Source organism: Periplaneta americana, unplaced genomic scaffold, assembly GCF_040183065.1.
Source record: "Periplaneta americana isolate PAMFEO1 unplaced genomic scaffold, P.americana_PAMFEO1_priV1 scaffold_28, whole genome shotgun sequence".
Classification (NCBI taxonomy): domain Eukaryota; kingdom Metazoa; phylum Arthropoda; class Insecta; order Blattodea; family Blattidae; genus Periplaneta; species Periplaneta americana.
Window position 1 is genome coordinate 348990 of NW_027185509.1, and position 128593 is coordinate 477582.

General features: G+C 35.4%; 1 protein-coding gene across 1 annotated transcript; it reads right to left on the reverse strand.

Moving 5' to 3' along the window:
- Positions 1-40031: 40031 nt before the first annotated feature.
- On the reverse strand, positions 40032-121172 carry LOC138693964 (CD2 antigen cytoplasmic tail-binding protein 2 homolog). Its single transcript, XM_069817705.1, has 5 exons — positions 120393-121172; positions 66886-67032; positions 58775-58985; positions 55343-55552; positions 40032-45654 (listed from the first exon to the last, which is right to left on the reverse strand). Exons 2-5 carry the CDS (start codon positions 66916-66918, stop codon positions 45635-45637), a joined length of 474 nt encoding a protein of 157 aa, XP_069673806.1. The 5' UTR covers positions 66919-67032; positions 120393-121172; the 3' UTR covers positions 40032-45634.
- Positions 121173-128593: the final 7421 nt, after the last annotated feature.

Sequence of the window (128593 nt, forward strand, 5' to 3'; positions counted from 1 at the left end):
GCTCTCGTCTTCTCCTGAGTCACTGACAGTAGGTACACATGAGTGAATTGGTGTTAAATTTCTTGAATATCACCAATGGTTAAAAGGTAATATGAGGCAAAAAATGTTGTTACGAAACAAGTTCAGAATACAGTGACATGAATATGATTGTAAGGTCCAATTAACCTGAAGTATTTTTAAACGGATAAGTTAACCTATTTAATTCAGACTAGCTGCAACATAAAAAATTGTCAACAATGACTTAAGACAAGTATCCATACTATTATATTGTATACTTGCATAATTATTATAACCTAGTTATTGTAAACAGTGTAGTATTTGTTACTTTAAAATAAATAAAACTGGACCTTATTGCTCACTGACATTATATAAACACAAGTAAGCTAATAATGAATGTTTAGATAAAATGTTGATTCATGTCAACTTTAATAAATATCTCGTTTTTTTATTTTGGAAATCTGGTCACCCTACTCTAGACCAAAAATACACAATGGCATTCATAAGAAGTGGCAGTGATGTACTGAAACAACAATATAATAATAATAATAATAATAATAATAATAATAATAATAATAATAATAATAATAATAATAATAATAATACTTTACTGCTACGAGGGCTATTCATAAAGTAACTTCCATTTTCACATAGCGTGCGTAACAACACAGACAATGGCGCCGCTCTTGCAGTGGAGTGTACTTTGAAGCAGTACGCGTCGAGCAGCGGTAGAGTCAAGGTCTTGTCTTTGTTCCTCCCTGAGCCACGTGCTGTCAAAATGTGTGCTGCATCACAAGTCCCGCCAGGTGTGAGGTACTTTTTGTAATAAGATTTCTTGTGGCCAAAAACTGTAAAGCCAGTGAAATTCATCGCCAATTTTGTGAAGTTTATAGGCCAGACGTAATGAGTGAAGGTGGTGTAAGACAATGGTGTCGTATGTTCAAAAATGGGCGAATCAATGTCCATGATGAAGAAAGAAGTGGTCGACCGAGTATCGTGAATGCAGATCTGATTCGTTTGGTTGACGAAAAGGTTAGAGCAGGTTCACCATGTCAGAGCTTAGTGAGGATTTTCCACAGATTAGTTGTACTCTTCTGTACAAAGTGATTACCGAAGATTTGGGCTACTTGACACTTTCTGGCAGATGGGTGCCTAAACTCCTTTCTGAGGAACAAAAGGCTCAGCGGATGAGGGCAGCACTGTCCTTTCTTGAGCATTACGAAAGAGAAGGTGATGCTTTTCTAGATCAGATTGTGACAGGAGATGAGACTTGGGTGCGGTATGTGAATGCAGAAACAAAGCTTCAATCAATGCAGTGGAGCCATACTCACTCCCCGAAAAAATCCACAAAGTGTCGTCAAAACTTTCCACGAGGATACTCATGGCAACTGTCTTCTGGGACAGAAAAGGAATTTTGCTAGTGGAGTTCTTGGAGAGGAATGCCACAATTAACACTGAGCGTTACTGTAACACACTAACAAACTTGAAAAGGGCCATTCAAAACAAACGTCGTGGCATGTTGAGCTCTGGGGTGATTTTCCTGCATGACAACGCCCGGCCGCATACAGCGCGTTGTACTGCGACCAAACTGCAAGAGTTCAACTGGGAAGTATTGGATCATCCTCCCTATAGCCCAGATTTGGTGCCTAGCGATTACCATCTCTTCATGCACATGAAGATGTGGCTTGGCTCGAAGTGCTTTGACGATGACGAAGAGTTGAAAACCAGCATCGTAGGTTGGCTTCAGTCACAGGTGGCCAAATTCTTCGACTGCGGAATTTCAAAGCTCGTCAAATGCTAAAAGTGTTTCAATGTGACTGGAAACTATGTGGAAAAATAAAATAAAGTGCACATTTTCAAACATATTGTAACCCAATTCTGTAACGTCATTCACAGGTTTGTAAAAAATAAACAGAAGTAACTGTATGAATAGCCCTTGTAGAACAAAGATACATATTGCTTTTTTACATAAAAATATTCTAGCATCCCCAGAAAGAGTAAGTTACATACTCGTGCTCAGAGGGTATTCCACATAATGTTAAGACATTTTATTAAATAACAGAGTAAAAAGTAAAAAAAGAAAAAGAAGAAAGAAGAAGAAAAAACACATATCACAATAATTGAACTTTAAATTTTCTCTCTAAACAGGAATTTTTAATTGATTTTTTTAAATAAGGAGCATTAATAAATTGTATATTTAGGAATTTAGCTATTAAGTTATCATGTTATAAAGCCTTGGACCGAAGTTGCTACTGTGATTATATGCTACAGCTATGATACATTTAGGTTCTGTTAAGCATAATATATGTTTTCTGATCTTTTGGTTTTATATTTATGTGAATATAAATTAAATGTATTTCGGTTTTTGTGTACGAAATTCAATAATACATTATTATAAATTTGATGGAAGTCAAATACTTTAAATCCTGAATATAACAGTTCTGAAGGATAATCAAGGGTTTATTAAGGCATAATTGTATTATTCTTTTCTGTAGCAGAGTTATTGGCATGAGGGAGGTACTATTAGCACTGTATTAACTTCGCACTTCCTTAAACATCAACCATAGCACACCAACTATTTACTTTTCTTACACATACTGCTACCACCACCACTAAAAAGTTTTGATCAACACTTCAACCATTAATGCTTCATTATACCACTCTGATTGCTCTCTGCAATTTTTTTAGTTGGTTATTTAACGACCCTGTATTAACTACTAGGATATTTGGAATCGATTGTATTGGTAATAGCGTGATGGTATTTGGCAAGATGAGGCCGAGTGTTCGCCATAGATTACCTGACATTCGCATTCACCTTATGGTTGGAGAAAACCTCGGAAAAAACTACCAGTAATGAGCACAAGCTGGTATCGAACCCATGCCCGAGTGCAACTTTGGATCAACAGGATCCTTGTCCTTGTAAGCTTTTTATTTGTTATACACATTAATGGTAACATTTTCACAATTCACTTTTTTGCTTTAAAAAGCTAACAATTGTGTCTACTTACTGATGTCCACGTTTTTCTTCAGTGATATCGTACACCGCAGCATAGAATAATGAATCCACAGAGAACTTGATTCTTCTTTTCACTTTTCATTGAAAAATATTCTAGCATACACTTTTCAGAATTATTCTCTACTTTTTTTTTTTTTTTTACACCACTCTTCAAACTTCTTATATTCCTCTTCATACCTCTGTCGCGATTTTGTTGGAATTAATAAATCAGTACAGCTGTTAATGCAATACCATTGACACTTATATTTATAAATAGTCATGGTGACAATACCGACAATGATAACATTCTTCAAATGTTTCTTGTACATGGCCCTCTATATGAATAGATCACCTACAAAGCAAATGTATATAGCTTCAAATGTTTCTCGTACAAGGCCCTCTATATGAATCGAAAGCAAATGGATATAGCTGGCCTTAAAGATTTTATATCTAGACAATATTCAATTTTACATTATTTTTTTTATCAAAGTGGATAAAACTTTGTATGATACACATGTCGTAACTTCATATTACAATAGTAGACTGGTTATCAAACTCGGCCTGCAGCCTTGTTTGACAAAATCTCGTATTGTAAAATAAAACGTTACGACATTAGTATCTAAATAACTATTAAATTATATTTTGTGCAATATTAAAATGCTTGATAATATCGTATTGTCAGTGCTCTTCCATCCTGTAAATGTTTTTTTTTTAATTTAAAACATTTAACAACCAGTTCTACATTGTGGACAAATTAAACAAGCAGTGATCTGACTGAATGACACGACATGTAAAAATGTGATAACTTTCAATTGCATTATATTAATTTCTACTGACTCATTTCATTGCTATATAGCCTACTATATACCTATTGGAAATTTCCTAGTACCAGGTATTCGCTGCATAAGCTGTTAAGTCAGCCATTATTGTATAATCATAACAGATGTATATTTGCCCTGGACCAAAAGTATATTACAAACTGACTAGAATCGCATCTAGTAACAAACTATTAAAATTCTTTCCAGAAAGAAGCCACTGTGTAAACAACGAAGGACATATGTAACGAGTACCGGGTACTAGGAAACTACCACCATATCTAAATACTGGTAAACTTAGGCCTATATACATTTTTTTACATATTATTTATTTCAAAAGTTTCATTTATTGGAACTGACGATATAATATATCAGAATACACTATTTGTATTCAAGACTTTGCCGTTTCTATGGAAGGACAAGCCTCGAGGAGGATTAAACACTGTAAGTTCAATTTTATTTAAATACCTACTTGTATAATGCATGATGCTGTCACATTTTAAACATATTTTAGTGTGAGCACAGAATTTTCATTTCCTATGACAAATTCATAAAGATATTCACGCGAAATTATTTTGCTAAGCAATCCATCCTTCATTATGGAAAGAAAAACTGTGTTAACTCACTTTTAATTGAGTATCTACTTAACCTTACAAAAGGGCTAAAGAGCCAAATTAAAAATAAATAAGTGCAATTCATATTTTATTGCAGAATGAAGTTATTTCATATTCTGCATTTCCCTACAAGAGTGCTAAGTTAAATTCGTAACTTAGTAAGTAGTTCCTATGAGCATCAAATGGCTTCAATGACGCCACAACCCAGTCAGCCACGCCAGTTTGCTTACAAAAGTGTCAAGTAGCAATGATTTTCGTGTGCATTGCCCTCCTTCAACATATTGTAACAGCTGGTCTGCTGTATTTGGTGTTATAGCTTAGCGAGTGTAACTAGGTAGTTGCGTATATTATGTTTCAAATTCCTGAACCAGTCATTAAGAAGGGAAATTGAAAGAGTCTGGCAATGAACAGAATGAAAGCAAAAAGTTAAAGGCAGCAGGAAATGAATATATGATTCTAAATAACGTTCATTCATCTACCTGCAAAGAAACCATATTTATTAGAGGCAAATCTAAGCTGTGTAGGCTATATGTGTATGTTAACATGAAAATGTGTATGTTACCAGTACTGTTAACCCTTTGCAGCACAAATTAATTTTTTATGTTTTTCATTTAATGGATCATAACAAAGCTTCGATCAATTTTTTTAAACATTTTAACTCTGCACACAATTTCAAAACATAGTTGGCACCTCTATGTATACTTAAGAGCTGGTTCCTTGACGGAATATCTGTGCCATAAAATTTAGAAGGAAAGAAAACGGTGGTTCTTCTGAGCAACCACTATGCAGCAAAGGGTTAAAACCCGAAATCCATTAAAATCAGTTTCAACTGGTAAAAACTATATATTATTTTAATGTACCGAAGTACATATGATATTTCCATGCAGATATTCTGCGTCATCATACGATGAAAGAGTAATGGAACGGAGAGAATTTTTCTGTTCCATTACTCTTTCATCGTATGGTAAAAACTAGCTTAAATGTGTGCGTGTATCTAATGCCTACCCACTTCACTTGCGTGATTCGGATTCCGCATATTTCGGATAGATGGCAGGACTATGATCCATTTTCAATTGTACACCACTTCGGCAGGCCATGCTGTACATGATGTGTATCATGTGAAGAGTTATGTTGTGTACTAGTGTGAGCGTATGTGTAAGTGTTCGTGTAAGTGTAGTGTAGGGAATGAGTAAGGATGATAGTGAAGGTGAGGAAGGGAGAAGGGGAAACCTGGTGCCAGCACATAGCCTACTCCTGTCGAATAGCAACAAGGGGGCCATCAGGCTTAACGTCCTCATCAAATGGTCTAATCACTATCAACAGTGACATATGCCTTCTCTTCATATGCACTGTAGAGAGATTTGGGATTTAACCCAGGCATATTGGTGCACAATTTAGTGATTAGAAGTTCTGCACTGCCACAAATTTTACATGAAAATCTCTGATCCCATCGGGAATCAAACCCGCTGGCTAGTCTGGAGGCAGATGTGCTGACACAGAGCTAACTTGGCAGACCTGCTTAAACAAATGAACATAGATAAAAAGCGAGTTTTCGTAAGTCTAGAATCAGTGACAGGCTCGGTTTGGTTTGTTTAGGCTAGACCAGGCCTGGCACTAGTAACTCAATCGAGTCACTGCAGATTTCACCTTAACTCCCCACTCCACCTTCCCGGGTTGAGACGAGTAGACAGGAAGATAAGCATTGCTGAGTGATAGATTGTATAAGGCAGGCATCATAGTTTTTACAAACTTTCAGCTCTCGCTGGTTACCTGCAATCCATCACAATGCATAGTGCCTAGTGTGTGTTTGTTTATAAGGCAGTGTAAGCGAAAAAGGCATGGGTGGGGGTTTCAGAGTTCCGTTTCACTTCCCTGTTGTGCCCAGAGCTGGGCTGGACCTTACAAAAACTCACTTTGCATATACGCTTTTTGTTTATGCCCTTGTTTGCTTAAACTAGTCTTTACTAGGCCTATTTGAAACTGGTTTTGATGGATTTCGGGTTTTGAGATAACATAATGTAAATTAAAGTAACATGCGTACATTCACTGGGATAATGACAAAAGTAAGAACATATAGGCTGGTTGCAAAATTATTCATCTGCTAATGTAAAATATAATGTGAAAAAGTTACAAAGTATTTTCTCAATGAGGATAAAATCAAAATCTTTTACAGCACCCGAACAGCTTTAATATATGAATGTTTGTAGCTACAAAAAATATAGAATTTTGCCTTCCATTTTTGCAGTATAAAGGAAGATTTGAAATATATAATTATTAAATTATGACATAGGAACATAATTTAACAAAACTATATTATACTTAAAACAAAATACACTGATTTTTTTTTTGCTACTAATATTTTATTTGAGAAATCACACATGCACTGGAAATTTCGGGCACCAATGCGCCTTCATATTACACAGTAAGTTTCTTAAGAATAGTCAAGAATATTGCAAATCAGCTTTTTACACTTTTCTCAAAACTGGCAGAAGGAAACATGTGTAGTTTCTCAAATAACTGATTGAATAATTTGAAACATCACAGAAAAAAATAAATCACTGAACTGGAGAATTAGGTACCACAGCTTTCAACGTGCCATTGCAATGATAATCAAGTACATAATGTTGCCAACATAAGGGCATGACTTTTACTGTGATGTCGTTACCAGGAGAAATTTATTTTTTTCTTGTTCGCTCCTCCGTTCTCAACATTATTGAGAGGTAGCTTCACTATTATAGTCCATTTTATTTCATGGAATGCAGTTTCATAGAAAGGACTTTGCCGACAGACCTTCTTCTGCCCCCTACTAATTGGTTGTCATAAATGTCTTCCTTACTGTGACGGAAATCTTGTCTTCACCTGTTAGTAACCAATCACAACTCTCATTCAGAAGAATTGACAGGATCCTGTCAAATCCACGTGGAGGCAGAGTTGCCAAAGATTTTCTGAATTCAAAGAATTCCGTCAGTTAGCATGAAAGTATAATTGAGAGTGTATTCTGTAGTATTCATTAAGTGGTCGGCTCGTGATATTACATTGTCTTTTTCAAAACACGTGGCGTCCAAATGGGGATGACGGGGACGAATCCTCTCATTTCGAGGATCGCCAAGATTGTGGCAACTGTGCAATGTTGGGACGATGGACTGGTCAGAGGTGTTTGTGTAGAAAGTCATAAATAGAGCGGTGCAGACGGAGCACATGACAGACAGAATGGCATCACAGCAAGGATTCCGACGTTACTCGGCGTGTTCCCTGTGTACAAGCGACAGTCATGTACACGATGTGTTGACGTTTCTGCAAATAATTTTATGCAGATAGTTTAATAAGATTTCAAAATTACAAAACTAATTAACCATTTCATCCCAAACAAATAATATATACTTTACATGTATGATTTCATATAGAACACAAACAAAATCACTGTTTATTTGTAACGGGTTCATGATATTCTATTCGCAAAAGCACTTGAACAATTGTTTTTTGTCATTCCTTTTCTTTGCAATGAGTGTGATTTATTAATGCACATGTGATACGTTATCAGATTTCTTCCAAATATTGTTACAATGCACAACAAATGACATTTGTAAGTTATGAAGAGAAACGAATGTCGTCTATCTGATAGCATGGCCTTATATGTGGAGAAGCTTCTTTCTACATCTGTTGAAACAACTGGGGCATACGTAAAATCCTGTACAACATTTTTTTCAACTTCTGTTAGTTCTTCAAGGGAATCCTTATCTCCAGAAATGCTGTCACTAATCTTGCAGAGTTTATAATATCCACCAATTTTTTTCAACATATTTGTTATTTTCACAGATATTATTTTACCAATTTTATCGTCTACTTGAGTCACTTTCTTCCAGATATTTCGCAATAGGGAAATCTGATCAACCAGTTTTGTACCAGATTTTTCTAAAGCTGTTATACAATCAGAAATAAACCCATAATTCGATTCAATGTATTCCAATTGTTGTTTTATGCTTGAATCAATCAACAGACGTTGGGCTATTGGTATTGCAGATGCATCTTTCACATCAAATGATTGAATAACATTCTGGACCTGGTCGAAATATTTACAGTAATAACTGCAGACCTTCAACCAGGAACCCCAACGAGTAAGTATAGGAGAAGGAGGAAGAGATACACCAGGACATATCTTCTTGAGTGTTTTTACGCGGGCAGGTGCTTTAACAAATATCTTTTTCACAACCCTAATAAGTTCAACACGAGGAAACTGACGTTTAATTATTTCTGCAGTACGATGATAGGCATGGGCGAGACACGTTACGTGAATCATATGGGGGAAATTGAGCTTCAAATATATACTAGCTTTTATCCTGTACGGCGCTGCATCTGTCACAAATAAGAAAACGTTCTCACTCTTAACACCTGAAGGCCACAGCAACTTCATAGCATTTTCAAATACAGTACATATTGAACTATAATTCACTATATATACTATTTCACACGTAAGAAGATATGGTCCATTAGGTCCTCTTGCATCCATTGCACCGACAACAACACTAACCACATGACGACCAACTGTATCTGTTGTCTCATCAACTGACACCCAAATCTTACTATCTTTCAATGTATTTCTTATGTCGTATATACACTTGTCGTAACTTTTCCGTATATATGTCCTGCGCAATGTTGATGGATGTGGAATTGATCTACCGGTATATTTCTCCAAAAAGTTGCACAAGGTTTTGTTGTTAAGTTTGTGAAGAGGAATATCTGCTGCTAAAAACGCATCACACATTTCTTCATGGAACACGGATGAAGAACTATGACCCTCCTCACATTTTCCACCTTCTTCTTTGAACTTCATGAGAGCATGTTTGTGTACATCCCTATTTCATGTCTTCGAACATTATATACTCTATTTACTGAAACTGATATTTTACACAATTTGCAGAATAGTTTATCTTCGTTGCGACAAAAAATATCACCATATTCAGAAATAAGTCTCTTAAACTTCGCTGAACGAATTTGCTCCGCCTTAGGCATCGTAACACTAGAACCGAACTGTTCTTATGTTTCTTCAGTACTGACGTTAGCTTTACTACGCTGTACCTACTGCTTGCAGCTATCCTGTGTACCGCAGAGTCAGACCTCTGCAGGTACACAAGGTGAATTAACAACCCTTGCCCTGTTGCCCTTTGCAGTGCTCTAGTCATAAATCTGTAAGTGGATGTTCAAAGGAGCCACCAAACTGCACTCCATGATATAAAATAGACTTTAGCAACAAGGTTAGATAAGGAGATAAGTACATTAGTTTAATTACACACTTTGCCAGTGATAAGGTTGGTTGGGGTTTGACGAGGAGATAATGTATTAATGTCAATTACACACACTGTTGATTTGAACGATATTCCCTGGACCACATCATATTTCTCATTAATTTCACCGTGTTAAAGTGTTATGATATCTTCTTTTAGTGTTATGAAAAAAGTCGTCATTATACTCCATAGATCTTGCATTTAAAAGTGCAGGGAATTAGTATTAAAGAATATCATCACCAATTTTACTAGCAACATTTCGATTCTATTTTGTTTCACATGGCTTAGTATGGCCTGGTCACTAATGACACATGCAGCTTACGACAGAAAGAACTTACTGTGAGATCAAACTACGCATGCGCGGACTTGGTTAATAAAAACCTAAATTAACTAAACCTAACCTTCGTATATGCAAGATATATAACTGTAGTACAAAGATAACTTCATTTGATTTGGAATGTACACGCGAAAATAAATCCAGATAAGGATCACGCTGACACTACAAGAGAATCCGTGCATGCACAGTTTGATCTCACAGCCAAGTTCTTCCTGTCGTGAGCCCCAATGGCGAGCATAGTTGGCACTGCTGTATGGTATGCATTATCCAGTTGTTCCACATGAATAAAAGTTTTTTTCTAAGTTGACTCTTCAAATGCCACAGATAGAATAATACAGAGTGGACCCCTCAACTTTCCTGATTTCCATTGTTTCTAAAAAAGAAACCAAAAACACGAGGATGCCTACTTAGCACAGCGTAATACACAAACACACTATGGCGTTATCCCCACAAATGAAATAAACACAACAGAAGCAGGAAATATACCCTTTTTAGAACCACATGACAAGCAGACGTGTTCTTTACTCAGAGAGAAAAAGTTTTCTGGAAATGTAGCAGTGTAAGTTAGGCGGTGTTCTATGCATGCGCAGAGTCTTTCTCTCTATCTTTTAACATCATTTTCTCCATTAACTTATGGTCAGAAAACGCACAGAAAAAGTATCAGAAGTGTAAATGTAAGTTTGAATATTCTATTAAAATTATTATACTTGTATATTTTAAGTTCTTCATTAACCCTCCTGCTACCCAGAGGGGTAATAGAATTACCCCATTGTTGATTTGTCAATATTATTTTAATTTTTCTTCATGTTTCTTTTTGAAATTCCATGTATTTGTCCGTTATATGCTTACTAACAATTTGAATTAAGAATAACCTAAATAATTAACTCCTTCATTCACTGCGCCCTCTAGGAGGACAGCAACTCCAATTCCGCTTCATGGACAGCTGTTGACAGGTCCTTTTAACTACCTTGTCCTCTCAAGTGGGAAGTTCATATCTGGAAATCTAGGCATCATGCTGTAAAAATGGAACTGGGCAATTCACAAAAACTTAAAAAGAGTCAAGAACAAAATTAGACTTTTATAAACGAAAATCATAATTTTTAGATTTTTTTTTTTTTTAGATTTTAGATTTATTTATTTAACCTGGTAGAGATAAGGCCGTCAGGCCTTCTCTGCCCCTCTACCAGGGGATTACAACTATAACATGAACAATAAGATTACAATTAATATTAAATTTACAATTACAATTACAATAAAAATTAAAGTACGACAAGAATACCTGATTAATGAAAGCTAGACATTTTATCATAGAAGTTAAGAACAAAGAATATTTTTGTATTTACAAAATTACAAATTAAACCTACAATAACAAAATTCTATAGTGATGAAATTACCGGATATTGAGATATTTTGTGGTAGATTAAAAGAACTATTTACAAGAAACCATGTCTGAACGAGTCTCAATTACTGACCAAGTGCCTAGTAAGTTTGCGTTTGAATTGAATTTTATTTCGACAGTCCCTGATGCTAGCAGGTAACGAATTCCAGAGTCTTGGCAGGGCTATTGTGAAAGAGGATGAGTATGAGGAGGTGCGATGGGATGGTATTGTTAGTATTGTTTCATGGCGAGAGCGTGTGTTCAGATTGTGGTGGGAAGAAAGGTAAGTGAAGCGAGACGACAGGTACGAAGGAATAGAAGAGTTCAAGATTTCGAAGAGAAAGAGAAGTGAATGTAAATTTCTTTTCTTATCTAGTTTAAGCCAACCTATTGCTTCCAGGGATGGGGTAATATGATCATATTTACGAACATTGCTTACAAAACGTACACACAAATTATGAGCACGTTGAAGTTTCATTTTGTTGTCGCTGGAAAGGTCAGTCAGTAAAATGTCAGCATAGTCAAAATGGGGAAATACAAGGGTCTGCACAAGGGACTTTTTTAAGCAAGAGGGAAGATGAACATTTATCCTTTTTAGCACATGAATAATAGAATATACTTTTCTGCAGGTTTCTGTGATTTGCATGTCCCAGTTGAGATTATTATCCATGTGAATGCCAAGATTTTTTACCGAAGAACTGAAAGGGATATGCATTGTACTTACTTTAACGGGGGAAATGTCGAGGTGCTTTACAGCGTCGGTTTGCCGTTTGTGTCCTAATATGATTGCTTGTGTCTTTCCAGGATTGATATTAAGATGGAATTTCTTTGTCCATGTCACAATCGAGTCAATGTCTTTGTTCAATTTATCTATAGCGTCATTTATTCGATCTAAGCGGGAAGAGATGTAGCATTGAAGGTCGTCAGCATACAAGTGATAGTTACAATGCCTTACATGAGATGTAATATCACTGACATATATCGTGAACAACAATGGTCCGAGTACCGAACCCTGTGGTATACCTGATGTTATGTTAAACCAGGAAGAGCTTCGATTCCCGGATACAACACATTGTTGTCTTTCCCGTAAGTAGGATTCGAACCAACTCACAGCAGTCTCTGACAAATGCAGATTTCTCAATTTATGGGTGAGCAGGTCGAAATTTACAGAGTTGAAAGCTTTGCTAAGGTCAAGAAGTGTTAGTATTGTTACTTTATTAGAGTCGATTGCTTCACGAATGTCTTCTGTCACTTTAAGTAGAGCAGTGCTTGTGTTGTGTCCAGCTCTGAAACCTGACTGATACTTGTCGAATAGTTTGTGTTCGTTCATGTAGTTAGTAATTTGTCTGTGTACGATTCTTTCCAGTGCTTTTGATATGGCTGGCAGGATACTGATTGGTCTATAGTCGTTCGGGTCGGTGGGAACTTTGACTTTTGGAAGAGGAAGAACGAAAGCTTGCTTCCATATTTTAGGGAAAGTTGAAGTGATTAAGGAACTATTGAATATGTGTGCAATTGTAGGTATTACTATGTCTTGTATTTTCTGTATGAGTAATATGCTAATGTTGTCTGGCCCTTGAGCTTTCGTCTTGATGCGTCGGATGGCTTTCATTACGTCAATAGGAGTGACGTCAGTAAAATAGAATTTGTCTCGAGTTGGGGGAGCTGAGTCAGGCAAAACTGTGTCTTGTTTCGTTGTGTTGTTTAAGGTCGGGTCCTTTACAAAGTGTTCGTTCAATCGGTCAAGTGGGATGGGTATGTCTGCTTGTTCACTAGCCCTTCCAAGTCCAATGACCTTCAGATTTTTCCATAACTCGGAAGGGGTTGTGTTGGGCTCTATAAGTTTGTAGGAGTATTTGAGTTTAGCGTTTCTTATTAGTTGAGTCGTTCTGTTTTTTAGGTGTTTATATAAGTTAAAATATTCGTCGTTTTTATTGCGGGTGTATTTCCTATAGCTAAGTCGCGTTCGGACATCAGGCTACGTATTTCAGTCGTCATCCAAGGGGCTGGGGTCTTTCTGGTACGTTTGGTCTTTAATGGTGCGTGTTTGTTATAAAGTTGAAGTATTAACGTATTGAATAAGTCTACTTTCTCGTCTACAGTTCGTAATGTCCAGATCATGTGCCATGGAAGTTGCGCAGCGTCTTCTTTCAGTGCAATATCATCTATTCTTTTGATATCCCTGTAAGTAATTACTCTAGGAGTCGATTTAGGACACTGCAGATTAAACGATAGATAAATGATATCATGCCCTGATAGTCCTGGTGCAGGCAACTGTCCATGCGTCAGTATTTTGTCAGCATTGTTAGTAATTATCAAGTCCAGTAATGTGTCTGTACCTTCCGTATGATGTGTGGGAGCTAGGGGTAGGATTACCATATCAAGGCACTGAAAGAATGATTTAAGTCTTTTAGTCGTACTAGAATGTAAGTCAAGTAAGTTTGAATTGAAGTCACCCATGATTATAACGTTCTCATATTGCGGCGTTACGTCTAGTAAGGAGGTTTCGAAATCATCTACGTCATATATATGTGGGGGTTTATATACGACACACACTAGACATTTTGTAAATAAGGTGCAAATTTCAATGAACATGAACTCGGGTTTGGCAGAGTACTGGCTTGGAGAGTGATGAATAATTTTAGGTCGCAAATTGGATCTAATATAACCAGCCACCCCTCCGCCTCTCTTGCCCTCTCTGTCATTACGGCAAAGCGTATAGCCAGGAAGGTTTACGAGAGTGGAAGGAAGATTAGGATGTAACCAAGATTCGGAGATAAGAATAACGTGAATGTCTAAAGGTGAGAAGATAGAAGAAAATTCGTCAAAATGACACAACAGACTTTGAGCATTCACGTGAACAACATTAAGTGACAAAGGAGAGAAAGAAAGCGCAGCCTTGAGTATGTCTGCGGTACAGGGCAGTGGGCAGGTAGGATTGCTATTGTTCGTGTTAATAGAGGGGACCGGTCTCTGTACACTGACCTCAGGGACTGTCGGGTGAACATGCTGCTTTTTGTTCTCAATTGTACCAACTTATATGCAATTCAAGTTTTTAAATTATTTTCTAGCAATAATAACTTAAAATTACAGTACTAAATGATAAAGAATGTGAAGAAAAATAATTAATTAATAAATAACGTTATTATATGGTAAAAGTTAAAGTGACTTACAGTACTAAATGATAAAAATAAGAATGAAAAAGAATTAATTATTACGTAAAGTTACTGATAGAGTAAAATTTAATATAGATTGAATATTGCAGTATATTAAAATTAGTTGCCTTACTAGTTTTACGCAGCCGACTCGTTCAGATCATGTCTTCTGGGCATTTAATTCTATGTTTGTGCTCGCCTACTTTGACAATAATGTCTCCGTCTTGTGTCCACACGTTTTTCAAGCTGTATTTAGTTATGCATTCTTTTAACAGATTATGCCTGGCTTTAGTTAGATCTTCACGGACGGTAACAAGACTACCCTTTAACAGTTTTTTGTTTCTGAATACCTCAGCTCTCTTTCTATAGCTGACGAATTTGACAATGATAGGCCGAGGCCTATCACTGTTTCTTCGCCCCACTCGGTGACTTCTGTCGATATCACTTTCAGCTAATTGTACTCCTATTTTAGAAGCCACGTCAATGGCGATAGTGTCCGTGTTCTCAGACTCACTTTCACTCACACCGAAAATCCGTAAACACTGTCGCCTCTGATATTGCTCCAGATCGTCCACCTTCATCTGGAGCTGCCTAATGTGCCTGTCCTTCTCCTCTAGAGCTGTTTTCAGGCTTTCTATCACAGCACTGTTTTCAGCAATAGTTTGTTTCAAGTCCTCCACAATGGCGGTCCTGATGGCCTGCGTCAGTACCTGCAGCATGCCGGGATCTTTCAACGCTTCCACCATGACGCGTCGGACAGCTTCTTCGGAGAACTCGCTGGGAGATGACTTCTTATTATTGCTATTTCCACCCATTCTGTCGTAGAAATCGAATGCGAAATAACACAAAATTATATACCACGACACTTTTAAACACTTTCAAATAGTAATGCACTCTAAAACCGCTGCTAATAATCACCTAAGTCGGAGCGTAATAACACGTGTCTAGCAGCTATCCGCCATGACAGTAGACTGACTGAAAGGGTTAATCTACTTTAAGATATAATTCACATTATTCATGTGGGGTGATCTGGTTACCCCTCTTCGTAGTATATGTCATGAGAATTCCCGGATGTGAAATTCAATCTATAGCTTAATTCTCTTCATTTCTAAGTTAGTCTGCTTCTAAATTATTTTATTTATACACCAATTTTTATATTGTTATTTATATTACCATTAGCTTTTGTTCTCAATTTTTGACTTATTATTTCTGTGTGTTATGGTTTATCTAAATGTGATTTTGTTTGAAATAATTATTAGTGGAGCTTTTTTCGAGATGCACACTGTAGTATAGGTGGTGTTAGAATATTTGAATTTTAACAAAGAACTACAATTTGATTTATTAGTTTTATATTTTTATTTATTTATTTCTATAACTTCAAAACATTTTCTTTTTAGATTTTATTTTATTATAAACAAATGTTTTTGAGATCCTCATTGTCAGTGCTGCAGTTGGAAGCAATTTTAGAGGCTACTGTTGAAATCTCCTTGGTCAGACTAGATTTTGTATGGACTCGTACTGCACTTCTTTTCCAAGGTTGCTTCTTTGTCATGCAGTCGTCTCTGCAGACCTTCTTCCAGATCACAGCCACAATTGCATATAAGGCAAGAAATTAAGGGGAGAGTATGGTATTTTTTTTAACTTTTTTCCTATTTGGTGTAAAATATTAATTTTTTGTATGTAGAGAGCTCATACCCCTGTGGCAACTCAACAAAATAAATATATTTTGAAAAAAAGAAAATTATTTGGGGGCCCAAATTTGAAAAAAAATATACCCAATGCAGGATTGTACTAAAACCGATATATCTAAACCGTTTTTAAAGATAGATTCAAACAGTTTTTTGCAATGTATTTGCAAAAGCATGTTCTACAAACTGTCTGTAACAGAATTTTGATATCAGTCCCTACGTTTGTAAAATAAACAATTAAAATTTAATAACAATTTTCTGATTTCCTTTCTTGCAAACAAATGGACGTATTTTTAAAATGAAATCAATTAACAAAATTCTGTTACAGAGAAGTTTCCTAATAGTCTAAAGAATGTGTGTTCTAAATTTCATTCATGTATCTTTAATAGTTCAGAAATTATATCCATTTTTGTCTGGCAATGTAGCAAAAAAATGAAGTCACTGGAAACTGTTAAAAGCGGGCGTGTGATTTAAAAATCCATAGCGCAGGAAGTTTAAAAATGACGTCTCAACATCCGATAAGGGCACAAATACACACAAAATGTTATGCAATGCATTCCACACATATCAAAGGGTATTTTAAAGAAAAAAAAATTTTTTGAAAATTAAATTTACCGGAAACAACAATAAAAGTGGGCGAGTGATTTAAAAATCCATAATGCAGAAAGTTTAAAAATGGCGACTCAACACCCGATAAGGGCACAAATACCCACAAAATATTATGCTATGCATTCCACACATATCACAGAGTATTTTAAAGAATTTGTTTTATTTATTTATTCATTTTTCCCCAAAAAATACCATCCTTTCCCCATAAACGCTGACACTGGTGACCCAACACTTTTAGGAACAAAAACCTAGAAACTCTTTTACTGGAAGAGTATTACTTTTCTTAGTGCAGATATCGTTCATTACAGTAATGCTCATTCACATTCTTTAGTTTTAATTGGAATAGAATCTATAATATGCAACTGGAGTCAAGATTCATGAACACACAAAAGTAACAATATTTCCCTCCTCTAGCAAACTGCTAGCATTATGAGCGAGTTTTAAAATTAGTGAACCAGTGCAGCAGAATTATTGAGGCACCACATCATAAAATTAGTGTTATGCGAAGGCATCTACACAAGTTTTGAAATTAGCGAATCAGTGTAGCAGATTTCTTGAGGCGCCATGCCATGAAGTTAGTGTTAATTAGGATATAAATACGATGGTGGTATGCAAACTTGAAATTAGCAAATCACAACTACCCCTTGAGTATCAGACCATGTTGCTCAATAAAACAACGACTGGACAAGCATTTAAGCAAAGGATATAAGATGCCAGCTGCTACTTTTATGCCAGATATCAAAATGTTTTTCAAATACAGTGGAGTCTGAATTATAGGCAGTGTTATTTTAGGCAGTTCGGTTCTAGGATGGAGGACATTGACTCAGAGTTCAGCCACATTACAGGGTCCGCAAGAACAATGTTCACTATTTCAGGTTCTCATTGTATAATTTATCGTAATTTTACCAACAGAGAATCGAGGATATTTCGTAAATTAGATCGCAATAGTGTAACAAATAGGTATACTTTAAAAGAAATGAATTTATTGCGGTTGAATTTAAACACCTGATAAATAAATGGACGATTATTAAAACAAGACAAAATTTTAAACTTTTGTGACATCTTTTTCATGGAAGAACTCTGCACTCTAGAGAATTAAAAGATACACATAAATAAAATAAAGTTAATTATTGCTTGTGCCACCGCATAAAATATACTTCCTTAATCCATTTTGAATCTTGCATACACCACTTTTAACACTTGAATATAATTAATTGATGAACTAGTGGACTTACAACACGAGTAAGTCCACTAGTTCATCAATTAATTACTTCCTTAATATATCACAGTACATACTCAGCCTTTTGAGAGAGCAAAGAAAGAGCATAGACTGTCCATTGTTTATAGTTGGTTTCTTTACTGGTTTTTTCAAGAATTGAACTGGAAGTAGTATCAAAATCACTGTTGCCAGTAATACTGCTCTTCCATTTCGCTAATGTACTCTCTGGTATAGACAGTTCTACAGCTAAACTTGCTACACTTTCACCTTTCTTTAGTCTATCTGTCATAGCAAACTTAGTTTTCGAGTACGAATTTATTTTTTCTTTTAAACGTGGTTGAGCTCAATATGAAACACCCGACTACTACCAAGAGACAACTGTACACCAATACCTCATCTTCGTTCACTCACTTCCCCCCCCCCCCCCAACTTACTGCCTTATAAGGAAAGGATAAACAAGACATTTTCCCTGCCTAAAATTGAGGCTTCAGTGCACCTTACATCCTGCATTTAAAAGTCTATTAAAGATTATTTAAACATAATTAATAAATTTTTCGAGTCGATATTTTTTTTCAGGTACGATAATAGCAAATTTTTATTTTAGACAGTATGGCGTACCGGCCCAACTACAGCACTGCTCATGGTTGCGTATATATATATATATATATATATATATATATATATTGTTCTAATACAGTGAGGTTAGTTGGGGACGCTTAGGTTTTCGTCCAAAGCCAGCCCAGCTATCAATGTGTTGGTTACCGCGGGAAACACATTTTAGGCCTGCAATCCTACTGTTACAATGCTTAGAAGTTACAATACTTACCAAGCTCACATTCGTTGTTCAAAAGTCCTCCATTTACTGTAACATACATTTCACATCTTTTTAAGAAATTTGCAGTCACTCTCGCAAGTTCTTCAGCACTGACCGAATTTATTGCATCTCTTACATTCTGTTTAAGTTCGTTTAAGTTCGTGTGACATTCTTGCATTCTGTAGGGCCTTAATTTCAGTAATTTTGTCTTTACACAAGCAGAACTTCTACTTATTTCAGTTTCCTGCACTAAACTCTGAGGGATTTTTGAGATTTGTGTTCCAGTCCTTCATCAATCTCGTCTAATTTCTCTTTCGACAGAACAGGACATTCTTTTCGGTTTTTCATCGTTTACCGAACCAGTCCAAATGAATTTCTTATAAAGTCTTCTTATTTTACTGACAGCTAGAACAGGTCTATCTGGAAACTTTTCCCGAAATTTGCATCTTGTTGCCACACAAGATTTTCGTTTCCATATGCATGTATTGTATAGACTGCAGATAAGTACATTCGCCTAATGAATACGTTATACAACAGTAGCCTACATGGAGCACTTTAAACTTAACTTAAACTTTTAAGATTATGCTTTCACAGCCAACTTACTTCCCACAACACAACACAACACAACTAAAGCGAAACTGCAGTGTCACTCATTGCTTGCGTGCCGAGAATGTGGATGTACTATTCTCGGTGATCATGCCTTCTCTTGGCGGGGAATGGCTCCTGCAAAACCCGAGCATCCCCAATTAACCCCACTGTATTTAAATTTAAAGAATTAACTGAAGTGATTTTCAATTTATATTATAGTACTGTGACTTTCATTGGTTGTAAATGTGTTTTCTACCATGTCAGAACTATATAGCATTGAGCAGTTTGTCTTGAAATGGAAGGGAGGTAAATTTAAATTTACTGTATATGTTGCCTCATAGTGTCACCGGTAACATATCTAAAGTTCATTAGTTTTGGTATGCTATGCTTTCAACAAAATGGAGCAGAACTTTTGAATCACTCTGTATTTTTAAAAATAGGATGATTATTTTATATTTTTATATTTTTTGTAAGTCTATAGTCAATAATACATCAACTGTTTATATTCCAAATGCTTAACAAAGATCGGTATATGATTTTGATGACGGTAATTTTATCACCCCTCCTTTGTAATAGTAAGTTGTGAAAAATTTTGATAGCAGGAGGGTTAAGAACTTGATATGCTTCAGGAACAATAACACTTATAAACTGTTAGGAAATTGTGACGAGATATTGCGGATAGTGTATGAATCACCAAATCACAATAAAATGCACCGTCATTGTCAGATTTTCTTGCACATAAATAACTTTTCTATTCTATGTGGTATCCTTTCTTGCTACCTTAGTAGGGTCCCCAGATGTCCCAGTTTAGCCAGGATAAATTCGAATTTCTAATATCTGTACCCCTCTCACGAAAGAGTGTGTCCAGGATGTCAAATGTCCCAGTTTTCTCTAAAGCATAAGATTAGGCTAACCTGATTTTTTATGGTCCAGCATGGGACATCGACAATTTTTAAAGAAAACACAAGCACTTACCTAGTCACTATCCGTTGAAATGTTGCAGAAGATACATGTAACAGTAGATACAATGACAGAATTTTGCACACTAAATTTGTAGAGTATCTTAACTTTTTGAACTAAATGCATAAACACAAGTAACTCCTATAAATAATTATGGCCACTAAGAATTCAATTTCAGTACTGACGCATGCATGGAAGTCTTTCACAAAATATTGTAAACACTGAATTCTAACACACACATTTTACAAGTACTTGTCTGAAGAATGTATCTTTTTAAGGATCTGTTTATTCCCATACAGCTTCACACTAGGTTCTTCACATGAGAAATTAAAGTTTGTTTTCACTTGTAACAAAGATGTTTCAGTTTTCTTTCCTGATTTTCCATCAGTCCAGATTGAGTTCAATGTGGAGAAAAGTCTATATTGAGAAGATTTTCAAATGTAATGTTTTTTTTTTTTTTTTTTTTTTTTTGAAATGTTGAAAAACATCATACCACTTTTCACCTGTTGGTTTGGCATAAAACTCCTCATTGTTTACTTACTTAGAAATGGATGCTGCGGCAGTTCTAATGCTTCCACGCAATGCGAATGAAGACGAAGATGCTGTTCTTCTTAAAGAGTGCAGACTATCTCATACTGTGCTCGCTGGTTCTTCTGTCTCATACTGAGAACCGTTCAGAAATGTGCATGAATCATAGGAGTTTCAACACGATACTTAAATATTCACGTGCAAAATGTTACTGAAACAAAATCAAAACTTCTGGGGACAAAATTAATTTCTAGGGACAAAAAATTGGGCCATTTGCACCCAGGGGACAGCAATGCAAAACCGGGGACGTCTGGTCAGCCTACATAAGATAATATTATTTATGTGATAAGTAAAGTAAAGTAAATATTGGTACCTATTTAAAATTTTCCGATTTCATTAGCAAATATTCAACTGGTAGCAATTCTATTCCCTCTGACACTCAATGAGAATATCTTAGTATGAGCATGACGAGCATGAGTCTACATTCTTACTATTTCTGGTACTGGTCGTTCTGATTGCTTTTCTAACTGGCATTTGCAGTTGCTGTTCGGATACAATTTGCACATGGGAGTCTTGCTTTAGTTTTATTGAATCTGAATGTTAATCATTATTGGATGAACATTAAAAGTGTAGACCACGTGTAGGATGTGTAGTCTCTTCTTTCAATATAGTTATAGGTCATTCGTTGTCTCGTGAAACCTATCTGAGTGTAAGGGCAAGAAGAAAGTGAACTGACAAGGAAAGCTCACTAAATGATAATGGATTTTCACAACGATTTTTCCCCCATATGTTCCATTTGAAATAAGAAATCTGCCTATAAATTTCTACAGCCAGAGAAGACCTAGTCTTTAAGATATGATTTTTCAAAATAATCGCCTGACACTCATAAGTCTATCTCCATTGCCGTCGTGAAGAAGAAAAAGTTTAAGGCCCCAAATGTTTATGCACTGCCCTCAAAATCGAGGAAGCTTATGAAAACTCGCCCCTTCAAGTTATTTGAAGAACTATGCTTTCCATCTGTCAGTGATCAATTGAGTGAGAAATTTACTTGTTCACAGATTAAATGTTGTTGTTGTTGTTTTCTAATGCCAGGCATTTGACAATAAAGTCATTTGACCTCTTGCACTCCAATATTTTTCAAAGATATTATCATGGTCACACACTGAAGCACAGATTTTGAGGTGTTCCGAATCCATTTCTTGGTTTGAGTTGCACAATGGACAGTTAGGGGACTGATATATTCCAATTCTATGCAGGTGTTTGACGAAACAATCATGGCCTGTTGCCAATATAAATGCAGCTACAGACGATTTTCGTGGTAAATCGGGAATTAACTGTGGATTATGATGCAGAGAGTTCCATTTTTTCCTTTGAGATTGTGTTATCAAATTTTGTTTGTTGAAGTCTAAGTATGTAGATTTAATAAATCTTTTCACAGAGTAATATGTAGATTTAGTAACAGGTCTGTAAGTAGCAGTGCTGCCCTTCTTTGCTAAAGCATCCCCATTCTCACAGATTAAATGTAAATACATAGGTAGCTGTAAATGTCTTGATACCATATGCTCAAAAGGAGATGATTGAAGATTTAAAAGGTTCGCCCTTTAATGTAGTATAAATTGATACATCAAACCACATTGACAAGAAAATGTCGCCAGTTATTGTTAGGTACTGCAAAACTCCAAATTTTGATATCAAAAATGAAATATTAGAATTCACCAATATAACTTACACAGAGAGACTTCAGATATTCTGGTTTAGCACATTATGGAAATTGTTGAAATGAGTAACATTTCAGACAAAATATCAGGAATATCAGGAGACAATAGAAACATCAATTTTGGTGATTTAAAAAGAAAAACAATTTATTTTAGAAATGAAAAAGAACTGGATGGGCAAATATAAATGGAGTAGTTGTGTAGCCCATATAATACACAATGCTGTACAGAACTGGTGTACATATTCGTATTTTGGCAGTTGGCATTCAGACTGTTATAGGAAACATTTTCCAATTCTTTCGTCCGTTTACTGTCAAAGTGGAAAATTTAAAATCAGTCTGTGAAATTTTTACAAGAGAATATAAAATTATGTTAGGCCAGGGTTTAAGTCACAGTCGCATTTTGTTACTCGACTTCTAAAAACGCAACAAACTTTGAATGTCTATGTGCAAAAAATGCAACAATCACATTGCACTTCAGAAACGAAGATGGTAATGGAGAAAATGAAATCAGAAATGTGTTTGAACTTATCTGAATTTAAATGAATTGCTAATGGCATGGATAATATTCAAAAAGGGATTGAGCAATAGATGTTCAGGAATTGATTTCAAAGAGTTGGTGCAATTAATGTAAGTTAAGTGAAGAATTTGTTCTAATTGATTTATACAATTCCATGGCATACCGAAAATTGTGAGCAAGGATTTAGTTGCATGAATCTTGTAAAAACTGGAATTAGAAAGAGTTGTTCAGTAGAAAGAGTTAGCACTCTGCTAACAATAAATCTTGAAGGACCTACCAGTAAAGAATTTCAATGTTTAGAGTGCCCATAAAATAACGTATTTTAATGTGACATAAATTCAGCAGTAATTGATTCTAAACATATGTATGTCTAATGATTTACTTACATAAGTGTATCTAGACTGTGACAAGATGGATTGAAAGTAATAAAACTCCAATAAAAAATTACGTAACTTTTTGTTTCTGCATACTTCATTAATTTTATCTTTCTGGACAATTATTCATAATATTGCACAAGCATTTCGCAATTTGCACAAATATAATTTTTCATTTGTGCATTTTTGCAAAAATTATTTATTTTCTAGCTTAAACTCTGTGTTAGGCCACAGCAAAACCAGATGACTTTCTTTGAAGACTACTTTAAATCGTTTGAATGATATGTATAAACGCCTCAGGTCTTGCTTCTTAAGCTTGGATACATGACATTGTCCATGCATGCTTTGTGATTTCCTTCAACAAAAGAGAGAACTTTTCCTATCTCATTTTCTTAAAAAGTAAAAAAAGAATATTTTCTAAAGCTGTATACTGATGATTGAGCATAAGGATGCCTCAGCTATTGAAACGAAAAAAATAAACACACAATCTTTTCAAGCTTAGGACAAGACAAGATGAGGTCTTTATAAATAGTGAAGTACTTGCCAAAGTAGTCTACAAGAAGGTCTGATATCAGAAAGCCCTTTCAGAAAAATTTTACATTTTTACTCAATAACAGTAGACTACATTGATGAATGGGTGCAACAGACAACAAGCTCAACAAGCACGTGATTCACTGCTTGGTGCCATCCTATCAATTCAGCCACAGCATTCAGGTCTGATGGAGTCCATGTGAACAGGACTCCCCCTCCACCTCCCTGTGATGTTCCTCTGCAGCCTCTTCAGATCAATAGCATCTGTTTACAATTCACGTGCATGAATCTGCTGCATTCTTAACCAGAAGGACACATTCATTCCGCGATTCACCACAGTGCTATCTATCCAAGGGAGCTATACTCCCTCTGTCTACTGCAGTCTGCTGATTGAAACCCATGTGGCATCTCTGGGATATGTGCAGGTCCTGCAGACAGATGCCATCTGTAAGTGAATTCTGGAACCATGTCTTCCTGGTCAACCTGTAGCTATTAGGGGAGAGTCGGGTAGTAGCGGACGTTGGCTAATATCGGACAGTGATGTTTCTTCCATAAGCCATCAGATGGTAACACCAGATTGGCATAGTTACCTTTCTCTATGCGACCTCTGAACACTGCTTTCAGTTGGAAGCATTCGCTCGACGAGTACACGTCGCAGATGCCATTTTGTGTTTGTGTGGTTTAGTTTCTGTGCATCGACTTAAGTTTGGTGGTCTATCTTTCTTGCACTGTAAGTATTGATACAATATGTCTTAAATGCAGTATAGAGTTTCTCGTAAATAATACATTTGTGTATTACTTACAATGAAAAATTATTATATAGTTTAACTTTGAGTGTCAATATAATGACGGTATAAATCGGGTAGTATCGGACAGAACGTGTCGTCTAGTATCGGACAATGTTTAAAACACAAATCTCTAGTACAGGACAATTTTTAAAACACATACTGTTGTCAATTGAATAATTGGGCATATGAATTAAAACAAACAAATTAAATTGAAGCAAAATTAACAACCATTATTAAAACTAAAATTATAAATTAAATTCAAATAAATCACGTACCTTTAAGACCCTTTATCTTTTACAGATTATCAGATTACCAATCTATAATTAGTGTTCACGACAATGGAAAAGAAACGCGGAAAATGGGGAGAAGAAAACATGAAGGGGGCTTTACAGAATGTGCTGAGTGGAAAAATGACAATCAGGCAAGCCGCAGTATCGTTTTCTGTCCCTAAAAGTTCTCTAGGCGACAGAGTTCTGAAGGTGAGATCAGGAAGTGACGTAAAAGTTTGTGCAGATATGGGGAGGTTTAAACCTACCTTTTCCGAAAATTATGAAGAGGAATTTGTGAAGCACATAATAGATTTAGATAATCGCATGATGCCACTGACTAAGAAAGAGTTTCTCAAACTGGCTTTCGACTTGGCTGAGACTCTAAGAATCTCGCATCGATTCAATAAGGAAAAGAAGCGTGCTGGGAAAGATTTCTACTATAATTTTCTAATAAGACATCCTAATTTATCACTGCAAACAGCTGAATCTGCCAGCTCACAAAGAGCGGTTGGATTCAACAGGCCTCAAGTTTCAATACTTTTCGACAAGTTGGGAGATCTGCAAAATCAATTCCACTTTCCGGCAAGCAGAATTTTTAATGCGGACGAGACTGGAATATCCTGCGTTCACATAAACGATACAAAAGTATTGTCTGTGAAAGGTAAGAAACAAGTAGGCAAATTAACGTCTGGAGAGAGGGGACGTACAATAACTGTGCTTCTCTGCGTCAATGCATCCGGGGACCAGTTCCTGCCCCCACTTTTTGTGTTTCCTAGGCAACGTATGAACAACCGCCTGATGATAAATGCACCATCTGGTAGTCTTTCTGTAGCTCATGAGACGGGATGGATAACTGCAGACAGTTTCATGAAGTGGTTTGTGGAATTTGTGAAACGTGTCCATCCTACCAGTGAAGACCCTGTGCTCTTAATTTTAGATGGTCATAGCAGCCATAAGGAGCTCAATGTCATCCTGTATGCTCCAAACAGCAATGTGCACATGTTGAGTCTTCCTCCGCATACGACGCACAGGTTTCAACCATTAGATAGAACAGTTATGAAGCCTTTCAAGAACGCCTACAATGAAGCTTGCGCTGAATGGATGCGCAGAAATCCTTTCTCCAAAATTACGGTCTATGAAGTCTCAGAACTGGTCAATGTTGCATTTTCACGGATATGCCGCATGGACTTAGTAAAGAAGGGGTTTCAATGTACTGGCATCCATCCATTCAACCCGAACATTTTTACCGATTTAGACTACTTGCCATCTCAAGGCCTTGATATCCCTGACATGCTTTTTGAAGAGTCTAGGAATTGTGGGCCTGAAGATTCGGAGACAACTGTAGAGGACATACGTCAGCTTCCAGAAGTACAAGAAGCTTCAGCATCTAAGCCAGTAACAACATTGTGTACTGCCAAGCCGTCCACTTCTTCCCAGCTGTCCCCAATCTCAAGCTCAAAACAATCATCTTCTGGATTCATAACTCCACCTTCATGCTCGAAACCACCCAATCTACATCTTGATTCAGCATCAACTTCAACGTCAAAATCTCACTCAACCACATCACATCTGACTCCCTCTTTTAGTCGCATCGTTAAACAGATTTCACCAATTCCGGAAGCTGCTCAACGAAGGTTTAATGTGAGAAGGAGATGAGCTGCCAGAAGCGAGATACTCACATCAAGCCCTTACAAGGCTCAGCTGGAGGAGAAGCAGGCTCTGAAGAAGAGTGAGAAAGTGAAGAAAAGGCTGATGCAAGACAGCATAAATAAAAGAGCTACCAGGTCGAAACAAGAACTAAATACCAAGGGCAGAAAAAATTTTGAAGGTGAAATAGAGTGTATCATTTGCTGTGAAACATTCCAGGAAGACTGGATCAAGTGTGACTTCTGCCAGGGTTGGGCACATGAAAATTGTGGTAACACCGAATACTACAGAATTTTACAAATGTGATTCGTGTGAAATAAAAGAAAAAACACAAAAATGATTTTTTTTTACTTTTCTAACCATAGACAATAAAAAGTAACAATGTTCAGGGCGTGTCCGGTACTAGCCGACACTTTTCTCAACTTCACTATTTCAGAACATTACTCTGAATTTAAATTTCTCATGTTAAAGTTACCATTGTATAGTTTTGATATTCATATTTAGTAAAATCAGTACGTTATTTTCTTATAGCATATTAATTATTTAATTCAAAATTAATTGTAGGTCCTAAATTCAATTAGTCCTTAACTGTCTGATACTACCCGACTCTCCCCTAAATGTGATTAATGAAATTTTGCTGATGAAGGCGAAATGAGTCCGAGGTCCAACACCGAAAATTACCCAGCAATTCTGCTTCAAGTGGTTGAGGGAAAACATGGAAAAAAACCCCAACCAGGTAACTTGTCCCAACAAATTTGAACTCAGGCCTGCTCGTTTCATGGTCAGGCAGGCTAATTGTTACTCCATAGCGGTGGACATAATTACTGATTACTCTACACTGAACAAAATGTAATCATGTCATTTAAACATTATTACCGCAAGAATCTTGTGAGAAAAACAACATGTGCAACTGACAAGTTGATTCATGATGCAACTCTGATTAAGGTAAACGTTCTGGATGTTCTGCATTTCATTGCAGAGGCTTGGAAAGCAATCACAGATTCAATAATGTCTAGCTGTTCTCATAAGTAGAGTGGTTATCTGTGGATGGAAGTGGATCTCTCAGGATTGAAAGTGTAACAGAATTAACACGACAGAAGACAAATGTTATCAATTAGAAGCTAGTGTGTCATATGAAAAATATGTAACATGTGAAGTTTAAATCATGGAACAATTAATGTTAGAAAGAAATCTAGCATTTGATGCATCTGAAAAGGAAGAAAAGGACGAGGGAAATAAAGAAAACAATGAGTCCCCAACAATTTTCCTGTTAGCGCTGGAAGACATCAGCAATACTACTAAATACCTAATGAGATTTGATTGTAATGATAATGTAATGACTGCCCCCAGCAATGCTGAAAATATAGTATATAAGGTTTACTTACTTACTGGCTTTTAAGGAACCCGGAGGTTCATTGCCACCCTCACATAAGCCCGCCATTGGTCCCTATCCTAACCTCCCAACTAATACTCTATATGCATTTCTGGATTCGCCCATACGTGCTACATGCCCTGCCCATCTCAAACGTTTGGATTTAATGTTCCTAATTATGTCATGTGAAGAATACATTGCGTGCAGTGTTGTGTAACTTTCTCCATTCTCCTGTAACTTCATCCCTCTTAGCCCCAAATATCTTCCTAAGCACCTTATTCTCAAAGACCCTTAACCTATGTTCCTCTCTCAAAGTGAGAGTCCAAGTTTCACAACCATACAGAACAACCGGTAATATAACTGTGTTATAAATTCTGACTTTCAGATTTTTCGACAGCGGACTGGATGATAAAAGTTTCTCAACCGAATAATAACAGGCATTTCCCATATTTATTCTGTGCTTAATTTCCTCCCAAGTGTCATTTATATTTGTTACTGTTGCTCCCAGATATTTGAACTTCTCCACTCCTTCAAAAGATAAATTTCCAATTTTTATATTTCCATTTCGTACAATATTCTCGTCACGAGACATAATCATATACTTTGTCTTTTCGGGATTTACTTTCAAACCTATCTCTTTACTTGCTTCCAGTAAAATTCCCGTGTTTTCCCTAATCGTTTGTGGATTTTCTCCTAACATATTCACGTCATCTGCATAGACAAGCAGCTGATGTAACCCGTATATAAGATTTATTAGAAAGCAAAAACTAGCAACCTGCCTTAATGGATATGTGGAAGAATAAATCAGATTATAGGTAATATTATTTACCGTAATGATTTTATAATTATTCTTTGTAACTTTAAGTAAATATACTTTTTGCCTCCCTTTTACCTACCTACAGCTATTAGTAAACCTGTATTCTGTTACGTTAAAATGTTTACATTTCTCTATTGTGTTAATATTAATATAATAGTTGAATGTGTGTAGAGCAACACTTATGCATAATATGCTGCTGTAACTACGTTCCTCCATGTTTGCACCACAACCTAAACTGATAGAATGCTGGTTACATACTCTTATGCAGGTTTAAAAAGTTCATGCAGTAAACACAGTGCATAACTTTGTCCTCTTTTAACCTTGGTATGCAATGTAGTTACAGAATGGGATTTGGCTCACATGTTCACACACAACTTTACAGAAACGTCAGAAAAAAAAGGTTAAAAGTGTGTATTTTACAATAGTAATATTCCGAAGCTTATTGTATGGTTTCGTAACAAGCTGTTTTTTATGGTAATGGGTTGTAGCCCTTCGCCCAACTCCAAGCTGGAGGACCACTCCTTATCGACTGTCCACGACTGCTTATTCAATATATTGGCAGCTACACTCCACATCTGGAGGCCACATAATAACTCGAGTGGGCTGACAAGACGCCAGAAACTCACACAAACTCTGTGTGACTTGAAATTGTGGTTTTCTCTTAATGTACCTACAGTAATGTATTAGATTTGCAGAGGTTAAAGGTGTTTGAGAATAAGGTACTTAGGAAAACATTTGGGCTAAGAGGGATGAAGTTACAGGAGAATGGAGAAACTTATACAACGCATCTGACATAATTAGGAACATTAAATCCAGACGGGTCAGATGGGCAGGGCATGTAACATGTATGGGCGAATTCAGAAATACATGTAGAGTGTTAGTTGGAAGGTCGGAGGGAAAAAGACCTTTGGGGAGGCCGAGATATAGATGGGAGGGTAATATTAAAATGAATTTGAGGGAGGTGGGATATGATGGTAGAGACTGAATTAATCTTGCTCAGGATAGGGACTGATGGCGGGCTTATGTGAGGGTGGCAATGAACCTCCAGGTTCCTTAAAAGCCATAAATAAGTAAGTAATAATTCATATTAGCATTAACAATGAAATCTTCATTGAGTTTTCTAAGTGAAATAACATACCACTTCCTAATGAATACTGAAGTCCTTCAAATTCAATTCAACAAGTGGAACCAGTGTCATCAGTTTAAATTTATATGCTATGTGATGTGTTCTAATGCCACTTTGTTTCTATTCCGCTCGTATTTCATTTTCATATATTTCTGTTCGTTTTCTTTCTTTTACATAGATGGCAGTCCTACTGGCTTATCATCTTTGCTTTTGATTATATCAATTGGCGCCTCAAATGAGGGTAGTAATTTGCGGGTGCTTGTGTAAAGGGGATTAAGTATGAATTTGCTAAAGCGGGATAAGTAAAGATTTGAACCCTCCATGATTACGTCTGTTAAATCATGCTTCCATCCAAGATGCAGTTACAGTGCTCCGTATTTTGTGACAAAGGAGTTTGTTCAGTACCAAAGGAGAGAAGTTTACATATCTTACAATTTGACTTAACCCCCTTTACACAAGTACCCGCGAATTTTGCATGTTGATTGGCCAGTGTCTTGGGTGATTTTTCTACTATGGGTGCTTTTTAAAATTTGTCAGTTAAAATCCCTACTCCTGTTTTTCGGACATCATCGATTGGAAATGACTGTCGGGCAGGGAGTTAGCAAGCAGCGTTCAACTGGAGTGGTGGTGCATCATGGAAGAGTGATCTGCGATGTGCAGCCGATCCCGCATCAGGTTTTAATGTCCGCCAAGTGAGGGGTCAATCAATGAGACGAGTAGCTGTACAGCAGCAAGTGATTAGTAACTACACTATGGTTTGGCCTGCGTTATGATACATGGGTTTTTGGTCTGCTGGAGCTGACTTGGTGACTCTTCCTTGGACTCGGGGATATTAATTCAGCGGCTGGAGTGGTCTGCAAGTAATGCTTGACAGTGCAAGTTATAAGTACGACTGTGTTTGATTATATGTTGACTTAATTCGTACTAGTTGTCTGAAATTTCTTTACCGCTGTCCAGTGAGCGCGCTGTTGTTTGTTGACAACTGTATGCAGGCACTGCAGGGACTGTGCAGAGCAAGAGGGAGAGCATGTACATTCCACTTCAAAGCGTTATTAGCACGAATGTTGTATCAGCACATATAAGTTAATCACATGTTGTCCTGCACTTGGTATTAATGTAACAAAATTATTACATTGATACCAGCATCTCTTTTAATGTCAATTATTACTTATAATTAGTCCTCGGATTTTTAAGCAGTTAAAAACTAACTTTTAGGCACCTAAAAATAGATCCTGAATTTATCACAATAGGCACTAAAAACATAGATTTAAGCACCAAAAAAATATAATTTCAAGCAGCTAAAATGTAATTTCTATCTACACAAACTACAGTAACTGTAAAAATGCAGTTAATTAGTGAGTATTAAGCAATACGATGTACAGTAACAAAAACAGACACAAATTGCAATTAGAAACTTTACTTTTGTTAAGTTTTAAATTATGAATATTGGTACGTAATTTTAATAAATTCATAGGCCTCATTGCTCTAAGGCTGCTAATACGTAAGTGCTCATATTACAATTTAATTAAGTAATTTATAATTAACACATTATTCATAATTGGCAATGCAAAACATAACGTTTTCTCTAATTTTGTATTGTGAAACTTAGTCTTTTCTTAGACAGAACTATTTTATAAGCGAAAGAAATTCTTCTCAATGATACCGAAGCAATGGATGCATATTTAAATCTAGCAATATTTGCCACGCTGATTTCTTTAGGGAGAACTACGTCCTCCCTATTCATGACATTATATAAAATATGAAAATGTTTAACTAGTTTTAATTTATCCCTACAAAAAAAATTGGCATTTAACCTAAAATCCGAGGTCTACTTATAATATTTCAGTTTATTTCATTTTACAGTTTATATATTCTTACTGTGAAATCATTAATGTAATGTATTCCAGTAGCTAATTGTAATTAGCTCTTATCTATTGCTATATAGTCCTGCATTCAAAGTGAAAAAAATCATATGTTTACAATATTCAAAATGTGTACTCTTGAGTGATTACGCCAATTAAGGTGAATGTTGATGAATGCTGATAATGAGAAATTGCATCACAGCCTCTGTCTAAGGAACTGATATTTTAGTATGAATCACGATTGCAGTGTGTAGTGGTAAGTAGGTGTAATGTTAACAGGCAGATTATTTCTCGTTTTCGAGAATAGCAGTGCCACTAATACAATTCTAGTAAATAGTGCTATCTGTCCACTATTCTCGCCAACTATAATGATCGGTACTGAGAGGGTGCATATTCACTGTACTTGAGCAATAGCTGAACTCAGCGGCGGATTTTCAGGGGAGGCAAGGGAGGCTGTGCCTCCCCTAATATTTTACCAGAACACAATATGGCAATAATAATTCCAGCTGAATTAAGATCACAGACAAGTTACAGCAAATGACAAACAATTCTTCCTTTTATATTAATTTTACTATTCACTACGACTAAGATGTAAGTTACGTAAAGTCGACCACATTCAGTTGGTGATGTCCGCTCGCTTTACTGTAGATACTGTAGGTAGTACAAATAATTCGTACTGAAAAATAACAGATAGCGCTGTGACCTGTATAGTCGACATCTAGCAGCCTGCTGTGTCTATGCGAGAGCAGGAGAGAGGAGTCGGCTACATGACGCTACTCCCCGGTAACCATGACAACAGCAGTTCAACCAATAAGATAGCTGATTAGAAAAGTGTTTAAACTTGATAGAACGCGCGAGGGGAGCCGATTTGGAGACGTCCTACCCACCGCTGACAACTGTACTGCTTATAGTCACGGCTGGTTTCGGCTGTATTGGAAGCTCTCTCTCTTTCTCTCTTCCTGGGTTTAGAAAATTGAGTCACGTGTTGTTAGTTTTCTCACCCTGCGTAAAAGTTTTCATTTATGTTGTTAGATTTTCTCTGTTTGCGGGTATTCTTGTTATTTTATTCTTTTGTGTTACGAGATGTATTTACTTATACAGTATTTTAAATCTATCGAGAGTTTAGAAACAAATGCAGATTTGTCTCTAGCTTCTTCTAATAGCAGTTATTCATTATGTTGTGACCTATTTGATCGGTTTGCGAAGAAAGAGGACCGTCGAGTTAATTTGCTATAAAATTAGGCTATGTACAGGTAATAGTAATGAGCAAGCCCCGGATTCTTAGGTTCGAATCAATTTTGTTGCTATCTCGTTACTCTCGAAATATTGCTTTTCTTATTCATTTAATGTAGCAAGGCGTAACATTCTTAAATTCAATATGACCTAAAAAGACATAATTCGTAGGTTAGGATTTGCAGTGTCCTAAAGAGAGGCAATCTTTACCAAGCCGTTGTAATATATTAATAGTATGTTGTTTACTTTTATTTATTTTTTTTTCCGTAAAATCATATAAATTCCTAAACATAAGATTTAAAATCATAAAACATAAATTGGAAAACCTAATTTTAATTTCTTAAAACCTATAACTTCTGTGCTTGGTAATGAGGTACGTCACAGTCCTTACATTTTTATATTCTCATCATTCACGTCTTGGCCTCCCCAACTTTCAAACCCACCGTCCGCTACTGGCTGAACTTAATACTGTCACAATGATACACTGCATTGATGTCGTGAAAATTAGACTGCATTGTACTGCTACGCCTGAGATAAGAGATTGCGTCATATGATTCATTCCGAGCAGTTGTCTTTGCTGCCACAGGTAATCATTCGTGAGACAAGTTTAGTAATATAAGGAGCATTTCAGGATATTATTTATCTCACTATTATGTATCTTTATTTCTAGGCCACGTTAGTTATTGTGCAGTCACCCTTGTTCTTTTTTTGGTTTTACCTCAAGGTACATCTATCCTCCACACTACAAGAGGAGGATAGATGTACCTTGCCTAATTGTTACACAAATTAAGGACTACTTTCTATATTCTTAAGATTGACTTTTATGTTATTAAAGTAGCCATTATTAGTACAAGTTCGTTAGCGTTTTATTTGCTATTGTTAAATCCCGAGACAGTTCAGAGCTTACTTATTATGTCATCATGTTCTGTATCCTGTCATGTCCTCGGCAGGGAGAAGGACACTATGCCACAGTTACAAAGACATATGTGTGCTTTAAAAGCATAAAAAGTCAAATAATATGCTAAACTCTTCCGAAGTGTTACTTTTATATGGAAGCTAAGATGCGTATTCCTCTCTCATGTATCTTTTACCCTTCTATAAAGAAATTCATGTAAAGTTTGTGATCATGGAGCTGATTGAAAAATATTTTAAATGCTACCATACCATAAAATATATTTTATAACAGTACAGGTAATGAGCATCATTATATTTCGAAAACAGTAGTGGAGCACCACAAGTGATTACAAATATTCACTTCAATTCTTAATTTTTTTTCAATGTTAATGTTTGAACTAATACAAAACATATATTACAAATACTCTAACTGTTACATAGGAAATTACATGTGAATTTTATGTTAAGCTGCAAGATAAAAGGTGCAGTCAACATATTTCCAAACTGCGCTCGTATTTATTATACCGTTATATATGTGTGTGTGTGTCACTGAAGATTGCTGCTTTCATGCCTGTAGAGTCAATCTATCAAACAGTGTCAGATTGTCTTCAAGCCTTCAGTACTCGTGTGGGGAACACCTGTCAACCAGCTTGTTTCTTTTCATTGTTGTATTTCCTAGAAAGGGTTTACAATGGTGAGACTTTAGGTACCTTCAAAACCAAGTTCACGTTCTTTAGTTTCAGTCTTGAAGTTCCTCGTATAACTTGCATAGCTAAGGTTTTATTCTTCTGGGTGGCAATTGTCAACCACGCGACTTTTTACATTACAGTTTCTGTAAGTTTTGGTAAATATTCATTATCACTTTTGTGAATTATATACTGTATCTTTAGGGATAATTTGTTCTATTGAACTTCGAAGGATTGTGGATCTACGTTTATCAGATTTCTTCAGAGATTAGAAGACGTTCTCATGTATTACTGGGAAATGAAGAAACCGATATGCCAGTCCCAGAACAAAGGAATGGATCCGGGGGCCGTTGTTACCTGGCGATTATACTAAGAATGATGCACCATATGTTTTAAAATCTGGTGCCATTGAACTAATCTGTAACAAATATGAACATTTTCTTCATATCTATACTGATGGCTCAAGGAATCCTGATGATGGACTTTCAGACGCAGGGTATTATATTCCAAAATATAACATGAGGGGGTCCCGGCAAGAAAGTGCCAAGCCACATTTTTGGCCAAATTGAACTAATCATGCCATCTCATGGGAAATAATACATTTAAAATTAACAGATGGTCTATTATCCGTTGTATGTTCTTACCCTAATACTTCATGCACCTTCTGTAACGGCAAGACAATGTCAAGCAACAAAGGTATTTTGGAGAGAATGGTGCACAGGAGGAAGCTGAAGTTTTCTAATGAATCGAATGATGAAGGAAGTAATTCCACCTCTGATTCTGAATGTTTGCCACTTTCTGAAGAAGAATTAACATCAAAAACTGAAATTTAGTTAAGTGTTGCTTGGCATTATATTGCCCTCAGAATGTTAAATGTAGATGTGTTGCTTGGACAAAGTACGCATTTCATTTCATAAAAGATGTTTCTAATTGCTTTTTCATTATTTATTTAAAGTAATAATACTGTATATTAATGTCTAACGTTTTGTTCCTTTTATCACCTTATGTGAGTCAAGATATTCTTAAATTTAAAATTGTTGCTTGGCATTTTCTTGCCCTAAATTTTTGCAATATCTTGCTTGGCATTCTCTTGTCCTAAATATTTAATATTTATATGAGTGCATTACCATATTATTGAATTGCCATCAAGTAGATTTCTGAGTAGTATAAACATATGAACTAATTTGACTTTTATAAAACGGTATTTTATTTCTGGAAGAAAAAATTAATTATTAAAATATTGTTTCTACTATATCAGTAATACATTTCCTTCAAGATGACAATAGAACTATCTTGCCACGAGAAAAAGAAAAAGACTTAGCTCATTGCAGTTCTTCATTCAATAGTCCTGAAAAACAACCTACATTGCGGAAGCGGGTATCTTTTTGGCAATATTGAGGCTGGTCATATAAAGCGAAGGTACAAGAAGAATTCCCCAGAAAATTGCTACAAACAATATACTTTTATTTTCAGAGTTAAAATTTATGGAAGGTCAGTGAGACTTTGGAAAAAAATCATTTATGAGCATTTCCGAACACATGTTGTAATGAACTATTTTGATTGTCTACATGTGGGAAATACATACCTGAAATTATGCCCCGTATTTTTTAAACACCCTGTATATTGAATACACCTCATCTTTGGAATGTGGCTGCTGAAATATACAACTGGCATCGTGCTTTTTACCCATCATTTGTAAGAAGAGGAAATTCATAGTGAAACATAGTGCAACACATGTTGTCAGCAAATAGCTGGATACACTACGAAGATAGATAGAGACAAAAGACTAGACATGATGTGTGAAATGTTCAAAACAGACATGTGTCGACCATTTGAGGAATATCTGTGTAAATAACTAGGTACTGCAATGACATGTCTGCAGAAAGCATTCAGGAATAAAGACATTAGAAGGATATTCCAAGAAAAATAGGACAATAGGACACAAGCTATTAAGGTATTATTGTAAAGAAAGATTTTCACAACAAAGCAACGTGTTTCCAGTGTTGACTTTGTAGGTAAATGTACAGCTGTCAAAAGAAAAAGTGGCCGCTCTCCTGGAACAAAGTTCCCTTCGGGTATCTTCGCTACAATTCGGAGACAGGCGATGTTACATGGTGTTGGACCACGTTGCCTGATATCTACAGTTATAATTGAAGTATTCTGTGTGGTATTCGATAGTGCAATGCTAGAGTTCAGGCTTCTTATTCACGAGGTCCTGCGTTCGATTACAACCTTGTGCTTTTTATGTTCTTTTTTTGTTCTGTTTTCGAGAGAGACAAACTATGCATAATGGCTCCTTTCTCTTTTACGATTATTTTAGTAATTAACATCAGGTTCATTAATATATTATGCCATGATATTATGATATTGTGGCTGCAAATGGAAAGAAAAAAGATTTTATCCTCAATAAAAATATCTTTCGTGGCATAAACAAAACAAATTTACTGGCGTCGGCCTTAAAACATTCAAACAATTAAGCGTTCAAGAAACAAAACGAAAAGCCACAATTCAATATTTGGTCTACCTTCCTCTTCTCTCGATCATCTTGCAGTCGAGTGGGCATGGAATTGACTAGTCTTTGCAAATAGCGACTGTTCTTAGACACGATAGTCTAGGCATGCTGAACATACATACATAAGTGTTCTGTCCATGGGCAGGTCTTTCATTGCAAACCCAGCAATCTCCAATCTTTCCTATTTTCTGCCTTCCTCTTAGTCTCCGCATATGATCCACATATCCTAATGTCGTCTATTATTCTAAAAAACAATTCATAATTAAAAGCATTTAAATAAATATATAATATTAAAAATAAAATTAAGACAATAAATTCTAAACTTAATAAGGTAACAAGTAAATGTTTACTATTAGAAGAAAAAACCCAAATACCACAAAAAAATCCAGAGATCCAACCAATTCCTTTTTCTCTTTCTAATCAGTTTCAGCATCATTCTTTCTTCACTCACTTTTTCAAACACAATTTTATTTCTTATTCTGTCTGTCCACTTCACACGCACCGTTCTTCACCACATCCACATTTCAAATGCTTCAATTCGTTTCTCTTCATTTCGTCGTAATGTCCATGTTCCTTCCCCATACAATGCCACATTCCACACAAAGCACTTCACTAGTCTCTTCCTTAGTTATTTTCCCAGAGGTCCGCAGAAGATCCTTTTTCTTCTATTAAAAGCTTCCTTTGTTCATGTTTGCGGTTTTTCTTGGGAAGGATAGGCCTAAATGCGGTAACATCCTGTTGCTTTCCGCACACCACTATCTCTTTCGCATCTTATTAAATTCCAGGGGGCCCAAGCGTGGAGATGAGGAGAGTGGATTTGACTAATTGGGCCCTCCGGACTTCACCAAAAGTCACGGCAAGGGTTAAAAGTTAATTCTATCCGGATGTTCGACCCTATCAGAGACCGGGAAATCTCAATTAGCCTTTGCCCCCCGCATCCTCGACTAGCTTCTACGAATCATCAGAAAATCTTAGAGTGTGATTGGGCCAATTTTTCCGAAAATGTTTCCACACTTTTGCCCTCGTAGCTCAGCGGACGAAAGTCGGAATTTAGATGTCAACGTCTCAGGTTCAATTCCTGGTTACTCCTTTTCATTTTATTGTGGTTCAAGATAGTATAATGTAATAATACAAAAAAGAAAAACTAACACCAGTATTATGCAACTGGATTTTTCCAAACCTAATATTAAATTTATGTTATTTATATTGCTAAAGAATGATTACAATATAAATAACTTGAATATTATTTATACAGTATCACTAAAGAACGATAACAGAATATAAATGATAAATATCGGTTTGTTTAATTAATATAAGATATTATATAATACGTATTTAATTATCTAAATAAAATAACCTATTTTACAAAGAAAGATTGTTATTTGTGTTATAATAATTACTTACATAAAATACAGATTATATATATTGCGAAAGAACAATAACAATATAAATAACTTGAATATTATTTTATAATGCTAATGAAGGAAAACAGAATATAAATGATAACTTGAATATTATTTATATCGCTAAAGAACGATAACAGTATAAAAAACGTGAATATTATTCATATCGGAATTTCACAGATTTATTACAGATGTATTTAAGAAATTGTAGAAGAATAGTAATTAGTAACAGTGTCCTATTTATTCTTCTTGTAGCCAAATTTGTAACTTTTAAAAGTGTGGTTACTATGTTGAAGTGCATGTGTTGCAACGGATGCTTGATTTGTTATGTATGTGAGTCAGTTATGGGATGCTTGATGTCGTCGCAATGTCGTAATTATAGTTTGATTGTGTTTGTGTGACTATTGTGTATTAATTTATGATGTATGGTACGGAACGCTGCAAATTTGTGTTATAGAAGTGTTACGTATATGTGTTGTTAATGTTTTTGTATGTTTCAAATTGATAACTGATATTTGTTTTGCAATCGCAATGCCTAATTTATGGATTGTTTATGTTTTGTTTACTTCGCGTAAGTAATTTAATTTTCTTGTCCATTTCTCTTTATGTTTATCTTTTTTGTGTATAAAACTATAGCCCTAACATACATATGTAAAATAGGGCTAACCCCCATTGGAGATACAATAATAATAATTATTATTCATATCGTTATAAAACGATAACAGAATACAAATGATGACTTGAATTTTATTCATATCTCTAAAGAACGAAAACAAAATATAAATAACGTGATATCCATAAAGAACGATTACTGGATATAAATGATAATTTGAATATCATTTACATCGCTAAAGAACGATTAAAAAATAAAATGAAAACTTGAACAAGGCCCGAACCCACAACCTTTGAATCATTAAACAAGCACTCTACCGCTGGTCTGCGAGAAGCAGATATTGAACACTTTCATAGTTCCGGAACTGCTTGTACAAGCACATGCATCGTGTAACATCGCCGCGACCCGAAGTGACTTTGAAAATATTCGCTGTTCAGGAGTGCGGCCACTTTTTTTTTTTGACAGCTGTACAAAGCATTTACACCTGAACGGGTGAGTGGAATAAGGATAACATTCCAACTTCCCTAGTTTGTGGGAAAACAAAAAAAACAAGTTTACAGAAAAAGCTAAGGGGTCTATTGGAAAACTTACTATTAGACAATTGTAGAACTAGTCATTATGTATTCACTCGAACAATGTCAAAGTCAAATACTTATTTTTTTAATATTTATTAATAATTAAATATGTTGGAATATTATCCTTTTTCCACTCAATGTTTTCACAACAGATAAACTTATTAACTATAATATTTTTTTGTGACATGAAATGTTTAATAGTACAAAAGACACTTTAAAATGGTTTTACTCTATACAATGATGACCATAATAGGAGTCTTTATTCATCCTTATCACTGTCTGCTGTATTTGACACTTAAGGATGTCTTCATAGAGTGACTTGTACTCATCAGGTATGTAGTGCGTGACTTTTGAGATGTTCTCTAGCTTTTTGATATTGATTTCAAGTTTCGCATTATATGCTGCAGTAGTGGGAGCTCCACATGATCTTGTTCCTTCAACCTGAATGTTCCATGGTGCAAACCATCAATGTACTCTGGAGCCTCGACACAGCCTTTCATCTTTCCGAGTGAATATAAGTTTCCTGTACTTACTGATTTTAAATGTCAGGTTTTTATTCTCAATATCTTTACATGTTTTCTTGAAGTACAGTGTTTGAAGTTGAGTCCCTGGTTGTTTTGAAGCCCCTTTACTTGATATGGGGGGGGGGTTGAGTTTCCTGGCATTTCGAATGATGTCATCATACTGATTTGGAGAGTAAAACCGATCTAATCTTCGAACTTGTCGTTTAATAACTGAAAATGTTCTGTCAAATGGCAGAATGTTATCCTTATTTCACTCAACTAAAGCTTCAATGCTGGTTTTAATAATATGAGAGTGGAATATTTCCCTTTTTACACTCATTGAATAGCTTAAGCATTTCATTTCTCAATTTTTTGGAATGTTATTCTTTATTCACTCACCCATTCAATTACTGTATCCATTAATTACAAATAAATAATAATTTAGAAATCTTCTCACCATTCGTGAGCTGCCACAAGGGACAAAGAGTACTTCACCATATAAATGTTTGCAAGTTCAGTGAACCATTGATTTTGTTTTGACAATGAAACTCCTACAAGTGTACATAGCTGCAAATACATTTTAAGATTAGTGGAAATATACCTAGTTTTAAAGAGGTGTTACAAAAAAATAAAGAATGCTAATGAACTTAGTTTCATTTCGAATATAGGTGATGCTTCAGGAGAGCAATTGATCCTTTCAATGCAGCTAAGGTTACAACCAGAATAATAGATGTAGGTATTCCAAGCCTCTTAAACACATCTTTCATGAAGAGAGTAGCGGTACCTCTTCTGTTTCAAAACTATTTTTACATTTATTTATAAATGAATTCTGTATACTTCGTAGTAATACATTTATGTAACCATTCACAATGAAAATATGTTCAAATTCATTCTCTAAAGCAAGAATATAACTTCGGTGACAGCTGTCCCACACACGACTGAACACATTATGAAAAAGTACGTGAGTACTGAAGGGTTAAGAACTGAGTTTCTACACGTGATTTTGTGCAAACACTGAGATGCGATTTTTCCTGGAATCTCTCCATATATGCCTCATGGCTAGTCTTCTTATCAAGTGATGCATTAGTATAGATTCCAGGCGTTTCCCTGGTTCTAGAGAACTTCTTCGTTTCATATGTCCTATGTGTTGCCTACATTGCAGGACAGTCCGGAAATTTATTGATTGCCCCTTGTATTTAAAAGCCTAATTTTAATTAAAAATTAACAGTAAGAACTCCTGAACAAAATGTACAAACATGTGCATATTATACAATCATAATAATCATCCCCTGTACAATGAAACAATACAGATATTCTCGAATGTTCTTAGACTAGCAACTAGGGCCCGGATTCTTATGTAATTACATACTGCATTCCTTTACTTGTGGACTACTGAAAATTACAAATGTTGGGATTTGTGGTTCTGATATGGTTATAGTTGAGTTTCATTCTACATATTCTTAGTAATATTACATATTATGCAAAGAATGTATCATTTTTGTACATATCTAAACAATTATCGAGTTTTTAATATTTTTATTAAATTCGTTTTATTTTTCAGAGTAAAGTATTGAATTTTCTTTCATAAATACTTGGGAATAAATCTTAACATCCCTGTCCCATAACACCGCCTGGAGGGCCACCTTTTGTACTCACCAGAGGTCTGCATCGGACGTTTTAGCTCGATTGCCAAGTAGTTCATAGCATAATCCGATAGGTAGCGCACATGCATGATGGGTAAAATTGTCACGAGTGATAAATCCTCGAACGGTATAAGCCAAGCGTTAGACATTCGTTCTTGTTACAGTGATGAACTGTGTAGTAACATCATAGATGTTTATCATTTCAAAACTTTGCAGTGTTTAACTAACCTCTCTATAGTACAACTACAAAACTTGCTTTAAAATGTAATATAAATGTTGTAGGTAAATGTTTTTTTTTCCCCCACACAGGAGTGATTTTGTTTTTGCCACATCTGATAGATGTTATTGGATGTAAATGTAATTATTATAAATGGATAACACAATCACGATAATGCAAGAACTGTATCAAGTTTTCTAGTAATAATAATAATAATAATAATAATAATAATAATAATAATAATAATAATAATAATACAATCTTTGTGTGTGTAACAGTTGTGCAGCATGATTATTAGTTTTATTATATTTTCTGTGACATTATCTGTACTAATATTGTTATTAATCTACTGCTATATCAATAATATTTTGTAAAACATTTCTACATTGTCGCAGTATATAGGCGGAACACTATGTATGGATCTATGATATTATATATGTGGTAAATCAAATATTGAATAATTATTAATTAGCAATAATAACTGTATATTGAAGTTTTTCACACTATTTTATTTAAAACTTCATGTTCCTGTTTTGGTACGTTCCATTAAACGTTTGTCATAAACGCAGAAAATAAAGCCTTATTTTTACCGTGTGAGCAAAACATGTGTGTATCTTATCTTTCGCCTTCCATACAAGATAAGACATGTCGGTGAGATGACCTTGTACCGTGCTTCTATTTATTATGAGCGTATCACGACCGATCTTATCTCACTTGAGGGTGCGACACTCGACCGAGTTCAAGCGAGCGATTTAACTCCAATGCAGCACTCTGGTTCTCACTATAGTACACGATGCTAGTAAAGAGGGAGGGCCTGCAACTGACGTCGTTATATTCTGTTCACAGTTATAGAAAATATTTTACATAAATTTCTAAAGCTGACTTAAGAGAGTAATTCTTTTAAAAATAAAAGTAAACATAAAACTGGGGATTCCAACTAAAACACAGTAGTTTAGAGTTTGGGTCGGGTGTCAGGTAAGTCAAAATACCATTCTGTGTGCGACACAAAAATATTTTTCTACGAAATCTTATGATAAAAGAAAAAGCATAGATTGTAGCAGAGATAATTTGTATTTGCAAGCTATACTATGAGGTGGAAATGGCAAATCGACTTGCCAGGCTGCATAACTTATTCACACTTCAACTGACCAGTTAAATTGTGACGACACTTTTGTGAATTTAATGCATTAAAAATAGTGATTTTAAATTACATATTTTATTAATATTACATATTTAATTACATATTTCCCCGATATTTACTACATTTTTGTGTACATATTTCGCACTTTGATATTACATAAAAATCTGGGACCTACTAATAACGACAATATAACATTGGAGAACAATGAAAAAATACAGTATAAAATAAAATTGAATTAACATAGAAAAGAAAATAAAGTGAGTGTACTTGATATCCATTAAATGGAGTTACTACACATCCCAAACTTGTATTTTTATTACCAGAAATATATATTAGATATAGAATGTATTCTAAATGCAATAATAATTACGAATATACCGGTATGACGTATCTATCAACATCAACTCCTGATATTATAAACAAAGAATCTGTACAACAGACTGCAGTACCGATGCTGGACAATGATCTCCAAATATAAAGCAAGGCATGCAGATAAGGAAGGAAAAATTTAGAAGTAAAGTATAAGAACATTTTTATTAGGTTAAAATAGATGTAAATATTCTCAAACGTTCAAAATAGGAATCAGACTTCTATCATACAAAATTCATAATTAGAAAGCATATATAAGACGTTTTTGTGAAATGGAAAGAGATTTAAGCAAAAAGAAGAGATGTACAACCATCCAGAAAACACTAAGCACAATTACATACATTCCACCTAATGTCTTCATGACTACAAATTAAATACATTATATTTGCTTGAAATAATAATCTCCATACCGAATTTTGACCGTGTAATTGTATACTCGTACATTACAAATCATTTTTCATTCTTCATTTGAATTACTTGAAATGAAATCAATTAATCCACCTACGTAATGTGTTGTCTGTATGTACATCTTGATTACATAACTTTTAACACTATATCACTTTGGAAAATGTATTACATGTCTTTCACGTGTTAATAAGGTAACATAAAATTTAACACGTGAAAGACATGTAATATGCTTTCCAAAGTTGCCTGTATTTTAAAGTAAGCGAAATAAGAACAGGAATTCATTCCAACAAAAAAAAATAAACATCAATTAAAAGCTAAATAATTATTTCAAATAATTCGTTGCAATTCATGTTAAGGCCTGAGGGAAAACCATCAATAATAATGCATCTTATGATGAAATGGAAAGTTCTATAGAAATTACACAATGTGTTGAGATTTTATGCTTCTGACAGTATTTAAGGTAGAATAAAACAAATTTTAACACAAACATGCTAAGAACAACCATTAAGAAAAACGACACGTGTGATAAATCCAAATAAATATCTCAATAAATAACTAAAGAAATAAGTTTCAGAAAAACTGACTTTATGTATGACTTTTACAAAGGTGCAAAATTATCTTATGTATGAATTTTCACATTGATTTTTAAGAAAAGGACATACAATTATTTTATACTTTTAACATACCCAGCTCTTAAATGAAACAAGGATATACAGAGTGAACTGTAAGGAATGTTATTAACTTCAGAGGGTTATTCTTTGAGATATTTCAAACAAAAAAGTTTAATACAATTTTGCTCGTTTTTAATTTTCAATATGCTAGTTAGTTTAAGAGAGCAGTGTATTGTGATGATAAAGAATTGAAGGAATTTTACATTTGTCCTTTAAATGTGCAGAACTTTTATTTGAACAAATGTAACATTTCGTTCTAAAAAGGAATTTTAAAATATTACATTTGTTCAGATCAAATTTCTGCACATTTAAAGGACGAAACTAAAATTCTTGTAATAATTTGTTATCATAATCAGTCAGCGGAATTTAGGTCCCTACACAACGACATGGCGCCACGTCCCTTCCTTACAGGGGGAGCATAAAAATGAGTTCAGTTACCTCCTTGCAACTGATGTACATCTAGTGTTGAGTATCAGGACCCAAAATCCTCTGTCTAATCATAATTAAAAGTAGGAAGCTCGTACCAAAACACAGATTTCAGGTTGAGTGCAGCCACACATATAGATCATGCAGGCTCTACTGCACTAGTTGTCTTCTGTGTATACTATAATCTGTTCACATAACCAACTCACAGTATATCCTCAAGTGTGGATGATGACCATCATAACTACATTACAGCAATATGCACAGTACAGTTGTACAGTTCAGTGAGCGGTTTTTAACATTAAATCTTCCAATCACACGAAGTTGAATGAATACTCGAAGATTCACTGGTAATCATACAAGCCTATCAACAAATGGAGAAACACATTAGCTGAAAATTATGTAATTTGTATGTAATTATGTAATTTGTATACGTAATATAGACAACGAATATTATTTCAGGGACACTATGCTACGAAATATGTTGTTATTGTTTCTTGTTGTTATTTTCTAATGTCAGGCGTTTGACAATAAAGTCATTTGACCTCTTGCAATCCAATATTTTTCAAAGATATTATCATGGTCAGCCACTGAAGCACAGATTTTGAGGTGTTCCGAATCCCATTTCTTGGTTTGAGTTGCACAATGGACAGTTAGGGGACTGAGATATTCCAATTCTATGCAGATGCTTGGCCAAACAGTCATGGCCTGTTGCCAATCTAAATGCAGCTATAGACGATTTGCGTGGTAAATCGGGAATCAACTGTGGATTATGATGCAGAGAGTTCCATTTTTTCCCTTGGGATTGTGTTATCAAATTTTGTTTGTTGAAGTTTATGTATGTAGATTTAATAAATCTTTTCACAGAGTAATACGTAGATTTAGTAACAGGTCTGTAAGTAGCAGTGCTGCCCTTCTTTGCTAAAGCATCTGCATTCTCGTTTCCCAGGATTCCACAATGGGATGGTATCCATTGGAATACAATTCTTTTATTGAGTGATATTAATTGAGAGAGCATTTTAGTTATTTCTGCTGTTTGAGATGAAGGTGTGTGTTTAGAGAATATTGATAGAAAAGCTGTTTTGGAATCTGACAATATAACTGCATTCTTAAATTTATTGATGTGGGCATAGAAGATTCCTGAGACTTTCACTTATTGCAATGATTTCTCCATCAAAACTTGTTGTTCCATATCCAAGAGATCTATAAAGTGAGAAGAGACAACACGTAACACCTGCACCGGCACCTTGTTCTCTGGAGATCAAGGATCCGTCGGTGTATAAATGAAGCCAGTTTTGTGGAGAGCACCTAATATTAATTGTCTCTAAAGACAATTGTTTCAGTATTTCAGTGTTTACTTCTGATTTCAGTATTTCTTCTGTTAAATTTAGATCATATTCTGTTGAAAATGGCAGTTGTAGCCGATTTAAGTGAACACCATATTTTAATGTTTTGGTGGCTACTTCATTCACACACAACCCCCAGAATGTCTGGAGGACCACACCTGCTGTTGGTCGACGGGTCCATTGGACCTAGCTGGGAGATCTTGTTGATCACCAGCTTTCCCTCCTTAAGCCACTGGAGGACAATTTTAGTGCTGTAGCAGGTCAGCACTAGGAACAGAAAATTAGAATGAGGAGGAAGGAAAGTGAAATGAACCCCTAGGCCTCGAATGCTCTAATGCCGTCGGGGTCGAAGAAAGTAAGAGTTCAGTCAGAGGACTGGATAGGAAAGGGTAAAGAGGGAATTAGGTATTGGTTAGAGGAAAATTATATCAAATTCAGTCATTAACTCATCAAGCTGACCAATGCTAATTGATGAGTAGCCCCTCCCTTTAGTTCAGCTCGTAAAGTCATGCTTACTAACAGCTGCACCACGGGAAGGTAGGGATGGGACATTGGGTATTTGTCCAGGTTGGTTCCTTAAAGCTTTCAATGGGACAGATTAATGGCTCTCCCCCCTGTATCCGACAGAAATATTTACTAGGGCATTCGAAAAGTAATGGCAAGATAGTTACTGTTTCACACTAAATTTATTCAGGTTACTTTTGACATGATATAATTCAAATAGAGTCCCCTGCCATGTCAACAATACGTTGCCAAATCCTTGGAAGATGGTTGACTCCATCTGCAGCATCATTTCTGGATATCTCTGTCACTGATCCAGCTAAAGCTCTTTGGATACCAACTCTTGATTGATTGCCTTGCTTCCACCCAATCTTGCAATAGTTTGGTCACTCTAGCATTTTTGTAATGCCTAAAGCACTGAGTTGCATTTTTTCCTCTTGCAACTTGGATTTTATGAAGCACCTTTGTTTGTACTTACTGAACAATTTTTAGGACTGTATTACTTACTACTAATCAGAAATAGTGACAGTATTGATAAAATATGGTTACTTCGAGGCTTTCAATATTCCTAGGGTGACCAAATATCCTCTCTTATCCTTTTTAGGCCTTTGTCTGGAGTCCGGGCAGATTTTTAAAAAATCCTCCTTTTGGTAACTTGAATGCCTGATATTTTGAAATTATCTGATTTAACGCCTTTTTCAAGTAATTTGTCTGTAGGTGGCAGCAGCATCAATGGAATATACTTTTTGCCAACGATCATGTCATAACTCTCTTTGCTAACTCTAAATAGAAATTTTCTGTCCTCTTTAATAATTATAGTTCCCTTGACTTTCATATGTAGCTAACCATAAAATCATTATTATTAAGTTTTATCATAATTATTTTGTAATAAAAGAAATATTAACATACCTTCGGAATGTGTATTATATGTGTTTCTCGTGTTAAATTCTATCGTACCTGGTTAACATGTTTTGGCCTTGTATGGGCCTTATTCAGAACTGGTTGTTGCTGGCCTTAGCACCTTTTGTTTTGTTTCCTGTGGGGGTGTGCTTATGTGGTGTAATGTGGAGTCAAAGAGTGTGTGTGTTCTGAAATTGAGTTGTGTGTTGAGAATTTCATTTGGATGTGTTTTTGTGTGTTTGTATATTTCGTATTGTTCTAGTGTGTTTAGTTTCTGGCTTTTTGGTTGGATGTGTAGAATTTCCATGTCTGTGTTGATGTCTTTGTAGATGTGGTTAGCATTTGTGACGTGTTCTGCATATGTGGATGTGTTTTGTAATTTTGTTATGGCTGTGATGTGTTCTTTGTCACGTGTTTGAAATGATCTGTCTGTCCTATGTAGAAGTTGTTGCAGGTGTTACATCTGAGTTTGTATAAGCCTGTGTGGTTAACCAGGTACGATAGAATTTAACACGAGAAAGACATATAATACACATTCCGAAATCATATAGTGTCAAAAGTTGTGTAATCAAGATGTATATATATATATATATATATATATATATATATATATCTATATATATATATATATATATATATATATATTAACATACTTTTAAGTATGATATAAGCCTAAATCTGTACTGTAAATATTTTGTAATAAAATAGATATTGATGTAATTTAAAGTTTAAATTATAGGCCTAAGCCTAAATCTAACTACATATTTTCTGTCCTCTTTTTCGAACAATGTCCTCCTTTTTTAAACTTTGTGTCCTCTTTTTTTAATCAGTGTGAATCTGGTCACCCTAAATATTGCAGGTTTATGAAAGAATTGCTGCTGTTACATGCTACAAGATTCCAGTGGTCACTGCTAGGAGCACTGATTTACAGCATTGTTCCCATTGCTTATCAAATGCCCTGGTAATACTTTTCTTTGCATGGGGGATACAGCGATTAAGAGAAACATTCTAGTTCAAAATTTGACTCAAAATAGTCATAATTTTATGCTTTCTCGACCTATGTATAATGTTGGTATGTTTCAGTGTCCATTCAAATAATTGTCTGCAGCAGTCACTCTCCTGCAGTTCAAAAATATGGAAATGACACATGTCGCGAGATGTGGAAGAATAATTATTGTTCAAATATACCAATCCGCAGAAGTCCCAATAGTCATTAAAGCAAAAATGAAAAGTGTTCTTGAAACGAATTATGGGTTTAATGTGATGTGCCATATACGAAATGCACTATTAGATTCACAAAGCTGTTGTTCACTTGGTGATATAGCAAGAAATACTGTGTCATATTTCAGATTTGCTCTAGTTACGTCTTGTGATGGAGAACGAACATTTTCAGGGTACAAAAATACTATTTTTCTGAACATATTTGATATATTTTTGATACTGTATTGTATTGTATTTATTAACATTCTATGATATTCATACATTGCTTCACAGCTAGAATATGGAACAAGTCAAAAAACTTAATACTATTATAAAGTCTTAATTTATAGTCAGAGTCTAGATGAAATATATATACAGACGAGGTTTACAATATGTTGTTGTTTTCTAATGCCAGGCGTTTGACAATAAAGTCATTTGACCTCTTGCACTCCAATATTTTTCAAAGATATTATCATAACTAGCCACTGAAGCACAGATTTTGAGGTGTTCCGAATCCATTTCTTGGTTTGAGTTGCACAATGGGCAGTTAGGGGACTGATATATTCCAATTCTATGCAGGTGTTTGGTCAAACAATCATGGCCTGTTGCCAATCTAAATGCAGCTACAGACGATTTTCGTGGTAAATCGGGAATTAACTGTGGATTTTGATGCAGAGAGTTCCATTTTTTCCCTTGTGATTGAGTTATCAAATTTTGTTTGTTGAAGTCTAAGTATGTAGATTTAATAAATCTTTTCACAGAGTAATACGTAGATTTAGTAACAGGTCTGTAAGTAGCAGTGCTGCCCTTCTTTGCTAAAGCATCTGCATTCTCGTTTCCCAGGATTCCACAATGGGATGGTATCCATTGGAATACAATTCTTTTATTGAGTGATATTAATTGAGAGAGCATTTTAGTTATTTCTGCTGTTTGAGATGAAGGTGTGTGTTTAGAGACGATTGATAGGATAGCTGCTTTGGAGTCTGACAATATAACTGCATTCCTAAATTTATTGATGTGGCATAGAAGATTCCTGAGACTTTCACTTATTGCAATGATTTCACCATCAAAACTTGTTGTTCCATATCCAAGAGATCTATAAAGTGAAAAGAGACAGCACGTAACACCTGCACCGGCACCTTGTTCTCTGGAGATCAAGGATCCGTCGGTATATAAATGAAGCCAGTTTTGCGGAGGGTACCTAATATTAATTGTCTCTAAAGACAATTGTTTCAGTATTTCAGTGTTTACTTCTGATTTCAGTATTTCTTCTGTCAAATTTAGATTAAATTCTATATTTAACAGAGTTAAAGGGTTTGGTTTAATTTGTAAGTTTTCTTTTAAATTTGGGATATTAATTTTCTGTTTTAATTCTTGAACAATGGATATGAAACTTTTTTGAGTTTTCAATCTACAGAGAGGACTGTATGAATGCCAATTGTTTCCTTGTAATCTGATAAGTTTTTCATATTGAATCAGTGCTTTTTCTTCTATTGTCATTTTGATGCTGTTAATATTAGTGAGGAATCTCATAGAATCTATTGGAGTTGTTTTGATGCCACCAGTAATGAGTCTGAGAGCTTGGTTTTGAACATATTCTATGTCGTTTATGAAAGGTGAAGTAATTAAAATTTCTCCGCAGTATGTCAGCACTGGCTGTATAAACATTTTGTATGTAGTGTTCAAAGTATTCCTAGAGCATCCCCATTTCTTTCCTGCTAGTCTTTTTAGAAGGGAGAATCTGTTACGAGCTTTTTCAGAAATGTATTTCAAATGGTTGCTCCATGTTAACTTACTATCGAAAATAACTCCAAGATATTTGGATTCATAAGTCCTAGGAAGGTGTTGGCCATTGTATTGGATATTGAATTCTCTTTCTTTTTTACCGAGTGAAAATATTTGGTAGTTACTTTTGCTTAAATTGAGTGTCATCAAATTTGATGTACTCCATTCATGTAGTTGATTTAGAGCTTTAAGAGCAGAATTTTGAATTTTGTCTGTATGTCTGTAAGATCCGGAAGTCCACAAAACTATATCATCTGCAAATAGTGCTGTTTTCATGTTTGATTCCTCTAATAGGGAGGGTAAGTCATTTATATAAATATTGAATAAAGTTGTGCTGAGGACAGCGCCCTGAGGTAGACCTCGATATGTTTGTCTGTAACTAGAAAGCGAGTTATTGAATTTAGTAGCAATGAATCTTTGACTAAGGAATTCTGATATCCATCTGAACATATTGCTGGAAATACCTAATTTCTGGAGTTTTAGTAATAATTTATTTCTCCAAACAGAGTCATATGCTAACTGAAAGTCAATAAATATTGCCAAGATATCTTCTTTCTTGTTAAAACTGTCTTTTATTTCTTGGCCGAGGTATATGACTTGTTCATTGGTAGAGTGTAGTTGTCGAAAACCGTCTTGTCTTGGTGATAAAAGATTTTGGGATTCCAAATACAAAGTTAATCTGTTGGAGATCATGGACTCCATGGTTTTTGCTATCATGCTTAATAGTGCTATTGGTCGATAACTATTAACATCATGAGCAGTTTCCCTTTTTTGTGAATTGGTACAATGATTGCTTTTTTCCAAGCTGCAGGAATTGAGGTGTTCCATGATAAATTGAAAATGGATAAAAGTACAGACTTGGCTTTTTCCCCCAGATGTTTCAAAAATTCGGAATGAATGTTGTCGGGGCCAGGAGATTTCTTGGTTTTTAAATTTTGTATAGCTAGAGTTAATTCTTTGGAAGTAAAATTATTTTGATGAAATATTTCAGGTTTTGTACTAGTAATATTGTTTTTATTATTTTTATGTAATTCTCTTTTGATAAATTATCAGTTTTTTTGATATTGGGATGTAATCTGTGAGAGTTTGAGAAGTGTTTATTAAATGCGTTTGCTATATGTCTACTATCTGTTAGTGTTTTGTTATTATGAATAATAGGTTGGCTAGTATTTTCCTGTGTATTGGAAATATTCTTCAGAAATTTATATGTTTTAGCGGTATCGGTTCTGTAATTAATATTTTCAATAAAGTTATTGAAACTGTTCTTTTTTGCTGTTATGATTGCTTTTTTAAGAATGGCAGTCTTCTTCCTCCAATCTTGAGTATCTTCTGGTGTTCTGCTATGTTCTGCTTTGGTTCTTGCTTTATCTCTATCTTGTTTCAATAAATTCAGGTTTTCTGTCCAGAATGGGGTGTATTTTTTTGGTTTTCTTCGTGGAATATGCTTTTTTGCAATTTTAAGAAGAGATTCAAAGAAATATTTGTTCAATCTATCTGAGTTTGTATTTTCCATTAGTGGTGTGTTGACCTTGAGGAGTTAGTCGAGTTCTGTTGTAAATAGTTTCCAATTCGCTTTCTTACAAGTTCCATGTTGTTTTGTTATTGTAGGGTTCTTTTCTTTGGTTTTGGTGGAGATGGATAGAAGCGATGATGACTCTATGGCCAGATCCAGGGTCTTCAATTATTTTTTTCTTGGCTTCGTGATGGATATCTGATGTTACTAGTAATAAGTCTGGATTTGTACCAGAACCAGAATAATGAATGAAAGTAGGGGGATCTTCTTTTCTGTAGACAAGTTCTGCGGTTGTAGTATTTAGGAGGTCCATGATCATTTTTCCAGGTTGGTTTACATTATCGTGGCCCCAAAGTTGGGAGTGGGCATTAAAGTCACCAATTATGATAGTTTTAGGTTGTATATCAAACAAAGTTAGGTCAAGGATTATTAGGTGGATTATAGGCACTGTAGATTTTGAAATGTTGTTGATTTTTCCATACTTCAATTTTTATTAGTTCTAATTTGTCTTGATTATCCATTTCTTTTATGATTTGGAAATTTGTAATTAATTTCTTTGATGTACCTGCGCGAATTCCACTACTGATCTGTCTACCTTTGGGTAACAGTTTCATATTAAAACCTTTAAAATTAAAATATTTTAATTGGTCAGCATTAAGATTTGCTTAAGGTTTACAATATAGTCTACTAGTACAACACAAAGTTTCAGTTCAATTTCATGAAGCGTTATTGAATGTCATGAATTCACCTACAGAATAGAAGGCGTGAGAAATTAGGTACTTCTTTAATTTGGCCCTAAATAATCTTATGTTTTGAATTTAATTTTTTATATCGATAGGGAGGCTATTAAAACTTTTTACTGCCAAATAACGCACTGGAAATGTACATTATTGTTAACTGTAACAAAACTAGACACATATTATTATTACGTATTTTGTTTGTTTGTTATATGGGTAAATTATTTCATATTGAAAATTAGGAAGAATGTAAGTGCCAATTATTGTTCTTTACATAGGCTAATTGTTCATTCCGTTTATTCTGAGGCCATGAATCACTGGCACAAAGATAAGTTTGGTTACCCCTCGACTGTACATGTTTGTTTTGCTGGTGTGTTGACATTGAGAGCTGCATCACTGTTCATTCGGTAGATATAGGCTACAGTCCAAGCTCACACAGCTTGACAGTTTCGGTATGAACTTCTTACCTCTGATATCATAATACACTGCTCTCTTAAATTGACTGAGCATATTGGGAAATAAATCAAAGACTCTCCAAAAACATGCTATGAAATATTTCATATAAATCAGTTTTTATCTTGAAAGGGAAGCAAAAACGAGAAAAATTGTATTAACTTTTTTGTTTGAAATATCTCAAAGAATAACCCCTTGAAATTAATGATATTGGTCATAATTTATTCCTCACCCAAAGTAACAGGTCTACTTTTATATTGTCATGAAAATTTCCCAGATTCTTAAAAAAAAGAAGAAAAACTACCACTGCTTCTTTGGATTGTTTTTATAAAATAAAGTATAAAACATTAAGGGGAGAGGATGGTATTATTTGGTGAAAAATACGTAAATTTTCAAAAAAAAAAATCTTTAAAATACTCTGTGATATGTGTGTGGAATGCATAGCACAACATTTTGTGGGTATTTGTGCCCTTATTGGATGTTGAGCCGCCATTTTTAAACCTCCTGCGTTACGGATTTTTAAATCAGTCGCCCACTTTTATTGTTGTTTCCGGTAAATTAAATTTTCAAAACAATTTTTTTTTTCTTTAAAATACCTTTTGATATGTGTGGAATGCATTGCGTAACATTTTGTGGACGTTGAGACATCATTTTTAAACTTCCTGTGCTATGGATTTTTAAATCGCCCGCTTTTATCGGTTTCCAGTAACTTCATTGTTTTGCTACATTGCCAGACAAAAATGGATATAATTTCTGAACTATTAAAGATACATGCATGAAATTTAGAACACACATTCTTTAGACTATTAGGAAACTTTTATCTGTAACAGAATTTTGTTAATTGATTTCATTTAAAAAATACGTCCGTTTGTTTGCAAGAAAGGAAATCAGAAAATTCTTATTAAATTTTAATTTTTTATTTTATTTTACAAACGTAGGGACTAATATAAAAATTCTGTTACAGACAGTGTAGAACATGCTTTTGCAAATACATTGCAAAAAACTGTTTGAATCTATCTTTAAAAACGGTTTAGATGTATCGGTTTTACTACAATCCTGCATTGGGTATATTTTTTTCAAATTTGGGCCCAAATTTTTTTTTTTTTTTCAAAATATTTTTATTTGGTTGAGTTGCCACAGCTATGAGCTCTCCACATACAAAAAAGTAATATTTTACACCAAAAAGGAAAAAAGTTTTAAAAAATATCATACTCTCCCCTTAATACATGACTGGATGGAAATGCTTAAAAAATTTCTTTAACTAAAAAATTTAAGAATTGACAATAACATTATTATTACTATGCTTAACTTTATCAGAGGAGAAACAATTTGTTTAAAAGGACTCAGAACAAACCAAATACATGACAAAAGAAAAATAACATACATGATCTCTCCTTTCTTGTCCCTTCTCTGTAACTCATTCACTCTCTGTCTATTCTCTCTCTTTTCCAATAGGGAGATTGTTAAAGCAATATTATCAGAATCAAGTACATTTTAACCCATCAGAAAATTAAAATATTTTTGTGCCTTGCAGAAATGTCTGAAAGACATATGTGATGAAAGTAAAACGGTGTCAAGTCTCCTGAGCTACATAAGAAGTATAGTATAGCTACTTACAAAGATGGTGAACAATGTCATAGGATGTTCCCAAATACAATTCAAAATCCATTCTTGAAGAGTTGTAGAAATTGCCATCTGTACCATATTTACGAACATATACAGGGTTTTTGAAGTAGCCTTGCTCTACCCACTCCTGCATCTGAGTTGTTGTATGTGGTCCATGTATGTCTGCACTCTTCTCGTCCCATTTAAATTCCCACATTACTTCTGCTAAAAGAAATGCATATATTTTATTTTATTGCTTCCTCAAATTTCGAGGTTGTTCGTAGACAAAGCATACCAGAGACATGCAAATAATAAATTAAGACAGTGTTTCTCAAACTATGGTCCGTGGACCACCTGTGGTCCTCGAGGTCTGCCATTGTGGTCCTTCAAAAAAGATACAAGAAAAAATAAAATTCAAACGAATTGCATACCACACTATAGCTGAAATCTCAGAGTTTGGAAATGACACATGGCAATCGCCTTTCACTTTTTCTCCTAGTACTGACGTTTTATGAATTTTATTACCCTAATCGTCTACCGAATTCCCACTCTACTCTCAGCAACAAAAGAGGGTCTGGTGCCGCACCTGTAATCCAGTCAGGGACACCGAATTCACAACAGAGGACCAGAACCTTTTCATGTATTTATGACTTTCTTAATAGTTTTGCCGACACCCAGTCTGCACATTGAAATGGTCACGTACTGTACATCGTACACCAATAATAAAACATGCCAAATTGCATCTTTACTTGTTGAAAATCGGGCATGTTTCTGCATTAATTTCTTTTATTTCTGTTTTTCCAGATGATGATATAAGAAATTTTAGACTCCGTCTGTTTTAAAATTCGGGCGAATCAGATCCAGAAATTCAAATTACAATATTTTTCTAATTATATTTTCTGCAGTCAATCACAAGTAACTTATAACACATTCTGTGCATTGTTGATTCATCGCTTACCTGTTAGCAGTTACTTGTTTGAAATCCTTCTTATGTGCTACATGCTAATAGTTGTCTATGTCTCTGTTAAATAGTGTCCATTATAAATCTTCGTAAAGAAAGAAATGCTTCATTTAGGCAGTGCTAATAGTTCAGAAGCTGTGTGTGAAGATATTCAGTGATTCTAGTGTCATTAAAGACATATCTAGTCCTAGTGGTAGCTGTTCAAAGAAAAAATATTTTCGTAAATAAGACAAGAGCTATTTTGAAGTTGGATTTACTTGGTGTGGCAGTGAGAGTGAATCAAAACCTCGGTGCTTTGTTTGTTATGAAGCACTTTCAAACGGGTGTATGAAACTCGTGAAATTGAAACAGCACTTAGAGATAAAACACACGTGTAAAAAGTAAGCCATTCGAATTGCAGTATGAATGTGAGTACCGACATTTATTATTTTTTTTTCATTTATAAGTTAAAGATTATCCAAACTCTAATAGATTAAAAAAAAAAATCAATATTCTTCTATCAACATTAACTTATTTAGTTAATACTAATATAAAATTAATTGAAATAAATTAATTTTAATTAATTAATTCTATTTTAAAATATAAGTATACTGGTATTAAAATATGCTACAAAAATAATAAATTTACTTTCGAAGGGAACAAGAGTAAGGTGGTCTGCGGAACTATTCCGACTTAAAAAAGTGGTCCCCACTTCAAAAAAGTTTGAGAAACGCTGAATTAAGATAATGCATTAAATACAATGTTAAGTTCAAGTAACTTCAAATTTACAACACTGGAAAATTCTGATAACAGCCATTCCAGTTGCCATGGATGTTACATTTTTACTATTTTCAAACTCTATATATTGGAAATGAAGTGACTTTTGTCAGTTTTTATTATTAGAATCAATTTAGAAGATCAGTATCATTTTACAGAAAAAAGTTGTTGAATAATATTTATTATTATTGCAGAAAATAAAGAAAAGGTTCCATCACAGATGTTACAAGATTTGTGAACTCACTTCACACCTTATTAACAAAAAGTGTAAAACTCATGTCTCTGCCTCAAGCAAAAGGAAATTCATTCTCATAGTGTCCATGTGAAAGCTATGCAAATATCATGGCATCTAATTAGTTCACAAAAACATAATTGCTAAATATTTTATAGCTATTTCTTCCATGTCACGGATGTTACACACATTTTGTCATGGATGTTACAGATGAGTTAATGTCCTTAATTTTTCATGTTTCAAAACAACTGTGACATTTGTAAGTCAAAAAAATAGTCACTTGAACTCTTAATTGTTATTAACTCAAACTACTGAAAATGAATGGCAGAAAGAATATAGTACAGAGTAAAAAGTTGATCCTGGAATTAACAGTGCAGACCCTCAAAACATTTCTTCAACAATAGCTCCTTGAAAAACATACATTAACAGCTGATCTCTCTATGAGTAAATGCTGCAAACTTTAGGGAAACAAAACAGTACCTATTACCTAGCCAAGACAACTACGATTCAATGTCCAAAAACTTGTAAAATATTTGGCCTTTTGAAAATAAAACATTAGATCATATTAATCTACTAATTATCAACATAATGTGTGAGAGGTCCGGGAGAAAAATATACTTCACAAATTATTGAACCATTTACAAAATACCTCCCAACATAAAGATGAGATGTGGTAAATAAGTACAGTAGTGGCAAAAAAAAATCGGACCGACCCTTGTAGCTGATTTCAGAGCCTTGTTCACTCCAGAGCACGATAGACTGGTAACTAAGACTTTCGTGGTTCGAATCCTGCCTTGGAAGGAAACTTTTTTTTTGTTCCATATTCAAATTTATTCCCAATACTTTTCGATTGCAGCGATATTTTACTACTTAATTAACTTATTATTCCCAGAACATGAATTTTTACCAGCAATCGAAAAGTATTGGGAATAAATTTGAATAAGGAACAAAAAAAAGTTTCCTTTCCAGGCAGGATTCGAACTACGAAAGTCTTAGTTACCAGTCTATCGTGCTCTGGAGTGAACAAGGCTCTGAAATCAGCTACAAGGGTCGGTCCGGTTTTTTTTTTTTGCCACTACTGTACATAAGCAAGACAACGTTATTGTTAATACTACAGTATTATATTATTATTATTATTATTATTATTATTATTATTATTATTATTATTATAGTACAAGGCATTGTGATTTTACCCTCTTTGGTGATATCTGGTATTAGTTGTCAATACTGAAGAGACGGCCAAATTAGCCATTTAAGAACTGCTCTTAAATGATCCTCACTATGATATGTGCTATTTTTTTTAATTAGTGCCCCTAAACGTTTCAGACAGATCTTAAGTACTGACACATATAAAAATTCTGATGGCTTACAGGAGTTGAACAAAAGAAAACACATGCACACTCACATGTGCATGTATGTACACACGAACACACACCATCACTATCACTCTACTATTATTATAAATTTGAATGCCTGACTATGGCATTATAAATACCTTCGCTCTCTTTGTGTGCACTTCTGGATGTATCATCAACTCTATTTCCATTTTCTTCTCCTGTACCAGCACTAGATACTCCTTCCTTTTTCTTTTCAAGTCTTGCTTTTTCCTTTTCGTCAAAGTCTTCAGCATACATATCCAATGCATCATCATAATTTATTGCTGATCTACTCTCTTTCTTAACATTTTTACGTTCTGAATCCTCAATCTGAAATGGACATAAATGCAATAAATAATAATTACAAGTTACTAAAATTCTAAAAATAATTTAAAAGTTATGTTTTATTTAACGACACTCCCAACTGCTGAGGTTATATCAGGATCACTGGTGTGCCAGAATTTTGTTCCACAAGAGTTCTCTTACATGCCAGTAAATCTACTGACATGAGCCTGTCGCATTTAAGCAACCTCGGGCACAGAAAACCAGCACTCTACTGACTGTGCCACCAGGCCGACTCTTAAAATAATAAAAAAATGTATTTTCAACTAAAATTTTTCCAAATACTCATTCCTTTTATGTAATATAATGTTTTATTTTAATTGACAGAGTTAAGGACATTCATCCTTCTCTTCCACTCAATCAGTATGATATAAAATTAGTATATTGCTTAAAGTGTGCTTAAATGCGACAGGCTCATGTCAGTATATTTACTGGCATGTAAGTGAACACCTGCAGGACAAAATTCCAGCACACCAGAGATGCTGATATAACCTCGGCAGTTGCATCGTTACATAAAACATAACATTTAACATATATAATATAATATAATAGCTACATAATACATCATTAATGTAATACAATAAATACAGTTTCTTTTGTCATCCCAAAATACCAATACAATAATTATGTAATAATAATAATAATAATCATTATTAAACCCACAATATAATGAAATGATTAAACTCAATCATGATTACCAGGGAAAGGGATTTGGAGTTTTATAACGAATGGTGAAATGTAGTATAGATATTCGTAGATCAGTGACTGTCAAGCGAGCTGCATGGACAAGTACAGTTCACTTCATACAAACTTACACACAACGTGCTGTAAACGTATTTCAGAATAAACATATGGAATAGTTTAATGACATATAGTGGCCTACATACATAATCTGTATTTCACTTTGAACTACATGTGTTTTTCTTTGCAACGCACAAGACACCAATAAACAACATTACAAATATACATAATTAAATATCAATCTCTGCATCCTCGCGTGTCAGTGGAAACATTGGTGGCTGATAGACAGTTGCCTTCTGTATGGAACTCGCCTCTGAATATGTGTGTTTTTCTGTTAGGAGCGTGTTAAATTAAAACCTTTATTTACAATATCATAAAATATGATAATATATATACAACGAATACTACAGTATTTAGAATATATATAATATACTACAATATTTACAATATAGCCCAATAGAGTTTCATTAAATGTTGAATAAAATGTAGAACCAAACGAAATGATATTTTCAATTAATGCTATGTTTTGTTGATGAAACAATTATTCCTGCTGTGCCTTGTTATAATAAATTGTAAATATCATTTTCAAATTTTCAAAACACAACTTTGCTCTGTTGCAAGGAAGAAAATTTTTTAACATAGAAAAACTCCGCTCTACATCTGCAGAGACAATTGGAGAGTACTTGAAACAAGATATGTCAATTAAATTCACATGTTGAATGATGTCATTGGGACACGTGTTTGTTAGTGCATCTGAAATTCGACTAAGAATACTGTACCTATCATTTTTAATCAAAACGCTGTTCATTTTTTCACCAACACGTTTTCCTACTTCACCTTCTATTGCACTCAGTTTATTTACAATAGTCCTCATAATATTTATTTGCTCAACTAGCTCTACCCCTCACTTTACTAATCGAATAATGGCATCCGGTAAATATAAAAAATTTGACTTAATGTACATAAATTCTTTCTCGATTGTTCTATTATTTAGCAGTTCCTGGCGTATTTGAATTGCAGCCACATCATCGGGATTGAAAGACTAGACCACTTTCTTCACAGATTGGAGGTGATGTGCGTAATAATTGCAAGCTTCTAACCATGACCCCTAGCTCTTAAGAACTGAACATAGGGGAAGCGACTATTTAGGGAATTGTTTCCTGAATTTTGATACTCGATCTGGAGCTTTTACAGAGTCTTTCAATTTTGTATTGTTAGTTGGTTTCACTCTCGGCATTGTACCTGCACTTCACCACTCTGAACTGCAAACCTGCATGTTGAAGTTCTTATGCGACAACTGTCCCATTCACCTGTTGTTGACGTGCAGAGAGCTGCGAGTATGTCATGGAGGGGAGGACTTGGTATAAAGGGTTGTAAACAAATGGCTGTGTAGGTGCCAATACTAGCTTTTACTGCTCCAAATTCCGTTCCCTAATGATTACAATTATAACTTCAATTTGACTATGTTCGTAAGAAATTACTTAGCCTATTCTTGAAAGTAGTTATAGTCTGGTAGCCCCTAATATTCTGAGTAGAGAATTCCATTGACGAGGGACAGAGACAATAAAAGAGGATGAATAGTAATAAGTTAATGGTTTTATTGAACCTGGCAGAGTTAAGGCCATAGAACCTTCTCTAACATTGAACTGCACACTATGACGAGGAGTTGCTAGGACTGGCTCCTGTGACTGTGGCAGTGACTAGACCACCAAAAGGGCTCGGATTGCTATTACTAAAAACTCTGGAAATATGTATGTGCTTAAGCCATAAAAGTACTAAAATATAGCAAAAAAACTGGAAATATGACGCAAAACAAATTATTGGCTATTTTACAAAACTGTTTTCGTGAATATTAACTCCTTGTACTGGCCATAGCAGACTGTTCGGCCTATAAATATAGCAGAGGAAAAGACGGGTGAAAAATATCCAACGTCTGTCCTCTGCATGACTAATTTTGTTACAGCTATGTTAACAGGGTCACTGACTGTTACGGCAACAGTAGAATTAGAACCTCTTAAGTGTCACATGTTTGGAAGGGGTCAAGAGAATGAAGGTGAGACCGATCAGCAACAATTTGACCATAATTCTAACATTCTTTTGTCCTCTGTGTTTTGACAACTTACTGCTGGCGAATCCAGTTACCTTCAAACTTCATTTAACCACAAAATATTTCTAAGGAAAATAAATCCCATAAATAACCAAAGCCAAACAAAATCTTCTGTCATTATTGACACAAAACATGTTTGGAGAACTGTTAAGACTGTTGTAATGTAACTAAAAATGTGCTTTTCTACCATTTTTGATCAAATATGACTTAATGCTAAAATATGCATTTTTAAAAACAATAAACAATGATTTTTAGAGGAAGTATAAAAATTCTTAACGGAAACTCAAAACACAATCTGGCTTCTTCCAGGATATTTATAAATTACAAAGTAAATACAATGTACAAACAACTGATAACATAGAAATGATTCTACTCCCAGTTCACCCACTCTCTCTGCCTGAAATTAAATGTGAAAATGATCTGATACAATACATCACTGCAAAACGTGACATCGACCAATCAGTATTAAAATCATTAGCGATTGAAACCACATGTACAAGATATCCAAAATCTGAATGGTTTCATATTTATACAAATGGATCTCTGCTTGATAAACATAGTAATGCTGCAGCAGGAATCTACAGTGACATTTTTAGCTCTCACACATCTCTTGGAACACTGTCCACTCATTATGATGGTGAATTAGAAGCCCTGAAACAGATTTTTCATCACATACATAAATTTAACAAAGTGGTTATACTTAGTGATTATAAATCTAGACTCCAAGGACTAACGTCAAGTCCTCCAGAAAACAGACTCGTAAAATGCTACAAGGGCTCGTAAAGAGGTAGTTTTTCAATGGATACCCTCACACTGTGGAATAGTTTTTTTTTAATCCAATGCCACCAGGTTGTCTGTCGACATTTCTGGTCTTCTCTCCTGGCCATGGCTTAGTTGTAACCCACTTCTGAGGTTGGGGCGCCTGGAAGGCGGAGTTACATTACCCCGATGATGTGATAGGATGATTATGATAATGTGGTGCCAGGAGAGGTCTTAAATCTAAACTTAACCTAAATTCCAGACCATGGACGAACACAGGAATAATCCCCTTTAAGGAAAAATTCCTGTGCTCTAACCGGGAATCGAACCCGGGACCTCATGAACTATAGCCAGAATCTCTGACCACTAGACCATGAGGCTGGAATAGTAGGTAATGAGAAAGCTGACTTCCTGGGCAAAAAAGGAACAAACATCAGACGAACTCAAAATAATACAATCTCTTTTCATGCCTCAAAAGTCAGGATCAAACATATAGTTCAGTCCTTTTACAAATAGGAATTCCTGAAGAAAAGCGAAGGCAAACCTTGGAACATTCTACTAGACAGTAATAACATCCCAGATTTACCACCAAAAAAGGCTGTTGCTATATTTTGCTTAACAACTGAACATGATTGTCTCGCCTCTCATCTACATCGAATTAATATCTACCAGCATCCACAGTGCACCCTCTGTAGAAATCAGAGCTCCATCGTGGATAAAGAACATTTGCTAGCAATAAAGAAATTAGATGTGATTTACCATCGCAGCTCACCAAATACTATTGGGACGCCCGCAGGAGAATGGAAGAAATCTAAGATCCTTAGTATTGGTCAACAACAACAACAACAACAACATATCAATAAACACTGTGACATGTTTAGAAAAGCTAGAAATATGTTTAATTTAAGTTAAGCTTATAAAAAGAGACTGGGATAAAAATATGACTTGTCACAGAAATCCAATCCCTATTCATAAATACTAAGCACTGAGTTACGCATATAGCTTGGAATTATTATCGCTGAGAGGTACAACATTTCAAACTCTTCTTTTCAGGTGTGAGATGAATCTGATGTTTCTTCCCAAACAACTAGAACACAGACTTTCACTGTCGTGTGTTGTGATAAATGCTGTGAACAATTCTACAATATGTAGGGTTTCTCAACATGCAAAGCAATTATTATGGCCTTCAGGTATAGAGCATGACAAGGTACTTCTGGTTGTTACAAATGCAGCATCCAATATGTTAAAGGCAGTAAACATACAGAAAGATGGTATACATCACTTATCTCGCCCGAACAGCAGAGGAGGTTAGACACCATTCAGAGAGATGTATGTATTATTCTCTTCTGCAGACTGTACAGTACAGAGTGCTGCGTACTCTGTGTACCTATATCCTGGAGTGAGTTGGCTTTCTTTCACTGTACACATGCTTCATTGTCACAGGCCTAGTGATCATATAAAGTATATCCGACCAAAGGTCTTAGGAGTTTTCATTTCTGCACTTCTATACAGCCATACAGACTATAATCTTACAACAGATCACGAAAAAGGCTAAAATAGCCTATAAGATTTAAAAAAGATGCATTATCTAACTAAACTACAGAAAAAAAAAAAGTTGTTTCCTTCCCATTGTGACATAAAAGAAATGAAACAGTAGGCTTTTGGCTAAAAAGAAAACTGAAATTTTACAACAATTCAATAACAATTATTCTGTAAAACAACTAATCAGAAGTAAATTCAGATCTGCCCAAAACAATAAAATTCGGATGGAGCAAATGATACTACCTGGAAATTTTGAATAGTTAACCCCAAGATAATCCCTCAAGGGCCTCATAAATCAGGTTGATAACAAGTCAGGTCACGACTGTTTGACAAGCCACCTGCACAGGATAGGAATTTCCCATACATCAGCCCGTGTACGGTATTGTGTGATGCAAATGAAGAAATGAACATCGAACACATCAAGGGATGCAAAACATTGCTAACAAGGTAACATCATACAAAAATATTGGGGTGCAAGACAGCGATTGACTTATTGTCAAGTGCCTAGGGACTGGACCAACAACAATATATCACCTGTACAATATAAGTACAACATTCATATAAAAATATGCAACATTCAGAAAGGTAAACATTACACTGCAACCAGACTTGCAATCGAAGTTCATGCTGTAAACATGTCACATTCCTATGTGGGCTATACTTTGTAACTTGGGTGCACAACCTGAGTCTGTAGCTTGAATAAAATCGATTAGGCACGTTACCAGGGGCGTATGTAGGCAGACTAGGCAGCTGCCTAGGGTGACAGATTTGAGGGGACGGCTTTTAAGCTATTACTGATAATTTTTTTAAATATTTTTTTTAAATTTTATTCATAACTCTTTAAAAGAGTATGTGAACTTAAACACACAATGAAAAAGATATCAATAATATTGGCAACAATCAATTCAAATTTAATCAACAGTCTGCCAAGGAAAAATTACAGTTTTTCAATATTAGTGTCACAATGCAATCATAGCACTTTTTTCAATGTTATGCCCTCTCACCGTGAGAGTGTCACATAATAACATTAAAGAACTTATGGTATTATATTATGATACGTTAGGAAGGCAAATCTCGTTGCTCGCAATATAAGCTTTGTGATGAACTGATGAGAGACGTCGCTAACTCTGTCATAAGAGCAGCCAGTATCAACACTCAGTAATCCCCATTCAGACTTAAATTCAAAGAAAATACCGTCAGTCATTATGGCCAGTCAGCCGGACGCTTGGGAGTTCAGTTTAATTCGAAACAGTAGAGAGTGCAGTTGTTTCGTACCTAGGTGATTTATATTTTAATATTCATTATAATGAGTGACAGTCGGAAAAATCTCAGTGGTTCTCAATACCAGAAACACCTCTGATTGAGGTTCCGGCTGATATGTAAATCTATTATCAGACAGTACATCTCACTTGATGATATGTGTCAGAGGAAGAACTGCATCTAAAATCTGATTAGTGTAATATGTAGCTAGTCAGCGATGTATGCAATGGAGGGGGAAAGGAACTGGTCAACCAACCCAATTATCTCCTGGCCTAGTTGCCTTATGAGTGATGCCTTGATGGTGTCACTTGTGGGGTCCAGACTGTCTTCGAACAGTTGACTAAACAACAATACCGGAAACTCGCAAAATACAAGGCAATAAAAAGAGAGGAAATTGTGAGAAAAAGTGTAAAAATATGTGTTATTTAAAAAACAAACATAGCCAGCTTGGTCCAGTTCGAGTCCAGATACATCAGAATGTAATAATGTGGTGAACAGTAGATACCGAAAATAGTGGAGTATGTGGTTTATCTGAGTCAGGTGTTTCTGATATTGGAAACGTTCAGTAATAATGACACGGAATCAATTATTTCAGTTGATACAAATGACGCATATAGGGCGAAATAAGGGACGGAAATATTTTTCTCTGCCTAGAGGCGCCAAGTAGCTAGATTCGCCCCTGCACGTTACACACTGGATGATGCAAGAAACATGATGCATGGCACATGGAGCGTGACACATAACGCCATGTTATTTGTTTTAATGAGCCATTCAGTGTGGAGTCATGAGATGGAGATCTTCTGCTATTGTCAGTAATAAGAATGCGAAGATAAAGGCATAGGTTTTGGATTCATTGGTCCAAAACGTTGAAAATGGTGGTGCTTGTAGTGTTTTTTATTGGTAGAGTTAGCACAGCATCCAGACAAATTCGCAGAATATTATAGAATGTCCAAAGAATCGTTTGAAGATATGACAAACTGTGAATATTCCTAATAGATGGAAAACATGTATGAGTATTACACAAGCACATGGACTTTTCACTCTGATTTCTGTTGAAGACTTGGGTAGAAATAGTGTTGGTGCTAGGGTTGCCAACTATTTTTGAAGAAAATACGGGAGACTAAGTGGTCTACAATATTTGACATAAAAAATTGAAAAATTATTCAATTCAGTTAGCGGCACTAAAAACAATTTTATTCTACATTTTGGCAGTTAGGCTTAAATTAAAGTATTTTGAGATATTTTACCTAGCGTAATAGTTTCAAACAAATTGTAAAAATTTCCTACATGAGTAATTGAAGTTGACTGTGATTTGCAGTTCTGATTTGATTAAAGTGTCGCGCTCCTTTTTCGAACATCTGAGGATTGCGAGACTTCATATCTGAGTACAGGTATATATCAATGTTAACAGTATTAAAAAAAGCTTGTTAAAATTGGCCATAAAGTCATTTAAATATGTGCTCCTGCATATAGACTTACCGGTATATGTCTAAAATGCAGGTAGTAGGCCATTGATGATATAATGAGGAGAGTTCGGCTGGCACCATGGATTGTGTCCCGGCATAGCTCAGTTGGAAAGAGCGCTCAGCACGCAGAGTTGAGAGGTCCTGGATTCGATTCCTGGTGCTGGAACGAATTTTTCTCAAAATTAATAGGTATCTACATGTTGACTACTAACAAAACATAGTAGTCTCGATTATTCATTGAGGATGGCGAGACCTCATATATGAATGTATGTATATATATGTTCACTTACTGTTCATAAAAGAAAACACTCTTTGTATAAGCTTAGCTGCACATTTCAGTGCATCTCTGGAACAACAGAATCCATCATATAAATCATCTTCAACCATATAAAAATTAAACGTTTCAAATAAATTTTTATATTATGCAAAAATAAGGGAGAAAAAGGATCGAAGAGAAGAAAAATACGGAAGTTGGGAGACTGTTAAAAATTGGGGCTAAATACGGGAGAGTTGGCAACACTAGTTGGTGCTGTGCTGCTCATTACGAACACAAGATAAACTAAACTTTCTTTTTATTTCGCTGATGAGACATTTCCCTTGTTGAAGCATATGATGCGGTCGTTGCCCAAGATCATATTGACAAAGGAGTGACGAATTGTTAACTATATGCTATCCTGGGCTAGAAAGAATGTAGAATGTGCATTTGGGATGTTATGTGCTATATTTAAAGTCCTGGACACAGCATTTAACTGTCAATTGGAAACTGTAGGTATCATTATCAAGTGTGCACGTATTCTGCACAACTTTGTGAAAAGAAGAGAAAGAAAAATGTGCCAACCTACAGTGGAAAATATTCCAGACTTTGATGCCACAGTAGTTCGAAATAATTTCCGCACACTGTATGATGACCGACCTACAGATGAAAGTGTCTATACGAGGGATAGGTCAGTTTCTTATTTTTTTAAGTCTAGCATAGCTCTTCCTTGCAATTAATTCCCAGTGACTTAATAAAACTTATTATGAAGCGGGATATTTATATTTAAGTGGAGATTTATATTTTAAAACAAATAAATGAATGAATGCATCTCATCATCATCATTAGTTAGCACTACAACACGAGGTGGGTTTTGGCCTCCTTAAGAACAGCCTTCCATCTTACTCTGTCCTTTACCATGTTAGTCCATCCTCTCACTCCCATAATTTCAAGATCTTTAGAGACCCCATCCATCCACCTTAAACTTTGAATACATATACGAGAACTAAATAGCTACTTTCCCGGACAATCCTGTTTCAGTTTATGTTTTACTTCTGCAGCTATCTCTGCCCAAATTTTATCTATGAGATTCTTCTTTGAATAATCTGCTCCTGTATAGTCGTAAATAACTGGATACCTCTCCATCACATTAAATTTCTGGTAGTCCATGATGATCGGAAAGTGTACACTGACAACTGAACTCTGGGCTGTAGTGGCCAGGTTGCATGAAGTACGACACAAAGAATCAGCATGTTTTATCTTGGTTATGATGCAGGGCACATGCATTATGTTGTTTGTGTCTTGCATTATCTGGCCTGACTAGTAGCACCTATTCTCATTTGATGCATGCTTAATGTTCCATGCTTTCTGCTTCATGTGTCTGTATCGACTGGTGTGTATCCTGTCTTACTTGAACTGCTGTGTTCCATAGTTCGTCGGTTTTTTGCCGTGACATCAAAAGGGGTTTAGCATGCTCGAACTGCATTAAGTGTGGTTGTGCATATAACCTTTATTTCAGTCTTCATCAACAGTGAACATAGAGTGCATTGAACAAAATACAACACACTTTAATGAATTCATTCATTCATTATTAGCACTACAGCCCATGAAGGGCCTGGGCTTCCTTAATCATTAGAAACCATTCATCTCTATCTTGAGCCCATTGTCTCCATCTCTTGCATCCAACTCTCCGCAGATCATCCTCCACATCCTGAAGCCACCTCAACCTTGGTCTTCCTCTCTTCCTTAATCCTCCTGGCTGTCCATATAATGCCCGTTTAGGTAGTCGGCCTTCTGGCATACGTTCAAGATGTCCCAACCATCTAAGTCTGTCTTTCTTAATGAAGGAAACTATACTTGGTTCTCCATGCAGTTCCACTAGTTCTTTATTTGTTCTACTTTAAACTGACCATTTTCATCTTTCTCAGGACTTTTCTTTCCCAAACTGCTAGCATATTTTCATTATTTCTTGTTAAAACCCAAGCTTCGCTAGCATATGTAATCACTGGTCTTAGAATAGTTTTATAAATTATTTTCTTTGCAGATCTGGATAATGAACAGATTTTAAATAGTTTTCCAAGCCCAAACAGGCACCTATTACCGGCCATTATTCTTGTCTTTATTTCTGAGGATATATCATTATTGTTTGTAATCATTGTACCTAAATATTTAAAACTTGTACAATTTTCAAAATTATGGCACTTTAATGAATAATAAAAGAAATTCTGTAGAATGCAAAATATCTAAGGAATTCCAACAAAACTTTGAGGAATACCACAAGAAAATGACTGTCATTCTTACATCTCTCTGAGGGGAGAAAGCAAAACTAAAGGAAACCACAGGAATAACGAAAGCAGATATGTATAAATGCAGTGGTGATATTCTAATTTCCTAACATTTGGTTCTCTCTCCTAATAACTACAAATTTCAAAATTTTATTATGAAAAATAGTAAATAAGGTAATAATAAGCAGCTATAAATAAAGGAAAATCGCAATGTATCACGCTAGTACCGGTACAGAATATATATGCAGAGTACTTTATATCATCTACTGTTACATAAAGTTAGTTTAACATTAAATGTTTAGCACATCACCGCCACTTTCTAGCATGCCATATTGTATTTTTGGTCCAGGGAAAATACACTTCTTTTACAATAATACTTGTAAATAATAGGAATGTTTTCGTAAGAAAGTATTCATATTTTCTCTAGACTAGGGTGACCAGATGCCCCATTTTCAACGGAATTGTCCCCTTTTTCAGCTTCTTGTCCCCTGTCCCGAGAAAAGTATATGTTGTTGTTGTTGTTGTTTTCTATGCCAGGCATTTGACAATAAAGTCATTTGACCTCTTGCACTTCAATATTTGAAAATGGCAAGTTCTAGCCGATTTAAGTGAACACAATATTTTAACGTTTTGGTGGCTACTTCATTCACACACAACCCCCAGAATGTCTGGAGGACCACACCTGCTGTTGGTCGACGGGTCCATTGGACCTAGCTGGGAGATCTTGTTGATCACCAGCTTTCCCTCCTTAAGCCACTGGAGGACGATTTTAGTGCCATAGCAGGTCAGCACTAGGAACAGAAAAGTAGAAAGAGGAGGAAGGAAAGGGAAATGAACCCCTAGGCCTTGAATGCTCTAAAGCCGTCGGGGTTGAAGAAAGTAAGAATTCAGTCAGAGGACTGGATAGGAAAGAGTAAAGACGGAATTAGGTATTGAATAGAGGAAAATTATACCAAATTCAGTCATTAACTCATCAAGCTGACCAGTGCTAATTGATGAGTAGCCCCTCCCTTTAGTTCAGCTCGTAAAATTATGCTTACTAACAGCTGCACCACGGGAAGGGATGGGACATTGGGTATTTGTCCAGGTTGGTTCCTTGAAGCCTTCAATGGGAAGGATTAATGGCTCTCCCCCCAGTATCCGACAGATACCCTTTCGCAGCTCCTGAGAAAAGTATGCTCGGTGCTCCAAACGTCTCGTTTTTTTAAATGGCATCGCATTTCCCTAAATTATCATTAAGATATTTATTTTTCTTTTATTTTATTATGAAAGATAAATACATTAACTTACTTACTTACTTACTTACTTACAAATGGCTTTTAAGGAACCCGAAGGTTCATTGCCGCCCTCACATAAGCCCGCCAGCGGTCCCTATCCTGTGCAAGATTAATCCAGTCTCTATCATCATACCCCACCTCCCTCAAATCCATTTTAATATTATCCTCCCATCTACGTCTCGGCCTCCCTAAAGGTCTTTTTCCCTCCGGTCTCCCAACTAACACTCTATATGCATTTCTGGATTCGCCCATACTTGCTACATGCCCTGCCCATCTCAAACGTCTGGATTTAATGTTCCTAATTATGTAAGGTGAAGAATACAATGCGTGCAGTTCTGTGTTGTGGAACTTTCTCCAAATACATTAACTTAGTTTTACAAACATAATGCAGATTGTAAATTTTGTGTTAGGAATACCTGGTACCAATGCATCATCAGAAAGATTGTTTTCGTTATTGAATTCAATGTAGTCTGACGAAAGGAGTCAGTTTGCAGTTAAAACCATAATCACAAAATGTAATTTCAAAAATGTGTCTTGCATGGACTTTTATAGTTTCTTGAAGGAAAGGCCAACACTTCTACAGCAAATTCACTCATCAAAGAAATATGATGCAGATTGTACAGTTGATCTTCATGGAGAATGTTAAAATACTTATTATTTCTCAGTAATATTTGCAATTACCATGGACATATACCATATATGTTTAACATAGGTACACATGAGTGAATTAGTGTTAAATTTCTTGAATATCACCACTGGTTAAAAGGTAATATGAGGCAAAAAATTTTGTTACGAAACAAGTTCAGAATACAGTGACATGAATATGATTGTAAGGTCCAATTAACCTGAAGTATTTTTAAACAGATAAGTTAACCTATTTAATTCAGACTAGCTGCAACATAAAAAATTGTCAACAATGACTTAAGCCAAGTATCCATACTACTCTATTACATACTTGCGTAATTATTATAACCTAGTTATTGTAAACAGAGTACTATTTATTACTTTAAAATAAATAAAACTGGACCATATTGCTCACTGACATTATATAAACACAATTAGGCTAATAATGAATGTTTAGATAAAATGTTGATTCATGTCAACTTTAATAAATGTCTCTTTTTTTATTTTGGAAATCTGGTCACCTTACTCTAGACCAAAAATACACTATGGCATTCATAAGAAGTGGCAGTGATGTACTGAAACAACAATATAATAATAATACTTTACTGCTACGAGGGCTATTCATAAAGTAACTTCCGTTTTCATATAGCGTGTGTAACAACAGAGATAGTGGCGCAGCTCTTGCAGTGGAGTGTACCTTGAAGCAGTACGCGTCGAGCAGCGGTAGAGTCAAGGTCGTGTCTTTGTTCCTCTCTGAGCCACGTGCTGTCAAAATGTGTGCTGCAATAGCAAGTCCCGCCAGATGTGAGGTACTTTCTGTAATAAGATTTCTTGTGGCCAAAAACTGTAAAGCCAGTGAAATTCATCGCCAATTTTGTGAAGTTTATAGGCCAGACGTAATGAGTGAAGGTGGTGTAAGACAATGGTGCCGTATGTTCAAAAATGGGCAAACCAATGTCCATGATGAAGAGAGAAGTGGTCGACCGAGTATTGTGAATGCAGATCTGATTCGTTTGGTTGACGAAGAGGTTAGAGCAAACCGCAGGTTCACCATGTCAGAGCTTAGTGAGGATTTTCCACAGATTAGTCGTACTCTTCTGTACAAAGTGATTACCGAAGATTTGGGCTACTTGACACTTTCTGGCAGATGGGTGCCTAAACTCCTTTCTGAGGAACAAAAGGCTCAGCGGATGAGGGCAGCACTGTCCTTTCTTGAGCGTTACGAAAGAGAAGGTCTCGATCAGATTGTGACAGGAGATGAGACTTGGGTGCGGTATGTGACTGCAGAAACAAAGCTTCAATCAATGCAGTGGGACCATACTCACTCCCCGAAAAAATCCACAAAGTGTCGTCAAACACTTTCCACGAGGATACTCATGACAACTGTCTTCTGGGACAGGAAAGGAATTTTGCTAATGGAGTTCTTGGAGAGGAATGCCACAATTAACACTGAGCGTTACTGTAACACACTAACAAACTTGAAAAGGGCCATTCAAAACAAACGTCGCAGCATGTTGAGCTCAGGAGTGATTTTCCTGCATGACAACGCCCGGCTGCATACAGCGCGTTGTACTGCGACCAAACTGTAAGAGTTCAACTGGCAACTATTGGATTATCTTCCCTATAGCCCAGATTTGGTGCCTAGCGATTACCATCTCTTCATGTACATGAAGACGTGGCTTGGCTCGAAGTGCCTTGACAATGACAAAGAGTTGAAAACCATCGTCGTAGGTTGGCCGAATTCTACGATTGCGGAATTTCAAAGCTCGTCAAATGCTACGACAAGTGTCTCAATTGACTGGAAAATGTGTGGAAAAATAAATTGGAGTGTACAATTTCAAACGTATTGTAACCCAATTCTGTAACGTCATTCACAGGTTTGTAAAAAATAAACGGCTACTTTATGAATAGCCCTCGTAGAACAAAGATACATATTGCTTTTTTATATAAAAACATTCTAGCATCCCCAGTACATACTCGTGCTCAGAGGGCATTCCACATAATGTTAAGATAGTTTATTAAATAACAGAGTAAAAAGTAAAAAAAGAAAAAGAAAAAAGAAGAAAAAACATATCACAATAATTGAACTTTAAATTTTCTCTCTAAACAGCAATTTTTAATTGATTTTTTGAAATAAGGAGCATTAATAAATTGTATATTTGGGAATTTAGCTATTAAGTTATCATGTTATAAAGCCTTGGACCGAAGTTGCTACTGTGATTATATGCTACATCTGTTAGGTTCTGTTAAGCATAATATATGTTTTCTGATCTTTTGGTTTTATATTTATGTCAGTGATGTCAAAGCAAGCGCATTTTTCTGACCTTGACGTCGTGCGCGGACATCAAGCGCTAAGTATGGAAAGAGGAAGGGTTGTGTATATGAATAAGCAGCCTGTAGGATTAAGAAAACAGTGGTGCACAAACTTCAAACGGAACGTGACATTTTATGTCGTTATGTCGTTATTTTTATATGGCTTCTTTCTGTTTGATATTATCTATATTGTCTGTAAAACAAAAGTACTAATACCAATTTCTTAATATTGCAGTTGTTTTTAAATGTTAATAACATAATTAAGAGTTAAGAAGGAATATTCACATAAATTCCATAGTAGTACAACTATTCTGTACTAAATATCCCAAAAAAAGAGATTGAGTATGACATGACAAGTTGTAATTGATATTGATGATACCTTTAGCCCTATAAAAATAATCAATCAACTAATCAAAAAAATATTACAGTATAAAAGCAAAGTTACCTAGGTGCAGTATATGCTTTAAGTATAACTAATATTCCATAACAATACTCTTATTGCATTATGCTTTTAAGGTGATATTGGTGAGCATCTTCCTATCATCAGAATATTAAATTATTTTCTCGAAATGTGCTGAAGCTATAGAGCTGACATTTTTACAACACATGGGAACGTATCTTTTGCTTATGATGTAACAGTAGTTGCTTTGTTAATTCATTTCCATGCGAATATTTTCATAGCTTTCAATACACTCTCTTCAGTAATATGCATTTACGGTATATTAAATTAACGAAAACATTCTGCAAGGCTACTAAATAAATAGGCCTATATCTGAAAATTTCACTTTTCTATAAAGAAAGTTGAGAAAATATTTCTTTTGAACAAAAAAATCAAACTTGTGAAAAATGAATATTAAAATTAAAACTTACATATTTATAATGCACTTATACTTCCAGACAAATCTAAAAATTAACACGGATACAGTTTTAATAAGTTCTCTTCCCTTTATCTATTGAATCAGTGCTGGCCATCCCTGAACATAGCTCGACCAAGCGGCATATACTACTTCTTTCATCTGTCTCTTTCCTTTCTGCTGTAAAGCGCTCAGGCTCTCATGAGCTCTAAAGCACACGCTTGCTCCTATGGGCATCAATTGAGATCACTGATTTATGTGAATATAAATTAAATATATTTCGGTTTTTATGTACGAAATTCAATAATACATTGTTATAAATTTTATGGAAGTCAGATACTTTAAATCCTGAATACAACAGTTCTGAAGGGTAATCAAGAGTTTATTAAGGCATAAGTTAATTGTATTATTCTTTTCTGTAGCAGAGTTATTGGCATGAGGGAGGTACTATTAGCACTGTATTAACTTCGCACTTTCTTAGACATCAACCATAGTACACCAACTATTTACTTTTCTTACACATACTGTTACCACCACCACTAAAAAATTTTGATCAACACTTCAACCATTAATGCTTCATTATACTACTCTGATTGCTCTCTGCAATTTTTATAGTTGGTTATTTAACGACCCTGTATTAACTAGTAGGTTATTTAGCATCGATTGTATTGGTAATAGAGTGATGGTATTTGGCAAGATGAGGCCGAGGGTTCGCCATAGAGTACCTGACATTCGCATTTGCCTTATGGTTGGAGAAAACCTCGGAAAAAACTACCAGTAATGAGCACAAGCTGGAATCGAACCCATGCCCGAGTGCAACTTTGGATCAGCAGGATCCTTGTCTTTGTAAGCTTTTTATTTGTTATACACATTAATAGTAAAATTTTCACAATTCACTTTTTTGCTTTAAAAAGCTAACAATTGTGTCTACTTACTGATGTCCACGTTTTTCTTCAGTGATATCGTACACCGCAGCATAGAATAATGAATCCACAAAGAACTTGATTCTTCTTTTCACTTTTCATTGAAAAATAATTCCAGCATAAACTTTTCAGAAATATTCTCTATTTTTTTTTTTTACGCCACTCTTCAAACTTCTTATATTCCTCTTCATACCTCTGTCGCGATTTTGTTGGAATTAATAAATCAGTACAGCTGTTAATGCAATGCCATTGACACTTATATTTATAAATAGTCATGGTGACAATACCGACAATAATAATAATATTCTTCAAATGTTTCTTGTACAAGGCCCTCTATATGAATTGATCACCTACAAAGCAAATGTATATAGCTTCAAATGTTTCTCGTACAAGGCCCTCTATATGAATCGATCACCTACAAAGCAAATGTATATAGCTGGCAATAAAAATTATACATTTAGACAATATTCAATTTTACATTATTTTTTTTATCAAAACAGATAAAACTTTGTACGATACACATGTCGTAACTTCATATTACAATAGTAGACTGGTTATCAAACTCGGCCTGCGGCCTTGTTTGACAAAATCTCGTATTGTAAAATGAAATGTTACGACATTAGTATCTAAATAACTATTACATTGTGTTTTGTGCATTATAGGGGCCACCCATCACACATTATACGCAAAAAAAAGGTCAGCGGAAGTAATGGTTCGATTATCGTTTTTAGTATTCGATATTCGATATGAATTAAATGCTACCAAATTAAAAAAATGAATGAAATGATTTAAATAGTTTGTTAGTAGATGTGATTTTAGTCAGTTTCCATTATACTTTTGCTCCAGGGAAAATAAATTTTACTGTTACTGCCGTTATTTCCATTTTGAAGTAGGCAACAAGTCAACAATATAAAACTGATGTTAATTTAGAAGTTGGCAACATATTTTATATCGATTATAACAACAATACATATCGATAGTAATATTCGTACCATTCAACCAATAAGGAGATTGACCCCTATAATGCTTATTGCTAGCCTATATATAGTCCTTATCATGCTAATGGAAAGAAAATTTTCAAATATTTCATTTTATTGCTTTAACAATTGACCTATAACTTTAGATCATTGTTGACTATGAAGTCAGAATTCATAAAAATGTATTTTATTCCTCATTAGGCTGCCAGAGTTAGTATTAATTCGCAGTTGAGTTGGAACTTACAGTCATGAAACAAGTTTCATAACCTGTAATTTCTATGTCCTAATTTTAAGTGTGGCAAAAGTATCTGATAAAGTGAAACATACCTCGAAATACTACATAAATCACACAAATAATTTTTGTTACGTTTGTGATTAGTTAACTTTGAATTTTACTACACTCGTTAAAAGAGCTTACGAGTGTTCTTTTGATTGCAAAATAGAACTGGGCCCCTGAAATCTGTTGTGCTGCATGCGATTCTATTAACTAAAGGATCTCTTCATATGGCTTTTTCAATTCCAATGATATGCCGGGAACTTAAGGGCCATTCAAAAGACTGTTATTTTCTGGGAACCACATCAGAAGATTACAAAGAACTTGTCAGCGAGCTGATTCAGAAATATAACGTGATGGGGTGTCATATCTCTTAAAATAACTTCTTGGATTCTCATCTATTTTTTCTTTCCTCAAAAGCTTTGGGTAGTGAGCCACGAACATGGGGATCGTTTTCATCTGGATTTTTCTGAAATGGGAAGTCGCTACCAGGAAAAATGGAGGCTAAATATTCTGTCAGACTACTGCTGGACACTCAAAAGAGATGTTTCTCAAGCGAAGTATAGCCTAAATTCTATTTCACAGACATTTTAGGCAAATAAATTTGATTTTAGGTAAAATGTTACAAGGTATCACCTACTAGAAAAGTCTGAATTACATTTCATATAATTACTCAAAAACCTTGGGTGATAGAAAAATTTTGTAAACAGATCTGAAATCAGCACGAAAAATGCTACAAAAATCACCTTTCTTTATCTTGTAACAAAAAACATGTTTAATTTTGTTGATCAGTGAATCAAAGTTGAAGAATGGTTTTAGTCCCAGTAAGAATTATCAAGTAATAACAACTAGTTGCCATAGAGAGTTAAACTTTCATGGCCCACTCTGTTGTATAATTAACACAAACAAACTATTCAGTTGTGATTTCAGAACCCTACATGTATTCCCCTTCCAGTGATGTTGAATCACGAAACTTTTCTTGCACCAGGATAAATACTGAATGGTGGGGCATTTGAAGAACCTCGCATTGATGATCGGAGGTCTTGTTCTCATCATCCCCAGAGAAAACTTCATAAAAGACTGACTTAAGTTTCTCTGTGGAATTTATTTAGGACTCCCGTGAATATCTACTTCGAACATGTAGTCAGATATCCTACAAAGAATTCTATAAGGTCCTTCATAAGATGGTACAAGGGGTCCTTTGCTGAAGAGCTCTTCTTTTACAGTGGTGAGCACCAGGGATGGCTCTGACAGTGCGCATTAACTGTCTGTGTTTTCAGCAAAAGCTCGTTGCGACAATTTGATTTGGTCGTCAACAAAAAATTCTCCCGGGAGTCTTAGCATCGTTTGCTAAACTATTTCTGCAGGTGAAGCATCACAGTCTTCTCTGATGCTGGAAAGCTCATCTTTTACAGTGGTGAGCACCAGGGGCGGATCTGACACTGCGCATTAACTGTCTGCATTTTTCAGCAAAAGTCTGTTGCGACAATTCAATTTGGTCATCAACAAGAAACTCTCCTGGGAGTCTTAGCATCGTTCCATAAACCATTTCTGCAGGCGAAACATCACAGTCTTCATTGATGCTGGAGCATAATCCAAGTAGGACAACTGGTAAAGATGTTGACCCAGCATTTAGATCCCATTTGACACACGATAGCGGCTTTCAATGATCTATGCCAGTGCTCTATCATGCCGTTTGAGGAGGGATGAAAAGCTGTTGTGCGTATTTTTGTAGTGCCAATGAGATTACAGAATGCTTGAAAAATAGCAGATTCAAATTGCGAGTGCCTGTCTGTTGTAATAGTGGCAGGTGCACTGCCAAGTCCTGAAGAATGTTTCTACAATAGTCTCTGCAGAAACTTCAGATATTGGGAGTGCTTGAAGCCATCCTGTGAATCTATCAATCATTGTTAGGCAATATTGAAAAACTTTTGACAACTGGAAGCAGACCAACGATATCTATATAATCTGAATGAAGGGGGGAAGAGCAACGGTGAATTGTTCAATGGGTGAGCTGTTTGGACTTTTTTCATTGCTAATTGTCAAAATTATAACACAACGTTTCGAATAATGGATCTCTCTTCGTCTTCAGGTGAAAATCTACTGTAGGGATCATTACAAACAGCTAGCCAAGCAAATAGGGATTACAAAGAATGGACACAGCGAATTTTCCTGTGTTTTGTTTCTCTGTGCACCAGCATTAGGTCCATTTTCAAGTGCTAGAGGTTAGTGTAATCGAACACATGCTAAGATAATAATTGAGTATAGAATTGAGACACAGGATCCAAACATCACCTACCTTATTGTATAATCCAGTAACGCTTTGCTTCAAATAAATTCAAGTTAACAGCTTTCCCTTATTTCTCAGTGACAAACTAGTTGTAATAATAATTTTTTATATTTTATATATAATAAATTATATTATAAAATAATATAATACCTTATAAAATTATGTATCAAATTCGTTTAATATTTGTATACAATTTAATATAGGTATATGGTTTTACTTCTCATAGGAGTTTTGTTTTTCCATTTTCAGCACTATGAAATTATTACATATTTTAATTGTTGTTGGGGTCAACGTCCTAACTCTCATTACAAAGGAACTCTAGAGTCTACACATTACAGTTAATGACGGATTTATTATTTCATCGATCCAATTTATTTTATTTGAGTACATAATGTACTGGTACCTAGATGTATTAATTGTATGTGTTATATTTCCGCTGTGTCAACTGCTAGCTGGTGTGATGTCAGTGCCAACTCCTGGGAGAAAGCAGAATCTCACGCTCAAACTGGTTTGAAGGTCATTGAAATCATTCCTGCTACATCAAAGATACCGACGCGAAGTGTCCATACTGTATAATTATCTATATGCTGGCTAGTCTGTCTGACTGATCAACGACTGTCAGGTGTGAAATATAAAGATGGAACACACCATGTGATAAGCTGTTGTAACGTGAAATATATAAAATAAAAAAAAAATGAATGGAAAGAAGAATTTTGTGATTGTAACTAAACTAATTACATGAAACAATAACACCAACAACAACAAGGAATATTAGACACTAATAATCAACATTGGAAATAGTGAAATTATGAAACAATAGGAAATAAATAAATGAGCGGGGAACCAATTAAACTACTACTGTCATCACGAGATCGTTACTTCCGTCAATAGCAAGAGAAAATGGAAGTTCAATCATCGTTTTTACAAACTGTTAATTTGATAAGTACCGGTATGCCAAACAATAGTTTATTATGCAACTCGTTTTTGTATGTGCACTGGAATATTTTGCTGCAATTTTGCTATCAGGAAACATTCGGAACAGATGCATTATAGGGGCCAACCTCCTGATTGGTTAAATGGTATGAATATTACTATCGATGTGTATTGTTGTCACAATCAATATAAAATATGTTACCAACTTCTAAATTAATAGTTTTATATTGCAGACTTGTATTTCAAAATGGATCAGAATTTGATCAAATAAAAAATGCCTGCAGGTATGAAATGCATATCTATGCATGGAGAGTATGGTATCATAAATAGAGCATTTTTAATGTATTTAATCATGAGATAGTTTCCTAGTACCCAGTACTCGTCACATAAGTCGTTTTTGTGTTTACACAGTGGTTCCTTTCTGAATAGAAATTTAATAGTTTGTTACTAGATGTGATTTTAGTCAGTTTTTTTTAATATTTTTGGTCCAGGGAAAATATGCATCTTTTATGAATATACAGCAATGGCTGAATTAATGGCTTATGTAATGAGTACCGGGTACAACGAAACTACCAATTATGGGTCAGAATTTATTCAATGCATTTTTGTATGATTGTTGCTTCATCAAGAATGAAATGATGTGCGGAAAGTAATGTTTAAATAACTTTAAAGAAATGTAGTGATAAAAGAGATGATTTCATATGGCGTTGTAATAAAAAAATAATGAACAGGGTTTGTGGCTGTAAGAATTTAATAAGGCATACTAGACATCCTGATTCTGCTGAGCAAATTAACAATGCCAGTAATAATTACTATGTTGTTAATAATTATTATGTTGTTAACTTATGATTTACTGCATGACTATATTACTAATACACAACTCATGAGTGAATATTATTTTTCTAGCCATATAGTCACTGACTTGAAACAATTTATTGAAGAAGTAATAGCTGAATACATTGAGTTACATATAAAATTGGAAGAATTGGTAAAATTGTTGAGGTTGACGAATCAAAAATTGGTAAAAGTAAATACAATCGAGGTCATTTTGTGGAAGGACAATAGGTTTTTGGTGGAGTCGAGATGGGAAGTGGAAATTGTTTTTTGGTAGCTGTGCATGACAGATGTGAAGATACTCTTATTGGACTTATCGAAGAATGGATTGCGCCAGGAAGGCAAATTATGTTGGATTGCTGGAAAGGATATCAAAATTTATCGAAACACGGTTATCGACATTTAACGGTGAATCACAAAGACGAATTTGTCAACGAGACTACAGGTGCTCATATAAATACAATAGAAAATAGGCCTACTTGGAGGCACGTTAAAACGTCCTTACTAGAATACAATAGGCAAAAGGATTTTGTAAATTATCTTAGGAAAAACTACATTTTAGGGAAAAAAAATCAAGAGCACAGGAGAAGATATTACAACAAAATTTATTCAAATTATGTCAGATATTGATTGGAGTAACCACTGAAAATTTGTGTTTTCTTGTGTAGAGCATGTCTCTTTAATTTTGCCTTTCTAGAGTTCATTTGTGCAATTGTACAAAATTCTCAATTGTGCCTAATCTTGTATACAGTTCTTTTATTATATCTCTGCCAGTGAGTGACCAGTAAATTTCAAGTGACTTATCTTGGTCGTGGTCGTCAGATCATTAAAAAATATTGCATACTTACAGTACTTCTGCTATATCTCTTTCCCCTCACCACAAACTGTGACTTGCACATAGGCAGAGATATAATAAAAGAACAGTACTGTACTTCTTCAATTATAATAATAATGAAAAATGGGCTCTGCCTTGTGTACGGTATTTCTTTATGTTTTCACTATGAACAACTGCAAATGTGTCTTGTGTAATCTTTTAATTTTGCCTACTTTTTTTACATTTATTGAGTATGCCTCAACGAGCATAACTCATATGTAGGGAATTTCAAAGGCATATTGGTTCCGTTAAGTTCAATGTTAATTGAAAAATGAGTTCTATTCAGTCAATACTTAACATAAAACACAATAAAACATGTTATAATAACATTTACACAGATTTAAATATGTTTTATTGTGTTTTATGTTACGTATTAACTGAATAGAACTCATTTTTCAATTATCATATGTAGGGGCTATAAAAACACATACGTATCACTGACCCAATATTACAAGGTTCTATGTCAGGAAAATTAAAAAATTGAGTTTTTAGTGTTGCAAGGATCTATGCAGTGGTATCTACCTCCTAATATCTTTACTAGATGACAGGAACCCATGGGATGAGCGTAACAGCTGATGCTAATAAGTTGTATGTCGAATTTTTTCTTCTCTTTGAGTTGCAAAGTTCTATGTATACATAGAACCCTGTAATAACATAATATTAGAGATTTTAAAGTTGAATGATTCTATGTTTTATATACACCTTTGTAGTATTAAAGTTTATATTCAGTGGGAAGATAGTATAAGCAGTCATGATGAAAAGGAATGTTACATTTCAAATAATAGCCCAAATGTAATTAACATCAATGAACATTCCAATATTAAAGAATTTTAAGTCACCAAGAGCAAGGATGTGGGTCATAAAGACAGAGAGAACATTGAAAGGTAAGAATTATTCAATAATTTAATGTTGTTGTTTTCTAATGCCAGGTGTTTAACAAAGTCATTTGACCTCTTGCACTCCAATATTTTTCAAAGATATTATCATGGTCAGCCACTGAAGCATAGATTTTGAAGTGTTCCGAATCCATTTCTTGGTTTGAGTTGCACAATGGGCAGTTAGAGGACTGATATATTCCAATTCTATGCAGGTGTTTGGCCAAACAATCATGGCCTGTTGCCAATCTAAATGCAGCTACAGACGATTTTCCTGGTAAATCGGGAATTAACTGTGGATTTTGATGCAGAGAGAGTTCCATTTTTTCCCTTGAGATTGTGTTATCAAATTTTGTTTGTTGAAGTCTAAGTATGTAGATTTAATAAATCTTTTCACAGAGTAAAACATAGATTTAGTAACAGGTCTGTAAGCAGCAGTGCTGCCCTTCTTTGCTAAAGCATCCACATTCTCGTTTTCCAGGATTCCACAATGGGATGGTATCCATTGGAATACAGTTCTTTTATTGAGTGATATTAATTGAGAGAGCATTTTAGTTATTTCTGCTGTTTGAGATGAAGGTGTGTGTTTAGAGACGATTGATAGAATAGCTGCTTTGGAGTCTGACGTGGCATAGAAGATTCCTGAGACTTTCACTTATTGCAATGATTTCTCCATCAAAACTTGTTGTTCCATATCCAAGAGATCTATAAAGTGAGAAGAGACAGCACGTAACACCTGCACCGGCACCTTGTTCTCTGGAGATCAAGTATAAATGAAGTCAGTTTTGTGGAGGGTACCTAATATCAATTGTCTCTAAAAACAATTGTTTCATTATTTCAGTGTTTACTTCCGATTCCAGTATTTCTTCTGTTAAATTTAGATTATATTCTATATGTAATAGAGTTAAAGGGTTTGGTTTAATTTGTAAATTTTCTTTTAAATTCGGGATATTAATTTTCTGTTTTAATTCTTGAACCATGAATATGAAACTTTTTTGAGTTTTCAATCTACAGAGAGGACTGTATGAATGCCAATTGTTTCCTGGTAATCTGATAAGTTTTTCATATTGAATCAGTGTAATTGAATTTAATGTAACATCTCTAACAATTTCTGAAATGTACAGAATGTAAAAAGAAGAAAGAGAAAATAAAAGTGAAGAATTTGTGAAAGAATAATTTACAGAAAAATATTTGTCACTGAGTACAATTTGTTCTTTCACAAACCGAAAAAAGACAGGTGCGATATCTGCGAAGAAGCAAATGTGCCTAAAGCAGAAAACAAATTCTCACCCGAAGCTGCAGATACTTTCAATCAATACTTGATCCAAAAGAAATCAGGAAGAGAGGAAAGGAAAAATGACAGGGAAAACAAAACCACAGCAAACTTCAGAATATAACTATGAAGTTTTCTACCCCAGACCATTCATTAATCAAAGAAATTGATGCTGCACATAGTTGCTGAGACAGAATGTTTGCAAAGAGAGTCACCAGTTTCACTGTCGCGCCTGCTCAAGTCAGCATGTAAAAAAAGTCTCATGACTTTCAAGCACGCTCTAAACTGTTCAATTATAAAACAGTACCATTTACAAAAGTAGCAGCCCTTAAATTTTCTAAGCCACATTTTTATAATGGAAGGAATGTCATAGTGTAGCAGTTTCCAACTTTTTTGAATGACGACACACTTTACAGAATGCCCACGATATCGCAACCCACTTATTTGCTTATTTTTAATAATAGTCATAATAATAATAATAATAATAATAATAATAATAATAATAATAATAATAATAATAATAATAATAATAATATAACAACCAGTGCTTTCTTCTAGAGAAAAAGTGGTGGAACTCTATGTAGAATATTTTATAATGAACGGGGAGATGATTACTGTTCATTGCACGGGAATTTTGTCGTTTGTAACCTCCTTTTCGTCCAACTAAGACTTTCAAGACCTATGCCATTTCAGCGTGGTCCGCCAGAAAATAAAGCACTGATAACATCTATGTAGTGTCGGGCATCCAGTGTTGTAGTTAGGTCGATGTTAACACACAATCAAAGAAGAAGGGGGAAAAAAAAGGCAAGCAAGCAGCAACTTGAGTGGCCTTAGAAAAAAATAAAGGTACAATACCTGGGTGTCAAAAAATCCAACCTGTCTATACTGGATGTCAGATAAATGATTTTTACTGTCGTTTTTGAAAACTCACCTATTTAAATTAATGTGAAGTCTGTGCTTGGTGCTTGCATAGAATTTCTCTATACATGGCCTTATGATTGACAGGCCAACACGTAAATCATCTTCAAGATGCAGCAGTCTGTTTCTTTTTTTAGATTTCACTAAAGAAAAATGCTGACTGACATAAGTATGAATTTGAAAACGGCAGTTTTAAATAAATTTTTGGTTTAATCGGCACCATCAACTGATTTGACGAAACATTTGCGCATATAAAACACTCGGAATTTTGCAAATCTAGTCTTTCAGGTGAAGCTCCCTGTAAAGCAGATTTGAATAATTTCCAAGGAAAAATTGATCCGGGGCCAGGTATCGATCCCGGGACCTCTGGTTGAATGTACCAGCGCTCTCCCAACTGAGCTACCCAGGAACTCCACGTCACTGTGTACGTTAACAGAAAACCACAATTCCAAGTCACACAGAGTTTGTGTGTACTCGTTGTGGGTCTCTGGCGTTTCGTCAGCCCACGCGAGTTGTGTGGATATAAAGGGAAAAGTTGGGACGGTGTCGGGTGGAGTTCCCGGGTAGCTCAGTTGGGAGAGCGCTGGTACGTTCAACCAGAGGTGCCAGGATCGATACCCGGCCCCAGAACAATTTTTCCCTTGGAATTATTCACTCGGAATTTTGTTTATATTCAATTCCACGTCACGTAAAACCATATTCCAAGAAGTATTCATCACTATATTTACGAAACGCATTACGTTTTTGTGAACCCTGAAGGGAATTTTCGTTTACATTATTTGTACATCTTGATTACATAACTTTTAACACTATATCACTTCGGAATGTGTATTATATGTCTTTCTCGTGTTAAATTCATTATTATTAACACATTATTTGAATTAGTACTGCTGTCATCTAACCCAGAACTTGATTCAGATTGTCTTTTTCGAATTAAAAATTTGTCCGTGGTAAAATCTAAATAAAGCACTTTTGATAAAATAGTCGCACTATCACCCGCTCACATGTGCATACTGAAACTGACCAATATGTTCTGACGATTATAGACTCTATTTTTTACTAAGTGGGAAGAGTAAACGAATTACAAAGAATTCATTTATTAAAGTTCTCGTTAACACTTTGTTAAAACCATAAAATTTACTTAGTCTTACATTAAAAAAGTGTTAAAATTGTTAAAAAAAAGGCATATACCTTCGACAGATGGCCCGTTTCAATGCTATGTCACGTCATCTTCAGTGTCTCTTGAACCACTGGTGATCTTGACTCTATGATGTGCATTATTTGTCGATGGTAGGGGTGGGGGTGTGTTGTTCCTATGGTGGGGGGCTGGCTGTTTGTGTGTTATGATGTATTATGACGTCGAATAATGTGTGTGTATTGAACTGCAATAGTGTGTTAAGTATATATTGTGGGTATGCTATTGTATTCTTATATATTTCATACTGTTCTAGGATGTTTAATTGTGAACTTTTTGATGTGATGTGTAAAATTTCCATATCTGTTTCTATATTATTGTAGTCATGATTATTGTTGATAATGTGGTCTGCATAATTTGATGTGATGTAGGGTTTGGTTATAGCTTTAATATGTTCATTATATCTTGTGTGAAAGGATCTTCCTGTCTGTCCTATGTAAAAATGTGGGCAACTATTGCATTTTAATTTGTAAACTCCAGTTGAATTATATTTATTTGAATGTTTAATGTGATTATTTAGGTATTTCTGTGTTGTATTATTTGTTTTGTATGCTATCTTGTATTTTAGTTTTCTGAATGAAGTTGCAAATTTATTGGTATATTAATTAATCTGTGTGTCATTGTACGGAAAGCTGCATGTTTATATTGTATGGGATGTTTGATGAATTGTGTATATGTGTTGTGGTTGTAGTGGGTTTCCTGTATATTTTGAATTCATGCCTATTATTTGTTTTGGTTATGGTGATGACTAAGAAGTTTATAGTTTGGTTATGTTCCATTTCTACTGTATACTTTAATTTAGGATGTATTTTGTTGAGTTGTTGATGTAGGTTTTCTATTTGTCTTTTGTTTCCATTATATAGGACTATTATGTCATCTACATATCGATGCCAGTACATTATTTTCTCTGCGTGTTTGTTGTTATCGGTGTTTAGTATGTATGTTTGTTCTATGTTGTGAATAAAGATTTCAGCTAATATACAACACCATAGACCTAGTTAACAAAATAAAACACAAACACATTCCACACAACACAACATTAGCATCATTTGACATCGAAAACCTATATACAAACATACCAGTAACAGAAACAGTTGAAATCCTTCGAAAAATTCCTATCAAAAATAACATACCACAAACTGAAGGATTACCAATGGGTTCACCTATATCTCTATGTGCACTCGATGTGGGTCTCTGGCGTTTCGTCAGCCCACGCGAGTTGTGTGGATATAAAGGGAAAAGTTGGACGGTGTCGAGTGGAGTTCCCGGATAGCTCAGTTGTAGAGAAAATAATTTAATATTCTGAAGATAGGAAGTTGTTCACCAATATCACTTTAAAAGATAATGCGATAAAAAATTTTTGTTATGGAATATTAGTTACACTTAAAACATATAATTACAGTACCTAAGTAACTTTGCTTTGTAACTATAATATTGTTTTGATTAGTTCATTGATTACTTTTATAAGGCTAAAGATACCATCAATATCAATTCCAACTTATCATGTCATACTGAATCTTTTTCTTTTTTTGAGGCGGGGGGGGATATCACTTTCTTCCATAGTATAGTACTGTATAGTTTTACTGCTGTGGAATTTATGTGAATATTACCGGTACTTCTTAACTTTTTATTATGTTATTAACGTTTCAAATGCAACTGCAATGTTAAGAAATTGGTGTTAGTACTTTTGTTTTACAGACAATATAGATAATATAAAACAGAAAGAAGCCATATAAAAATAACGACATCAAATTTCACATTCCGTTTGAAGTTTGTGCACCACTGTTTTCTTAATCCAACAGGCTGCTTATATCTCCTTTTATACCTAGCGCTTGATGCCCGCCCACGACGTCAAGGTCAAAAAAATGCACTTGCTTTGAGATCTCTGATCTAGGCCTACGGTCTCAACAAAACACAATCTTGTTATAGGATAGGCCTATAGGTTATGTCGTTTTGCGTTCCATTCATGATTGCAGCATAAAAGTCAGTGATGAAAATTTTATTTTACTTTCATCCTATGGAACATTCTAGAACTGTACAGATGTAGCTACTATCACCAGTGTTAGGATAACTACTAGAGGTAGACAGTGGCAGGTGTCTGCAGAGCACAGCTCTTCACAAGTTTCATCAATCTCTGGCAGATGAATGTTGGCATTATCGGCTGCTTACCTCGTCATGCTGTTGTGTATATCAGCAGGAGGAGGCATGTGTTTGGCTGGTTTATTTCTCTCATTTGTGTCAAATATTCATTGAAGGAACATATACACATATATCGTACATAAGCAATAAGAAGTTGTGTGGCAAAAAACGAGAGAATCTCATATTATGATAATGGCCCATGCTTTATATTATTCTGGTTCTTGTGAACGGAAAAAAGCTAGACATAAATTTCCGTGTAGAACTACAATCTTAAATTTAATGGGCATATTTAACAAAACAGGTTCTTAGCATAACCATAAAATGAGAGAAAAAAAAAAAAAGACTCAGTGTGCTTATTGATGAACAACTTAATGAAATAAGATCTGCTTAGACTGCCTCCGTGGTCTGTTGGTCAGCATGCTGGCTTCCAGATCAGGAGGTCCCGGGCTCGGCTCTCGGTGAATTTTTCTTGAAGAAGAGGAATTTACTGGGTGTTTAGAGTCTGGAAATTTGTATGAATGTGAGTGTGCCGGATTAATTAATTAACCAATCATCACAAATATAAAAATACATCAGGACTGTCGCTGGGCAGTAACCTGAACACACGTTTCAGCATCACATTGTTGACAAGTAACTCCATCTGTTAGCACAACCATAAAGCATCTAATAGATGCTATAGAGTTACCAACAACGAAAAAAAAAAAAAAAAATCTGCTTTGAACTGTAATCCTTTAAAGGGTAAGGTACAGTTTACAGCAGTAAAATTTTTGAAAATATCCAACATTTTTTTTCCTCCATTACTGTATCTTTTACAATAATGAAAATTGGTATGTATAAAACACTATCCTTCTGCTATGTGAAAAAAGATATTTTTACGATTTAAAAAAAATTATTTATATATATTTTTTTTATAAATTCAAAATGGTGGCAGTTCACTGTGCAGTGATGAAGCATTTCCCTCATAATTCATAAACTTGTTAACTTTGCCATGTTCTCTCTTTTATTTTATTACTGAAACTCATGTTTACAATATCATGCTCTTTCTACTACATTCCTTAATAAATAATTTTTTTTTTTTAATTTTGTGTTGGAAGAAAGTGCTGATACTTGACCATTTTTTTAAATGCATTTATTTTTTATCAGGCAATCTAACAAAGGTAGAGAAGTGATCTTGCATTATATTGTAGATATAATATATATAAATACAAACAAAAAATTTCATCACAGAATGTTGGATAGTTTTTGAGTTATGTGGGAAATGCTTCATCACTGCACAGTTAAATGAATAAAAAAAAATGTAAATAATTTTTTTTTCAAATCGTAAAAATATTTTTTTCATATAGCAAAAGGACGGTATTTTACACATACCAATTTTCATTATTGTACAAGATACAGTAATGGAGGGAAAAAATTTTGAATATTTCCAAAATTTTACTGCTGTAAGTTGTACCTATCCCCTTAAAATCCCTGAAATATGTAGTGGAGGGGACAGAAATTTCTAAAGGTTGTGCAAGACGGGTAACAATAATGGTAAAATTAAAGCACTATAGAATTCCAGAAGTTGAAAAATTAGTCCAAGATTACAATCATAGAGTTCATTTTTGTAATTGGATACTATAAAAGTTAATATCGAAGAAATTGATACCAGATCAATTTTTTCTTCCAATAGGGCTTAAATCCTCTGAATGGCCACGTAGTAATAGTAATAGGCCTACTGACAACTGAATTCAGCAAACAAGTTAACAATCGTGAATGAGAGTCCATTGTATTATGAGAAAATAGCAATGTGATATACCATCAGTTAATTTTTTGGACAATTTTTCATGAAGGAAAAGATTAGGAAGTCAAAGAAGGAAGCTTGGAAAAACTACTGCGAGGAGATCAATGAATTGGCTCCTGCAGCAAAATTCCCCAGAATATTTTACAGGACTCGTCTGCCAGACTAGGACCTCTATATCTATTCCAAAATTTACCACTACAAATTGAAGAGTCACTGAAGCATCTTATGCAAGAGCATTTTTCTGACCATGATGTTAAGAAAGATACAAATGAAACAGAGAACAGAAGAGGACCATTCTTTCTCAATATTTCTCTCACTTTGACTCCCATCTAACGTGAGAAAAAAAAAAGTATAGGCCTACCGCTTATCAATTTTTGAAGTGTAAATGTCTGTTCTGAACAGATCACCTCGAAGTTAGTATTTATTTTCTTACTCTTCAAAACAGATTTTCCTTTCGAATTTTTATTGACTGTGTACGTCAACAGTAAAAGAGTAATATTACGTTTAAGTTTTGCTTATTTTTTAATTTTGCTGCACTGTAGCTAGGTACACAATCAGGTGAAATTATTCTTATTATTAATTATGTAAGTTCCATCTTTGTATTGCGCTGTGGGTGCATGCAGTGGCGGCTGATTGACTGAGGCAAGTGAGGCCCGGCCTCAGTCACTTGGCTTATCTGAAATCAAATTTTGTTTTTACGTAATGTATTAGTTATTTGAATGAAGCTTATATCGCTGTAGGAGCATTTGAAAACTTTATGATGTATATAGACCTGTTTTGCAGTAAAATTTGTTCATGAGGCCAGGATCGCTCATGCCATGTCTGCTTCTGCATTTTCATGTGTCTTCGCAGGACTTTGAGGTTGCGCTTAAAACGTTGTAACTGAGGCACAATTCATCTGGCCTGGTCAGGTTTCACTCCTCTCAACCATGGGCCGGCCTCAAGGGTAGAGTGGGGTGGGAATAGGGTGACTTATCTTCCTAAATAGGCCACAAATAACAAACATTCCAGCTCTTTGGCAGGCAGAGACCCACACTATTCTCTCCTCTTATGTCTTAGTTTATGACTTAAGCGAGGGTGTTGTACTATTGTACTTTGTGTAGTGAATCTGGGCCAATGTTGTTATGTATTTCGGAAAATATAAATAGAAACAAATGCCAGAAATAATGCTGGTGTAGTTAATTCATTGTTAGAGTGTCCTTTTTCGAGAAGAAATAATATTGAAAGAAAGGAAGTCTTAAATAAAGAGAGAGCCGACCGAGATACCTACAACATCGCTGACAATTTTTCTGACAGATAATCTTAAAACGCGAGTTTCTATTGCATCCTGATATGGGCAACATAAGTGGTTAAGTGGTAATGTGGTGCAAAATAAACTTCTCTGTTGGCCTTATTTGTTGCTGTCAAAGGAAAAAAATAAAAAGAAAAGAAAGAAAGGGGAATTTCAACACATAATATGGGTTGCTTCATCACACTGAAACAATCACTGAAACTCACAGCATAACAGCTTATTTGGTGAGTGAAATTAATATTTTTCATTACTAGTAATAATAATAGACTAATATTAATAATAATACAGTAATAATGATATTAATAATATAATAACAATAATAATTAATATCATAAATAAACATTTTCTATCGGAGGCACTTAAACTAGTTGCATCTGGCCTCACTGAGGATTTCGATCACCAGCCGCTACTGGGTGCACGGTGTAAGGTATCGATATTTGGCAAAAATTTTTCCTTATATTTCGACTAGTTTAGAAAATGAACATCTTGAGAAATTTGGGAGGTACCTATATTGAGTAGTAAAATCTAGTGTCTTACACCTGCCCAGTTATAACAGAAGGAGGGAAATCATTGTGCCAACCACACACTATGAATGACTGTTCATATCTGCTAAGGCACGTGAATGTGAGGCCAGCAGCTGGCTAGTCGGCCCTGCTCCTGCGTGAGCTATAGTATCACGGATAAGAAGATCCATGGCTACTGACTATGTAAATTAACTTTATTATTATATATAATATGTTTGACCTGAATGCATGTGAGAACTACATGGAACACAGTTATTTTATTGAAAATTGTTGTTCACTAATTATGAATTTCTAAAAACTTCTGGCATGTCATTTTGTAAATCAAAACATAGCAAATCAAATCCTGTGTCACTTTCATAAGAATAAAACATTGTACAAGAGCAAATGTTACATTTTTGAAGGTAGTATGAGGTAACTGTTCAACGAAATATGTACCAGATATTAATATTATGGGACGCTTATCAACCATTTTTCATGTTTAGGATATCTTATCATGAAATTGATCAATTAAGGGAAGTTACCTTGTAAAAATCTTATATATTAAGTACAGAGTATCCCAAAAAAATGTACACACTGTTCACTCATCAATAACTTTGAAACAAATTGAGATAAAATTCTCGTTTTTCGGGAAATTGTAGCTTAATGTAGGTGTTCAAAGTGGCCACCATCAGCATCCAAACACTAGTGATAACGCCGAACTGCTCCACGAACTAAGTTCTGTAATGTGTCCAGTGTCACAGCTGCACATGACGTTAAATTTTGATTTGTTCTCGTAGCACATCCAGTGTAGCTGGCGTTTCCCAATAAACGACATCCTTTGTGTCTCCCATATGTAGAAATTGGTGTTAAGTCTGGGGACTGTGCTGGGTACTCGACAGCACCTCTTTGACCTATCCATTAAGCTACAATTTCCCCGAAAATGAGAATTTTGTCTGAATTTGTTCTAAAGTTATTTATAAACAAACAGTGTATACTTTTTTTGGGCTAATCTGTATTTTAAGTCATGTTATGTTACATTAAAATTAAATTTCAATTGAAAATTCTGAAGAAATTTTAAGAAAACAGTAATAATAAATCTTGGTCAGTATTACTTACTGAAAAAGAATATATAAGGTATCTGATTCTTCTCGACATTATTCAGTAGCAAAATTTCGGATGCTAACTAGTTATGACTAGGGACTGGATTTTTATGTAATTACATATTATATTCTTTCAACTTAACCGTATATACGAGGGGGATCCAGGAAATAACGACCGCTCATACCCGCCACACAGCTGACTCCCCTTCCTTGTTTGAAGGTCAACTGGCTTCCTTAACATGTGTTCTCATAATGTTGTGAGTACTGGTTGCAACAAGTCGCCATTGTGCATTTTGTGTTACTTCAAAATGAACGACGTGATTGATAATCCTGCTGACTGTGAGGTGAGGAGTGTGATTCGATTTTTGAATGCCCGACATTTGAAACCTGCAGAAATTTACCGTCAATTGAAAGAAGTGTATGGTGATACTGTAATGAATGAAAGAAATGTGAGAAAATGGTGCGAAATGTTCAACAATGGGTGAACAAATGTCCACGATGAAACTCGACCCGGACGCCCATCACTCATCACAGAAGACCTGAAGACTAAAGTGAACGACAGAATCTTGCAAGACAGGCGCACATCACTCGACAAACGTTCTTTGCTTGGTGAAATTGTGTCGCAACATCTTGGCTACCACAAAATCTGTGCACGATGGGTTCCACGGCAACTGAGAGACCAACACAAAACTCAGAGAATGGCCTCAGCATTGACATTCTTGATGCGATATCACACAGATGGAGACGCCTTTCTTGATCAAATTGTGACTGGTGATGAGACCTGGGTGTCTCACAACACCCCAGAGACCAAGCGCCAATCACGTCAGTGGCATCATCCCTCATCACCCAAGAAACTGAGAAAATTCAAACAGACTCTCTCAACACAAAAAGTCATGGCTACTGTCTTTTGGGATCGCTGGATTTCATGCCAAAAAGCACTACGATCAATGCACATCGTTATTGTGAGACTTTACGAAAACTACGGCGAGCCATCCAAAACAAGAGGCGAGGAATGCTTTCGAGAGGAGTTGTGCTTCTTCACGACAACGCCCGCCCGCACACTGCTGCTTCAACTCGAGAATTGCTGGATCAATTCGGTTGGGAAATCTTTGATCATCCGCCCTATAGTCCAGACCTTGCTCCTAGCGATTTTCACCTTTTCACTAAGCTGAAAGACTTTCTGGGTGGTACGCATTTTGGAAGTGATGAAGAGTTGAAGAAGACAGTGAACACCTGGCTTAATGAACTGGTGGCAGAGGAGTATAACACGGGAATCCTAAAGCTAGTGGACAGATATGACAAATGTTTAAATGTAGGTGGTGATTATGTAGAGAAGTAAAGGAAGCTTCAGTTATGTAACAGACTTTGTTTTTTCAAATAAATATATATATTTTTTAATTATCACAACAAAACGGTCGTTATTTCCTGGATCCCCCTCGTAAATAACAAATCTTTGCGAATCTTGTAATTACCATTAATATATTAAAATTTGATACTACATATTTTTGCATATTTACCCCACATTACATATTATGGCTTGGTATTACATAAATCTACATATTTCGGGGTTTTATTCATTTTTACTTCTCTAAAAGGAAAAAAAAAAAAAAAAAAAACTTTTGCTGGGGAAGTTTACAATTTGAAATACACAGATTTAAAAAGCCTTTTTGCCTATCCAAGAAAGGATATGTTTCGGGACGAAACATAACGTCCTTAGTTCCAGAAACTAATAGAGGCACTCACCCCATACCACCCACTGTAAATATGAGTGAACAAAAGGCAACCTTTCTCATACAACTACTTTGTATTGTAAAAAATCGCTCAGAAAGTAGCGTTGCCTTCATGCGGTGGAGTGGGATGAGGATGACATGATTTGTCTCGAACTATAATTGTTCTGCACACATCTTAACAAACCGTTCCCATGCAATTTGCAACCTTACCCACCCTCTTCCTAATCCTTCCAGGGAAAACTCATATCAAATCTCACATGAGCCGCAATAAAGTAGCCGACTTTTGAAAAGAATTTGGAGTAAAGGAACAAACTGGTAAGATGTTGATAGATTGAAATAAATAGCTTTTCAGGTTAATGCTTGACCTCCTTACTTTAAATTTAGTAGACCTATACGGAAATGGGATTTTCCGAGCAATAATTAGAAAGTATGGTTCTTGGCTGGAATAATCCTACCCTTCTGAATGAGACAGGAATGTCACTTTTCAAACAACAGTTTGTAAATGCCTATAGTCTGAGGTTTGTAGGTACCGGTACATTGTTTCTTACAGGGAGCAGCTAAAATGCATGTACTGCCCGTGCCTCACTTCCTGAGCTGTTTCTTTGAGGGGCGAGATGCAGAGGGGGGGGGGAGTAGGAGGTGCTGGGTACAGCATGTGCCTACTACCCTACGTTCAACACATCTGCCTTTTCAGGATTCCTTTCGTCAGCTATGGAGCAAGATCAGCCATGGACAAGCAAATGTATAGGCTATCCCCTCACAAAACAGATTATGTCCTCATCAATTCCTGTAACTAAACACTAATACCAGTGGTACACTACAGTCTCTACTCGAGATTATCGATCTAATCGCGATTATGGTTGTCATGTGTACACATCCGTAAACTCTTTCTTCAATGGTAGTGTTTCTCAAACTTTTTCCACCGCGAAACCCCTTTTAATCTAAAGTGTAATTGCGGAATCCTTGTAATATTTTATTAGTATTTAATAATTAACAGACAAGTGAAAGCTAGTATCTCAATAATTCTGTTCAGTGGGACGAATGTATTTGCTTTTTAAGCCTGCAATATGGTTTTACGGCGAAAAGTTGTAGTCTCATTTCTACTGTACTTCTGCATTTTGTCTTTTCGATATTTTGTTTTAGTGCACACAAATGCAGAGAATCCAGTGATGAAAGTGATAAGTATCATGGGTATTTTCCGTTTTAGATGTTCATTAAACATATTATTATTATTATTACGCATATTCTTGGATTATTATCATCATCATCATTATTATTATTATTATTATTATTATTATTATTATTATTATTATTGGTGGTTTCATGTTATTATTGATTCATATTTTCGTAACATTTATATATTTTTATAGTATCCACTAAGTATAAAATAGCCACCGGCTAAGGTGCTTGCCTATCGATCCTGAGTTGCGCTCGAGCGCGGGTTCGTTTCCCGCTTGGGCTGATTATCTGGTTGGATTTGTTCCCCGAGGTTTTCCCCAACCGTAAGGCGAATGTCAGGTAATCTTTGGCGAATCCCCGACCTTATCTCGCCAAATACTATTTCGCTATCATCAATCCCATCGGTGCAAAATAACCTAGTAGTTGATACGTTGTCGTTAAATAACCAAGTAAAAAAGTATAAAATAAAATTTAAAATCACATAGGGCTCACGGAACCCCGGAACATACTTTGAGAAATGCTGCTCTATGGCAATTCAGCAGTTGTCCAGACTCAACGAAGAATGGCCTAGTGTGTACATAGATTACATTCATCAATTAATTATAGATTACATTTTAGGAAATCGCCATCAGAGATAATAGCGATAGTGGTAACCACGATTACAGTATCCAGTATTATAAACAGTAAAAACCCCTGCACTGGCATAGGATAATGTTTTCAGAACATGTAATATGCTGCCGTGCCGTCATGCTGCAGCTGACATGCTGGTCCGAGTAGACCTAAGAGGCATGGTTATAAGCACTAGGGAACTCTCGGTTCAGGACGTGAGACACGGGCAGTATCCCACATCTCCTATTTTCTCTTAATCCAGTAAAGCGAAACAGTACTTGCAGTTCTATCATGTCATTCATTTCACTCAGTTCTCTAGTTTTAGTACTTACAGTATAATGTGCAAGTGAGTTTATCTACTGCTTTTAACTAACTAAAATGGTCCCTGTATCTTCAACCCTAACGACAAAAATAGAATCATGGATTGTGATTGACGAAGCTTTCACTACAGATGGAAAAATAGTAATGTGTCAAGTGTGCGGTAAAAAAGTCGGGTGCTCTATGAAATCACAACTGGAGAGTCTTATCTATCCTATACCTTGTAGGTGGTGGGAGGTGGTACGATCATCCACTCCTCTATATTTCTTATATTGGCTGTTATCGCCAGGTGGACGGTACATTGGAAGATTGGATGTGCGCAGTGGAAGACTTTTAGAAATAAATAGTGTGAATTTGTATAACAGATATAATTAACAATAATAAATAACAATATACATAAATGGCAAATGAAATAACAAAGAAACATGAGATGAGCGAATGAAAATAAGACTAGTTAATCTGAATTGGTATCACAACGATATCTGAATCGTGAAAGTATTACTAGACTGGGGCCAACATACTTATAAGTCATAATACAATCTAATATGGCCATGTCTCGATAATCAGTAACTGACCTATTAACCATCCGGTCATGAAACACTCTCTGAATATATATATATATTAACCATCTAAGTCTGAATCTGAACACAACGCCCAGCCAGCACACTAACTTAATACATGGCCCATTCAACCATAGATACCATACAATCTGACTAACCAAACTAAACATATATGTATATTCAATAACACAAAAACTTTACCCAGCGTAAGGCATCACATGACTGATCACTATACATTACCAATTGCACATATTCCTCGCATGAACCGTGCAAATTACACTAACACAAAATCTCTGCACTTTACAATTAAGAATGCCCAACGGAGAGAGAGAGGGATAGAGACAGATACACGTTATATAAGTAACAGACAATAATTTCAATCTCAATGACCGTTTAGATAGCAACGAAAACTCAACGCACGCGATTGCTGAAATAGTGGCAAAGGAAACCAATAAATCAAAATGGAGCAGGGAAAATACTAAAACAATAGTATGAGACCGTAATCGCTGCTCTATCACACTAACCGTCTCGGAACATAAAAACTCACATTTCAAATCATATCTCATCACGTAATCCCCAATACAATTTACCTCAAATACATACATATATATATATATATATATATATATATATATATATATATATATATATATATCACATAATATGTTACTCGACGCAAATACTATTACTTGCCCCCAAGATGTATCACTAGCAAGCGATGTTTCAAAGTACGATCCACTACAATCTCTCAAACACATACAATCGAAGATAAAAATATGACGACGCAAATTTAGCCACTCCACTGATTTATCTCCACCGCGTACAAGAGCCCGAGTGACGTTAAGTGTATCTGCCGCGTACGAGACCCTGAGTGACGTTAAGTGTATCTCCGTTGAACAAGTAAACTCACTCCCCCTCTATCCTGGTGAGACGTAATCAACCGGCCAATAGAATTATTTGGAAAAGAAAAAAATGAAAGGATTCATAGCGTTTTCTATACTGTAACGTCTGAGAGCGCTCTGGCGGACGAAGTGACGTACTAGGTGAACGGCTGTGATGGCGGGCACGGCTCAACCTGCCAGATATTGATATTAAATATTTTAATGATTTTACATATTTTGGTACATATTCAGCTTATTTTTCTTACATAAATATGTACATATTTCACACCTTGATATTACATAAAAATCCGGTCCCTAGTCATGACTGTTTAGCAGCCAATACTGAAGAGAATGACGCATATAAATATCTACCCCACACACTCTTAAGTATATGAAAAAGACCCAAACCCACTTGATTTAAAACTGAAATTTTTTGTTCACCAAAATGCATCCTGTGCAGCCTAGAAGACTCTTTGATGAATCAAGAACATTTACGAAAATGTCCAGCTTTGGCATCAGATTTTTTGGATTCGGACTCTAAATTATACTACAAAGCTAGAAGGCACGGTGATTTCACAGTGAATGTGATTTGGATATGGCACTATGTCCTGGAGCTAACATTTCGAAACTACATACAGGTCCATGATCAGGGCAGAGAGCCTAGGCAAGACCAGACAGTTCGCCTACTCTGCTGGGCATGTAGTGCCTGGCCGTTCCACGTGCTAAGCTCAAATGACAAATTCTGAGGGGAATATCTGTCAGTGACTAAGCTCTTAAGAGGCTTTTGGGGCTCATATAATTATATTCTTACTAGTGGCTTGTGCAGCAAATTCTGCAAACTAAGTTCATTAGATGTTCAAATAAAAATTTTTCAGATTTATTTTCAATGAATGTCAGACAATCAGTGGTTTTTTCATGTGGAATTAAAGCAATAACTATTTCAAGTCATTGTGGATTGTAGGTGAAAGTTAAAAAAAGTCAGGTTTGCTATGCTTTCGAATAATAGACATAACATCTTGATATAGCTGCTGCATGTAGAGCTTGAAATGTAGAGGGTAAAATCATTTTATGCTACTAAGAGATCATGCTGAAATGATTGGAGACTACAAAATTTTGATCTTTCCTTAGGAACTGTAATTTTTGCGCTCTCTCAAGCCAATACTGAAGAGAATGACGCATATAAATATCTACCCCACACACTCTTAAGTATATGAAAAAGACCCAAACCCACTTGATTAACAACTATAAAAATATTTGAATTTTAATAACAATATTATTATATTATCTTACGTAAATTTTGTAGTTTATATATATAAAATAACCGCCACTCAGTAAATTGTAGAAATGAAGATCTAATTTAAGATATTGTCTACAGCTAATTGTATAACCCCAAAACATTTCACTTTCATATCATCAATATAGCATTGATATGTATAATTAATGAAAAACAGTCACATCCTGGCATTAACTATAATAATATTTCATTTCTAATGGTAATAATGTCATCAAACCACCTCAAGTTTTGTAGATTTTAATATCCAACACAAGCTGTACTCAAAAAATTACACACCGCAGAATCAGACTTGTAAATTATTTTTAGTAGGGAGAAGTCTTGCAGCGCCGGTCAGCATACAGTACCGGTCAGTGTGTGTTTTTAAATACCGACAACAATTAGCAGGACGCGAAATGCAGTGTACGTTACTTCTAACAGTCAATAATCACTGGTAAATAATTCAAACTTAAATCTACATTCATTCGTTAACAAAGCCCGTTGAAAGACTTTTCTGTTTGCTGTGGCGCGAATCGACTAAATCTAAATTGACTGACACCAAGGCAATTCGGTAAGTATCGTTATAAATCTTGTTTCATTCGATTCAGTCATGATTTATGAATTACTTTTGTGCATGATCCATGTTACATAACATAATGGTGCTATAGAAAAAAAAAATATTATATGTTTCGTTGTGTGTCAGCCGGTACCGGTCACCTCTTGATCTTGCAGTACCGGTCATATTCTTTCATGTAAGTTATGTTTGTTTAATATTTTTATAGGACGTTCATGATGCCTCCAGTGATAAGTAGACCTTCCAAAGGAAAATGGCATCCAGATTCTATGAAAGAAGCTGTAGAGAATGTGTTAACAGGCCAACTTTCTATCCGCAAAGCTGCTGAAATGTACAATATCCCCAAACGTACGTTGATTGATCGTATTTCTGCCATAAAAAGAGGTAAGGAAATTACATTCACTCCTGCACTTGGCTGTTTTAAACCCATGTTCAATGCCGAATTCGAAGGAGTTCTATTGGATCATGTGAAAGATCTATCTGATAGATTACTACCACTCACAAGTGAAGAGTTTTTGAATCTAGCTTTTCAACTTGCTGAGGCTTTAAAAATTCCTCATCAATTCAACTGTGACAAAAAGACTGCTGGTAAGCAATTTTATTATGATTTCATGAAACGGCACCCGAATTTGTCTCTCCGAACTCCTGAATCAACAAGCCTTAATAGATCAATTGGGTTTAACAAGCCACAAATCAATCGATTTTTTGAGAGTCTTACAAATCTAATGGAAAAATATCAATTCACACCCTATAAAATTTATAACTGTGACGAAACTAGTGTCACTACTATACAAAAACATTCCAAAGTTATTTTGCTGAAACAGAACCGTCAAGTGGATAAACTGACTTCGGCTGAAAGGGGAAGAAGTGTTACTGTACTATTCTGTATGAATGCTGGGGGTCAGTACATTCCACCATTTTTCATATTTCCTCGACAATGCATGAATGAAAGACTCCTCGTTGGCGCTCCCAAAGAGAGCACAGGTGAAGCTCAATCAAACGGATGGATGACATCCCAATTGTTCTTGAAATGGATGCAGCATTTTGCTCACTATGCCAATCCTTCTGTTCAAAACCCCGTTTTGTTAATTTTAGACGGCCATATTAGCCATAAGGACTTGGAGGTGATCACCTATGCTCGAAACCAGATGTTAAGCACTCCACCACATACAACTCACAAGCTTCAGCCTCTTGATCGTGTTTTCATGAAGCCATTTAAAGATGCATATTATGAAGCTTGTGGGTTCTGGATGAGAAAGAATCCCGCTGCAAGGATAACAGAGTATGAAATAGCAAGTTTTGTAGGTGATGCTTTTGCAAGAGTTTCACGGACTGAAATTGCAGTAAAAGGATTTCAGTGTACAGGAATTCATCCCCTGAATCCCAATGTATTCACAGAGCTCGATTACCTACCATCAATGATGACAGACATAGCAATGGATTCGAATATGGATCAAACTGAGCCCCAACCCAACAGTTAGGCCTATGCTTCCATTCCCTGAAATGACTTCTGCACCTAAGGCAAGTTCACATCATGAGACTAGTCCTAATGGGCCTACTCCTACTGATAGGCCTAATGATACTGTTGTAAAGGAAACAATTCAGCAGCTCAGCCCAATTCCAGATGCCAGTAAGAAGCGAGAAGTTAGTCGACGCCGAAAATCTGAAAGAAGTGAGGTTTTGACATCCAGTCCTTACAAGACATATCTAGAAGAAAAAAATAATGAAAAGCTGAAGAGAGGAGTCAAGAGCCTAGTGCGTGGGAAACGCCCCCTATCAGGAAAATTCTTCCCAAAAAGCTCAAGAAAGACAACTAAGAAAAATGATGAAAAGGAGGAAACTACATGCATTTTTTGCGGGGAATCTCATGACGAAGATTGGATCCAATGTTCTTCATGTCAAATGTGGGCTCACGAAGCCTATGCCAGCATTCCTGAGACATCTGACACATATGAATGTGATTTTTGTCAAAAGTAATATGTGACCGGTACTGCCTGCCAATTTTCTGATTATATCGATTTTATGGACATTTAATTTGTTTATGTTTTGTATTAATATTAATTTCTAATTTTTTTTTTTGTAATTACCATGAAGTTCAATAATATATGTACTTACATTATATCAAAAGGTGCCGGTGCAGGTGTTACATGCTGTCTCTTTTCACTTTATAGATCTCTTGGATATGGAACAACAGGTTTTGATTGAGAAATCATTGCAATAAGTGAAAGTCTCAGGAATCTTCTATGCCACATCAATAAATTTAAGAATGCAGTTATATTGTCAGACTCCAAAGCAACTATTCTATCAATACTCTCTAAACACACACCTTCATCTCAAACAGCAGAAATAACTAAAATGCTCTCTCAATTAATATCACTAAATAAAAGAATTGTATTCCAATGGATACCATCCCATTGTGGAATCCTGGGAAACGAGATTGTGGATGCTTTAGCAAAGAAGGGCAGCACTGCTACTACAGACCTGTTACTAAATCTATGTGAGTAGTTTAATATCAAAGATGGACATCTGTCATCTCCATAGTTTTGATCTAGAGGCACTTTTTTTGTTTCACAGTGTTCTTTGTATTATTTTAAAACAATTTATTTTTATAAATGTGGTGTTAGAGTTTGTATATAGTTTCACCATAACTGAAGAAAGCATGAAAAAATATATAAGAATCCACAATATCTAAATTTCATCTGAAGGTCAGATGTCCGCCTTTGATATTAAGCTACTCATGTATTACTCTGTGAAAAGATTTATTAAATCTACATACTTAGACTCCAACAAACAAAATTTGATAACACAATCTCAAGGGAAAAAATGGAACTCTCTGCATCATAATCCACAGTTAATTCCTGATTTACCACGAAAATCGTCTGTAGCTGCATTTAGATTGGCAACAGGCCATGATTGTTTAGCCAAACACCTGCATAGAATTGGAATATATCAGTCCCCTAATTGCCCATTGTGCAACTCAAACCAAGAAATGGATTCGGAACACCTCAAAATCTGTGCTTCAGTGGCTGATCATGATAATATCTTTGAAAAATATTGGAGTGCAAGAGGTCAAATGACTTTATTGTCAAACGCCTGGCATTAGAAAACAACAACATTATATCAAAAGAGTGTGTCAAGAAGTTGAATGTTTTCTTATTTATAACCCAAATCCTTAAGCGGTCTGTACTGCAAGACTTCCCCCTAAGTCTTGAAGGCTTTAATAACTAATTGAATTTGAACTCTAAATATGTCAGCAATCCTGCAGGTCATGGCCTTCGTGTAATAGCCTATTGTTTATTGTAGTGTGTGTTTTGTTTTATTCTGAAATGCAATTAGTTCTCAAAACTGACGAAAGACTGATTTTGGAAAATAGAAAAATTATGTAGCAAAACTAACGTTTCACTGAAAGTTACTATTTTTCTGAAAATCCTTGGATGCCAAGCTTGAAAATGACGGGTCATTAATTAAAATCCGTTCAGCCGTTTTCTCGTAATTTCCATTACCAGTTCAAATTATATGTATAGATATGAGGTCTCGCCATCCTCATTGAATAATGAATGAATCGATTCCAGGTGCTGGAACGAATTTTTCTCAAAATTAATAGATATTTACAGTATGGCTGCTTATAGTCATTGATTATTCAATGAGGATGGCGAGACCTCATATAAGAATATATATGTATATATCAATGTTAACAGTAACTCATGAACTGTTGTTGAAAATGACCATGAATCCATTTAAATATGCGCTCCTGCATACATGGCTTGAATGTCTTAAATGCAGGTAGTAGGCTATTGGTAATGCAATGAGAGGAGTTCGGCCGGCACCATGGATCATGTCCCGGTGTGGCTCAGATGGAAAGAGCGCTCAGCTGAGAGGTTCCGGGTTCGATTGCAGGTGCCGGAACGAATTTTTCTCAAATTAATAGATTTTGAGGCTTAGCAGACCCAAAAAATTTGAGTTATTATACCTAGTAACAATAGGTCTATAAGTTTGCAATAACGATGTATTGCAACACTTAGTTTTCACTCACATCCTTCACTGTTGGCAGTCATTCCAGGATGCAGAGTTTGGTGCGAGACTTGTGGCATCTCAGTATGAAACAAGGCTAGCCTTCTGCCACAATAATATTTTGCGCTATATTGGTGTTCTGGAGGTGATAATGGTCGCCTTCTCATGGTGCCCCCTGAACTATGTTTAATGAACATAGAAAAAAACTACCATTCAACATGCTCATATGACAAATACAATCCGAAGTAAAATATTCCGGAGGTAAAAAAGTCCCCTCATTCGGATCTCCGGACGGGGACTATTTTAGCATGACATAAAAGACAAAACACAATATAATTCTACCTCAGCTGAAGTCTTACAGTGGAATGCTGGAGGCCCTAATCAAGCCAAGAAAACTGAAATACATAAAATTCGAATAGATAAAGACATTGATATGTTTGCAATAATGGAAGCTAATGTTAAAGCTGAACAATTACAGTTCTTTGTTTTCAAGAACTACAATACATTTCTGGGTCATTTGCAAAATTTGTATAACAAATGGACGATTGAGAACGTCAAAATTAAAGTATTATTTAGTGCATATTCTGCATGTATTAATATAGAGCAATGTCTCTGCCATAGTAATCAGCCACTGTACACTCACCTTGCTCTACAGCATTCTCTACAAGTATCAATGAATCTTTGATGGCACGGCTAAATGTCAGGTGTGTTATAGGACAAGACAATGGACCTTTTATAGAAATAGAATGCATTTATTATATAAGATATTCTTTAAACAGTACATAAGTCTTAGAATAGTAACAGAACTAACTTCAGATCAAAAATGAACAAGTATTTTAAATATCTTAATATAAAATCTTTTACCTAATATAAAATAATAACTTGTTCAGTAACTAACAGAAACCATTCTTTCAGTAACAATTATCTTAGTAGATTGCCCTTAAGGCGAAGATATTTGAGCTTTAGTTTCTTTAATGATAATTAGAAAAAATTAAGGCTCGGTTTTGAATGATGTAACAGATCTGACAGGTAACAGACATGACAAAGCAAACATAAGCATGTGCGAACCTAAAGTTTTTTTTTTTTTTTTTTGCTTAAAAATCTCCAAAATAGCAACTTAGCTACTGCACACATGTACTATTATGTCCTCTTGATCTTGACTTTATATCTTGTTATTTGTGGAAAACACAACACTAACAGATCTGACATAGTAAAAATGCATGCTTACACTAAAACACAAAACAAGAGTATGACACACAAACTCGCCAAATCAAAATGGGTGAACATAGCAGTACAATCAAGATGGTTTTTTGTGCATCATCTTGGCTTGTGCTGACATCTGTGACATTTCTTTTTCAACTGTGTACCCATAGGAACAGAATGGTGTAACAGAGCTGACTGATTTACTGGACTTGAGTAATTATGCAATCATATATAAGGAAATATAAAGTCAGACACAAATGAAGAAGTTTTGATAATATCAAATGTTTCTTTAATTTTCTTTCTCAATTACATTATTAAACGGTGCTTTATCTGTACATAATCGTGCTCCATATTAAATACTTAACTAGTATGGACACGGCATTTTAGCTGTTACTATGAGAATTTTATTTTATTCTCGTGAAATATTTCACATCAAGGAAATAATTCCTGTTACGTTTACTACATTAGTATTGAAACTACTCACTGTTAGGAATTTATAACTCTATCGTTACCGGTATAAATGCAATAATAATTGGAAGGGTATCAATTGATGGACCTCATTTGTTATACAAATTCTGCAAATGACATTTCTACAACCTAAAGCAAGACAAAGAGCTAGTGGCATACTAGTTGGCATCAAAAGAGGAATAACTTTAACCTTCAACATTATTAAACAAATGACTGAGGAAGACAAATCTGAAGTAACGAATATATTATGCAAATGTGGCTTTCAGGTAGAAGCTCCCTGTGAAGCAGGCTTAATATATTTATTACTGTAGATACATTAACAGAAAGCCACAATTTACGTCACACAGAATTGTGTGCACTCAAAGTTGGGTTTCTGGCGTCTTGTCAGGCCATTTGGGTTGTGTGGCTATAAAGGGAAGAATTGTGACGGTGCCTTGTATAGTTCCTGGGGTAGCTCAATCAGTAGAGCATTCATGCGCTAAGCGAACGGTCCCAGGATTGATACCCGGCCCAGGAACAATTTTTCCCTTGAAATTATTCACAAATCTGAAATTTGTAAAATAGAACTTTGGATAAGTAACACTTCAAAATGTATAGCATATATAACCCCCCTAATAACAAACCCAATTTGGACAATATAGTAGTTACACCAAAGACTCTCGTAATTGGAGACTTCAGTGGTCATTCTAAACAATGGGGATATTTAGGCATCAATTCTGTTGGCCATTCAATAGAAGATTTTCTTAACACCCAATCAATTGAGGCGTTGCGTCAGAGACAGTCACAAGCCACAAAATCATAATTTTACAGGAAAGCATTTTAAAACTTTGGAGTGATGCTAAAATTAGAATTGTCTAATATGAGTTTCAAGGTCTTTAAGGCATATTCTCTGATATTTTCTGAAGTAATTTACAAAAGCAAATATTGTTTTATTATTTACACTAGTTAATTATTATGAAAAAAATATTACAAGCATGTTTGTAATTGTAGAAGTGGCTTATGACTTTGTCTCCAGAAATATTAATTTTAGTACCTTTTTTAGAGTTTTATAAGTTTTCTTTTAATCATATAACATAAAACCAAAGTACAAACGTATCCCAGGTGGCCCGGGTTCGAATTCTAGTCGGGGCAAGTTACCTGGTTGAGGTTTTTTCTGGGGTTTTCCCTCAACCCAATACGAGCAAATGCTAGGTAACTTTCGGTGCTGGACCCCAGACTCATTTAACCGATATTATCACCTTCATTTCATTCAGACGCTAAATAACCTGAAATGTTGATTTTTTTGGTAGATTATTTTACGACGCTTTATCAACATCATAGGTTATTTAGCATCTGAATGAGATAAAGGTGATAATGCCGGTGAAATGAATCCGGGGTCCAGCACCGAAAGTTACCCAGCATTTGCTCATGTTGAGTTTAGGGAAAACCCAAGAAAAAAATCTCAACGGGGTAACCTGCCCCAACCGGGAATCGAACCCGGGCCACCTGGTTTTGCGGCCAGAGATGCTAACCGGAAATGTTGATACAGCGTCGTAAAATAACCCAATAAAAAAACAAACGTATCAAACGTATTACAAAATGCTTGATCAGTCTTTCTTACTCAACATCAATCTCCAAATCATTCTTGTTGTTATCTTCTAGTGCATTAAAGAAATGCTGATTTAGTATTGGAATATAATCCATAAGTGACAGTACATCAGTAGTTTCTTTTTATTTATTTCCAAGGCTTCTTTTACTTTTCAGACAAACTGAACGGTATTTAAGGAGTTATATATGCCTTTTCTACGGATGGGAACTTCAGCATTTTCATTATGTTCGTGAATGTACAAATGAGCGAATTGAAAATTATTATGATTATTCTCTTCAAGCTTGAAACTGACGGCCTCCGAAAATCGAACTGGTTTATTATTGTAAACAGTCCTTTTCATTATGTCAGGCTGCAAACTTTCCACATCCTTAAAATCTTCTCTTTGCATCATAATGAAAATGAAAGTTACATACATTGACAGACGATTTGGTTAACGTCAGCCCAGTCATTCGGATCATAAAGGCCTCTGCTTGTTCGTGCATGTTTTTCTATTCGTCCGAAATTACAGCTGCTGGGTAATCTGATATGACACACTTGGGGGAACCAATGGGTAACATATTTAAATCGTCTGCATTCTACTAGTGCTGTCTCCAGGGCTACAATCGTCCAATTTTTGTTCTGTTCCTTACAGATATCAGTTATTTTAAGAGATGTTCAGATTTGAGATCAGTTATCTGCAAGTTTTTTCAATAAGCAACTCCCCACCTCGTCTGCTCTTCTTCTAGCCTGGTTTTCAATCCAGAGTCTACGTAGACCTGTGGAACAGCCATGTATCCCTAAGTTGTATGTCCAAATATTTCTGCAATAAAAAGCTGCACTTATAGTTAACTTTGGGGTAGGTAATGTCTGTGGCAGTCCATTGCAATGACATGAATTTTATCATTTTTCTTAGTAAGTTCAGAAAGATCTTTTATTATTGTTTGACCACGTTTATTCTGTGCATGATGAAGATTTCTGACTGTTCCTATTGCTGTTATTTCAGTCACATGCTTTTGTCGTTTGTCTAGCATCATTCAACTGTTTATGAACATTATCACATTTGCCACATGTATCAGTGTGAAATATTTTGAACTTAATATTAAATTTTGAGTCGAAAATTTCTCGGAACTTCTTTCTTTCATTTTTCGCAGTATTAGAAGAAGTCAATTCATTAATCATAGATTTTGGTACCATCTGAAAAAAATGCTTCAGACAGAAGCACAAGCCATATGCAATATTGCAACTCAAAATATTTTAGTATACGGTCTTATAACCACTCTAACATGAAAAGAAATAATTAATTTTTATTTAGTTTTGTATATTTCATATTTCACAATAAGTAACACTACCTAAATCAGAATTAATAGGGGAAACACTGTGTTAGACAAGGTTATGCCTGAACTTTAGTCATATTTTTATTCCCCTTAACTGTTCATTTTCTGAGCCTGATTCAGTTCACATTCAGTGGAGAATTCACTAGTGCCATTAGTGGGTAAATCACTTTCCAATTTATCAGTTTTTACCTCGGAATTACCACATTCTACGGATTGAAAATCAAGCCCCTTCCTCACGGAAGCTATATTGGTGGCTTGTGATTATGTCTCAGGAAAAATATAAAGCCAAAGAGTGAGAGAGAAAACAACACTCCTTATATTTCTCAATACGTCTACCGCATTGCAGAAAATTATGCAGTTTTGGAGACATCTATAGGTAGAGAATAGAATTATAGCAAAACTTTGATTTCCATCGAAGTGTGCTTGTGACTATCTCGCCTCCATTCAATTATTGTTCAGCCAGAAGACCCTCCGACATTTCTTCATTCCCATGGAACATCTAATCCAGATTTAACTCTAATACCTTCAGACATATATAACAAGGCAAGCAGGAAAGTTTTGGAAGACCCTGGACTTGGTCACAGAATCATTGTTACTTCTATTTTACTACATCAGAAACATAGAAACAAATCTTATAACAGGTGTGCTTGGAATTTTAAAAAATCCAATTGGACTAAATTCAGAGAAGACCTAGAAAATAACCTCTCCATTAATATGAACGAATCCCCAGAAAAATGTAACAATATAATTTGTGCAGCAAAGAAATGAGTTCCCCGAGGAAAGATCCCAAACTACAAACCTTTCTGGACAAAAGATTTAGAAACATTAAAAAAAAAGATTATTTCAAAACAAAATTATTTCACACATAACAATAAATATTATACACAAACTGAAGGATTACCAATGAGTTCACCTATATCAAATATATTAGCTGAAATCTTCATTCATAATACAGAACAAACACACATATTAAACACTGACAACAACAAAGACGCAGGGAAAATAATGTACTGGCATCGATATGTAGATGACATACAGTAATAGTCCTATATAATGGAAACAAAAGACAAATAGAAAACCTACATCAACAACTCAACAAAATATATCCCAAATTAAAGTATACAATAGAAACAGAACATAATCAAGCTATAAATTTCTTAGACATCACCATAACCAAAACAAATAACAGACATGAATTCAAAATATACAGGACGCCCACCACAACTGCAACACACATACACAATTCATCAAACCATCCCATACAACATAAACATGCAGCTTTCCATACAATAACACAGATTAATGAACATACCAATGAACAATGACAACTATACTGAAGAACTAAACACAATAAAATATATAGCACAAGACAATGGGTATAACCCTAACATGATAGACACACTAATAGAAAAGGCAAAACAAAAACAGAACAAACCAACAAAAACACCGCATTAAAATAAATACATAACATTAACATATCATAATACCAATACTTACAAAATTGCAACTTCATTCAGAAAACTAAAATACAAGATAGCATACAAAACAAATAACACAACACAGAAATATCTAAATAATCACATCAAACATTCAAATAAATATAATTCAACTGGGGTTTAGAAACTAAAATGCAATAGTTGCCCACATTTTTACATAGGACAGACAGGAAGAACCTTTCAAACAAGATATAAAGAACACATTAAAGCTATAACCAAACCATACATCACATCAAATTACGCAGAACATATTATGAACAGTAATCATGACTACAATAATATAGAAACAGATATGGAATTTCTACACATCACACCAAAAAGTCCACAGTTAAACATCTTACAACAATACGAAATATACAAACATATAATAACTAGACATCGGATTTTTAGGCACTAAAAATGGCAGTTTTAGACGCCTAAAATAAGCTCAAAATTTGTAAAATTAGGCTCTATTTTAATGAAAATAGGCATTTTAGGCACATCAAGGTATCATACTTATTTATTTCACTGAAATTTTTAGTTATACACTAAAATACGCACAAAAAAGTATGTTTAAACATTAAAAAAGAATACTATATTATATTTATGAACAGAGCTGCACAAATTTAATATATTGAAACTAATGAAATAATGATTATTGATATCAAGATTATTCATTTTAAGTTATTGAAATTCAGTTCCATGCTCAGACTTTATTATAATTATCTGCACAGTACACCACCAGAATTTTTTCTAAATTCTCCACAGTTAACCTTTGCCTTTTGTCACTGAGAATCATTTTGAAAGCAGAAAAACTTCTTTCAACCGAAACTGATGTGAGAGGCGCAAATTTTAAATTAGGTACAATAGAAACATCAATACTTACTGGAATATTTACACTTTCCCCCGATATCACTCTTGATACTTTTTCCAACAATGAAAATCCTACATTCTTATTTAATACCTTGTCCCACTTATTTTTAACTTTTTTCCCAGTTTCGCCCAAAGCAGAATGTATGTTCACTTGAGCTTCCTTTACTATTGCTATTTGGCTACAAAGAGATTGTTTTTCACGTTCTAATTGTTCAATGCTTGCAGGTATGAAAGAAAAGTTTGATGTTATGTAGGCAATATCGTTTTTCACTCGTGAGTCATTCAGACAATCTTTCACTGCTTTCACACACGCTGCACTATCAGTTTCAGGTAATTTATCAATAACTGTGACCACTTCTTTAAAATACTTAGAATAATACACCACTGACTGAATCCAGGTTCCCCATTGTGTAACAACCGGCTGAGATGGGAGTGGGATATCTGGAAAGTTCTCTCTGAATATTGAAATCCTGGATGGGGCTTTACAAAAACATTTTTTTGTGTTAGAAATAAACGAATTGACAAGAGGAAATTCATTCCGGATTGTTTCAGAAACCCTGTGAAGGCCATGTGCTAGACAGGTTACATGCGTGAGGTTAGGAGAAAATGTTTTAAGAAGTGGAGCTGCAGCAACCATGTATGAGGCAGCATCAGTACAAAACAACAGAACTTTAGAATCGTCTATATTACCTGAGTATAAAGACTGTAGGCCTTTATTTACAAAATAAGCAATGGCTTGGCTATTCACTTTCGAAAGTTCCTTAACACATACGAGGTGTGGAATCGAAGGTCCATCAGGACTAAGTTTTCCTACTACCATATTTGCTATATACCTATTCATAGAATCTGAGGTTTCATCCACAGAGACCCATATGTAAGAATCACCTATATCCTCCCGAATGGAAGCTAAAGTTTCATTGTATATTCTAAGTAATTTTTTCTTAGGGTCGACTCAGATGGGATATTTTGTTTGCAGTATTTGTGTAGAAACTGTCTTAAAACCGGATTTTCAATTGCATTCCAGGGAATGTTAGCAGCAACAAACGCTCTGGTTAAATCAGCATAGAAATTGCTGCTGAGTAAAGTTTGTTGCAGTTGATTTTTCTGCTGAGCTTTAGCCTTATGAGCCGCTCCTTGCACATGCTGCTTTAGGTGGCACTTCTTTTCTTGCGAAATCTAAAAATGTAAAGTAAACTGAATTAAAATAAAATCCTAATTGTTGTATTGCCGTATTTCTATCACAAAGTTAGTGGGTTCGAACAATCAAAATTTTAATGACCTGCAAATACTTTAACTATCGGAATTTAAAAGGTTAAAGTGTAGTGGTCTTAAAAAGAATTATACCTCAGGATAGCTCAGTCAATGTATAAATATTATAGGCCTACTCATTAAAATTAATAGAATTTATATATTTCAGCTATTGTTACATACCTGTTTGCTACAAATCTTGCAGAATATTATTTTTCCATCATAAGTGAATTCTGAATATTCTGTTAGCCATTGCCGGATCAATGTAGATTTTGCACTTATATTTTTCGGCATTATTGCGTTAAACTTCACAGGAAAACGTCCTACCGCTCAAAACTTCTCAACACAAATAAGGTGAGGGAAAGAGCAACTGTTAACGAGCATTCAAATGAACCGTTGTTACTGAGATTCAATTGGACAAAAATACAAAGTTCCACTTATTGTTGCATTTCCTGGTAGTGTTAACACTAGGAGGGCCATTCTTTTAAATATTTTGTAACGGTTTACCCTACTAATTCGCAGTTTTACGACTTTTCATATATATATTTCAAAAACACTCTTTCTCCAAAAATTGTGATTTTATGACACTCTGAAGGGCAGTACAGCTAATCGGTTTCAGACCGAAAACAGTCATTTTTATAGTATAGTATATCTCTGAATCGGTAGCAGCACATGTTGTGATTGTTGCCAGCTTCAAAACTAAGGTTGTTTCTTTGTCGGCATTTATGCCTCCAAACATGTTAAATTCGGTGAAATCTATTGCGAGTGTCGTGAGATTCAAAACATTTTGTTTCCTTTATCAATGGTTTCATGGCCGGTGTGAAGCAAACTTTCCACTTTTTAAATGCCTTAAATTTCGCAGTGAATGCATGTATAAATTATAAAAAGTAAGAGTGAAATGCGAAACTTTACAGTGAGTTAGGCATTTTTAGGCGAATATTAACAAATTATGCTCTAATAACGGTTTTAGGGCATTTTAGGGCACTATAAAACTCTTTGAATACCTTTCAATTTCCATGAAACACAAATATTAATAATTATTTTTACTTTTCTCCTAAAGAAACAAAATAGGCATTTGCCCTAGAATCCGATGTCTGATAATAACACACCCAAAACATATACTTAATACACAATTACAGTTTAATACCCACACATTATTCGATATCATGATACATAGCACACAAACAACCACCCCCACCATAAGAGCAACACATCCCCACCCCTACAACTGACGAATGCAAATGGCAGTTTGCAAGATCAACAGGAGCATCAGTAGTTCGTAGGACACTGAAGATGACGGAGAACCGGCATCGAAACGGGCCATCTGTCTAAGGTACATAACCTTTTTTAAAAATTCTAACACCTTTAACATGTTGTTAAACAATTTTAAGTTTTTTAAACAAAGTGTTAACGTGAACCAGAATCAATGACATCAAAAGTAGCTCGTGATTCAGCCAGAAAACAAGCCGAAGAGAACAGTAATAGAGACAATTTTATAGACCGGAAGCTTGTAAAGTGGCCACATTTAAGAAACAAGTACTCTCAGCTAAAAGGCAAAGTTTTAACAATTTCATCTCTAAAATGGACTATAGAAAAGATGGTATAAAAGCTTACCCGAATTTATATCTAATATCACAAAGAGTAACCCACCAAGTAACTCACTTATAATTTACAAAAATACACAACTAACAGATCCCCAGGTTATTGCAAATGCCTTACATATACATACAATAATACATAGAATCACAACAACTCACAAAAAGTTAGAAAAAAACATGAAAAAAATATGAAGGTGAACAAAAGAAGTGTTTTTATATGAAACACAAGAGAAGTGTTTGTTGATAGTTTCACAATCCATGAACTAGATGCAGCTATTGGGACTCTTTAAATCGAATGAAGTCCTTGGTCCAGATTTAATTCATTCAGAATTTATCAAGAACCTTGGAGACAAGTCTAAAAAACCATACTGAACGTTTTACAGTACCTGCTAACTGGAAAAAAAGCATTACCGGTATTATACCCATTTTGAAGAAAGGTAAAACTTCATCTAATATTAATAACTACAGACCTATTTCTCTGACAAGTCACATATGGAAAATATGGAAAGAATGATTGCTGCACGTCTCAATTGGTTCCTTGAATCCAACAACTTGTTTTCAAAACAGCAATCTAGCTTTATGCAATTCTACTCACCCAGTGGTGATATTCAAAAAGTTTAACAATCAGTTCTCTCATGTATGTTAAACATATACAGTATATGTCCATGGAAACTGCAAAATATTATCTAGAAATATTTTAACAACCGGTGCGTCAATACTGGTGCGAACCGGCCGAATATCACCACTGCACTCACCTAATGAACGAGTTGTTTATTTCAGTCAGCGTATTAAAGAAGCCATGAACAAAAAAGAACATACTGCAGTTGTTTTCGTTGATTTCAAATTTACTTATGACAGCAAATGGAGGAATAGTCTAAGCTTGTAGAAAAATTGCACAAAATAGGAATCTGGGGTAATACGCTCTGTTAGTTACAAGACTTTATCACACAGCGATTCAGTACAGTTAAATATCAGTCATATTTTTCAAAATACAAACAAACAGCTATGGGTGTACTTCAAGGAGCAGTGTTGAGTACAACATTATTTAATATATTTATCAACGATCTTCCCAAATCTTTGGCAAAGAAGTAAAGTTTCCATTATTTGCTGATGACCTCGTCTTCTGGGTTTCAAAACCAAAGAATAAGCTCAAGTCATTGGAAACCCAAATTAACACAGCTATGACTAAATTGGAATATTGGTGCTCTACTAACCTAATGCAAGTAAATGCAGACAAAACTAAATATCAAATATTCACAAATGTCACTAAACCAGTTAACATAAACATCAAGCTTAATGGACTTCCCTTACAAAGAGCAATCAATTCACAATATCTAGGAGTCATATTTGATACCGGTAACAAATTATCTTGGAAAGATCATATTAATATTGTAGTAGAAAAAGCCCAAAAGAGATTAAATCTGTTAGAAAGATTAGCTGGCTGCAAATGGGGAAGCCAGAGACATACACTAAATTCCACATGCAAATCTAGTCTTTCAGGTAAGGCTCCCTGTAAAGCAGATTTGAATAATTTCAAGGGAAAAATTATTCTGGGGCTGGGTATCGATCCCGGGACCTCTGGTTGAACGTACCAGCGCTCTTTCCAACTGAGCTACCCGGGAACTCCACCCGACACCGTCTCAACTTTTCCCTCTATATCCACACAACTCGCGTGGGCTGACGAAATGCCAGAAATGCTGTTCATGCTGCCCCTCATCTTTCGATGCTATCAATAAGTCGTCGATGTAACACGTGCAGAAGTCAAGTCCACGAAGTACGCTATCCATTAGACGTTGCATAGTCTGCGCAGCATACGTAATCCAAAGGTCATGACGTTGAATTCGAAAAGACCGAAGGGCGTTATTACTGCTGTCTTGGCATGATCGTCTGGGGCTATGGGTACTTGGTGATAGGCTCTGGTAAGGTCAAGAGTACTGAAAATGGTACAACCATTTAGCCGTTGAGTTACGTCATGTATATGAGGAACTGGATACTTATCAGGGATAGTTGTAGCATTTAAACGACGGTAATCCCAACAGGGTCTCCATCCTCCGTTCTTTTTAGAAACGAGATGAAGAGGACTAGCCCAGGGACTGCTCGAGGGAGTACAGATACCTTGAGATAGCATATAATCAAACTCTGCTTTAGCGACCTTAAGCCTCTCAGATGTAAGACGTCGAGCACGTTCTTTGATAGGTGAGCCCTTCGTTTTGATGTGATGTTCCACACCATGTTTTACTGGACCAGTAAATGGCGGAACCTTAGTTAGGTCAATAAATTCTCGCAATAACAGCTCGTATTTTCTGCTAGCTGTCGTAGAAAAGGTTGACAAAGCAACTGTGGTTAACTTGCCAATTGTAGCTCTGGCCGTTGAAGGGTCTGTAAGCTTTCGCTGCTTGAGATTAACTAGAATGCCATAGTGTTTCAAAAAATCAGCTCCAAGTATGGGCTGAGAAATGTTAGCAATTGTGAACTTCCATGGATATTGGCGTCCTAGATTAAGGTCCAGTGTAATGAGCTTCTCGCCATAGTCTCTATGACTGACCCATATAGTTTGAAATCAGTTGGTGCTTACCGATGAAGTTTGCCTTAGAACAGGGAAGAACAGATAAATCAGCTCCCGTGTCAACGAGAAAGTTCAAGTGATTAATCTTGTCTGTAACAATGAGACTATTTTTAAATCTCTCGTCATGGACCGCCTCGACTCCAGAAGACGTCACTAGTTTTCCGAATTTTTCTCTAAGCTCCAGCAACAAGGTGTACAGATCGTCTCGCGTTAGCTCCAAACTTAAAATGATAGTAGCAAACTTTATCTTTCTTCTGTTTGTAAAGTTTACTTCGTTGGGTATCGGATGACGACCCGCCATTATTTTTAAGATGAGGAGATTTGTACTTTGACAATTTGCATAACTCGTCTACTTTGCTTTTCAATTCCGTAACCTCGTCAACAATAGTCGATAATGTAAAGGGTTCTTGCTGAGCTACTGACATTTGAGTTGTTACGTTCGTCTCCTGCATCTTGGCAGCTAAAAATGCTAGCTTGTCCAAACTATCCTCTTCTCTGCAAAGCAAGGACATTCTAATAGTGGGTGCTAGTTGTGCTAAGAAGAGTGACTTGAGGACTTCTTCACCTAAATGACCGGAAGCTAAACTTCTCAGCTCTTGTAGATAGTGGGATGGTCGTTTTTCTCCTATAGGTATGCCGCTCAATAATCTATTGAGTCTTTTGTTGATTGGTTCAGCAAAAGCGGCAATGATACGTGTTTTAATAGCGTCATACCTGCCCGTGGCTGGTGGGGATTTAATTAAATCAGCTATAATTGGAATAAACGTATGATCAGCGTTACTTACTATATATTGGAATTTTGCTTGATCTCGAGTAATCCCTGCGAAACTGAGAGCATTTTCCACTACTGCAAACCACAGATCTGGATCGTCCTTGTAGAATAGAGGAGGCTTCTCAATACGTTGTGCACACACAACGACTCTGTCACCACTACTAGTTGGCAAAGAACTTTGCTCTGTATCTTCGTGTGTGTTCATATCACGTCGGGGTCACCAAATTGTAGCTAGAATACAATATACTGAGTAAATGAACTCAAGAAGAGCTTTTATTTCTCGTCAGAAAGATACAAATTAAATAACAACAAAACCGTTGCCAAGGAGAGCTGAATTTCCATAGCCCACTCCGTTGTATCATGAACATAGATGTAGGCCAGTTGTGACTGCAGAACTCAGAGCCCTACATTACTGATTTGTTATAGATAAGATTTCGATGATGAATGAGACCGGTGATATTCAGAAACGTTGTGGCCCGAATTTCCTGACATTTGGCTCACAGTTGAGGGAAAACGCTCACCACAGAGGTGGTCATATTCATATATTGTGAGATTGTAACAGGACATTTTCTTTTATAATATAAAGATGAACACTCACCACAAGATGAAAGAAGTAGCCTACTACCTGAAGATCAGAGTAGCCTGTTTTGATGATTTCATATCTTTAGTCTTTGTAGCCCTTGATGTTTCTTTCCTTTATATCTCTATTCAGTTCACAAAGTGCAGTCATAGAGAACGGTTGTGTAGTAAGCAGCATATACAAGTAGGTTAGCGCGTGAAGAAAGCATGGGCGATGACCTAAATTCTTACAGGGTGCGAATCGGGTGCATCAGTGCAGGGCACTGTTGCAGATGTTCAAAAGGTGAATATGCTATAGTGTCAGATAGAATCAACATATTTGTGGCTGCGGCTGTTTTATCAGTTCTACTGATTATTGTAAATGTGGAGTTAAACCCTGGGCCTGGAGATACAGAAGTAAGAGTCTACAGTGATGAAGTGTTTCAAAGAGAATGGATAAACTATATGAAAGAAACGAGAGAAGACAAACTAAAGGCAAGTGTTCTCCTAAACAAAGTAGCAAGTGATATAGATACATTAGTAAACAGATACACTGAAGTGGAAAAGAAGTTAAAGGAGGTTATCCAAGAGCAGGTGGTGTTAAAATCGATAGTTAAAAAATGGGAAAATTATAGTAGAATTAATAACATTGTAATTTATGGCGTTGAAGAGAGCAATCATGAAAAAGGAGTTGATACTGGTTTCGTAGTGTTAGAATTATTAACTAAGTATTTCAGTCTAAACTTGGACATAAGTGCCATTAATAACGCGTATAGAGTAAGTAACGGAAAAAAAAGACCAATTATTGTGAAATTGAACAGTTACTTTATCAAAGAGCACATCATTGCCAATACGCGTCAACTCAAAGGCACAAATATATTCATACAAAATGACTTTGCAAAAGAAATTAGAGAGAAAAGAAAGAAACTAATTCCAATATTAAAAGAAGCTCGAGGTAAAGGATTGAGGGCAACTTTAGTGAAAGATAAAATGAAGATAAACGGAAACATAGTTAACGTAGAGGCCTTAAATAATCAATTCACTGAGGATTTATTCAGGTGCTGCAACAACAGAAATAACGAAATAGAGACTTGTGGAAATAGAGCATCATCGACACCACATGTAAACAGAAGTGCATCACGAAACAGGAAATCTAGAAGCGTAGAGAGGACTGATAAGAAAAGTAACTCATCAAGTGAGCAGAAGGAATCAGAAATAACAAATAGAAGAATTGATGAGCTTACGGGAGTGAATGATATTACAGCATACCTAAGTAAACTAGACAGCACTGTTTTCACAGATCCCTTTACAAGAAAGAAGAGTGAAGAAGGAAATCCTAGTATGGAAGAAGAGGCTGGAACCAGTGAAGATGCTGTTTGGGGAGCTGGGGCACAGACTGAGAGAATGACCAGTGAGGGTAGTCTGAGGCTCGCAAGTGAAAATACAACAAGCAGAAGCGATCGTGGATCAACCAGCAAAGTCAGCGCAAGTGAAGGTCAATTAATAAGAATGCCACATGCCGTTGGTAGTCCGGGGTGCGCGAGAGGAAGTGCTACAATATGGAGGAGCTGTGTGATACTGACCGATGAAGTAGAAACAGGTGACGAACTGTTAATAAGAGGTAAAATGACAAATAAAAACTCTAACATAAATAAAGTAGATTCAATCAAAACTATAGATACTGAACGAAACTACCTACTAAGAGATAGGCATCAACAAAGATTAAATTTTCCTAAAGTCAGAAAAACTTATTATTAATTAAATAAGATAAGAAGACAGGTTTTGAAAATAAGATAGAATTACGTCAAGGGTTTTAAAATAATAATAAAAAAAATTGAAAATAGAGAATTAAGGTAGTTATTAATGTATTCCGATAGCTATATTAATTAGTAAAAGTTCAGAAGAAAATTTGACTTTATAAATTGGTTAACTAATATATTTTAATTTCAATAAGAATGCAATTATAATAAATTTATTAGTCATCATAATAGCAATGAATCGATAATGAGTACATGCGACACAATGATGAAACTAAATTGAGGTTGATTACGTAAGCAACTTGTCAAGTTTGTTTTTAAGCAGGTATGCGGTAGTCTTCATAGAAGTTACGCAAACGTTTCTGCTGACATGAAAATATTGCAAGAAAGAAAGAAAGATTAACCTACATGTGGAATGTACCGATTCAGCTATATCAGGTTCATGACTTACAGTATGTCGACATCTGATCACCTAATTGGAATAATAAATTATTATGTAAAATAAGACCTAAATATTACAATTAAATTTTGAAAAGGAGCAAATAAATAAGATTTAAAGTCTTAAGGGTTATCACGATTGGTTTAAGGGTACTTGTACGTGAGTGGCGATATGTAATATAGCAAATTTACCAAAGCTCTCATTCTTCCCACATCCAAAGTTTTAACTGTATCAAAATGAAATTTACAGGTTATTTTGAGGATATCAATGGGAATATTTTGAGCTCAGAAAAATTAACCTAATGTATCATATTGTCTGTCCTAGAGCTATTTAAACAAATAAACTCTCAAAATTTATTTTTTACATGCAAACGTTTTGGTGCATAGAACACAAAATTTATAAAATTTAGAAGCTTGTCCTTTTTACTGCATGCTCTAGAGAACCATACGTTCAAAGTAGACTACTTTCAGCCTTTCATTTTTCAAAAATATTTGTGAATTATTAATTTTTTTCTTGAGAACTTAAAATTATCATTTATTTATATAAATTTTACAATAAAAAAAAATTGAAATTTTTAGAATTGGACAATAATAATAGTCTACTTTGATGAAAACAAACATATAAGCCAGTGTTGAAAATTTGAGCCCTCTAGCTCAAATAGTTTTTGAGATACATGCACCTTTCTAGGAAAAAAATTAGTTTACAGAAAATTCAAAGTAAAGATAAATCTTTGATTTTTTCTGACCTGAGCTACACTTAATGCACTCCTGGCCCATATTCATCTTGTGTTTCCAAATCCTGATCCTCTCTCCTCCTTTTTTGGGTCCTTCTTCTTATCCTTCCTCCCTTGGTGGAGTCCATCACTGCTTTTTCACCATCACTGACCCTTCTTCGATCAATAGTGACTAGTCCCCTTTCCATGTTCACACCACAAGGCACACCTAACAGTTCTAGAACTTCGCAGCTGGACACAACTCCTTCATTAAAGCATATGACAGCATCCAGAACCCCTATTTTAAGTGTAAGTAGGCCTACTAAAACAGTTTTTGGTATCCTCTCCCAGATACAATGATTGAAACTTTCATTACAGTTTTGTGTTCTTCCATGCAAACACTTCACTAACAATCTTCTATCACTTAGATCTCTATATGTAGGCTTAATAACTTCCAAAATAACATTTGATAGAGAATGCTATGTTTGTACTCAGTACCTTCACTCTGTGCCTTGTATTTGCACAAAGTGTCGGGTTCCTTTGGACAAAATTGATGTTGTGGATATTTATCAGTGGATGCTTTGTGAAGAAAAGTAGCCCATACGGCTTTATGCATTGATTTCAGATTACCAGGGTTTCTTCTTATGGCTAGACCATAATAATATTGCAGCCTATCTATTTCATCGTCGGTAAGCCGGCCACGTCCACCAATAAATTTGCCATCTGGAAGCTTTTTTCCTTTGAGATCTTTTTTCAGTTTTCTCAAACGTGTGCCTAATCTCTTCTGGACGTGACCTACACATTCAATTTTTTTCTATTTTGATCTTACCATAGGGTTTGGCTTCGCACACAGTTTTGTAGGCTTTGGAATCCCCATCCCCGAGATACTGTGCATATTTCACATCATACTTCTCCTCTGGCCTCTGAAATATTTTCAATGCCCCCTCTGATTCCATTCCACCACTGAAACCATTGAAGTTTTCATGCACTCATGAGTATTATTTCCCAAGTTATAACCAGGACAGTATTTTGATAGACACTCCATGTCAATTACCTTGCCAGTGGCAGTGACCACACCATTGAGTGAGGTGTGTCCTCCTTTTTGCCAAGAAGCATCCAATGCAACACTTATATTATTACAGTCACCACCATTAATTTCCGCAGATTCTTGAACAGCGTTTTTCATGCTCTTATTGCCAACTTCTAACAAGCTTTCAAGTAAGGTTTTATTGTACCTGTCAAACCGTGGGGGTGGTGGCAAGTCCATGACAGCACAGAATGTTTGTGCAGCTTTGTGACCCTTTCCGATACATCTCATAGCATACGCTAACCTCACATTTATGTTGTAGATTCTCTTCTTGGTTAGCCCTGATGAATAACCTGATTCATTCATCCTACAAGAATTGCATTTGACGATTAATTTTGATGCAATTCCCTTCCTTCCATTTATGTCCTCAACCAACTCAAGATTTCCATTTTCTCCACACTCCTTGCACTTTGCACTTTTGTTTATAAGTTTAGTCAAAGCTGGCAACTCAAACACTACACAACCACTTACATAAACACTATCACTATCACTATCACTATTTACATTGTCATTCAGATAATCTAAGGATTTATTATCTAAATATTTCAGTTTCTTCTTGGATGCACATAATCTAATCGCCATAAGCGCATTTTTAGTTGAATTATTTGAAGTTGCAGGCTCATTATCCTTCACTCCCCTTGTAAACCGGTTTCCATAGAATTTACGACGACCTACACCGAATCTGGGAGACCTACCCATGCTCAAAGCAGAAAATAACTCTGAAAAATAACTTTAAATTCACACTGCAAATTCACAACAAACTGTTTACAAGTTATTCAGACAATTTTTGCCGCCAAAACTATTAAGGAAATAGCTATCTGCTGTATAATCCATGCAGCCAGCACTCTCACAGGTTAGGCAACACGAACATACACGTTTACCTCTTTCAAAACATGTACCCAGGACCCGAGAAAATATTATCTTTGAGTTTGACATGAAAAGGGGGCGTGACCAGTTGACACCATTTTTTTTAAATCCTAAATACGAGGCGAATATGACTTTAAAGTTATATAAACTATATATATTTCTGTACAGAAAGGATTGGAGAATTTTATGACATAAAAAACAAAAAATTGTTTTTTTTTTTCGAGATTTTCACGTACAAGTACCCTTAAACATGCACTAAAACAAGACGTAAGTGCAAGTTTGAACCAATAAATTATTGAGATTTGCGATAGATTAATTAGTTTAGGAATATGTATTATGTAAAACTACATTTGTATATAGATCTTTTGTTAAATTATTAAGTTTTGTACTTTTGTGAACTATATCAATAAATCTATCAATTATATCTCTATTATAACTTTTTACAGGTTTAATTTCTCTGTTTCTGTACTATTTTTATATGCAGTATATACACAACATTGATCTTTCTTAGGGATATAAAATATGAAAGATTAAAGTGAATCAAATACTGATGTGTAAGAACATGCACGATGATTAATATTTCAATGCTACGTCATTGGTGAAGACAAAATTAATAACAACATTATTTTTAAACAATACAGGCAGCATTATGCTACCATTATTGTAAGTACTGCAAGGTGTGCAAAATCTAAACTCGAAGCATGGATATTTTCAGTGCGAAAGTGTTACAAGTCAAAATGGAACATTGCTTTTAGCAACAGTTGAGAATGGAAAACTGTTACAACGTAAAATATAACACTTTCCAATTGAAAAAAAAAGACTAAATAGCATAACTTTAAAACTGTTGTGTTCATTTATGTCCTAGTAGGAAATTTTTAGAGTTGTAACAGTTACCCTCATCTAAAGATTAAGAAGATTAAAATTGAGATAAAAGCTAATAATTTTACCCTTCTAGGGAGAAGATCTAAAAATATCAATATTCATGCACGTACAGAAGAATTATAGAAACACATACTTAGTGCTCAGTAATAATAATAATAATAATAATAATAATAATAATAATAATAATAATAATAATAATAATAATAATAATACATTATTCAGCGTGGCAATTAATGTTTCTATATACTTCTAAGTGAACCGTTGAGCAAAGTAAACATAATATTACATTTTGTCCGAAAGAACAAGAAAAAAGTCCTTCATTCTTTATGAAACCACCTCTGACTGCTTGTAGAGACAGAGTTTGTAGAGCGACATGATACCGCCACTGCTTGCCTTCAGTACGTGAATGAAACACACAGCAATGTACAGGAAACTCCTCGTACCCGTTTGAATGTCTATGATTACACGATGTAATCACGGCACCCACTTTGGTCACCGCTGTTCTAGAGGAAGAGAGGAGAGGATGCGTAACTATTCTGTATACGAACGTATCTGTACCTGCGCTGTGACGTCACATATACTTTGTATCAGACAACCTCATTCCAGTTTATAGGTAGCTGAATTACAAAGCCTAATTATTATTATGGGGTGTATACAGCAGTAGCGGCTCGTGCCTGAAAAAGTATGCGAAGCACAAATTTGTTGCAAGGTTTTCAAAGCCCATGTAGGCTAGTTGCATTGATAATCGGAACTCTATGTAACTAAAGTAATTCCCTCCCATAAATTCCCATCATATTCAATCGTGAAAGTGATTTCATTGTATTTATTTCTGCCAGTTATCAATGCACTTACCGGTACATGTAAATTAAGATATGAAGAGTCCACTGCAAGAATGATGGATGTCATTTGGAATATATTTTTCAGGAGAAGCAATTTGAAGTTTGAAATGCTTAGCGCTCAAAGCTTAAATGTGATTTTCCGATCATTACTGGACAATGACTATCAGTGTTAATGCCATATAACTCTCTATGTACATTCTATATGTCTTAAGCTATGCATTGACAGTCTTGGTTCATTTTCGACAAGAAAGTGACATCCAGCATTCTTGCAGTGGACTGTTCATATGCTTATTGCTCACAGTACCTATCTTGTACACTAAGTCGATTCTCCATTCCTTCAGGGCTGCGAACCTGCCAATAACGTTCTCATGGAGGGGCTGTGATTCCATCATCTTGTCCAACATATCTTTTTGGAGCGAAATATTCCCGAACGCTGACAATTTCTACTGTGACATTGACTTTCTTTGTTTTGTTTTTATTCGTTTTAAACACGAGAAGCTCCTCTCGACCGGTACGCTAGTAAGACGGTAGTATTAAAATGAGGGAATATAACTTATACACTTCTCCAAATACATCTTTGTGTCACGAAGAAGTCTAGCACTTTCTTAACTGGTATATTCCTATATTCACTTCAGTTTTTGGAACCTGTGTCTTTTTTAATATGTTGAAATAGCTAGCTTACAGTGAAAAAAGCGGATCATGTGGGAAGTTTCTACTATAGGTAATAATTGTCAAATTTGGAAGTATCAGCAAGGCTGATGAAGAACAATATCTTGTAATTACGATCATGTTCTACATCACTTTTTCCACTGTAGCAGCAGTCTGTACTTTCTCCCTGAGAATTCACTTCTACTTTTTGCTACGTTCAAAATTCTAGCATAGTCAGTAGGCCATCTGAAATTTGCACATTAAGCGAAGAAGTGCTTTCGTCATGGCCCCGAAATGATAATTCCTGCTTGCTTAAATGCAAAGCAGCGTCGATGACTGACCGCATAACATGTCTGTTTAAACAAACATTTTCAATATATTGCACTAACAATAGCCTAGCATTTTCTTTCAGGTTATTCCCAATAGTATTCATATTTTTCTGCAAATTTTTGAACTGCAGCACGCACTTTTAAAAAATGTTCGGACGAATTTTCATGTTTTTGTAGAGCATGACTAACATTATTTTAGAAAATCACAGAATCCAGTTTCATTCCACACATGTTTTTTTAATTAATTTCTAATAAGAGTGTTAGGACCTCCTATAAGTTTTTGTATTGTTATGTTGCAATGTGTAAATGAATCCGTTCAATGACACAGTGTGTACATTAATTCAAAACCTCGTTTAATCGCTGGTGTGAGCAGTATGATAGATATCTATTGCTTCTAGACAGAACTCGACCAATTTTAGACATAAACTGTAAAAAGTTAAACTCACAAGCTGGTAAATCATACCAACTTAATTTTACAACTTCATGGTACTGCAAGCATCAGTGAGTGGTTGTGTGGGAGCCACTACATTGAAATACCACTTTGTTAGTCATGCCTGCTACTTTGGACAGCACACCAGCGCTCTGTGGGAGTCTAGTATACTATTATAACGTCTTTGAATAGAACCTACTCGTATATAGGAAGAAGAATTGACGAAGCAGAATTTTTAGGATAGAATTTTCTTTAGGACGGGCCATGTTGCTGGCCAGACAAGTAGTCGTAAATCTCCGTGTCACCCATTATAGAAAGCGCATCGGCTGGGCTGAAGGCCAAATACGTGCTCGTCACAGCAACACCCGTTTCTTGAAGGAGGGGGAAGTGCGGGGGGAAATGTCGCAGTCGTTGTCATAGCAACCACCCTAACGTAGAAGAACAAAATAATATTTTAAATCTGAGAATCATTGCCTCGTCTCTGCCGCTCAAGGAACTGTGACGTGAACAGCGGGAATATTAAAACAGCCTGGCGATGCTTACTTGACATTTATTGATTTATAGTTTTTAAATTGAATAATTCAATACATGAAATATAAATCAAATGGCTCGCAAAATAACAAGTGAAATGTTCTTCACCTTCTTCATTCGAATGGCCGCTACTGCTATACAGTAGAACCTCGCTAGTTCGAACCAATTGGAACAGGGACCTGTTCGGATTATCGAAATTTGGGATTAAGTGAGGGACAGGAATGCAAGTAGGGAAACCACGCCTTATCCATCCCCTCCCCACCCCTCACTGATCACCCTCTGTTCAGTTTCATGGTCGGAAGAAGCTTAGGCTACAGAGTATCATAAAATTATAGCAAACAAGAACTTACATTCATTCATTAGTGATAAAATAAGTTGTAGTACTGGATATACCTGTATAACCTGTTTCGTATTTACTTTTAAATATTTACGAAGACTTTCGTCATTTTTTTAGTTTTCCATTGTTCTCTTCTGTTCTCTGTTCCACTCCAGCTTGGGCTGATAAGTTGGTTGGTTTTGTCCGAGATTTTCCCCAACCGTAAGACGAATGTCAGGTAATCTGTGGGGAATCCTCGAGCTCATTTCGCCAAATACCACCTCGCTGTCACCAATTCCATCAACACTAAATAACCTAGTAGTTGATACGGCGTCGTTAAATAACCAAATAAAACGAGTATTACATTATTCCTTGAACCTCATATCGCCACCGGCGTAGCTCAGACAGCTGAGACGCTTACCAGCCGATTCGGACTGCGCTCGGGAGTGGGTTCGATTCCCGCTTGGGCTGATTACCTGATTGTGTTTTTACAGTGACTTTTCCCAACCGTAAAGTGAATGTCAGTTAATCTATGGCGAATCCTCTACCTCATTTCGCCGAATATTATCTCGCCATTACCAATTCCATCGACGGTAAATAACCTCGTAGTTGATACAGCGTCGTTAAATAAGCAATTTTAAAAAAACTTTCCGTATCAAATTCTAGAATGCGCGCGAACTTGGATCCGAGAGCGGAACTGTGGGCTCACCTTGCCCGCCGACAGAGCAGGCTCGTAGGGACAGGACGTGCACGGGTCCGGGGCTGTGGTGCCTCCCCTCTCTCTGAGGACCGCGTCCGGATTGATCCCCAAATCCTCATGAATGACGTCCGAGTGGATTCCAGATTTGATTTCCACCTATGTTTACCTAACGTCCGAGTTGATTTCCTTTGCTTGTATAGAGTCAGCGAGAGGGTGATGTTTGCATAATGTCTGTGTTGATAACTTCTGCCGTAGACTGTAGAGCAGACGTCTCAATAGGGCCTTCTCGGAGCACTTCCTCCTCTCCAGGGTTGCCAGATTGTTATAACTAAAAGTAGCGAAAGCTCGCTGAAAAAGTAGCCAACATTCAGAAAAAGTAGCCCAATATAAATGGCAGATTTATATTTCGCGGATTATACTATATGTTTAACTGAATCGGAATGTTTTTTTTTCAAGTCTCCTTTATGAGTCCTAATTTGAATTTTATAAACTTTACAATGTGCTTCATTGCTGTCGTCTTTCACATCCTGAAGCCAGTTTCAGAATGAAGTACCATTTAACCACTGCCTATTAAGCGTTTTGGTATAATTCTCCCACTTTCCCATTTTCAGCAATTACAGAACGAAATAATAAATATTTCCATTTTCAGTATAATCACAAAATAAAACAAATGTATAAAAAGTTATTCACTATCACAATTTAAAAATGTTACTCTCTATCACATCTATAACAAACACAGTTCTCTAAAAATTATTTCACTATAGGACTCAGAATTGAATAATTAACTTCCATTATAATTACGGTACAAAAAATGTAAAAAAATTAATTCTCTAATATAACTTAAAAATTGTATATCACTTTTACAACAGATCCTAGTTCCTAATTTAAGATTATTGTAATGAACTACATCGGCATTCACAAAAATACTAATGCTTGAAGTGCAGAAAAAACAGCACCTGATTATTATCTGCAGGCTGCACTTCGCCACTGCATTTCTGCTGACACTGGTCATGGTGAAACGAGAAAATCCCCTTACACGAGCTTGGTCACGTGACATTGTGCAATATAAATACACAGTATTTCGCACAGGTAGGCCTATTTCGTTTCTCGTGGTTAAGGTGGTGGTGGAATAAGGCGAGACGTACACTGTAACAGGTTTTTTCACGGAGAGGAATACTATTGCTACACCTATTACTATTAATTTTCCACAATTTCAAATCACAAAAAACAGCCCAAAAATAGCCCCGAAAAAATTGAGTAGCCCAAAAAGTCGCAAGTAGCCCAATGGTAAAAATCAATAGCCAATTCAAATTTCAAGTAGCCCAATTGACTACTTGTAGCCCAATCTGGCAACCCTGCTCCTCTCTCTATTTTTTTTTATGTAATAATGAAACAAGATGCGGGAGCAGTTCGTGTATCTCCGGATGACGTCATTGATCGCGTCGTTTGAATAGACGTCTGCAACCGCTACGATGTTGTCTCCATCTCCGAGGAAAGAAAGTCCTTATTACCCCATATGTATGAAGAAATAAAAGCTTTCATAGGGAAAGTGGGAATCGCAAGTTTCAGTGAGTAACTGTTACCACTTCATTAATCTAAAATTGT

Excerpts from the sequence above, each read along its gene's own strand:
- LOC138693964 (XM_069817705.1), bottom strand. The coding sequence starts at position 66,918 with ATGGCCTACTACCTGCATTTTAGACATATACCG. Across the intron at positions 55,553-58,774 it reads TGCACACAAAGAGAGCGAAG|AAGTAATGTGGGAATTTAAA; the intron begins GTATTTATAATG and ends TTCTTTTAGCAG. Across the intron at positions 45,655-55,342 it reads TGACATTGTTCACCATCTTT|GCTTGTATGATTACCAGTGA; the intron begins GTAAGTAGCTAT and ends ATTTGTTGATAG.